This window comes from Lacerta agilis, chromosome 2, assembly GCF_009819535.1.
Source record: "Lacerta agilis isolate rLacAgi1 chromosome 2, rLacAgi1.pri, whole genome shotgun sequence".
NCBI classification, from domain to species: domain Eukaryota; kingdom Metazoa; phylum Chordata; class Lepidosauria; order Squamata; family Lacertidae; genus Lacerta; species Lacerta agilis.
In genome coordinates, this window is record NC_046313.1 from 55,978,411 (window position 1) to 56,122,589 (window position 144,179).

Below are 144,179 nucleotides of genomic sequence, written 5' to 3' on the forward strand. Positions count from 1 at the left end.
TCCAGTGCTCCTGCCTGTGTGTTCACACCACACTAACCTTCCTCTCTCTGTCCTGGTGTGCTTCAGTGACCCAACCAGCCAGAGGTCAGCTGAGTGGCACAGCCCCACCCTGCTGAGCATGTTGAATGTACAACAAGCTTTATAAGATCCCTATTCTTTCTTTGAGACTGGTGACAAAACAGAAGCACCGGTGCTGAAGAATATAACTTTCTGTCTTCTTTCTTTGATTGCATTATTTGCCAAGCTTTATTTCTAATTTCTTTTACAGTCCCAGTGACATCTCACTTTGCACACTTGCCAGAACAATGAAAAACTTGCACTTCCAGCATCCAGGGAAGTGTGGGTGGCAGCCTGGCATCCCACTTCCCACAACTTCCACTGTCATTAATGTGCAGAGGGAATTAACAAACTCTCTTTTCTTTCTTACACCAAACTGCCTAACTGCCCTGTCCTCTGATGCTACTTTGCTGCTGCAAGGCAAGCAGTGACAATTGGGACACAGCAATTAAAGTTAAAGCAACATTTTATAGCTCACAAATTAGGCAGATCAGTGGTGCATCTGGTAGATCCTGGGACTAGGTCTTGGGTGGTGGTTGGAGGGTTTAGATGGCCATGTGTATTACTTCAGTTGTAAAGTGCACAGTTTTCCATCTCCCCCTTTTCCATCATTCCATCCTTTACGACCCTAACTCCTTACAGGTCAGAAAGAGATGAATTCTCCCATGTCTGATAACTTTACTGGTTGCTCCACAGCTGTGCTATGCAAAAATCTGATCTTACCCACTGAATTGAAACTTGGTTAAGCAAAACCTCTCTTGGGGTTTTCCATGCATCGGATAATATCTGATTCAGTAGGTAAGATCAGATTTTCTCAAGGCATAGCTGTGGATCAAAGAGAGAAGCTTTCAGACCCAGGTGAATTAACCTGTACACAAGGCAATCAAAATACAGGTCAAGTGAAAGTGTGGATGTGCCTATATGTACAGTACTTATGTACTGTAAGAAACATAAGTTGCAAATGTTTTGCAATGGCTGAGACCTAAGAGAACATGACATCTCAACAGCAACAACTAAGAGAAATACAGGACAGGGGGCACATGGAAAGCTACCATGCCAGATCAGAGTATTGTTCATCTAGGTAAAAAAGCTAAAGGAAAAGGACCCCTGGATGGTTAAGTCCAGTCAAAGGCGACTATGGGATTGTGGCGCTCATCTCGCTTCAGGCCGAGGGAGCGGGCATTTGTCCATAGAAGCTTTCCGGGTCATGTGGCCAGCATGACTAAACCGCTTCTGGTGCAATGGGACACCGTGATGGAAACCAGAGTGCACGGAAATGCCGTTTACCTTCCCACCACAGCAGTACCTATTTATCTACTTGCACTGGTGTGCTTTTCGAACTGCTAGGTTGGCAGAAGCTGGGACAGAGCAACGGGAGTTCACCCCGTCATGGAGATTCAAACCACTGACCTTCTGATAAGCAAGCCCCAGAGGCTCAGTGGTTTAGACCACAGTGCCACCCGCTCCTGTATTGTTCATCTAGCCCACACTGGCTGAGGCTCTCTACAATACGAGTCACAGCAGGGTCTTCTCCATCATTTGCTACCTGATCCTTTTCAAAGGAGATGCCAGGGACTGAACTTCTGCATGCTACGGTCCGACCCCTTTGAAGGGGCTTCAAGCAGAACTAAATAAGAAAACCAAGAAATACCTTCTGGCTTCCAGCTCCAGAAGTGTCTGTGGGATAAGCAACACCAAACCTGTTTCCGCTTGCTATGTTGGGTTCCCCCACAGAGCACCCCTTTCTGCATTATTCACATTCTCAACTGTCTTTGCACTTGCGAGGGCATCACAGTTCATCCACATACCTTGACAAGAATCTCGGGGGGTCGTTTCAGAATCAGGCTTCTGTAGCTTACTTGTCAATTATCTGGCAGAAACACATTTAATAGGAAGGAGGTCAGGGCAGCTTCACACATAATACAGCAGCAGTGACAGCAGTACAGCGTAAGTGGCATGTATCCACTGTACACACTTTCTGTGTCATACGTGGAAGGGGGGAATCATGCATTCCCCCCCTCCCCATGGTGACATGTATAAATTCTATGTGCATTTGAAGGGCACTACAGGCAGATGCTCAGCTTTCCTCTCTGCATACCACACATGAAGTGCAAATCACATACTCACCGGATGACGCTACTCTTATGTAACATGCAAAGCAGTCCATAGCCCCGTGCAGAGGAAGCAAAACGCTCACTTGAATCTGGGAAATATGGCACCTGTTTGCACAGGTTCTCCCATTTGGGTCATTTGGGTGAAGCATATGTCATGTAGTGAAGCTCAGTGGCATGCAAACCACCCAGCTGCAATATGGCACACAGCTCATAGGCAGAAGTCAGTTGGCAGGGTCATCTACATTGGCATCAGAAGTAGCTTCAATGGTAGAAAATCCAAATAGTAAAATATACCAATGAACTAAATATTTTGTCAGGGGGCATGCTGAGGAGGGCTGCATTGAGGAAGAATGGTGGGAGCCACCCCCTCCTCCTGATCCTGAATCTTCCCAGCAGCAGCAGCAGGACAGTATAGATTTGGAACAGTGGTTTGCAGAGGGACATAGTTCAGAAGGCAGAAACTGGGAAATACTGGATGGGGAACAGGTAGGAGAAGAAACACTGGAAGAGAGAGGGTTAACAGATTCACATTTTCTGGAAAGCATTCACACACACCCTTCTCCAAAGTCACGGAGAGCTCAGAAAGTGGCAGAATAGAAGCACAAAAAGCTCAGAGGGTACAAGCTCAGATTACAAAATGTAGGAATGACATAGATTAATAGGGATGGAACTCCTTGGGAGCACACCATTTCTAGGAGATGTGTTCTTTTTTCTCTCTCGCTGTGATTATTAAAGTTTCTAACTGGTAAGAAGACTCCCTTTCCTTTGTTCTTTTTATCTACTGCCAGGGGGGAGGAAGCCAATTCCCTGAAGCCTGACATATTTGCCATTTGGTTGTCTTGGATGGTAAACTCCAGATCCATGGCCTGAGATGGTTCACTAACCTAATGGCAGGATTACCTTTGAATGGCACTCTCAGGACACACAGGGAATTGTTTCAAGGCTCAGGTGTTCCTTTTCTGTGCAGCCATTGGTTTCATATTGTTCTTTCTCATCTTCTGACATTCTTTTATGTAAGTGAAAACTGTCAACATGCCACCAGGTTTTCTTTGTTTTTGTTTCTGTGGATGACATGGAGCCGGTCCCTTCAAACCTTTTAGGGCTTTAGCAAGATGCCATTTTTATCGCAGAAGGTTTCCTAATATCTGTGAACAAACATATAATGTGGCTCTTCTTTCATGTTGAAGATCTGCTGTCGCCAGGCCTCCATGCTAACATATAGAAATATATAAAGAATAGTGCAAAAAGGTACAAAAGGGGGGGGGGAGAGATACATAATGTGTACATCAATTCCTTAAATTAATAACTCACACCTTCCCCAAATTTGCCACTCCAAACAGATTCATTGAAAAAAGTGGTTTTTATTTCTATATTCAAACAGAACATCTTCCCTCATGTGAGAACAATAAATAAATTTATGCACCGCTGCTGCGTGCAACACACTAACTTTTTAAAGTGCCCCACAGCATTCCTATCCTGGGGGGATAAATTCCAGAAGACTCTCTGCATAGCCAGTAGCAGCCTAAAGGAGAGTCCAAGGATATGCAGATGGAAGCTCAGTTAGACAAGAGTCATATGGCAACTCTGGCATGGCGACTCATTTGTGCACACCTGAGTACCATGTTTGAAGGTGGCTGTGGGCAGGAGAAAGCTCATCAGCACAGCCCTCAGGGGTCATGATAAGCTCCGGCTGCTGTCATGCATACAGAAGCTGCCATGCACGGGATGGTTGTGCAGCATGGCCCTACATCTGTTCCTGAATGTAAGCGTATCAAACACCTGCCAAGGCCACTGTATTGTGGAATCTGACAGTTTAAGAGGTTCTGTCACTGCCCAGGCTCTAATGATAGTTGATGCTCTGCTGGGCTACAATCTTTAAGTGTTCACAGGTAATAAGGAATGAAACCAAAGCTCTCGTAACCTTGCATATTAAAGGACTTAGATGATCCCCAGGGGTGACAAAGGTGTTTTAGATATTTCTAGTTAATGGAGTGTCTGCAGCCTTGCAGCTGCTACTATAGATATTTCATTTCTCTCACTCCCTCCCAAATAATAATAATAATAAACACAGGTGTTTAGAGCCATGTAGCTCAGGAAAGGGTCACTGGGAAACAAAAAGGAGCCATGAGCATGCTGGAGTGAACAGAAAGGTTTGCAAAAGTACAAAAAAAAAATTGGCAGGGGAGAAGAAAACCCTAAAGGGGCAACCCCATCATAGAATCTTATAATTGGCAGGGACCCTGAGGATCATCTATTCCAACCCCCTGCAATGCAGGAATATGAAGCTGTCCCATATGGGGATTGAACCAGCAACCTTGGCATTATCAGCACCAGTGCCGGATTTATGTATAAGCTAAACAAGCTATAGCTTAGGGTCCCACTCTCTTGGCCCCCCCAAAAAAAATTAAGGAAAAAAACCCTTGAATGTACATTTCGAAAATATAAGATATAAAACAAATGAAATAAAACCTACATACAGCAACAGTGTTTTGTGTTTTGTAGGCTCCTATTTGTTATGTGCAAATGGCTTTAGATACCTATTAGGTCCATAAATTACCATATAGCATATGTTACAGGTAGGTAGCCGTGTTGGTCTGCCGTAGTCAAAACAAAATAAAAAAATAAAAAAAATCCTTCCAGTAGCACCTTAGAGACCAACTAAGTTTGTTCTTGGTATGAGCTTTCGTGTGCATGCACACTTCTTCAGATACCATATATGCATATAGCATATATTCAACACAAAAAACAGCGACAATTTGTTGTTGACAAAGGACAGCTGGACATATTAAAGGGCCCCATTACCTTCAGGAGCTTAGGGCCTCATCAAACCTGAATCTGGCCCTGATCAGCACCACTGAGGTCATGCTCGGAGGCCATGGAATGTTGAGGAGGAATTCTATGTAGTGTTAAGTAGATCACTCTATCAGCACAAGCATATCTTCTTCTTCTTCTTCTTCTTCTTCTTCTTCTTCTTCTTCTTCTTCTTCTTCTTCTTCTTCTTCTTCTTCCAAGCATTTCTTCTTGCCTGATGGAATGACCTGACACCCCCCCCCCCATGTTGTGTTCTAGGAGTTCTCCTGACCCCTCCCACAAGCCAGCTGGGGGCACAGGTGGCATGGGGGAGAACAGCCCCTTTGCACCAGCAGAAGTCCTTGTGTGGGCTTCTGCTGGCAGGACTTGTTAGTTGAATCCAGCCCTATGTCTTGTGAAAGCTTAAAAACTTAACCTTTTTATTTTGGTGTAATAAATTATACGGACTGTTGAGAATCTCTTGGGGGTGGGGGGATAGAAAGCCAAAGCGGCAGGGGAAATGGAATGAATATTCTGGGTGCTTGGTAGGAAACCTCAACAGACACTGTTCACATTGGAACACTTTATTATTAGTTATCAGAAAACCTATTAGGCTGCAGGCATCTTTATGTTAGTATCAAGAGAAGTCTCTGGGGATTGGAATAGCTGCTCTCAAATCCAGTGCCCAGGCAGAAGACAGATAATGATTGCTTCATGAAAATGTCTCAAGTTCCTTCCCTGTTGTGTGATCATCATATAGAAAAGCATTTTCCCAACAGGAAGGTTCTCTTTAAACCTGGAGAGGTAATAAATGAGGGAGAGGGAAGCATGAGTTGAAGGTGGAACCAGTGGGAGGGTAATGGAGAAATGAAACACTCAGTCTCTTGCTACCAGGGCTCAGGGCTATACTGCCCTTTCCTGGGTGGTGTACAAATACCTAATAAAAACTCTTAAAAGATTTCATTGCTTTTAAAGCAATGCTCAAATTACAGGAGATCCAGAGTTTGCCCCTATCCCTTTTGTGGTGGGACCCTTACCTACTGTTTTAGAAGGCTATTGGGGCCACAATGTGACTCATGTTGCAAGGAATCATGGGACAGGGTTTATGGATTTAGGTAAGATATCTCCCTAACCCCTCCCCACCCGACAATAATTTGAGTGCTGCTTTTCAGGATAATGAAAGATCAGTCAGTAGAGCATGAGACTCTTTATCTCAGGGTTGTGGGTTCAAGCCCCACATTGGGCAAAAGACCCGGGGCTTGGACTAGATGACCCTTGGGTTGCCTTCCAACTCTACAACTCTATGATTCTACGGAATGTGATATAATTTAAAGTTCACCAAACAAAAACTACTTCTTGTCATCAGAGAAAAAGTCCACCTATTCCCTTAGAAAACAGGGTTGCCTACACAGGGTTCCTACTGGTCTCCCACCCAAGCACGGATCAAGTCCATGACAGCCTACCTTCAGCAGTCTGGACCATTCACGACTGTTCTTTTTGCCCATCACCACTTGACCCACATTAAAAGGCTCTCAGAAATTCTCATCTCCCATCATGAGGAAATTGCCTGGTGCAGCTATGAGCGGAATAAAAATGTCAAAAATCAATTTTTAACTTACTTTAGCCGCTGTGCGATCATCTAAAGTGCTACTAATTAGTGGTCAGATAACTATTGCTTTGTGCATTAAATCTAGTTTTCTATATTGCCTAATTAACCTATGAGGAACCTGACAAGAGTTCAGCGTAGAATGAAGCATTTTGTGTGATGTGCCTTGTGTTCCCCTTTCACAGAACAGCCACAACATCTATAGACACATTAGCTGCTCAGAGCTGGATTATTGACTCGTGAGCACAGCCTGCAGGCTATGAGATAGAATAGATGGAAAACACACTGAATTGACAACCTGGTGATTTCTTATGTTTTCAGGCAGACCTTTTCTTGTTTAAATGTGCTACTATTTCAGGTGATGATGATGATGATGATGATGATATGAGTACAAGAATAGAAGTAATCTGACAGCACAGAAACATAATAATAAAACAGAAAACATTTTTCTTCCAACAGGCTTTCCCAGCTGGATAAATGAATCTTTTCTGTGAGTGTTTATTTTGTATTGTTTTGGTTTTGCACCAGAGACTAGTTGTCTGGTTATTTGGACCCCGAACACGACATTATTTATTCCATCTAAAGAAATCATCACAGAAGTCAAGGTAGTTACTAATCCACAAGTTCTCCCAAACCAAAGGTTTGTGAACTCCAAGTCAATGATGGTCAAAAGTCAACATACTTCTTTCTAGTTTTGTAGGAAGCACCGGGTATTTGATCAGTGCTTTCCTTTGTCTAACATGGAAAGCAAGTTTCTGAGTCAGGTATTGCTAAGAAGTGTCACACACAAGAGATAGACCACCCACACTAATTCTGCATTGAAGGAAATTGGCTCTCAGTCTAAATAATGTCACACCATGGTGTCATCTATCTGGGAAGTTTCTTGACTGATCTGAGAGGAATGACATGTGCCTTTGAGATGCAGTAAAAGCCCTGCCAAATGGAAGTTGCTGGAAGTAGGCTCAGCCAGTGATCTGAAAAATCCAAATATTGGAGATCCACATCTAAAGCTGTCTGTTTCAGCAGATAAGTGCAGATTCCCCCCCCCCATAGAGTTCACACACCCCACCGAGTTTTCTGCTTTCCTTGGCAGGATGGGCACCTAAATGATGTAAGGCTGAAAAGAGGACCCCCGCCCCACACAATTCCTAGTATTCAGGTCAGCAGGGAGAGCCATTGGCTAGATAAAGGAGGCAAATCCCATTTGGAATAAGTGCAAACAGATTGTCATTCTATTAAGGTTTGCAATCAGAGCAAGCGAAGGCAGTGATAACACACTCCTCAACCACTGCCCCCGCCAATATGGCTGATATTCATGCATTTTCATTCATCATCTGGGGTGATGAACTTGTGACACTCCATATGTTTTTGAGCTCCAACACCCAGGCCTATTTTTCTATTTTTGAGCTCCAACATCAGGGCTATTTTTCTAGAAAAGAGAGGGGTGCTGGAACTTACCATGGACACCTCCCATTTTCTCTTATGACGGCAATGGTGCCCACCTGGGTGGTGCCAGAAATGAGTTCTGGAGAGTTCCAGCTGAAAAAAAAGCCCTGGATTTGTCTCTCTCCGCCACAAATTTTAATGGGTCCTTCATGCTTTACTTCTACATTCTCATTTTCTCTCTCTCTGTCAAACAAACACACACACATTCACTTTCCTCCCTTATTAGTCTTGTTATCAGGCTGCATCTTCTCAGCCAAGAAAATCTCCTTCTCTGGGATGCTGTGAATTATCGTAGTAAGCATGCATAAGGTCGTCCTGATATTCCTGATAATCAGTTTAATGGGGTGATGGTTCTTATTTGCGGATTGCATATTATTATTTATTTTGAGAAGCATAAATTTCCCCTAGAAATTTGCCAGCTCTTCTTAGCCCCACATGATGCCTGCCTCTGTCTTTTTATGGAGAATGTTAATAAACAATGGTTTACAGTTGCTTTAGTAACGCCTGATGCTCCCTTAAATCTTTGCCACATCTTTTGATTAGGCTGGAGTATTTGGCATGCTGAATGGCATTCATCATTCACCTAAGTTTAAAACACAGCCCTGGTCTTGGACGTCTGTGTGCTATTTAAGCTCTAATCAAGCCACAGTACATTTCTCTTTAGGCCAAATGTCATGCAAATGTTTCTTTAAAAAAAAAAAAATTACACACATCAGCGAACACCACTAAGATTTCTTCTTCACCATTTATTTCAGTGCCTGGAATCCGTGACTAAAATACATTTAATAACAACAGCTTTATGAAAAGTTTGCCTTGACTTACAGCCCTAAAAATTAAAGTGTGGGGAAACTACAGAGTCAAACAGGGTGATTTTTCTTTTTTGGAGGGGGTGGGGTTGCTGACCTTTCATTCTTAGACAAAACACCCCTAAACTCATTCAAATTGTAGTTATAAACCCCCATTTCCCCCAAAAGCATTTGGAACCCTTCAGTTTCTTAGATACTCCCCCCCCCCAAAAAAATTGCTTCAATAATAATGTGTAACAGAAACAGAACAATTAAGTACAGGTAATTCTACAGTTTTCTAATTCTATAAGGTAGGCTCGGAGGGTTTAAATTCACAAGCACAGGAGTGCTTGATTCCAACACTCTCCTCTTTTGATTTCCCCCTTGTATTTTGGAGCAGGGTTCAACATCATGAGTGCAGAGTGGGTGCTGTACTGCAAGTATGTACCCCAATGTGCTAGATGGTACGAGGCAGGGCTGGTGGGGTCAGGGCCCTGCTGTTGTCCTCACACAATTGTCAGTTGCACGAGGAGGAATGCCCAAACACGGCTCTTGTGAAATACTTTCCTAAACACTCTGCTTTGATCTAGCACATCTGCTAAAGTTAGCTTTTAAATTCCGTGCTAAATTTGGGCCCGAGAAGTAGTGGAATGTTGACAACTGCACTGGCATCTTCACATTCAGTCTGGGCAAACAAAGAAGTCACTGTATAGATTTAATCCCCCTTCCCCATTTTGGGGGTTGGGATGGGGGTAAACAGACCCTAAACACAGATCCATAAAAATCTAGCAACAGCCAGCCAGCATCTGTCTGCTAGCAAACCGGAGACAAAGCATGTATTCTGTTACCCACTCCACAACCTGGCAAGTCTTCAATGCCTCTTCTCTGAGGATATTTATTTATAACGAGACTTTTTGTCACATTCTTCAGGCTAGATTTGGTTGGCTCAGCCAGGTTCTTATGAAGCAAACTGTGAAGAAAGGAGGTTTACTAAGAGGAAAGGGGGCAAATGTTGGGAAGGAAAAGGTGCGTGCTAAAGAGATAGGGCTATCAGGAAACCAGTGCATTCTTCATCGAAACATACCCTTGCTGTAAAAATATATTAAAAAATTGTCCAGTAGCACCTTAGAGACCAACTAAGTTTGTTCTTGGTATAAGCTTTTGTGTGCATGCACACTTCTTCAGATACCCTTGCTGTAATTAAGGATAGGGAAATTAATTTTATTCCATGCGCATTTGGAGGCAAATCTATTAAATTTGCACTTTCCAAAACAATGGCGGGATTGATGTTGCCAGAGTTCATGTCGCATTTGCAGACATCTTTGTAGAGCAGAGCTGGTCTGCCAATGGGCCTGGTGCCTGAAGCCAGCTCCCCATAGAGCACATCCTTGGGGATCCTGCCATCTTCCATTCTGTGAACATGACCAAGTCAGTGTAGATATCACTGAAACAGGAGTGAGAACATGAATTCAAGCAAGAGTGCCAGGTAGTTTAATAAAAAGCTAGATTTTGTGGTACAATTGGAACCTGCTGGCTTTTTTTTTAAATGCAGTTTTTATCAATATCACACTCAAGACACAAGAAAATATTCTGAGGTAATTTTATTTTTGTTGTCATTGTTTTAGATAAAAATATTACAGTATACAAGATAAAATTATTAAAGGTAAAAATACATTATTTGATTTTTTTTTGTCTCTCTAAACAGTTACGCCTACAGTACACATTTTTTATTTTTTTTATTTTTTTAAACAAATATAGCTATTAATCTATTAGGCTATCTGTGTTCTCATCTGGCACTTAAAAACAGGTCACAGGTCACCTTCAGGTTCTGCTTATTATTAATCATTATTATTAGCTGAAATCTAATGTAATTGTATAGGTGCATCTTGTAAACAAATAGTACAGCTTTCTGGTACCATATAGTAGCAAGGTGTGCTTTGACCAGCTGAAATCATATTTCTGCCATCAAAGAAACAAGCAGCTGAGTTACCAGTTCCAAGAACGTAGTTTAATTAATACTTACTTCCACTTGGAAGTGTGCAGTATGAAGATGCCACTACTGAGGACTGTAAACATTTAATTTTGAAAAAAATACCACCTTTTGAAGTGAATAAATTGCAGCAAACTGCTTTGCTAAGAAATTTCACATTTTGTTGGAATGTCCGATGGGGATCATGATGCGATCAGAGGTGCTGCTGATTTATGATTCTTTGACGGCAAATTTCACGAGCTCACGTTTATTCTATGGCTTTCTATTCAAGACTCGCTCAATAGTAGGCATGTTGATTTTGAAGCTGGCCTCGCTAAGTTTCATAGAGTTCACTTCCAAGTACGCTTGTATGGGTGACACTCACCACTTTCCTTTGACAGACTGAATAACTTAGACCAGGGGCCCTCCAGAATATTTGAATTACAACACCCATCTTCCCTGGCCACTGGCCATGCTAACTGGGATGAATGGGGGCTTTTATTTATTAATTTGCAGTCCAAAGCATCTGGAAGGCACCACATTAGCTACTGCTGACTGAAACCACTTTTGATATATACACCTTAGTGTGCTGGACTAGGATCTGGGAGGCGAGGATTCAAATCCTCACTCAGCCATGAAGCCCATTGGGTGAGTTTTCGCCAGTTACTATCTCTCAGCCTAAGCCACTTCACTGGGTTGTTGTGAGGATAAAATGAAATGAAGGAGAAGTGTGGATGCCACCTTGAACTCTTTTGGGGAAAGGTGGGGTATAATAATAAACACCCCAATCTTTGCCTCAGGCAGCAAAATATCTTGGGCCAGTGGCCCTGTGCATGGCCAATCAAAACTCCACACCATGATAGTCACATGACTTTGTTATGTAAGTCAGAGCATTTCCCTATGTCCCAGGTGCCTCTCTTCCAATACAACTTGCTACTCTGGGCCAGGTGGCAGTACAAACAAGAAGCCCTTTGTTTCCTTCTATAGTTGCACCACTGTTGATACAGCCTACAGAAACTGGGTGGATACAGAGCTCTTTCTCTTGTGCTGCCATGTCCTTTAGTCTCAGCAAGCTCACTGGCCGAGGGGATATTCTTTCACTGATGCTGGTGCCCTCCAGTTTCACCCAGATACAAAGAAAGGCGAAAGGAAGGAAGCAGGAACAAAACCCACTGCTTCCCCTCTGCCCTTTATCAGCTCGGGTAGAAACCTTGCTGCAGCCCAACGAGGGAAAAGCAGGTAGGGCCCAAGGTGAGGACTGTTTAAATGGCCAGGGAGTGGACCTGAGGGAAGCCTCCCTGTTCCATTGGCTCCACCCTCTGGCCTAGCCCGTGTCTTAGCCTGCATCCCCATTTGCCAATCTAGGATGCAGGCTAGGATCTGGCTTCTGATAGGGGGCACATGCCCCCGCCCCCTATCTGGATGGAGCTCCGATGCTGCAATTCCCTCGTTGGGGCCTTGGAGGAGCCTCTGCCATCCCACAATGCCACCGCACCTGAAAGGGTGAGCGGACTTATTGCAAAAATGGTTTCTCAGTTGATTGGGCTACGGTACCTAAAGAGAAAAAAAAATGCCTTTTGGCACAATTGAAAGAGTTGACTGGAAACAGATAAGCAACGAGGCATGTTCAGAACCTCCCCTTTCCTGCCTGCATGAGTATCTCTCACCCACTAGTGTGGACAGATATATGCCCCTAAGTATGGAAAGTCAACGGCAATTCTGCATGCATGTACAACTGAAGAGCACCAGTGTATGGGTGCTAAGGCTATGCTACTTACCTGGCCTCTGTCCGGCTGAGCTGTTGCAGTGGGGAAGGGTGCAGCGGTGGCAAAGTCACTGTTGTGCAAACACGCTGGCAGGATTGGCTCCACTGGTGCATTTACACAGCCTTACTGCCTCACCCCACTCCATCTCTGTATGGTGTAGCAGCTCAGCCAGCCAGAGGTCAGGTAGGAGGCAGAGCTACACCACTAGACTGCAGTGGAAGGGTAATGCCTAGGTAGTACTGGCAGTCGTTGGATGTAATTCACCCTTTCCCCCTTCTCTTATTCTCACACCACCCCATGTCGTTTTATACCATTTTCCCTCCTAAACCCAGGCTTCATCTTGAACTAACACACCTGCTTGGGGGAGAAAAACAAATGGCGCAGGGGAGAATTGGTGGGTGCAGAAGAGCTACACAGTTACCTTCCCAGGCCACAGTCATGTTATCTCAGCAAATAAAGAGTTTTGGAACCTGTGTCTGCCAAGATAAAATGCAGCTCTGCCCCGGGGTGAGATTTGAACTTGAGGACTTTCCATCCCAGTAGGGACACTCATGTAAAATATATCAATTCTCAGTTTTGTCAAACACCATTTTTTTGGCACTTTCTTTTGCTCTTGTTTCCTCCTGATGCTTCTGATCCCCATTCAACGTGTGCTGACACATCGCAGTGGAGGACCTGGCTTGTTTCCAGTTTTCAAAAGTTGCTTTGGGTATCTAGAACAACCAAGCTTATCTTCTCAAGTTTATGCATCTATATCTGATGTCAAAAGGCTTGATTTTATACGAAAAGGTCACCTTTATATCATAAAGGAATTAATTGATCATTGGCTTCACCCAATAAACCAAACGAACGCACAGTCCCCATAAAACAATTGATAATCTGCAAAAGATACAGTTTTCGATGCTCCTCTCTTGCACAGTTTTTGCTCCCTAAGAATGCTGGTTGAAATAATAATAAAAAGTTTTTTTTTCATTTGTCTGCCCTCAAATGTCCTTATTTAAACTCTTTCCAAACTTGTCGCTTAGCTGCTGTATTAGGCTTGCCAACTCTCCTGTTGCTTGTGACTTTTCTTCAAGAAGCTCATAGCGGAGACTTGAAATGTCTTGCTTAATCTCCTTAAGTTCTCCTAAAAAACAACAACAAAGTGGGTGGGGGGAGAGTTATTATTAACCAGACTGCATAACTATAACAACCGACAATCCAGTTGCCCTTTACGTTCTTCTTCCTCTCTCTTGTAAATTCTGCTTTTGTGCAGGAGTTTTGTGCCACTGATCTTCCCTCTCTCCCTGTGAGTGGAAAAGCTGTAGTCATGGGGTAGCTGAACACATCTAATGCCGCATGCAAGGATCCAACTGGGTTGAGACCCTGTGAGTATCCTATGATGACAGCTTCAAAAGGGTAGATCAGTGTTTGACCACAATGAACTTTATTCCAACTATTGTTAAGCATGTATTGTCAAATCCATAGCTTTCTCAGAGGAGCTGAATTTTTAGGAAACAGCAGCACTCGGATATGAAGTTGATGGATCTCATTCTTGTTGGGAATGAGTTTTGAGTGTGTTGGGCCCAGAATGGACATTATATCCTTCAGATTTCCTAATATCTGCCTCTACTTATCACAACTGAGTATTCTCATGCACTGGAAACGAATTAGCTTTGGCATCTACAGCTAAGCAGCACAAGCCTGTTACTATTTCCAGCAGAAAAAGAAGAACTACAAGACAGGAATGTTGTACTAAGGAGAACTTGGAGATGTCAGGAATTTCAGACAACATATTTCCCCCTTGCACCATATTTTTGCCTTTGTGCATATGAGAGAAGCAGCCTCAGAAAGTTTCAACTGGGAAGTGAATGTGTTGCTACGAAAGTTGTTAAAAACGTCACCTGATTCTGACAAGATTCACAACAATAATGGTAAGTTTGAAAGAACTTGCCTTCATTAACTTCATCATTCTCCCGATCCACCTGAGCCTTTAGGACGTATCGTTTAATAAGTCTCTTCATTATTTTCTGAAAATTCAATTAAAAAGTTTAGTGGATTGATGTTATCTGACCACATCCGTACAAATACAAGGATCACATTTCAGTACAGTTTGAAACACAGTAGCATTAACTGCAGTGGGTTGGATCCAATGGTGAAAATTCATCTACTGATGAAAATTTCTTTGATTCAGTGGAGTTTCTGTGAGTAGAAAGGGAGAAGGTAATTTTCATTAATTCCCCTTTCCCTCTCCAATCTCCTGCATCCCTCCCTCTACTCCAGGGGGTTGTGTGCCCTCTGAAGCATCATGGGAGGTAGCACAGGAGGCTGTAGGAGAAATTGGAAAATTTCCTAAAATCTGTAGGACAAATGAAAAGGAAGAAAAGGTGGAAGGTCTCCACTGGATCAAAGAGCCTTCAGTCAGTGGAGGGACACAACTGGATGCTACCCACGAAGTAGAGGCAAACTAACTCTCTTGTTGAATTGTGGCCTAGAAGTTTGAGTTACTTTTTTTTTTTTTAAATGTAATATATATTCACTTGCTATGAGGTGTTCACATTATGAAACGTGAAAGATGAACAGCAGCATATGCAAATCACGAGTGCTGCTTTTATACTTTTCTGGATTGGCACAGTTGCTGCCACCTCCCTGGTTGCTTCTATACAGTGATGTCAATATCTTCTGCCACCCAAAAAGATGTGGGGAGGGCTGTAGCTCAGTGGTAGGAAAGATGCTTTATATGTAAAACATCTCAAAATCAATCCACCAGCATCTTTTGGTAGAGATGTGAAAGGCTCCTTTCTGAAGGGATACTGCCAGTTAGTATATCGAGTTAGATGCACTCTGTATAAGCAGTTTCCTATGTTCACATTTTGCTATAGATTTGGCTAACTGTTTATGTTTATCCAATCTGGGTGTCAGAATGGTCACTCTTTACATTTTTAAGTTTGGAATACAGTAGTTGCTTTGGAAGACGATAATCAGGCATCTGCACAACGTGACCAGAAGAAGACAGAATGGTTAGCTGATATGCCCTAATGACACTGGGACTGTTATCTGAGCATCCGTAGAGATGGCAGGAACTATACCATTCTGCACAACATATAATCAGCATTTACATTCCAAAAAATAAAGAAATAAATACTTTCATGGTATTACCACTGAAGCCAATGGGATTATGTCACAGTAAGCAATTTAAGAACTGTGTCTACTGCATCCACAAAAGGTCCCACTTAAGAATTGTAATCTTCACATTTCTAACACTAGAGTAAATTCCTGACAAATTATCAGCTAAAGAAAAAGCAGGGAGCCAATAATTTGTGTGTGATTTGCCATAGACACTGGGTAGATTCAAATGAAGGAATGGGAATCAATTTACTTGGCAAAAGACACTACACACAACTGTATCAGGGAGATACTGTTGCCTTCCATGAAATCTTAATTTTGCAATCTCTTCATTCAAGTATTAAAACCTGCAAAGAGAAAACAGGAAGTAGCACCACATGGTTGAGAGAAGCATTAGACATGGGCAAGAATGGCTTTAGGGAAAATGTGAGAGATGCACATATTATTTAACATTGGGGGGGGGAGTCTTTCCACTTTCAAAGACAACAGAAAGACAAATTAACAACTATCATATATTAAAATAAAATGTTATTCAGAAGCAATAAACGGCATAGCTTGTAATGACAGCAAAACAATCTCATGCATGTCTACTAAGAAGTAGGCCCCACTGAGTCCAATCTGGGTACTGGGATTAAAGCCTGAAAGAGCACAATGATAACTATTCCAAACTAGAATATGCTTGCAATCCATAATACCATTAACAGTTCAGTCGTATACATGTCTACTCAGAAGCTCCATTGACTTCAATGGGATTTTCTTCCAAGTGACTGTATATAGCATTACTATACCCTTGTAAAGGAGTAGGGAAGGCAGCAAATTGTAGGATTACAATCATAATCAAAAGGAGTTGGTCCAATTTTAAAAGGAATATTTTGTAGAGAAATGATATTAATATACCTGTCCCATGCTACAAGTTTTAGTTGATTAAATTTAAATCCATATACCATACATCACTCAGAAAGTATCATTCAGAAAGCCACTTCATGATTTCCCCTTTTCCCTTTGTCTTGAGAAGGTACTTCAAAACCAAATGGCTTCAAAATGTAAAGTGTTCTTTTTACTTTCAAGTCTAGCCACTAAACTTTTCCCTCAGCATAAAATATTCAACCTAGTCATAGGGTTGCAGCCCCAGAAATTAGGTACCTTCATTTTCTTAATGCTCAGGATATGTGGGGCTTCGACAGGCTAAGAAGTCATAGTAATAGTTCTCCTACCCCTGCAATAGTACAGCCTCCAATGCTACATAAATTCTCTCCCTCCTCCTTCCAAACAGTAAAGGAAGGGTAATTCTCAGGCAGCAGAAATGTACAAAATGCACCGGAGTTGAAAAACTTAAAAACTGGTGGTAACCATTTGCCATAAGTGCCATAAGCATATGGAATCAATCCCCTTATGGATTGGCAAAATTATTTTGCAGTTTTGTGTCTGGTATATAACAGGATGCCACACCTAAATCTCAAGTTATTTACTCAGGTTATTGGCACAATTTTGGAGAAAGCAGCCTGAATTTCTTTTAAGATATGGGCATGGTCCATCCAAAGCTAAGCTCTTTTAGGTCCCAATTATTTTAATAGGGGACTAAGGTCCAAGTGCAACTCCCCTCCCTGGAATCAGTAGGAAATGAATGATAAATTAAGAATTTGATTTCTTGACCCTTGTCCTCCAAGCATCTTCACTTTCATCTCATTATCCAGGATTTGCCACACCAAATATTTGGGGTAACACCTCTTCAGTGTTACAGATTATTTACTTGACTGACTAGTGGAATGTGGGGGCCTCATCTCCAGCAGGCTAAAAGCTGATTGCACCCATTCATTGATTGCATTCTCTTGTGAACAACCCTGAGATCTTTTCATGATGGGTGGCATATAAATCTAATAAATAAAATAAAATAAAATAAAATAAAATAAAATAAAATAAAATAAAATAAAAATAAAAGGTATCTGATAAAGGGTCCCTGTGACTTCCTCAGTCTGCAAGTTTCTTGGACCACACAGCTGTGACATAATTCCTATGAGCGTCTTTGAATTATGGGAAATGAACAAAAATGAAAAAGTAATAATGTCAAAATCTCAGCAGTGATTTGGGGAGAAATCTATGAAGACTGTCACCTCCAGGAATGCCACTGAAGAATATTTACTTATCTGTTCAAATTATACCCTTCCCTTCCTGCCTGATGGAGGCAAATACTTCAGAACAACAATATGCAATTCACTTTATTCTCCAGATATTTCTGTGCCTAACGTTTCCGATGAAATATAAATCTTGTGTTTGAAAGCAACTATCCCAATCTAACAAAGGCAATCCCCGCATCAAGGTATTTCTGAATACCCCTGATACCCTAAAAGTATTCTTCTGTGTTTGCATGCATAGTGTTCCAGCTTCAAACACAGAAACACAGTTCAGAGAGTGCCATTCATTTCTTGGGAGTTTAAAGACAGATTGCTAGTAGCCCCCTCTCCCCATCCATTGACAAGCAGTCATCACTGTCAACATGTGATTGCCAACTATAGCTTGGATACTAAGGTAAGTCAAGCAAAGGAAGTTCATAGGAGTGTTGCCTGTCCTCTGCCTATACCCGCAGTCTTACTATTCCTGCTCATTTATATTATGTGTGAATCAACAATGATTTTGCATTACAGTGCAAATTTTTCAACATAATGTTCTTCTTTGAAGGTAATAAAAAACATGAACTACCAGGGAATCTATTCTAAAAAACAATCCTGTCCTTGTTCAGCCAAAGAGAGAATACTGACAAAATACTTGGAACCAATAAAAAGAGTGAAACCTGTATATACCATGCATATACAGTTTGCATAATAAATGGAGATATATTATGCAGTGTGGCATGTAGCAGAGAGACAGGGTTACTTCTGGAAGAATACATGAGGTACAATACACATACTATGTGCTGGAGATGACCATGATGGTAGAATCCATTGGGAAGAAGTGTTGCCACCTGAGAAAACATAAATTGAGGAACAAGTTTTGGGAAAGTGGGGAAACAACTGAATCCCAAAGGAAATACTGCTTTTAAAGGAAGAGGCTAAGAAGTGGGGTGGGGGGCAGGAAAACAAGGAATCTGCATGCAGAAATGCCACCAATTGCCTTGTCATTCACAACAACCTAACACACCTTTTGCCACAATATTTGCAACATTCCCCAATAAGAGTTGAATGCCTGGAATTTCATTTACTATGTAGTTGTATTTAATAATGCAGTTGATATTGAGATCATAGAGTATTTACTGTGTCCATTGAACTAACACTTAAAATAAATAAATATTGACTATTATAAATAAAACCATATCTGGCTTTCCTTCCACGTGTTCAACAGTATTTGTAATTCTGACACAACAAATTATTGTAGGCTTTGATCAGTTAATTTAATTTCTCTTTCTTGGGTTATTAACAAGCATAGTCACACACAGAGCACCCTTGTTTTCATGGGTAATCTTCAAACCTCTAGATGTTTTACGTATTGATGGCCAGTCTTCAGCTGAATTTGTAAGTACACACTCATTATTCCCATTCACTAGATCCATCAGATAACCTAGCACCTTTCGGGGTCCACTCCACAAACCATTCCATTAGCTAAAAGATTGTCACAACATAGTTGTAAAGATCCTAATTCTGACAGCAGTTTTCTGGAAATGTCATGTATAGGTGTAACTGTAGTACATGCAGAACACATTTTTGGTACAACACAATTCTGCATTTAAATCTATATAGCACTAATCAAAATAAGAAGCCGAAGATAAGAGCTTTCTGTTTAAATAGACATCTAATGGTAACACAATCTTTGTGGAGCATAGATTACAAGTAAATTGATGTGTCAATAAGACAAACTGTCCATTCTGGCTCACACAGAAGGGCACCCTTCATTTAAGATGGTGTTTGTCATATGACACTATATATATATGTGTGTGTGTGTGTGTGTGTGTATGTATGTATATATATATATATATATATATATATATATATATATATATATATATGCTCCCAGATTAATCAGTGGCATCTTGATAGTCGGTTAAAAGTTTTTCATCAATTAATTTAACTTGATTAAAATAACCCTAATAAATATTGCCAAATGTGTCTAGCAGAGGGGGATAATCTTTTTCAGTCCAATAGCTGGATTTGTACCTGAGGGCAAAAAAGGCGGGTGCTGGAGGCAAGGGGGGGGGAGGGGTCTATAGGCTATTATCTCAAAGCAGATGACTGTTATTGATTAGGCAGGTTTGTTTTCCTTTGGAAGTGAGGGCACTAGCATTTTTGTAGTATTTGTTCTAGAAAAGGAGACAAAGATGTCCTATTCCATATGTGATCCTAGAGGAAGGTCCTGAAAGTTCGAAGTCCCAAGTGCCAATGGTTTCCCCTTAGCTGGGATGCAGAGGATACTTCCTCCAAGCTCTCATTCATTCCCAAAGTTAATTAGTTCCCTTTGATCAGAAATAAACAGAATAATCACCCAACAGCCCATAGTAGCCTGTTGTGTTTATGCATTTATTTATCACTATCCTCCTCTATAGCACAGCTCCTCTTGTGAAACTCATTTTCAACAGGGTTCATCTGGAAAAAGTGCTCCAAAATGGAATCTTCTTTATAACTCGTGGATAAACGAAGAAGATTTGACATGTGAAAAAGAGTGCAAGGAAGGAAAACTAAAGTCATAGAATGAGAGCAATGAAGGACGCAGCTATATGCTCAAGATTCTTAAGCATAACCCTATTGTGGGACAGAATTTGCTGTTCTTTAAGGTTTAAGCAAATCCCTACAGGGGTGTCTGTTCTAGGAAAGAGAGGAGATCGGAGAACATGGGGGGAAAGGCAGACTATACGTGGCTTTGCCTTATGTTTTGTTGTATTTTCCATATTTCATACTGGCTCCGATACATACCCACAGGGGGGGGGGGAGAACATATTACTTCAATATTTCACATTAAACAGCTTGAAATATTAAAACATCAAACACCAAAGTAACTTATGGATGTATAGATACACACACTAGCATGTGGGTTATTATCAAGAGATCATTCGAGTGCAACCACATTCTGCGGTCGTCTTATTACTGTTCCCACCTTGGTATAGCAGCGCCTGTATTTCTGCACTTTCATTAACTTCCACATGGCAGAGATGCATCACTTTAAAAAGCTAACTAGACAGAACCGAGCAGGGAGTCATATTAGTAATTACATTACACCATCCCATCGTAGCTGAAAATAATTACTGGCCAGACAACAGAATTGATCGCTGCTGCTTGTTCTCTCTTTTGTCTAAGTATGCTTGTCCAGTGTGTTTTGCTTCCTGTTATTATTATTACTTTGTTATTCTTCCTCTGGGCAGAATCTTGACATTTTAAATAATGTAACTTTTGGAACCGAGCCTGGTAAGAGCATTATAAAAAGCAAAGAAAAAATGTTATTGCAGCTGTCTCTTTTCAGGAATAATAATAATAATATTAATAATAATAATGCCTCTGGCTTCAGTACTCTTAGGTGGGTCTTCACCTACCATGTACTATAATTACACCCTTTTGAAAAGAATAATTTATACTGCACAATTACTCTGAGGTTAACATGATTCATGCAGAAGGTGACATGGCTTTTTTAGTTTGGGCTGACTTCATTGTTTTAAACCTTTTTTGGGGGTGTTTCAAATCAGATACACTTAGCATGGAGACTGAACTCAAGAGAACAAGGGAGGGTGACTGGTCCCCTCCCCCCCCAAAAAAGTGTGTTTGGACTTTGTTCTTTTAGCAGAGTAGGATATGCTCAATAAACATTTCAACATCTGTTTGTGAATGTAAGGATAGTGTGTATCCTGACACAATTTGTGGGTCGCCATTCTAGGTTTGACCCTAAACTATGAAATGCAGCTGTTGGATGAACTGCCTGTTATGTACAGTCACTGAATGTTTGTCTGCTTCCTGCAAGCATTTGCTATTTTGCTTCTCTTATATATCTGGTATCGCTTTGCTCATCTTTACATATTCTTTGTTTTGCCCACTGAGCTGGCAAAGCTCACAAGTGCAGCACCAGTCTGAAAGACATTTCCTGTTGCTTCACATGTTTGTAGGTACAAGGGGGTTGGACTGGGATTGTCCCCCCCCCACCTCACATAAGGCAATGGGTTTAGGACAATGGCAGGGAGAATTGATGGACGGAAGAGAGTCCTTAACCCTTTCCCCTCTCACCAATTATAACATGTATGTTCTGCTCCTTGCTGACCATTTTAAATATGTTTGGAAGGACAGATGGTGAGGAAAAAAGTTGTAAGCGGCCATTGCAGAGGGGTGATGCGGGGGGGGAGATTCTTCCCAGGGAAGATAGGTCTCACAAAAGCTCCAGGTTCAGTGACATTATACCACTGAATGCTTGGGGAGCAACAGAAGGTAGGGTGACTAATTTCATATCTTGTTTATGGGCTTCCCACTGGCACCTGTGGCTGCTGGACCAGATGGACCTTTGATCCATCCAGCAGTAGTGCATGGGATGTGTGTGAAGGCCAACTCAGACTTCAAGCAATCTTGGCACCACCTTGACTCACCTTACCCTTAACTAGTGAGCAGCAGTAGTACCACTGTATGGAGGGCAGCACTCCTGCTCCAACTGTTGCCCCTTCAGTGATGTTCCTCGATCCATCAATGCTCCATCTTTTGCACAAAGCAATTAAACTAGAACTTTCTCCTGCATTCACTACCCTTAAATCTGTCCCATGTGGTCTCTGTTTTTCAAGGTGTTGTCTTCCAACTCCACTTTTGTCTGCTTGCAGTGATGTTCCCAACATGATGTTGTGAAACTTCATCCTTGGACCTGATTTAGTGAAGATTCCAGTTGCCAAATACCCACTCCTGACTGCCGGCCACATGGCCTGTCATCCTGCTTTGGCCCACAAGCAAGTCAGTTCTATCATTCTCAAGCTTTCCCCCTCATAGCTCAAAATCCTGGCTCGGCTTTTAGGGAGCATCTCTTGAAAAATACATTCATTATCTGTTCAAGACCATCTGGAGCCAGAATGGTAAATGACTTAATAACTGGCATTGGTAGAAAGCCATGCATCACTTTCCACTATTATTGACCAAAGCCTCGTGCAGATGAGTAAATTATAAAGCTAGAAGTGAAAGACCTACAAAGAGCCTTGATGGATCAGAGCAAAGGTCCCTTTAGTCCAGCATCCTTGTATTGACCAGACAGACGCATCTGGGAAGCTTCTGATATTCTGCCTTTGTTCACATACCGGTAGGTTCCACTTTGCCATCACAGCAAATAATCAATGACACCCACATCCCCCATGAATTTGTCTAATGCTTTAAAAAGCAACCTTAAGCTAGTAGCAAGAATAGCACCAGCTGCGTCAAAAAATGGTTTGTGGCAGGGCAGCGGTGCTTAGAAGTAAAGCACCGAGCGCAGATGCAGCTACCTGCCATTCTCATTTCCCCAGGATGCATTTGGTCCCACTCAACTCCAGTAGTTAATTCTATCTGAAGGAAAGGAGCAATTCTAACCAGGCATTACTAGAGATCCCCTGGCAGAGTGCTGCAGAGGAACACTGCTGCATCCTAACTCATTACCTGCAGCATGAATCAGGGGTTAGGATTGCTCTGGTAAACTTCTGCAAATCTTGCAACAAAAGCAGTTTATTTTGCAAAGGGTCTGGATTGTTATTCTATCATTTCCAACCTGATTATTATTTTGCAACACAGTCCACTGAACTTCAGTTAATACACCAGAGGCTACAAACAGATCAGAACAAATCCAAAACATTTAACATTATATAAAGAACAAAACAATTATGTGAATGAGAGCTTGCGGAAGTGATTCTCTTATTAATATCAAAAGAGATGTGTATATTGCTTATTCCGTGCAATTTCCAAAGTAAAACACTGCAATCCTTTCTTACTGTGTTTCAATGTATTATATACCTGTAACTAATATACCTGAGGTGTGTTTTGAATGGTACTGTGCAACCTAACATTTAAAGATTTTGCTTGATTTGCTGTGTCGTGGGAATTAAACAGAGAGTTATATGAGCTTGATATTATATGAATGGTCACCTCTAGACCCTCAGACATGCCTAGATATACGATCCATTAGATTGGGATAACTGAGAGTGTCATATCTGCTGCTAGTACTTGTACACCATAAAATATAATATAGTCTGCATTGCCTTGGAATGGTCTTTAAGTTAACTTTTGTGCTTTTTCATGAATGAAGGTCATCTACAAATTACTAAGGTTGAGATCTTAGGCATAGTTACTAGGAAGGAAGGGTATGTTAAAGCTTAAAGAGTAACACATTTGTTATGGCATAAACTTTCATGGACTCAACCCCACTTAAGAAATCTACTAAAACATATCCCATAATAAATTTCTTAAGATGTCACAAGACCCTTTGATTGTTTATTTTTCGAGAAACTGATGTGACTATCTCTCTGGAAATGGCTGAAGATTGGTTTCCTTCTAAGTGGACATGTGTAGGATCAAAGTGTAGACCACAATCATGTAAGCAAAACCTCTTCTGACATATTTATCGTTAACTATGCCACACCTTTCTTTTTCTGTATTGCCATTACCTGGTATCTTGTGGGCTTGTTGTAGGCATTCTTCACAGTAAAGTCTGAATTTTGAGTACTGGGCTCGAAACGGACTTTCTGAAATGTACAAATGTAGAGCACATCACCAATGAAGAAATGTTCTTATGAAAGAAGAAGAAGTGAGGTTCTAAGAAAAGAATGGCTAATAACACCTTGCAAGGGGTGAGCTGCATGGTGCAAAGAAAAGCCCTAATATTATTTCATCCGAAGACAAAGTCTCATATTCTAGATGACTTAGTTTCCTTTTGCTATGTGCTTCTGGCAATTCACACTTTTACAGTAGATGAGAAACTGCTGAATGCATAGCACTTTGTGAAAATAGACTCTGGTCCTAGTGTTTAAGTGAGGTATGAACTCTTCAAACGTACAAAGTTTCTCATACAACCCACTGTTTAACAATTGTAGGGACATCAGTGTAGATTTCAGTAGAAGGGTGTTGGAAAACCTTCACCCACTCAGTGTGGCCTTGTACAATTGAAATCTTAAATCTTTACCTACCTACACTGCCCGCCTTTGCATATGAATTGTGTGAAGGAGAAACATGCTCAGAAAGGGGCTGTGGGGCCACACTGTTGGCCCTTCCAAAGAGATCATGTGTTTCATCAGCATCAGCCACTAGGCCCCACAATAGACAACTGTTGTTATAAAGTTTCTGGGCTGGTGTTAGTTTGTTTATTATTTTGGGTATTTATATACTGCTTAATATTGAGAATTTCTAAGCGGTATACAAAGAATAAGAACAAGTAAAATTCATCCCAGAAACAAAACACTACTTTAAAATGCCTGGTGGAATAAGAAATTATTTGTTGTGTGCTTGAAATTCAGGAAAGAAGATGCCTGTCAAATCTGAGTCAGGTGGGAGTTCCACAGGCTTGGACCTGAAGATCTCTGTGATTGGGCAGGGATATAAGGGATCAGGTGGCCCTTAGGAGATCCTGGATGAAAGTTGTTAAGGGCTTTCTAAATTAATATGAGAACCTTGGACCTGGCCCAGGAACACATGGGCAGCCAGTGCAAGCTTTTGAGCACAGGAGTTATGTGCTGGCAGTAGTCTATCCTCATCAAACTGGTGCATCTTGCACCTGCTGGAACTTCTGGACCAGGGTAGCCCCACATGGTGTGCCCTGCAAGGAGTGCATTGCGCTGCAGCTTTCATATCTAATGACCCCTCCCTCCTTTGATGATGATTTATTGTAGATAATGGGATGACGTGAAAATGGAAAAGAGAAAAACCCATTTTCTCTCTGCCTTTGTGACTTTTCTTTACTTCAAGGATATATATTAAGATGGAGGTTTAAGTAGATTATGTAAGGTACTTTACAGATGGGTGGAATTCATAAAGCAAAGGGTTATCACAGTTGGCTGCACCTAGCAATGAAAGGATCCCTCTTGTTCCATCCCATAACTACCCTGGAGATTTGCACATTCAGGTGTTCTGCTCCACCACCTTCTGCTGACCTGCTGCAAATTCCTTTTCAGCTCTACCAGAACTAAATAAGGTATTTGATTATGTCCTCTCATCTGTTTTTTCCCCCTTCCCACCCAGTGTGCATTATTATGCTGCTGGCTGGCTGCTGACCTTTCCTTCGTTAGACAGATTGCTGGTTAACAGCCCAGAATGCTAAATAGTTGGGGCTTTTTGCTTCATGAAACACCTAGTGAAAAATTCTCTCTCTCTCTGTCTCTCTCTCTCTCACACACTATATATATACCGGGGTGTGTGTGTGTGTGTGTGTGTGTGTGTGTGTGTATATGCCTAGTATAACCAGTGTTCTCGAAGCGACTAGCATGAGTTTGGCCAAACTGCGGGAGGCAGTGGAGGATAGGGGTGCCTGGCGTGTTCTGGTCCATGGGGTCACGAAGAGTCGGACACGACTGAACAACAACAGTACAACCAGTTAGTGTAGTGGAGCATGGACAGGCAGGGACAAAGTTATGTGGTTTATGAATTTACTTCCAACAACAATCCCTTTCTATGCTGTCTGTAGATGCAGAGGGTTCTGGGACATGTGTAGGATGCCTAGTTATTTCCCACAATACTTCTATTGGGCCACTCAGTGTTATGGGTGGGGTTTCCCCCAGAATATATCCAATGGTCCCTATGGCTCTACAACATAGGAGGAAATCAGTAGTGGGGGGTGGGGGTGAGCTGACATTCAAGGAAGCTTGCCCTTCATCATTGATTTTCTCACTGAGGAATTCAGTTCTCTGAAACACACTTGGAAAAATCACTGTTTTAGCTGATTGTATGGCCTTGGAAAGGAGCTTGAAAATCCTTTGAAGCCACTTTTTCAGCTGATTATGCTCTGAAGGATCTATAAAGCTCTTTAAATCTTCAGCATTCTCCTCATGCATCAGAAACAGCAAATTACAGAAATGGTAATCTATCCCTACCACATTTTGTTCTTTTTATGCAATGGAGCTTGAGATGCTCTGTTGCTTACTTGGTTTAGATGTCACATATTCTTTAGTGCGTATCCAAATTTCTCTTTCTAGATCCTTTCCCTAACACAGTGGTTCCCGAAGCTTAATTAAGGAACCTACTGTTGTAATAAAACTTCCAAACAACAACACTACAGTGGATGTGGTCCTGTTTCTCACCCCACCAGACGATCTTTTCCGTTGATAAAGGTGAAGGACACCCTGCCGATACAACTGCTGTGTTCAGGGGGAGGCTTATACAGAGATGCTTGCTTCATACCCTAGAACAGGAGCAGGAAGCCTGTGGTTCTCCTGTTGTTGCTCAACTACAACTCCCATCACCCCTGGCTATTTGTCATGCTGACTGGGGCTGATGGGAGCTGGAGTGCAACAGCCTCGGGAGGGCCCCAGGCCCCAGCACCTGTAGCCTAAAATATTTCAGCAGCATCTCAGGAACCAGATAGCTTGGAAAACATAGTTATCCAGGATACCACAGCCCATACTGTTGATTTAGATGGCATAGTCGACAGCCCTTGCCCGGTTATTAATTGCATCGAACTGGAGAGGGGGAAAAGTAACAACAGTAAGGGAATGGCAGAATAAGTTACTAGACTATGCAGAAATGGCTCAGTTGACAAATGGATTAAGGGGAAATACAAAACAATCATTCATGCAAAAATGGGATATGTTCAAGAAATATCTACAAAAATATAATAATGACATAATTTCTATGGCAATGTTCAAATGACCCTTGTGTAAATTAAACATTATTAAATAAGGAAAAATGGTACGATGTGTTATAAGAAAGTATTAGAAAATATATTAAGAGTAAGGTAAGAAGTATAAGTACATTCGACGTTGTAAATGTAACTTACATCGGGAATTGACGGGAAGTCTATTTTGACATAGTTTGGTTTATTGGATTTTACTTTGGTTTATTTTTGTTTAGTTAGAAAGTATAGGAAAAGAGCACGTATGAGTACAAGTTTAAATCAATATTTAACGGTATAATTATTTAAGGTTATTATTATTATTAGTTTTACCTTTTCTTTGTACGTGTATTTAAGATTGCGTATGATATCCTCGGATGTCAATTAATAATAATAATAATAATAATTAATAAATAAAATAAAATAAAAAGATTTAGATGGCTTAGAGAGCTCATTTCCCAGGATTATTATTATTATTTTTGCCCCTGGCACACTGCTATAGAAGCCTTCAATGCACAGGATGGATGGAGGAAACAAAAAGAGCATTCTCAGTGACATCAGCCTGAGAGGGTTTTTAAAATTTTTAATTTTTAATTGGTCACCGGGGTGTGGGAAGAGAACTGACTTTCTTTTGGAAAATAGCTCAGTTTGCCAAGGCCAGTTCCAGATTAAGCCGGAAGGAGCTAATTCATCACTAAAAAGAGCAGTTTCTATGTAACTGATATTACTGTGATTATTTCCAAGTTTTCTTCATCGAACCCCTGGGGAGGGCTGTGCAGGTTCAAAGCCTATGAGGTTTTGAAAGTCATGGCCTGCAGTTTATTTATTTTTTTGGGGGGGAGTGCAATGATGATTTTGCTTATGAGAAAAAATACACACTGAGATGTGGGGGTCATGTCACAGTAATAAAGTTCTCTTGTTCAAGCACCAGTTGGAAGTTTTGTCTCTACCAACCCACCCACCCACGCTCCACTCCACCCCCAGCTTCATAAACTCTGGACAAAGAACCAGCAATAGGATGACATTCTTGAATAGCAGCTGATGAGTCTTGCTATAGCGCAGTGTAGCCACATGACCAGGAAAGCTGTCTGTGGACAAACGCCAGCTCCCTCGGCCTGAAGCGTGATGAGTGCCGCACCCCATAGTCGCCTTTGACTGGACCTAACCATCCAGGGGTCCTTTGCTGCCTGTTCTCCTTGCTGCACAATTGCTTTTTCTATGACTCTGCAGAGCAAACACAAGCCACACCAATGCACAGGGAGACTGTGGATGTATTTTAGCTTTAGCAGGCACTAGAGCAGGCTTCCTCAAACTCGGCCCTTCAGATGTTTTGAGACTACAGTTCCCATCATCCCTGACCACTGGTCCTGCTAGCTAGGGATCATGGGAGTTGTAGGCCAAAAACATCTGGAGGGCCGAGTCTGAGGAAGCCTGCACTAGAGTGACGCTCTCTCATATTGTGACACATTTCCATAAAGGCTGGCCGCCACATTTTTAAAGCAGTGTTCTTCAGCTTAGGGTCCCCAGATGTTGGCGGACTTCCATAAAACATGACCATTGGGCTAAGCTGTCTGGCGGCAATGAGAGCTGTCATCCAGCAACATCTGGGGACTCAAGGTTGAAGAACACCGGTTTAAACAAAATGATTAAATGAAAGGATGAATTAACAATCCCCTACCCGCAACTTTTGTTAGAAATAAAAGGACATACCCTTAGCTTGGAATTCAGCATGCCCATCTCGAGATCATTTTCACAGTTTTTGGCCTTGGATTTGCAGAGTTTTATGAGGCACATTTTAATTCTCATTATGAGATAATAAAACGACTTAGGGCTTGGCACTAGGTTAAAAGGAGCAGGTAGAGTCCTTCCCTCGTCAAAATATGAAAGCCAAAGCTTGGCACGTGCAAACTTCCATTCCACATCTGCATCCTCCTGAAAAAGGAACAAAGCGGGGGGTGGGGGTGGGTTGCTTTTTAAAAGATGGCAATATTACCATTTCAGAAGACAACTCAGTTTATATCATTCCACAGATGGGCAATACCTTTGTTGGGACCAACCAAGGGAGGGTGGGATGTACAAAACCTAAGTTTATCTTGGAGGCATGAGGTTGTTTATAGACTCAGTCCCAGATGGAGATTGCAGGCTGAATTAATCCCTCCTGGGAACTACAGATGTCAGGTCATACATCTAGGAATTCTGGGATAAAGAAGCAATGGTTGCCCCTCATCCCTATAAATTAAAGTCTGGCTTTCAACCCAGACCTTTCCCAACCTTTAAACAAAACACACAGGCTCCTGGATAGGAGGCAAGCTCATTGTTACCAGAACAGTCTCGAAAAGGTGCTTTAAAAAGTGCTTTCGATTTTGATATTCTTGCACAGGTGCCAAAATGTTTTGTCCTGAAGTCAACCATCTGTAAAAATGCTGCTTATAACTTCCTTTTGCAATTAGCCATGAATCAAATGCACTACAGTAATATCCAATTCTTTGGCATTTGATCCACTGCATATTCTCACATAGCAGTTTGGACTTCTCATCCCTTCTGGTAGGATTATAATCAGACCTTTTCTTTCTTTCTTGATATGGCCTTATTCCTATAATGTGGTTCTTTTTCAGATGTAGGATGTGCGAACAAGTTCATTTCTCAGTATAAAAAATTCACCGCTACATGACTGTCAAAGGAGCCAAGACACAAATAACAATTGTGGGAGGGCAATTCAAGGTGAACACTGCCTGTTTTGATCTAAATGGCATCTTTCTTCTGTATTTCCACTTGTGCCTTCGGATCCTCAGATTAATTATTGTTTTCTGAGTGAAAACCAAAAAGCTATCAGCGTCAGTAAGAGAATGTGGCATCTGCTGACAGTCCATTCTTAAATCTGCACCATGATAAATGCAGGATGCTTACTGAGCTTTTAAAAACATCCCTTCTGGTGCAATGTTGTGTTTCACAGGGATTCAGATTACAAAGAAGTAGCAGCAAACAACCACCCTATTTTATGGTTAGTAGGCTGGGGGCAGGTTTAGCCACATTGTGCCCAACTGCAGTGCCCCATCATCCAAACCCAGATTCGAAATGCACAGGAATGTTTCCTCAAGTGATCTTGAAATCATTTGCAAATTAAATAGAGGAAACCCACTGGGTAGAGATGGATTTTGCCCTTAGAGAAAGCAAAGGCCACAGTGACGGAACTGGGCTCCTTGGGGAGGAAGAGTGGGATAGAAATTTAATAAATAAAAATAAAATAAATGACGAAGTAGGGGAAAGTGATGGTCTTTCTTTTCATAATATATAATCACCAATTAAATTTGCTACACCATCACATTTGTTTGCCTTACCTCAATTTCCTGATAGGAATTGTTGATCATGGCTATTAACATGTTGAGGAGCACAACCACCATGGTGACGTTATAAACTCCGTAGAGCACATATCCAATGTTCTCAATAAACTTGTGGTCGTACTTCAGCACCACTGATATTACCTCAGACAAACCAAATATGGACCAGAATAAGGTTTTAAAACTTTCTTCTACCCTAAAGACAAAAGAAGAGTCTTTTTAGTCCTCCACAGATACCTTGTCTCCATGGGATCACAGGAGCTGCTGTCTGTCACTGCAAGTACAACTAGGCAATATCCTCTGAAGTGATAAAGATACACAATGTCCTAAGAGGCTAAGAGCACTGATGAACAATATCACACCCTTACTTTGGCTGATTTTCCTATTTCCAATTTTAGTCTGGATCTGGACTATGAATCAGTACAGGGTTTCAATATTTCTATTGGCAATTCACTAAATCCTCTGTGGATCACTGGTTAAATGTGAACTAAACACACCTCCCCCTACATCATAGCCAAGGTTCAGTTCTTTTATTTAATTTTGTTTGTTTAAAACATGTACACTATGTGAGGAATTCATTTCTGATGGAACGATCTGCCCACCCCTCTCCCCACACGGTGTTCTGAGAAGTCTCCTGATTCCCTGAGATGATAGGATCTAACCGAGGGGTGAGAATCCTCAGGCCCCGGCCCTAAATGTGGCCATCTGCGGGAAATCTTACTTTCTGGACTCTCACTATGGCACACCTTTCATTGGACCACACAGCTCACTGGCCTTGTTCCGTATCCTCCTTGAGCAATTTTGCTTGCTTGGAATGTGTCATTGAACTGTGATGATGCCTTTTGCTCACCCAGATAAACGGAGAGGTGTATACTTACTTTTGTGTACCTTCCTATACACAGGTAAGCATCACACCTGTTGCTTGGGATTACTCTACAGCAAATGAGCTAAACTGATGAGTATTATTGCATCCTTGCGCTGCTTTTCCTTTTAACAGTTGAAGGGTTATGAAAACTGCCTATAAAGAACTGTAAAACTGTTGTTCATATAAGCAAAGGCATGGCTTCTGTTCTTCCATTAAGCAGAACATTTCCCAGTAATAATACCTTTTATAAATGTTTGAAGGTTGTAATCTAAATCACTTAGCCAACTGAAATAAAAAACCTTGACCCCAGCAGTATCCCTCTATTAACCTTTTATTTTAATTTGGAAGGGTGCCACTATTTTTTCAAGCCCTCCCAGCAGTGTTAATATATTAGTGTCAAATCTGCTATTTTCCCTCACAACTTAAGCATTAACCTCTGTTTTGGAATGCTGCCATATTTCCCTTGAAAGTCTCATTGTTATGCAGGCATTGTGTGTGACCACAATGGTCCGAGACATATTAACTGAATGAGGTAGAACAGAAAATGGCACCCTCTTCCCAAGTCAAAGTGCTTACAGTTCAAAGCCTGCCAAATTATTTTGGCACTTGAGGCAATTAAAATTTTTTTTTTAAGCCCTCACATCTCTTCCCCCAGCCACTTCTTGGCAGTAAAAATATAATAAAATAGTAATGGTAATGGTAATAGTAACAACAACAACAACAACAACAACAACAACAACAACAACAACAACACTGTAGTAATAATACAACAACAACAACAACAACAACAACAACAACAACAACAACAACTGATGATTTGTTGCCCTTTTATAATTTCTAGACATGGCTGCTTGAAATTGCAGTCTGAGGTTGTGGGTAACCCATGTTTAAGTTGTACCACGTCATGAGGCAGGTGGAGGCTCACATGGACAAGTCTACCATCAGCACCTCAGTTGGACAGCAAACTGAGGACATGACACAACTGCAGCATATGAGAAGTTGGCCTCAAGCACAAGAAAGATGGAAAGTTATCTGATACATGGACTCTTTATTTGAATGTCTGAGCACCAGGTTGGTCTGGGCCACCAGATGCCCTCCCCTTCTTTCCCCTCCTGCCCCTTCCATGTGTGCACAGAACACAACATTTTGATTTATTAGGAAATATTTTGTATTGTTTGACTGTATTTGCTTTTGTTTCCCTTTAGAAAATTCAATTAAAAAAGCCCGATTAGTTAGGTCTTCCATCCCAAAGCTGCCATCCACATAAACTACTAGATGTCAGAAAGGAAGGGTTTTGGTTGCTGGATTTTGGTCTTTGATCTTCCTGAGATCCAGTTCAAGGTTTTCTATGGTTTTTATGGAGGCACATTCATATGGAGCCTACTTTCTATAGTGACACAGGTCAGGGGTTCAGAGTTTGTCTGCTCCCTGCTATATGCTTCACCCTGTCACATCGCCTTCCCCAGCCCCCACACAACCTAGCTTCTCCCCTTCTAACTTAGCAGGAAGTAGGTCTGACCAGCATCCTAGGGATCCACTGACACCTGCCTACCTCTCTGCTGCTGCTGCTGCTGCTGCTGCTGCTGCTGCTGTGATTGGCCAGGCTGTTGTTGTTGTGGTGGCTCCACATGGCAGCGAGAAGTTTGGATTGCTCCACAAGCCATGCTTAGAGTAAACCCACTGAAATCAATGGCAGTTGAGTTTGCTAACTTAAGCCCCGCAGATTTCAGTGGGTCTGTTCTAAGCATGGCTGAGTCTGGATCGTACCTGTTATGTTTGGCACCATAGTAATGATAAGATACCTTCCTTCTTTGGGATTGAACAGGTATTTATCCACTTTACAGAAGGATAAACTGCAGAATGGGGGAAGTGAAGTGAATGATTCAAATTTATCCAGTGAATTAAAGCTGCAAACAGAGTCTGAAGTCTGCTGGCTGCTTCCCTCTTGCTGAAATACACACAATCTCCCTTACTACAAGGCATCTACATACATATCTGTCTCCGGAGGGAGATGGGATTTTCCCATTACTACACATCACAAGCTCAACAGAGGATATTATGTTCTTTCATCAAACAAAGAATTAACACCACATAGTAATATGTGACATTAAAACCACGCACGGGGAAAAATGTGACAGACAGCTGAGCTGCATGCTGACTTCTCCTTGTTTCAATAAGCATGAGGCTTATTTCCAACAGGACACATCACTTATGTAAATCTCTCCTGCATAATTTCTTTCCTGTCTGAAAAAAGCACTAACATATCTTTCCCAGATGAATCTTTTTGCCTTAAAGATTTAAGTGTTGTAGGCCCAATGTACCTATCCAGAATGCAGGGGTGGGTAAGATCGCGGGACTGAGCCCGTCTCTGCATTTGAGACACATTCTCTGTGGAATCTAAGCTTTCTCCAAAACATGCTACATTTCTATGTGCAGGGATAATAAATGGTGCAGCCCCAAAAGATCTGGTCCACATGCTTTTTCTCACAGGCTTTCAGCTGAAGTATTGGGGATGTTTTGGTGCTACAGCAATCTGACATGAGAAACATCTCTTGCTCAAGCAATCCTGCTAGTTAACTAGCCCACAGCTAAAGGCCTTTAAGTTACTTCCTCCCTGTATCTATATAGTAGGAGCTGCACCTTTGCTTGCTTCGTTCACCCTTGGCACCTATTCTACCCCCTAGACACTGCCAACTTTACCCTAGACCTTGCCACCCCGCCGACCTCATGCTTTCCACCTTATGCCACCGCAGCAAAGCAAGTTGATGAGTCAGACCTCCCCTTGTGATTTGGAATGGGTATTAGAATGGATTATTTCCCATAAAGTTGAGAAGCAAGTCATATTATTTCTGAGCACACTCTGAGCTTACGATCCTCGCACACTTGAAGCTGTGAGCCAGGGTTGGAATTCAAAGGCAACTTGTGCTCAGCTCGTAATGGACTTGCGATTTCCAGACTGGGGAATTTTTCATTCTCCACGTTTCCAAAATTGGCATCATCACTAATGGAAATGTGTAAAATAGGATTATTACTTGCAGCCATGTGACAGTGGCTGCTGCATTCCTTTACATTTAATCTCTAAAAGACAAGGAATTCAATTCAGCATAAATTCAAATGTAAATTGCATCTATCTTTTTTTTTAAAAAAAATGATGAATTGAAGCACTAAGAAGTGAAATACTGACAGTTGCAACCTGAAATCTGCTATCTTGTACAGTTTCTTTAGGCCACAGCCTTTAATTACAGGATTAGATACTATTTTTCACTTCCAACATCTGTCAAAGGATGTGTGCACTTGAGAGCAGAATTAAGGGCATACAGGCAGTTGAAAATCGGATGATTCATTCTGCTTGACTGAGCTACAAATTTTTATATTCATGTATATTGTTAAGATGGTACCCAAATAGCACAAAGCATTGGGTGGCATAATGAATATGGAAATAGCAGAGGTGAAGTCTGAATAGCCTCATGTCTACGGCTTTTTTAACAGTTTTTTTTTTTTAAAATGCCAACTCCTGCTTCAGATGTTGGCTCTCAGGAAAGTTGTAGAACAATGTGTTCAATGCACTGATAACACTCATCCCTGTATCATCAGCAGATGGAAAACCTTGAGCTGCAAAGTCCCTAAGGATTCCTCAACTGCCAGGATTGTCTGGGGTTCGAAAAGAGAATATTAGGGAATGTTTGCTGACACATCCTCATGATTTAGCTACTCAAAGCTGCATGGCATCCTGCACAGCTTAGGATCAAGCTATCTGAAAGATTGTTTCCCCTCATACGAACCTGCCTGGGTTTTGAGATCTTTGGGGCAGGCCCTTCTCTTGATCCTGTGACCTTCACAGGCATGCTTGGTGGGAACATGGGAGGAGAGGGCCTTTTCAGTAGCTGCCCCCAGACTTGGGAAATTGAGAGCCAGTTTGGTGTAGTGGTTAAGAGCAGCAGACTCGTAATCTGGGGAACCGGGTTCGTGTCTGCACTCCTCCACATGCAGCTGCTGGGTGACCTTGGGCTAGTCACACTTCTCTGAAGTCTCTCAGCCCCACTCACCTCACAGAGTGTTTGTTGTGGGGGAGGAAGGGAAAGGAGAATGTTAGCCGCTTTGAGACTCCTTCGGGTAGTAAAAAGCGGGATATCAAATCCAAACTCTTCTTCTTCTTCTTCTTCTTCTTCCTGGAGAATGTTTTCTCCTTGCTGTGCTTCCACTGGCAGGTGAAGACTTCCCTGTTCTAACAGGCTTTTGGGAATTGACTGCTTTTAATGAAAGAGCTGGCGCTATGCTGTATTTATTGTAATTAATTGTATGTTTAAGCCAGATTTTATATATGTGTATAGTTTTAATCCTAACAATGTTTAATTTAATTGTTTTTTCAATTATAGTTTTTTCTTAGGTTTTTTTTAGCAGTTCTTGTTTTTATCTGTAAGCCGTCTTGAGTCCTACCAGGGAAGAAGTTGGGGTAATAACAATAATAACAATAACAATAACAATAATACAGAAGACAAGTGTAGTGAAATGGCTTGAGGAAGAGAGGGGCAAACATAATAAATCAGTGGTTGCATCCAACCCCCCCCCCCAAAGCATAATTCTTAAAGTCAGGGCTTTTTTCCAGCCAGAACTCACCAGAACTCAGTTCTGGCACCTCTCAGGTGGGTGCCATTGCCATTCTAAGAGAACAAGGAAGGAGTTCATGGTGAGTTCCGGCACCTCTTTTTCTAGAAAAATAGCACTGCTTAAAGCAAAGGGCGTGATGTGTCATCTGCATTGATCTAACACCAAAGTAAACAGTACTCAAGTTCTTAAACGTGACACTTTTGCATAAAATCTATGTTTGTGCAGCATAGTACAAACACTTGATGTATCAAACTAGCATGTAGTTTTATGCAATCTGTGGTTCTATATAGAACATGTACAAAGGCAATCTGGAGAGACAGCCAGTTGCATCACAAACTGTCCTGCAGAGATACTCACGTCGTAAATGCTGGGTTATATTTTGCACCAAGGTAGTAGGAGTAAAGGTTGAACATTCCAATCATGAAGGCGAGAAACACCATGATGAAAATAACCATGAATTTGAAGATGTCTTTCACAGTTCTTCCCAAAGAGATCTGGAGAGGACCAAAACTTTCATTGGCTGGGAGGATGTATGCAATCCGGGAGAAGCTGAGTACCACTGCAACTGCATATAGTCCTTCTGATATGATCTGAGGATCTGAGGGAAGCCACTTGCTCCTGGCTAAAATGAAACACAAGAGGTGATATATATTGTTAATGCGAACAGAGCTAAGGTTCAAGGGGAGGGTGAGAGGACCCTGTACATTGCAGCAGGAAGACCCAGGGTATGCTTTCCTTCACCGGGGGTTTCCTAGGGATTTCCTAGATGTTACTATCTTCCCTTCTTACCCATTTCACTTTACCCTCCCTGTTTCTTCTGTTTCATTACCGCAGCAGTTCATCTGCAAGATTTCCAGAACAAAACAGTGGGCTTTAGCCAAAGCAGAGGCACACTAAAGAATAACTATTAAACTAGAAGACTTCTGAAGGCCACCCTCTATAGGGCCAAGAACAAATGATATAATAATAATAATAATAATAATAATAATAGTTAACTAGCATCACACTTCAGAGGATCAAGTTGCAGCCTCAATTGGCTGTATGTCACAACACTACAACATTCTAGACCATAATCTTAGAAGATGTCTAAAAGTATATATAAGAACACAGGATATTGCCTTGCACTAACTCAGTCGGACCACTAGTCTGTCTAACTCAGTACTCTCTATAGCAGGCGTGCCAATGGCAGTCAGGCATGTGATAAATGTGCACTATCAGGGCCGGCCTGAGCTGGTCCAAGACACCTTGCTGCTTGTCGAGGATTTTTAAAGCTTAATAATGAAGTTGGAAAACTGCTAAAGATGTAATATAATGAAATTCAACAAAGAGGGATTTGAGGAAGCCATGTAAACATGTGAGGAAGGTTAGGAAAGTTAAATTTTTATTTGTGTCATAAATTGTGATGAGGTATATTAACTCTGTTAATGTAAGTATGTTGTAATCCTTTTTTTTATTTGTTGAAATTGAATAATTTTTTTTAAAAGACACCTTGCTGCTTGAGGCAAAGGACAAGATGCAACTCCCTCCCTATTCTACAGATTTACTGGCAACCGAATCTTACTCCAACACTGTCAATGGGATAGTGTCCTCCATCACACCTGAGGCAGAAGGTTAAGGGTTTTTTTGGGGGGGAGGGGAAACTATGGGATATATAGCTCTACTCTCTTATCACCGAGGACGAGGTGGCAGAAGCAGCAGAGATCAGGAAGAACAGTCAAGGTGCTGCTGCCATTGCTCCCAACACCTGCCACATGTGTTTATCAACTACTGGAATGAAAAACATTGCAGGTGGCATTCCCTCAAAACATATTCCAATTTACATTATCTATTTTCCTTTACTTAATTTTTCTTAATCTAGTGTAGTATTTAGAGGCTTCTGTTCTCTTTTTCTTTTTTTACTTTCACTTAAATTTAGCAAATATGTTTACAAAAAGAAATGAGGAAACTCAGCCATCCAATACTATGATTATTCAGAACAAAGATGCTGACTCTGAGCTATTACACACACACACACACACACACACACACACACACAAACTAAGAAGAAAAATAATAAGCAGAAATTTCAAGACTATGACAGGCCCTTGTCTGAATTTCTACTTTTATGATAACTAGTTTGATATTTTAGTATTTCCATTTTTGTGTAGAATTCTGTGAATTACATTACAGGAAAATCCTTTCTTGCTGGTTCACTTTGTACTTCGGAATAACGCTAATTACACAATAGCTCCACAAGAGGGAGCACTTACCCCACAATATGTAATAGCAGAAAGGTAAAATGGTCTAGCAGCGTCAAAAAAGAATATGTAATCCATATGCATGCCCTGCTTAGTGACTGCTTTACTATGTGTGCACACAAAGTTTATCCTGACACATTTTCTTAGGGAAAATGTAAATTATTTCCAATTGTTCTGCATCTGGGTGTTATAAGAAATCAGCATTGCTCTTCTAAATTGAATAAAAGTACATTGTATCACATTACATCTAAATACTGTATTATTTCCTGGCTTCCCTGTTCTGCAGGTTTTTTTTCCAGGCAACTGTAACAACAGAGCCTGGAACATGTATGGCTCAAAATTATGTCAACCTTGTGTCACAGAAGAAAAACATTTCAGTCTACTTTTGGTGACCTGGTCCTGAAACAGCTACAATGGTTTCAATCCTGTTTCCACAATTGATGGCAAAATGCATTAAGGCAACAAAATCCAAAACTCTGGAATGGATTATGGAGAGCCCCAACAGATTCTGGCGTGCATTCCAAAGATGTATATTGGAATACAGGAGGTTGAGATCAGGCAAAACCCAGGGACTTCTGCACACAAAACCACCCCTTACATTTAAGGAGGCACTACAGATGTTCTAGGACACAATTTGCAAGTGAGAAGCAAAGACTGAGGGTGTAGTGCTTAACCTTCCACTTTCCCCTGCAACCCCCCTGCTGCTCTCCCCACCCCACCCCCATGAAAGCTCTGCATGCATATTTGATATATCAGACAGTGAAAACAGCTTGGAAAGCAGGGAAAAGATGAAGGTTAAGCACCCCCTCAGTTGGCCACTGATCATTCAGTTTTGGCCTCACTTGTATTTCTTCATCTGGAGGAATCTGTCTCAAGGCATTTTGACAACAAGCTCACAGTGTGGGAATGGTGCCTTGAATTGGGCTTTTAGTTTTGCAAAACCTGATTCTGGAAATTGCCATCTGCCATCAGACCAGACAAAACTTTTATTTTTATTTTTATTTTAAACCTAGTGCCCTTTTACGAAGGAGCTGCTGGCAGTCAGTGATAACTTTAGCCAAATGTTTATTTTCCTCCCCCCCCCCCTTGGAGAAATATTAAGGGGTCCTACCCTAGCAGTGAGTCATATGCCAATGCTTACCCAGGAGTTTCACCTGCTAAATGTACATGCACATTATCAAGCTGTGAATGTCTTGTTCGCTCGGTCTCTTTTCCTTTGGGAACACAAAGCGGATCCCTTCATCTGTAGGTTACCTTTTGTACGGTGAACCTCGACAATGCAGAGGTTCTTCTCCTGTGTGGCCTTGAGGTTGCTCATACAACTGCATTCAGTTGATCTCCATACAAATCTGGAATTTCATTTAAGAGCAGACTTGTCTGATTCTGTATTAGTGGGTTGTTGTTGTTTTTTAACAAACTGGCTCAATTGGACACATCTAATGAATAGTTTGCAAACATTCCTGACCTTCAGGAGAAGAACTTTGCTGCTTCTGCCTCCGGTAAAAACCTGAGCCGTAGCAACAAAAACGTATTAAGTAACAACCCTCTCTTACCATATGTGAAGTAGGCAACTTGAGGAGGAAGGGTGACGTTACTGAGGTCATCAACGGGAACATACAGGTCCACGTATTGTTGTGCTTCTGATGCCTTGAGAAAAGCCATGAATCTGGCAGTGAAAGAAGCTACAAAGATCGAGAGCATCCCAAAATCCAGCAGGTTCCAAAGATGCATGACGTATTCCCGGGGGCCTTCTTCCCAGATTTCTTTGCATTCGGACCATATCATACCTGGGGGGAGGAGGGGAGGGCAGACAAACTTGGCATCATGTCACCAGCAAGGTTGGCAAAGGTGTGTCCCTCAAAATCCTCAGCCATGCCCTCTATGCCCAGGCACCAGACGTTGCACTAAACTTGCAAAAACACCGTCTCTCTGCCTCTCTCCCCTGAGCAACATGGCAAAGGCAGCGTTTCTTCAGCTCCACCCAAAATGTGGCCCCTCCTGGAATGTAAAAACATAGTTCCCAGAGCAATCTATGTTCTCTTATGGCTACCCTTCCCAATATTCACTGACTCTCAGTATAATAAATCATCACCATCATCCACAACAATACTTCTGTCAAGTGCTCAGAGCACTTCACGTACATTTTATAGTTGCAATCCCCACAGAAACCCTGTAAGAGAAGTTAAAATAGGGTTGCCATATTTCAAGAAGTAAAAAATCTGGATATTTTGCCGATTTCCCCAAATTCCCCCCGGACGCTAATTCTGTCATTGGAATCCTGGACATGTCCAGGAAAATCTGGACATATGGCAACGCTAAGTTAAGTGGTGGTGGCTGGCCTAAGGCTGCCTAGTGAGTTCATGGCAGAGGCAGAATTCAAACCAAGGACCTGCTGATTTGTAGCTTAGGGCTCACCCAGAGTTCCTTTTGTGTAACTTTTCTAGGCAAAGGTTTTAAAATGCCTTGTCTGAGCACTTGGGTTGTTGTTTTTGCCCGGCCATTTCCTCCACAAAAGCCTAGTCTATACTGCTGAGTCAGAGCAAATGGCAATCCTTGGAAAACCCAGATTGCTCTTTATTCTGATTTTGGGTTAAAGCATGGGTTTTCCTGAGGAAAGAGGCCGGTAAAAAAGAAGAAGTGCTCAGACATGGAGCTTTAAAGTGTGGACCTGTGATTAGAAAGTGTGGGGCAGAAGGTGGCTCATAGCCGCTATGCTACACCAATATCAGCCAGGAGAAATCTTGCAGCTCGATCACCTATGGGAGCTGTAGTAATTCATTATTTTCCGCCCAAAACTCAACTATGAAGAATTGTTAATGTCCCAACACCAGTTTTCACATCAAATGCAGTTTCTTCATTGAAATTCAGTTCACTCTGCTTAATTCCAAATATTATCATCCTGACTGAGTGAGGATTCATTTTTGATGTAATTGAGAAAATAATTGGGGGGAACCAGAAAAAAATTGTAGCAAGATATAAAATGTTATACTCTTTATCGAGGCTTCAGAGAGAGCTTGCACAGGTTGTGGGCCGTTCTTCTCAGAGAACAGAAGTGAAAACGGAATATATCCTGGGGGAGGGCGGAGAGGACAAACAAATATCCTGAATTTTATTCGCTTGTCATGCACCTGTTACCTAAAAAAAGCATTCCTTTCTCAAAATACAGATCTCCTGGGAGGCATTTTAATATGATTTTTTTTAAAAAAATAAATAATTCATACTGTCATTCATGAATTTTTTACAGCTTGTCGCTTATTCACTTTCCCAAATCTAATATCCCACACAACGGTTGTTTAATGCACTTTCATTTGGGATGCACAAAGCTTGCATATCTTTATTTTCACTGTAAATGAGCAGGCTCAGAGCCAGGAGATTCCATTGTCTGAAGGACGGTATCTGATTTGACAAAAAGAACTCAGCTCCAAATCTTCCAGGTGGAATTTGGAGCACCTCTGCACGGGAGGGTTCCTTAGTTTCACAGAACCATTTCAGCCTGGGGCAACCTAGGAAAAAACATGGGCCCACCTTCTGCCATGTCAGTTGTGGCGCAGAAGGTGTAGAAATTCAATTCAGGTATGCAAGCAGGTCCTGAGCGCTGCAGCCCTCTCTATCTGCAGTTTCCAGGAACTGGGATTCAGAAGCATGCTGCCTCCAACAGTAGAGGGGGAACATAGTTATTGTGGTTAGTAGCCACACAGCAGAGCAGAGTAGTAGAGCATCTGCTTTGCATGTGGAACATTCAAGGTTCAATTCCCAGCATTGCCAGGGGGCTCTGAGAGAAACCCAGATTTTAAATTGTGGAGAGCCGCTGCTAGTCTGTGTGCGTAATACTGAGCTAGGTGGTCTGACGAAGTATGAGGCTGATTCCTATCTTCATAAGGAGGCACCCGGCACTTGCTATTCTCAATGGGACCTTTGCTCTCATTGCTAACAGCGGGTGTATAAGCAGCCTCGGCCCAGTATACCTGAAGGAGCATCTCCACCCCCATCGTTCAGACCGGACACTGAGGTCCAGCTCCGAGGGCCTTCTGGTGGTTCCCTCCCTGCAAGAAGTGAGGTTACAGGGAACCAGGCAGAGGGCCTTTTCAGTAGTGGCACCCACCCTGTGGAACGCCCTCCCATCAGATGTCAAGGAAATAAACAACTACCTGACTTTTAGAAGATATCTGAAGGCAGCCCTGTTTGGGGAAGTTTTTAATGTTTGATGTTTTATCGTGTTTTTAATATTCTGTTGGGAGCTGTCCAGAGTGGCTGGGGAAACCCAGCTGGATGGAAGGGCTTATTATTATTATTATTATTATTAGGAGAGGGGTGGATTCTGATTAGGTCCATTGCAGGGTCAAAGAGCTACACCTCCTGCCAATACACAGTGGGCCTAATCCAGTTTGGGCTTCCCCATATCACACCTGAAATTTATTTATAGAAAAAATAAACCAAGCATGCCAGAGTAAACTATGCGACACATCACAAGTGGTTTGACCTTCAGCCCAAGAAAGTGAAACAGCACCCAGTAAAGCAGCTTCGGGGGGGGGGGGCTTTGTGCATTGTTCTCCCATGTAAACCTTGTTCTCTCATGTCAATGCTGTGTGCTATGATTTTACTGATTTTCTCAGACTGCCATATAATTCACTGGGGAATTAAAGGATCCATGCATTGGCACAATTTGGCTTGGAAAGACCGGGTGTGTTATATAAGACCACCCAGGCCATTTGGAAAAAGTAGAGATAGTCTTAGTGTTTGAGTTCCAAGATGATTTGCTGACCAATGGATAGCAAGAGAGAGGGCAGTCAATCATGTAGGAAAATGTTTTCTCCCCCATAGGACTTCAAGCACTGCTCAAAACAAATGCAACTGAGCTCAGCTACACTGTTCGTTATCAGCCCTCGAAAACATTCAAAAAGCTGTATCAGAATTGGCAAGCTATTAAACAGAATGGTATAACTTCCTAGAAGCAATTTAAAAGAGAAAATCAAACAAGGCTCTTCTAGAAAGTCGGATAAAAATAAATAAATGAATAAAATCCAACATCATTATTCCAGAGTGTCTGGAGCAGTAGTGATAAAGATTTCTCTGATTATGAGTAGGGTACCAAAATCTTTGCATGGACCCACACAGGGCAGATACCAATTCACTTCTTTAGCCAACAGCCTCACCACTGGTTCTTCATGCCTTCCTCATAATTCCTGTTGGCAATAGTCTTTTTTTAAACACCAAAGATGGGGAATCTGTGCCCCTCCTAGATGCTGTTGGCCTCCAACTCCCATTAGCTCCAATTAGTCCAATGGTCAAAGGGAGTGGTAGCTGTAGCTCGACAACATCTGCATGGCACCACTTAGGTACTTCTGATGTAATGTTACTGTCAGGGGATGAAAGATTCCACAGAGAGGCATCCCTGAGCTCCAGCTTTTAGCCCTGACTTTTCTCTCTGCACTTCACTTCCATCAGTCTGGGTCCCCTTGACCTCTGCCTACGAGAACAATAGGTGATTGCATTTCCACTTACCTAGAACCCATTTCATGATGAGCATTTCTGTCCACGAGAACTGTGTTGTTTTTACTCTAAATATTTGTTTGGGATGATCCATGGCAGTTTCATTGGGAAGCAGCTTGACTCCTTCAAATCGGTCCGAGGCGTTCACTACTAAGAGTCCAAGGAAAATGGTGAAAGAAACGGCGTGCGCCACAAACTTCATGAAGGGGCTCCGGAGTGTCTGTCCCAGCTGAAGACAAAGGACATACAAAGCCATGAAGTTGACTTCAACATTTCCGTCGTATGAAAAGCAAGACTTTCTTTAGCTTTACATGGCACAATTTCAATGCCTGAAGTGAGTGAGGCATAGATTTCAGTGGCATCTACTTCTAAGTAATGGATTTGAAACCCAAATACTTTACTTACAGGTATTCTAACACAGTACTGCTGATGGTACCTACACACTTGTACATGTGACATTTCCAAAATAAGGAGTGGCCAAAAGTTGTACTTATAAGGTCATTGCCTCCTGGGACCTAAAAGTAGGGTTGCTGTATTTCAAAAGGTGAGCATCTGAGCTTTTTTTGGGGGGGGGGCAAAGTTGCTGAGTTGTTTTTAGCTTGGGGGGGGGCAAAGTTGCAATTTATTTGCCATTTTTGAGCTATTTTTATAAAATAATTTTGGCAAAAACGGCACTGCTGCCATGGGCTGCCATACGTCTGGACATTTTTTCCTGGACATTTCCCCAAGACATTTTTTCCTGATTTCTGCCCAGACACTGCTAAAGACAGCTGGATTCTGGATATGTCCAGGAAGTCACAGGTGTGTGGCAACCCTATTAAAAGTATATATTAGAGGCCCTGAATCTAATAGAAGAAAGAATGTTAACGTATTCAGTACACTGAAAAGTCCAACAAAAATACTAAAACAATATAGCATCAGTGTGCCTAAAATGGACACACATGCACTTGTTTCATGCACATCTCCCAGCTGGGTGATGAAGCAATGAAATCGCTTTAGGTGAACACCCTAAAAAGCCGGATTAAAAAACGTCAAACAAAAAGTATTAATTAAGCAATAATGCCAGAAGCATCCCTAAACACTTCATATGTGATCAACAATCCATGTGTTCTGCCCCATCATGTGGAAAGGGAAGTGTGAGATGGGTGGGTTTGATTTTAAGAGCAAAAACAGTGGATGGGCTGGGGTGGCTAATTCCTCCTACTGCCTCTTCTGTATCTCTCAACAGGTACAAAAAATGTCCCTGCACATTTTTCTCCCCAGTGAAATTCTACTATGGTCTGGCTACATATAAGGGCGCTTCCTTGGGGAGAGAGATTGCAGGTTACTAAGCCATGGACAAAGGAGAAGATTTATAGTCCTCACCCAAGTGTCTCTTTTTGCTGTTAATACTGGCCTCCTGTCTCTCTCATTGTATGTGAGTGGGGCATATCTAGGTTAAAACAAATTGATCCATAGTTGTTTAATCTACTTTGGTCCTTGCCCATTCCACCACATTGTAACAAGTTTTCACTATGAAGTTTCAATGTTTTAAAGTTTCAACTTTGCCAATAAACTCTTAGAATAATGTACTGGTAATTGTTCAAGAGGGAAATATTATCTTTAAAAAAGAAGAAAGAAAGAAAGAAAAGACTACAAACAAATTTACAAACTTGTCACACTTCTGAAAAACCTAGGGGACTTCATAAAGTCTTAAATGGTTTTCTCCAAATGTAAGATCTAAATCTGTTATCTTTATCCCAATATTTCCAAAGTGCTTCTATATTCACTTTAATCATATAAACAGAGGAATCTTTGAAGCCAGAACATCTCTTTTAAAGCTTAAAGCACACACAAATCCTTTTGCCAGACCTGAAACTTAACTTCCACAAGACTAACATAGGAAGTTCACAAAGTGTTGATATAATCTGAAGCACATTTTTGCATAAACAACTCAGCATAAAGGTCCAAACACCTATGGATGGATATTCTCATATTAAGTACAGAAAATATTGTCCTGAGGAAAGTTTTTGAGAATTTTATATTACGTATAGGCTGGTTAATATTAAAAAAAACCCAACAACAACACTTTCCTCTCATTTCAACACTGCTGGCAGTGAAAAGCCTGAAGGAACCCCCAAACCAACATACATCCCTTTCTCCCCACAGAACACAACTTGTAAAATGCCCCACCTCACTGAGATCTACCACTGAGATCTACCAAGCCCCTTTAGGCACCTGCTTAAATTAAGATTAAGAAGGCCTTTGGATGAATAATCTTTCTTGAATGGGTAAAACTATGGTGCTTTGTTTTGGTTTTGGTTTTACAGTTTTCAGCTTTCTAGACTTTGCAGGCTCTAGCTTAACTATTTTTATTTTGACAGTGGTTTACTGCATTTTGTGGTTTTGTTTTTATGTTATTGGATATTGTATGGTTGTGAGACACCTTTATTCTTCTTTTTAAAAATAATAATCAGGGTATGAGGTGTTTGGTTTTGTTTTTTAAAAAATTATATTAAAATGTGCCCTTTTAATAGCCACAATTGAAACCTCCTTATTTAGTGCAGGGAGAAAAAGTAGTTTTGCTTTTTTAACCTCATCTACCTGTCCTAATACCTAAAAAAGGTAAAAGGTAAAGGACCCCTGACAGTTAAGTCCAGTCGCAGACGACTCTGAGGTTGGGGCACTCATCTCACTTTACAGGCCGAGGGAGCCTGTCTGCAGACAGTTTTTCCGGGTCCTGTGGCCAGCATGATTAAGCGCAACAGGACACCAAAACCAGAGCAGCGCACGGAAACACCATTTACCTTCCTGCTACAGCAGTACCCATTTATCTACTTGCACTTTTGGGCGTGCTTTTGAACTGCTAGGTTGGCAGGAGCTGGGACCGAGAAATGGGAGCTCACCCCGTGGCAGGGATTCGAACCGCCAACCTTCTGATCGGCAAGCCCAAGAGGCTCAGTGGTTTAGACCACAGCACCATCCACGTCCTAATACCTACTTTGTAGATATTACAAGCTGTTGTTGGGGGCTCAAGCAGGCTGATTCTGCTTCCTCATATTCCTTCTGTAGCTTAGATGCTGTCAGAGTCCTTTAGGCTCTGGATGGCACTAAGTTAAGCTCTTTATTGGGCAATTTTTTTAAAAAAACAAACCCATTTAATTTACAAATGAATGCACTTTCACATACCTGGGGTGTGCCCCTAGTGAGCAGAGTTCACTACATTATTATTATTATTATTGTTATTATTATTATTATTATATATTTCACTTCCAAAATGGTAGGCATGGGACCACTTGGCTTTAGTATTGAGAGGGTATGATGACGATAAATGCAGTGTGGACACTAATTGTGAAAAGTCAATCCAGTGTTTAGAATTTATTCTAGCCAAGGCACTCTGGCTTCTTATTTCATAACATTTGTTCTGCAGTATCTGCATACAACAATATAGGGAAGAACTGCTGCTTTGCCCTAATGACTTTTTGCGTGTGTATGTGGTGGTGGTGGGGATAACATTGATACTATTTTCTAAGCAGCTGTAGGTAGAAGCAGCACATCTCTGGATTTGTGGAATCTGAGACATGTCTACTCAGAATGCCCACTGATTTCAGTGGGAATTGTAGGTAAGTAGACATTGGATTGCAGTCTAAACCAGCAGAGACCCAGGTGTACCTTATGCAATCAAAGTACTGCATGCATTGCCACGGAAATAAGGTGGCATAGAAACTCTTTTTAATATAACTGCTCTTCTCCAGTGATGTCAAAAATTTCATGTTCGATCAGGGCTGCATCAATATTTTATTTTCTTTGTTAGTCTGATGAAAGCTGTGGAAATTGTCCTTGGAATGACAGCTTTCAAAACTTCATAAAAATATAATTTGTAGGAAGATAAATAATGCAGAACCTCAGCCCTTCAGAATCATCTCAACGCTTCTCCCTTTCCCAAAACCTTATATTTTGGATATCTCTCTAACTGATGTCTGTTCATCTGGTGCTTGGACATGAGTGGCTTAGCAGGTCTCAGTTACTGCCTTGATTTCAGTTACTGCCTGATTTTTGTCTATGTTTTTTCTCTCCATTTTGTTAAAAGTAAACCATGCCTGTGTGATTATGACACCGAAAATGTTGCTTTCCAGATGCAGTTAGGCTCCAACTCCCATCAGAGGTGGTTTTAGGGTATTGCTGGGCACTGCCATGTGGGAGGCACCAAAACAGTGTTGGGGAACAGAGTGCAAGAGGCACATGGGGGGCATTGAATTTTAGCATAGCACAGGGTGCCACTGAAGTTTAAGAGCCCAAAGTCCGCCACTGCTCCCATTAACCTCATAATCAGGGACCATGCAAGTTGTATTCCAATAACATCTGGAGGGTACCATGTCACCTACAGTGCCTTACAGTGTCACCTTCCTCATGTGGCAGTTCCCTTAAATGTACTGCATGTGGCAGCTTGGGTTGATAGCAGTAATTAGGCCTAAGGGAGAGATAGGAAACCTGCAGTCATCTAGTTGTTGGGCTACCCAGCCTAAGGGGATGTGCATGTAGTAGTAACAACAGGAGCAAGGTTTCTTAGCTGATTCTTCTAAAATTGCATTCACACATGATCCCTAATAACTAGTAAAATTGGCATTATGCCATCCCTTATTTCCTATTTTTATTTGTGCTTTCCCCATCTGTCTCTAAATAGCATTCTTATCCTTCTCATCTCTAGCACTTTGGGGAACAAATTTCAAAACAATTTCGGAGCTGGCTGGCTGGTTTCTTCCTATCCCTTTGTCACCCCACAGGAGAGACTTTCTTCCAGCCCTCTTGCAACCATGATGTCAATATTTGTTTGTGGTCTTTGTTAAGCATCTGCATTGGTATCAAGCCCCACAGGAATTTACAGTGTGTAAATAATGATAAACAAACATGCACCTTAACCAATCTGTACCTTGCTGCAGGGAGCGATCCAGTATGCTATGGCAAGGAATGGAAGGCCGATGGAGACTCCAAAAACAGCCAAGAATTTCACAGCAATGGACTGCTGGCGTAAGCCTGAGAGGTTTTCATACCACATGGTGAGCAACTGCTGCTGACAGTTGGGATGGGCAACAAACTGCAAGAGGAAAAATGAATGTAAGCATCGCCTGAAGAATATAAGAGCTGAGCAAGAAAGCAGCATGAGTCCCCTGACCACAGGGGTGGTGAAGCTGTAAATATACAGAGAAACAGAGCCCTTTTAAAACATTCAAAGCTTGTAGCAAAGGCAGAGAACAAATCCCTGGAAAACTGAGAGATGAGGCCCATTCATTTAGCACTCAGCACCTATGTCTTATCAGACAAAACATTGCTTGTTCCAAAAGTTTAAATCTAGGGTACAGGTACTTCCAGACAGGAGTTTATTGTGGAACAGTATTCCTCATGCATACAAGTTGTTGTTGTTGTTGTTGTTGTTGTTGTTGTTGTTGTTGTTTTTGCAGCATCCACATAGCATTGTTAGTAACAAATTGCCAGTCACCCCCCCCTCCCCAATTTAATTCTGATAAACCCTTTTTGCAGAAAATCCAATGAGTTATTAAAAAAACCAAAACCTACTGGCAATAATCCGAACAAATGCAACATATGACTTGACTTGAATCTCTGCAGATTCGTCTCTTATATCCAACAGTGATCAGTGTCAATAGCAACAGTTTAAGTTGCCATCTCAGGATATATTCACCGTTCAAAAAGCCACAGTCTAAACAAAAAACAAAAAAACAAACAAACCCACAAGTACTAAAGTATTCCCATTATGACTGTATTCTCAGCTGCAACCCTGCTGTGTTCAGCTTTCAAAACACACTAAAACATCTCTTGTAGTGCTTTTCTGAAAATGTCTGGTGTGAATACTAATGTCAAGGAAGTCATCTTAGAAAGCTTTGTAGAAAAGCATCTGACTAATGGCAACCACTTCATATTGCTGTAGTAAAATCCAGAAATTTCATTAGTTATGAATGCCTTTCCTTTTTTGTTTCCTGAATCCACTTTCAATTTTATTGATGGCTCCATAGTCTAGTATGATAAGAGATGCACTTTCTGCATCTGGCATCCTCATTATACAATTTTCAGGGAAAGCTGAATTCAAGTCTCTTTACCCACCACATTTTTGTGATTTTAGTTGTAACCCATGCTGGGACCTCAGGGTTATAGCCAGGTAATAAATTAAAACACTACTACTGCTCTTCCTTCTCCTCTTAATTTCTACCAGCAATCAACTCAAAAGAGCAGCATAGCTTGTAAGCAGAGAAAGCACAGATTCATTACCATGGAAGTCCCAAAATAGCTCACAAATTTTGCTAATAGATCTGCAGGATGTGACCAGAATTTGAAGGCTTGGAAGGTGTCTAGAGTCCTGCCTTTCTATGATTACTAATGGCGTGCCTAGAACCTTATCCTGATGTGACCAGTTCCGGGGCTTACGATAAGGAGGACTTGGAGAATATCTAGTAAAAGATGGACAGAGGTCTATTGTTTTTATTCTAAGCTCATAATGCTGCCTTCTAAGAAGCTTGTGAAAGTCTACAATGCTGCAATAGAAAGAATATTGCATCCTTGTCAGAACATAATAATCATCGTAATCATCATTTTATTTGTATGCCGCCTATACACAGTTAAAACAATGCTCAAGGTGGATTACAGTATTAAAAGATTTACCTAATTACAAGTATAGCAAAGTAGAAATAAAAATAAATAAAACACCTCATAAACTACATAACCAAAATGAACAATTTCCACATAAAAATAAAGCTACAAAAAGTTAATATCAGAAACAACAGAAAAAACTCCCAACAAAACTTTCCCCAAAATACCCCAGTTTTTGCTGGACAGCAGCAGCAGCAGTCCTTATGAGGCCTGTCAGGCCCTGCCCTGGGCCAGGTGGAGAAAGGCAGGAACGGGGCACTCATTGACACAAATACACAATTACATTGGGGGCACTTGAAATCAAATTATAAGAGGCTGCTCCAATTTAGTGAGACATTCACAGAAAGCAGTTCACCATGTGCGTTGCCCCTCTGGTTTCACTATGCCATTTGCACTAGTTTGTGGTGAAACTGGTATATCCAACAGGTTATGAAACAAATACAGTGGTAAGTCATACCTCGGGTTACGAACACTGCGGGTTGTGCATTTTCAAGTTGCAAACCACGCCGAACCCGGAAGTACCAGAACGGGTTACTTCTGGGTTTTAGCGCTCGCGCATGCACAGATACACAAAATGACGTCACACGCATGTGCAGAAGTGCTGAATCGCGTCACACATGTGCGCAGACGCGACGCTTAAGGTTGCAAAAGCTGCGGGTTGTGAACATGCCTCCCACACAGATCACGTTCACAACCAGAGGTATGACTGTACCTTGGTTCTCAAACTTAATCCGTTCTGGAAGTCCGTTCCAAAAGCAAAGCATTCCAAAACCAAGGCGTGCTTTCCCATAGAAAGTAATGCAAAATGGATTGATCCGTTCCAGACTTTTAAAAACAACCCCTAAAACAGCAATTTAACATGAATTTTACTATCTGACCAGACCACTGATCCATAAAATGAAAGCAATAAACAATGTACTGCAGTCACACAATCAATCAATCAATCAATCAGTAGCTGAACTGGGTTCCACACAGCCACAAAAACAAAACCAAAAAGAGCTGCAAAGGCAAAAACACAAAATAAATAGCAAAAACAGACAGACCTCAGCATAACACTCAAAACAGAAGTGTGGCACTCAAAATGGCGCACGTTTGGCTTCTGAGAAAAAGTTCTCAAACCGGAACACCTACTTCTGGGTTTGCAGTGTTTGGGTTCCAAGTAGTTTGAGAACCAAGGCGTTTGAAAACCAAGGTACCACTGTAACTAGAAATGAATGGGAGCAGTCTACATACTCCCGCCTACATCCACCAGCACCTATTTTTTGCAGGCATGTAAAATATTTTCCCCAGAGAATGTAGCAGTTGCTGTGGACTTGCAGCTCTGTCTACTCTTTGGGTTCCTATGGCAGTGTATCCTTTGGATTATGTTTTTCTTCCCAACACATAGGTTGGGCAGGACAAGAGTTATGGGACAAATGAGAGCAGAGTGGGAGACTTGAAACCACAGTTGACCAGCCCTTGGCATTGGTCCCTAGTGTTCTCTGTCTAATATTTTCATTGGCACTTCAGAGTGTGGTGCTGATGTCAGCGTGCGCATAACTGTACCCCTTTTGTCCACCACTCAACTCATTTTCTTTGCTGAAAGAAAAACCATCATCAAAACCTCTGCGTGCTTTTCATTTTTCTTGTAGGCACAATGCAGACAATTAAATCAGCATTTAATCAAACCAATGCCAAAGGCAGTTAGAGTCCAAAATGTTTTGAACAAAGCAAACGAACTGCTTATTAGTTTAAATGTTAAAACTCCTCCTGGAGGGGATATGACATCTCACATTTAGGAAACATTAAATATTGTCTAATTTGAGCTCCAAAAGCAAGCTGAGGGTGTATATCTACAGCTGGAGAACTGTGAATGTCATTAAAACAGAGCATGACCCATATAACAATATAGAACAATGCAACAGAATAGTTATTATGTAATAGGGTTGAAAGAGGTTACTTAATCGCAAGTAGTCTTCCATGAGCAATGGACGAACTGTCTAGCAGCATAAGGCTGGTGACTAGCTAACCATCAGTTGGGCTAGTGCTTTCTCACAGGAATTGGACCACAATTGGTCCAGTGGAAATGATTATTGATTTTTTTTAGTGCTGTTATTTATTGATTACCTGGTATACAAATTCCTTTGCAGGAAGCTGGAATATAAATGAGTGTCTTATTTAATCAAGGAAGGAAATGCAGGATTTCCAGCTAGGTTGTAGGGGTTGGAGGGTACCTGCAGTGAAGAATCAACAAGTAAGTGTGGTGCTTAACCCTGTCCTTGCCGGCTGATTCTGTCTGCAAACCTGACTCTGCAAATCACCTCTCTTTTAGACTCCATACCTGGCTGCCAGTGAGCCCAGGTCACCACCATCTTTGTTAATGTTTTTAACCTGTAAAATTATGGTGTTTTCCCTCAAAAAGAAAGCCCAGGCTAACTAACAGCATCACACAAACACAATATTATGAAAAAGCAGCTAAACAATTAATAAAAATGCTGCAATCAGCTAACAGAGCTGCTTAGTCAATGCACAGTAAAAAATAGTTCTATACCAAATTCACAAAGACTAAATCAATAAGCAAGGGGTTCTCTCTCTCTCTCTCTCTCTCTCACACACACACACACACACACACACACACCATTTATATGACTCCAACAGTCAATGTTGTTAATGGGGACAAGTCCACCCTAAATACTAGCAGAATGCAGGAGAAGAATCAGGCACACCCTAATTAATGCAACAGTAGCAAAAAATAATGAGAGCCACCATAGCAGGGGAAAAAAACTTTTCATGTAAAACCTGCCCACCCATCACAGGTCAACAGAGAGGCACTGCTCTCTGTTACTCTCATTCTAACAGACAACCATCTGGAGGCAACTGCCTCCCGTGGTTGTTGTAACCACCAATGAAACATTTCAGTCTGTCTCTGCCACTCATTCGGCTTGATGCTCCAGATAAGTTTACTAAAATGTCACATAACTGGAAAGACAGTCCCCGCTCTTCAGTGGATGTGGGGCAAGGCAAAAATGGCCTTGAGGGCCAGCATTTCCCTCAGCGCTCCCCAAGAGGTTTGCTCCCTGATCTTGTTACTTCTGCAAATGGAACCACAATTTTGCCCTGATAATGTCAAGTTCTCCCCTCATAACACCAAGCCATTAAGCTGTTCACAGATTCTCTCAGAAATAAATGACAGCTCACTTGTCCAGTGATATGCATAACATATGAGATACATGAGCCCAGGGGATATAATTTTTGCTGACATTCAGAAAGTATATGCTTCTTAATTCTTTCTTCCATAAAGTTGGGATCATTCTCCAATCTAGCGAACACAAATGAAATTGCCTGGTATCAAAGCATGGTTTCCTAATGACAAATCCATCGCAGCTTCACAAAGGAGTTTTTATTAGAAGAGATAAAGATTCTTCCGTTTACATATTTTACCCCAGAGTGGCTCCATCTCTGCACCACATATAATGTGACTGACTGCTAATAATCTTTCGACATGTTTAAAGATAAAGATAATGAAAAGGAGAGATAAAGAAAATGTTATTATCATAGTTTATTGTATTTTGTGAGAAAGCAAAAGGAGATTAAGGCTCTTCAAGAGGATTTTTTTTTTTTAAAGGAAAAAGTGTTCACAGGCACAAGCCCCAGGGATAGTATGACGCATCTCTAAATAAATGATATATCAGGGGGAGAAGAAAGACACTGAACACCAGAAAACAACAGCAAATCTAACTTGTGAATTTGTTGCAGCTGGCTATAAGTAGTACATTGGTAGAAAAATAAAACAGTAGCATTTATGGTGTGAGGTTTCAAATGATTATAGGCTCTTGTGGGTATATGATTGAGTTCCATAAAAAATCAATAGAGGTTTAGCCACTGATTTCAAAGGAATGATTATCTCTGAACCTGGACATAACTGTGACTGTCTGATAAAGGTAGCATCCAGATGACAGACTCACCGGCAGCTGATTTAGCAGCAGAATATTAAGCTGGAAGGGACACCAAGGAAGAAACAGCTAAGTAGCAGAGGAGTTTCACACTATACTACCTGCGCTGGAATATGGCAGGTGTGGGCAGCACTTGGGCCTTCAAATATTCCTGAATTAATAGTAATAATAATACTGAGCTATTTTTCCTTCCTAAAAGTGAAACTCAAAGTGACTTACAAAATGAACATTAAATTATTATTATTATTATTATTATTATTATTATTATTATTATTATTATTTATTTGTATCGCGCTCAGAGCGGCTAACATCATAAAAACAACACAATAAGGATAAAAAATAGACATCAATTAAAATACATCTTAAAATTAATTCAGACAAGTTAAAATCTGGGCAGGTTGCAATTATCAGGGTGGAATTGAGAGTGGTTAATAATAATTTAAAAAAACCACACAAGTGGAGCACATTTGAATTTTTTTTATGTCAAGTCTCTCTCTCTCTCTCTCTCTCTCTCTCTCTCTCTCTCTCTCTCCCCCCCCCCCCCCCGCTTCTTAATTTACCTCCCATCAAGAGTGAATTAACTATGCCAGCTTTGGGACTGGGGGAGTTCTGCAGCTGGTTTGGGGTGTGCTGGATATGGACAAATGATAAAACCCCAGATATTAGTGAAAACAACACACAAAAATGCATTATATCTGGGGAAACTGCTTTGCAAAAATGTGTGTATTAGATGAAATGGCATCTTAAAACGTGTAAATTAGGAGAAATTTGCATCCAAATGCTGATAAATTTTCATGGCGGCTTTTTAAAATCAGCAAAACAAAGCTTCAAACTGATGTTGAAAAGTTTGGGAGAATGATAAACCAGGAGGAATTGAAACTGAGAGCTTTGTCCTGGTGAATGTGAAAGCCTTTTGATTTCGAGGATCGAAACCTCCTCCCATCTGCCTGAAACTCATTCATCCCAATAAACCCTTCTTCCCTTCCCTGCTGCTAGAGCAGTGAGAGCAGAGGACCAAAAAGAAATGTGGCCAAACCCAGGCAAGTAGGTACTTATATTATTAACTGACATGAATGGTAAGCATACCAACAACTGCAGTGAATCACAGTAGAATAGGCACATCTATTTATAGTTGCAGGGCTTCATTAAATTGGAGGCCCCTAGTCATTGCTAACTGAATTTGAGAGTACAAGCTATTCTCAACATGCCGCATGTTCCAATAATTATTGTAATAGAGAAATAATTGATTGCATTTGGCAGCAAGGTACTCAGATACTGGTTCTGTTATAATCCATCATATATTTTAATCTACTTTAACACTAGTAGTATGTAGGAACAGCTAAAGCAAAAACTACTATGAAATGGAAGGTGAGAAGGGATTTTCATCAGATCTATGTTTATTAAAATTCATTGAAACATATTTTCTTCACAAAACAGAGGTTGGTGGTTTACTAGACTGGAGTAAAATTACCTGTAGAAGGGACCGAAAAGTTTAACACAAATTTAGGCTCTGGCAGTCAACCTTTCTCCATTGTTTTCTCCATTAGAAAGAATGAGTCGGTAACCTGTTGCAAAACTGAGCAGTATTAACTATAGGCTCTTCAAATAATTACTTTAGCTATTTCCCTTTCCTAGAAACTGACATCAAGAAAATGTGAAAAGAGGCTTATTTAGAATGCAGCATACAAAGCGACACTATCAAGGAAAACATCAAAATGAAAGCCTTCATATTATGGTGAAGACCTTGTTGCAAAAAGGAAGGAAGGAAGTCAAGCACTTTGGCTGCATCTTGTGCACATGCACCATAACTATGAGCACACAGCATTTTATTGTACAAAATTATCGTGGTTAAAAACTGCAGACTGTATCCTGTAGAGAATAGGGGTAAATATGGTTGGCCTTGCTTTGGCACATCAACAGAGAGAATACATTTCTCATCTTCCTTTCTCTCTGCAGGCATAGTGCACCAGCAGGTTATGTCAAAAGTGTTCCATAACTTTAAGCCACCATCTCACACAGACTTAAATGTGCCTTTCGCTCCCTGTTGTCCAACTTTTGAATACCAGATGTTTTTATTGCCTTTGTAGCCCACACACAGCCTGAGCACATTATTTATCCCTTTCATAGAAGATGGCAAATTTTGCATGCTTGGAGTTGTCAGTCTGTTTTAATTCATAACCTTCACAAGCAAATATAAACAAAAGTTTCCTATAGGTTTAGAAGAGCTTTTGAATTTTAAGAGAAACTAATAGGTGTTAGCATCAAGAAAAGGAACTATTTCCTTATTTAATAGGGCAGAGTTAAATAATGCCACAGTTGGCCTCACCTTAAGAATGTTAACCACAGTTCATCAGTTCAGTGGGTTGTCTTTGCCCTCACTCAATGAAGCACAGCCCCAGTGAGATCCTATGACTGGCCAGTGGCATTTTTAGTCAATAAAACAGCAAGCGAACAAAGTTCAAAATGCTGCAGCTGAGCTCTGACTTCATTTTTGTATTTTACTGACTGATTGGTAATGCCTTGCCCCTTACATAACACAGAGGGCATGACAAAGGCATTCCAGGAGGTTCAAGGAAAATGTTGTTCTGAGAAAGTCTGGAAGGTTCCATGAGATTTTACCAAGTTCCAGAACATTCTTGGAGGCTACTGATAAATGAACCCACATACTTTCCTGAAGCATTGTACTTCATTCTGTTTTCCCTTTTATGGCAAAAATGAACAATGTGATACAATTCTTAAAATGTTTACATGTATATAGAATGCAGTTTATTTTATTTTTAATTGTATTGTTTGCTACTTTGATGTTTGCCATAAAAAGGTTCTCTTGAGAGGAAAGGTGGGGCATTTTACAAACAGACAAATGAATGAATGAATTGACATCGCAATCACCCACACTCATATACACTACCTGTTGAACAGGCAGAAATGTTTTACATTTTCACATTATACCCCCCTCCTGCTGAACATTCACACCACAGTGGCCATCCAGTTTAGTGTTGCTAGCAAAAGAAATGAGGATGAATAACTTGAGTGACACCACTGCTATGAAGTTCTCTCTCTCCACCTTCAAAGTTTTGGGGTGTAAGGTGAAACCCCTTGTGTTCTCCCCAGCTTTTAACATTCCATGGTTTTACTTCTTAAAAGATTAGTTTTTGTCTTCTGCTTGCTGGTTCTTAGTGTTGTTTACTGATTTTATGTTGGCATATGGCTTTATGCTGCTTTTCATTAATTTTGTGTTGACATTGCTTTTACAAATTGTTTTGGGCGCTATTGGCCAAGTTTCTATTTTACTGATATTATTCTACAAATTGCTTAGAGAAAGTCAGAAATGCTTACAGAAATAAAGCAATCGCTGAGAGGGAAGTCCATGACAGGGTTGTGGTTCTCCAAATATACACAGTGCCTGGTTTGCCCACCTTTATGTTTGACCCTGAGTTAGGTAAATATACAAGATTTGGAATCTCACCCTCCAGTAACTCTTAATTCCAGTATGTTTCCATTCTGCTTTTTGTATTCACATTAATTTAGCATCACAGTATGAAAAGAACATACTTTAAAGGGTTTGCTGCTCCTGGAGAAATATATGTAGACTAAATTGGGAGCAGCCCAGGTCACACATTTCGCAAGAGCCACTAATTGGTTTCATTAATCCTTTTAACTTTAGTAATCAGTTTTTTTATCTGTGGTCTGTCTGGGTTGCCATTTTATTTCAACAGCTTTCTGCCTACCCTGTAAGGCAAGGAACCCTTGTATGAGCAGTGAAGAAAAAGGAAGCTTAAGAATTCTAATAAAATGAATCACATGTCAATAACATGCTAAATGAGATATCCATGCCAGTGAGGACATTGTGATTATTTATGTCAAGGATCGGTATCTAGGCAAGAAAGCACAAAGGGTGCATAGTAATGCAAGCAAATTACAATACAGTTGTTGAAAAGTTTTAACTGTGCGGCAGGTACTTAAATGAGCTGGGATTAGGGCCAGATCACATGAAGCCCGGAGATCTTGGAACAGGATGAACGAAGGCTGAGAGTTTCTGCTAGGGAGACTGACAAGCTAAGAACAAGTGTAGGAGTCACATGCTTAGAGAGTTGGCACAGGAAACTGACCCAAAAGTAGAGGAAGAAAGAAGTGGAGCATGGCTGAATAGTTTGAAGTACTGTGGATATCTGAAGGAGAATTGGGGCCACTTGGGGCCCCAAATTTCAGAAGCACCCTGTGCAATGCCAAAATTCAGCACCTTTCATGCTCCATTCTAAATAATAGTTGTGGTGTCCCTGCCGGCACCCGTGAAGCTCTGCACCCAATGTGACTGAACGTCTAAACCTGCCTCTGTTGCGTCCTTGTTCTGTGAAGAAAATGAGAGGAACGGATTTCTGCACTTTGTAGCATCTGAACTTTGCCTGCCAATTGGAGCTTAAACAGAAGGGTGTGGGCATTTGTTCCCAAATTATTCATTTTTGCCTTTCCCCCCAGTATTTATGTATTGGGTCAGATGCAAGCCAAGATGGCTGTGTGTGACATCCAGTATCAAAGGCAGTATGCCTCTGAACATCAGTTTCTGGGGTCATGAGTGGGGAGAAGGTTCTTGTGTTTATGACATGCTTGTGGGCTTCCTATAGGCATTTTGCTGGCCCCTCTGAGAACAGAATGGTACATAAGAAGGATCTTTGGTCTGATCCAATCCCTATTGGCTATTCATATGTTACTGCTATTTATTAGTTGTTGTTTTTCTAACGTCCTCCGTTTATCTTTACAAGATACCTCAATTTGCTTCCTTCGGCTTATTTACCCTCCTGGCTGCAGCTATTCTGTTTCACAGAGAACTGATTTCTTTTCGTATGCCTGGCCTCTCCTTGGCCACTGTATTTTCTTTCACTTTTGTGGCTACCTCTTCCTGTCATGCAAACTGAGATAAGAGACTGAAGCAGAAGCGACTAAACACCCCCCCAATAAATGAGCCAGTCCTCCAACATGCTGAGAGAAGAAGAGAGGAAAAGAGGCTTCCACACAGGATGGGGGAGGTTCAAGCATCTGGACTGTGTGACCAATGCAGTGAAAAATCCAAATTTAATGGAGCAGGCAGCCGTCCGCTTGGAGCATCTTCCCAATCTTAATTATTAATAATGAAATTATGGGGGGGGGACGTTTCCTGAATCAGCTCTGTATTTTAAATAGAATTTGCAAAGCCATCTGGAGAACTGTGTAAATTTTATTAATTTTTTTTCCTCCCCAAAACCAATTTATGTGCCTAGTTGTTAATTAAACTGAGAGAGGTGCTGTGCCTTTCGTGGTGAGGAAAGAATTGTACTGGCAGCTGTGGGAAGCTGGAGCTGGGCTCTCGAGAGCTGCAATTTGGTGGCATAGAAAGAGGTGACGTCTCGAACAAAGGTGATGAATGGTTCACCTCCTAAGGAGGACTACCGGCTTCATACTGGGCTATATTAAACGAAAAGTGCTGGGGAGGGGAAAACACATTTTCATTTCAAAATGGCTTGCGCCTTTCATACTTACAACATAAATCCAAGGTATTCCATAATGTGTTTAACTGATTTTAATCTTGCATTTTTATTTTGCTGTAACCCAGCCTGGAAGGAAATCCAATAAATAATATAATCACCCCCACCACCATTGATTTTCTGTTCAGTGCTGGCTCCAGTTTTTTTGGGGTGGTGGTGGTGGTGGGATGGGGCTTGGGTAGTGCTGCTGTTAAGAATTTTTAGACTGGACTTGTTTTATTGAAAGGCGTGCTTCTTTAGATGTTAATGTGTATCATTTCACTTACTTCAAAATGTGGTAAGCTAGTTCTGCTGCAGTTTTTTTATTGGGGGGGGGGCTTCCTGTTCATTCTCCTGAATGGGGCCCTGGACCTGTACTGTACAGAATGTAGCTCTCTGTTTGAAGAGCTGTCCAATCCAAAACCAGTTTAAAGATAAGGAAGAAGGCAGCTGGCACCACTGCCTCCAGTCAATGAGTCATGAGTTGGCCTCTCTTCTCCATCCTATAATTGTTCACATGCCCCCTCTCTGCCCAGGAGCCCCAATTGCTCATTGCTTTCAATGAGAGAGTTTAAAGCTTGCCTATTGAGAAATGGAACAGCTGAAGCAACATCTCTCATTGCTGAAAAGAATGCCCCTTGTGGGGCAGCATTCCAGCCACAGTTAAATGCTAGCCAGAAGCTCTACTGGCTAACCCTCCCGCCTCATGTCTGATGTACAGTACAAGCATCTGAAGGGAGGGAGGGAGGGAGGGAGGGAGGGAGGGAGACTCCATGCATGCAGAACACATGATCCAGAACCCTGGGCAACCAGGGGTTCAAGATCACATTCCAGATCGCCTTTCTGTCAGATGTCTGCACTGCACTGCGCACACGCACGCACACGCACACACATGCCATTAAGGAGGGGATACTCATCACAGCCCCATGTGTGTTCTTCTGATCCATGAGTAGAACACTCAAGTAGGGCTAGAATATTGGAGGTAGGCCCTTGGCGGGAGGATTGTTTGAAGTTCATTGTGAGCTTTTCCTTCTGTTTCCATTATCTGACGCAACAGCAACTTTTGACGGTGTGCATAAAAAGCTGCCCCTGTGCTACTCCTTGACAAGAACAACAACAACAAAAATCACTTTCTTATCTGTACAGATAAGATGTACCCACAGTCCCAAGGGTTTTTTTGCAGTTACGGCTGCATGAAAAGGCAAGATGAAAGTACAGATTTCTTCCACAAAGGTCAGATTGTTTATTTTAGTGATATTTGTGATGTTTTTCCCTTGGTGCTTTATAAAGACAGAGGCCATGTTTCACAATAGTTCATCTACTCACTATAGTACTGGAGGTACTTGCATTCTGACAAAAGCAAAATAATAATAATTCATAGCTTGGACTTTGTTATTTGAAACCTTTGCTTATCTATATACTATTACTAAATACTCATATTCAGAAGTAATCAGAGCCTGCCTTGAGTTTATATATATAGTGGTACAATGGCTGTATCATAGCCAATGAAGTTAATCTGAGGCGTGGTTATTGGAAATGTGTGTGCATATGTGTGTAAATGTGTGTGTACACACTGGTCTGTTGCCATGCTGGTGACAGACTGCAGGGTGAGGAAAGCAATGGAGACAGGTAGCTTGTGAGGTGAGTGAGCAGGGCTTACATTGGGGCAATTTGAGCAACAAGGTAAGGTAAGGTAAGGTAAAGGACCCCTGGATGGCGAAGTCCAGTCAAAGGTGACTATGGAGTTAAGGCGCTCACCTCGCTTTCAGGCCAAGGGAGCCAGCGTTTGTCCACAGACAGCTTTCTGGGTCATGTGGCCAGCATGACTAAACCGCTTCTGGTGCAAGGGAACACCGTGACAGAAGCCAGAGTGCACGAAAATGCCGTTTACCTTCCCAGCGGTACCTATTTATCTACTTGCACTGGTGTGCTTTCAAACTGTTAGGTTGACAGGAGCTGGGACAGAGCAATGGGAGCTCACCCTGTTGTGGGGATTCGAACCACCAACCTTCTGATTGGCAAGCCCAAAAGGCTCAGTGGTTTAGACCACAGTGCTACCTGCCTGCCAATGACCAACAAGGGCAGTGTGGTGGCACGTATGAGCTGTTAAGATTGAGAAGGAGTAAGGGGAGGGGCATACGGGAGGGGACTTGGGCAAGGAGTAAGGAGGGGCTTTGATGAGGAGTAGTGAGTAAGAGTAAGGGGAATGGGAGGGGCTTTGGAGGCAGAGGGTTGGTGGGAGAGTAGTTGGGATGGCAAGTGAAGCAAGCTGAGTGTCAGCTGTGTGTATGTATGTATGTATGTATGTATGTATGTATGTATGTATGTATGTATGTTTTCTATGAAATATATAATACTGATTCTTTTATATGTGAGATTCTCCACTATCATTTAGAGTGCTAAAATTATAAAGCACAGAACACTCACCAGTAAACCTACTTTGTTTTCCAAGAATTTGATAAAGCAAGTAATAAAGAGATGCTAATAAGCTCCTACAGCAAGCAAATATCTATGGAATAAACAAATATGGACATTGGGGGGGGGGGGGTTGAGTATTGACGTAAGTAGAACAGTTTCTGCTGATTTGAACGCACTTTGTGTCAAGCCCCTCTTAGTGTTTCCAGAAGATTAAAATACTAAAAACAAAACAGAACGCCACTCTCTTGTTTTGCTCTAATCTTTTGAAATTCAAGGCTGTTGGAAGCCACACAGAATGCAGAGCCTCAAATGAAAGAAATATTACATCCAAACAGCAGCATCCGGTACAATCCTATGCACGTCTACACAGAAATGAGTTCCTTGGACTTCAATATTGCAGCCTTTAGATTTAAAAAAATTATTTAACAAAATTTATTTTCTGCTTGATTGTAAGAAAACTTCTAAGTAGTTTGCTTTTGTATTACAGTATATTTTTCCAGCCTCAGCAGGTGGGTAAATAGATAGAGAGGACAGATATCAAGAGTATGCAACTGGCCACAAGACTGAGTTCAGACTACAAATTGATGCTTAGGAAAATGGCTTGTGTAGGCTGTGGTGTTGCAAGGGGGGGGGTGGCTGTCCGCCCCAGGTGTCATGCCTGCGGGGGGTTTGCCAAAATCCCGGAGATCGGATTTTCATGATTGGCGTGATCGTCGCTGTGAAAATCTGCCCGCTGACCATGCAAATATGCCTGGCGATTAGCCTGGTACCCCTCTCACGATGCCCCTTTAAAAAGCTCAACAACTTTGGGGTAAAGGTAAAGGTAAAGGTAAAGGGACCTCTGACCGTTAGGTCCAGTTGAGGACGACTCTGGGGTTGCAGCACTCATCTTGCTTTACTGGCCGAGAGAACCAGCATACAGCTTCCATGTCATGTGGCACTGGGTACCACCTGACCTTGCTACGCCTCTGTGTGTAGGTCCAAGGCACCTCATAGCAAGTTCTTCAACTTGGGATTCATCCAAGTCTACTTCATTCCCACACTTTACAACTGGGCAATTTTTAAAGCCTTTTCCCCTTTTGACAAAAGTGAAAAAAAATCTACAGGCCTACTAGCTCGTCCTGAGTGAATATGGCCTGCCAAATTATAGGCTAATAGTTTCAGAAGACTTTGTACTATATATATATATATATATATATATATATATATTAAACTTCTACAGCATTTGAATTTGTGTGTAAAATTGGATGAAATTTGCCGACAAGGGTGCCCCTCCTAATGGGATGAATTTCTGCCAAATTTCAGGGTAGCTTCAGTTGATTTTCATGTACAATGGTACCTCAGGTTACAAACACCTCGGGTTACAAACACTTCGGGTTACACACTCCGCTAACCTGGAAGTAGTACCTCAGGTTAAGAACTTTACCTCAGGATGAGAACAAAAATCATGTGCCAGTGGTGCAGCGGCAGCAGGAGGCCCCATTAGCTAAAGTGGTACCTCAGGTTAAGAACGGTTTCAGGTTAAGAACGGACCTCTGGAACGAATTACGGTAAATATGTAACCAGAGGTACCACTGTAGAGGCATCCATTTAAGACTTGGAGTAGGTGGAAAATGAATTATTTTGTCTCCCCTAGTGTTTTGTGAGCAATTGATATTTCACCTTCTGGGTGAAATATTACTCTCACCTTACCTTGGCATTGTGGCAGGCTTAGAAACATTGCATTCAATTTTAGCAGATGCTTGTCTGCAACATTATTTTAAATGTATAGATCACTGAAGTGCCACAAAGTTCCACTTTGTTTTGTGCTACCTCACAGAGATCATACTTCACCTCTGGCAAGCCACCCATGCTGTTTTGCCTCGGGATTTGAGATTTGCCTGAGTCCATTGCACACCCCTAACAGACAGGTGTCAGTCATGGTTTGGCCAGACCTTTGCATGCAGGAAGACTAACACAGAGGTGGTTTCCCAGCCCAACTTCCTCTTTAATGCCTCACACTGAGTTGCTCTCTTGATCTTGCAGAGGATGTTTTCACTGCACAGCACGCAACAGTTGACTGCAACTGATTGCCAGTGGCTGTAGGAAAAATCTTGAAATGAAGCCTAAGTAACTCCAAAATGCTCTGAAGCTCAGAAGGGGGGGGGAGGCGGATCTTAGAGGATCTTTAATTCAATGATTACCAGGTGGAATATCATCAGCTTTAAAGGCCTCTTTCTTAGCAGTGCTGCCTGGATCGGACAGCTTTTGCTGGAGGAAGCGTTAAGAACTAAGCAGACTAGAATGTTATATAATAAAAGAGGTATAATAAAATAATATAATAAAAGAGGTAAGATACAAAATACGGTGATACAATCAGCTGTTATTCTGTGAATGGGAGGGAAGAGAGGAAGTGACACCACGTTATATGTGTTCCCACTTAAATTTCTGTTTGTGCCTGCAAAAGTATTGAAACAAATATATTGCTTTGTTTATGTTTGTCCTGTAACTTCCTACTAAAATCCTGCAACCTTTTAATACTGCAAATGATCTGGGTTGTCTGGTTGTTATTTTCCCTCCTCCCCCACTTTTATTGCACTACATTGATACCTCAGGTTACATACACTTCAGTTTACAGACGCTTCAGGTTACATACTCCGCTAACCCAGAATAAGAACTTTGCTTCAGGATAAGAACAGAAATCGTGCTCTGGTGGCGCAGCGGCAGTGGGAGGCCCCATTAGCTAAAGTGGTGCTTCAGGTTAAGAACAGTTTCAGGTTAAGAACGGACCTCCAGAACGAATAAAGTTCTTAACCCGAGGTACCACTGTATAGCATAAGACTGCTCCCCCAGATGGCAATAATGTGGGGAAGCATTGCTGAACAACTAATGTGTGGATAGTCCATGTTAATATCCACCACTTATCCACTTTTGCTGCATCAATGACATGTTGAAGAATACACCTACTGTAGGTATAAAGAACCCCCACTAAATCAGAGAAGCCCTCTCTTTCCCACTTCTTGACCCTCCTCTGGCACCTCTGATGTTGTTGTTCTGTCCCACAACCCTTCAAGGCAAATTTTTTTTGTGGGAATAAATGGAGCTGCAGCAAGAAGTGTGAATCAATGAAATTGATTCCAGCCCTTCTGTTCTTCTCTCCTGGATCCAAAAACCTTCTGTGAATAAAATAATGCCATTGGATATTTTCGTGCATTACAGTGGTACCTCGGGTTACAGATGCTTCAGGTTACAGACTCCGCTAACCAGAAATAGTACAGGATGAGAACAGAAATTGCGTGGCGGCGCGGCGGCAGCAGCGGGAGGGCCCATTAGCTAAAGTGGTACCTCAGGTTAAGAACAGTTTCAGGTTAAGAATGGACCTCCAGGACGAATTAAGTTCTTAACCCGAGGTACCACTGTACTCAGATGAAGCATTGGATGGTTGCTTAATCTACTGCTTAAATCAGTAAGAGCTTGCAGCTCAGCCTTAAACCTGGCAATGGGTTTGCACACACATGTTGTTAAGACCACTCGTCACAAACTCATTGTGCTCATGGAATGCATAATGGCAAAAAAAGAGAGGTTGCGTGAGTCATTGAAATTTGAATTTCAAATACAAGAAACTCTCACTGAATAGAATCTTCCATTAACTTAGTGTACACACTGATTATGGAATCCAGTCGCAGCTGTTCTTAAGGAAATTCTGGGAGTGGCCATGCCACCTACTTTTCCCGTTCCTTTAATCCTTTGAAAGGGGATATTAGAAGAGGGATAAGGGAGAGAAGAGGGGGGAAAGAGGAAAAAGAACTTTTGTCCTTTCCACAGAAATCTGTTCCACTTGCAAATGAGCATATGGTAATTGGAGATCACCATAGATAGATAGACAGATTAGATAGATAGATAAATAGATAGATAGATAGATAGATAGACAGACACATGATAACCTAGTTCACTGAGTTAGTGGGACCAATGGTGTCTGGCAATTTCCTTTGAAGTGTGGAAAAGAGGCACATAGATTCAACACTCTATATTCAATGAAGTGTGGTCAGCAGTGATAGTACAATTTTTTGCAAATTGCTCCGACAGCCTTTTTGAGTAAAAGGTGGGGTAGAAATGCCTTATAGAAATAAATAAGCAAATTGACCTGATCTACATGCATGCTGCTCTTGCACACTGAAGACACAGGTTAGCATCAAATATTAGCCATGCTCAGAGTAGATCCATGGAAATCAATTAACTTAAATAGCAAGTTCATGGATTTCAGTGTGTTTTCTCTAACTGTGACTTAGCTTGTTGTCACCCCAAATCCAGAACAGGATCTATGTACAAAACCTGGCTTCAACAGGTATTTTATCCATGCTGGGTTGAGGTGATGTTTATCACCATAAGCAATGCAGTTTATTAAACTGCTTTTCATTTATTTATGCCAGCTGACTTAATTATGACATTTCTTTTGATATTCCTGAAAGCCTCTGGAGTCCTTAAGAACATTTGTGAAAATAAGCAATGGAATGAATGGGACAACACAAGATATGAATCAATGCAGACTGTGGCTGGAATATTAAATAGATCGGTTCCCATGGAAATTCAGGATGACAGATTTGTATGAGCTAGTGGAGTATTCAGGTAGCTCTAAGCTACATTGTGCAGCTCTATTCACATCTGCAAAAGAAGAGAAATATTCACTCAGTCAAATATGAGCTACCTATGATCTGGCATTTGGACATTGAGGACTTTCCTTTTGCTGAATTAGTTCTAGCAAACTAATAAATTAAGATAAAATGATGATACTAAGTGATGTTTGTAACATAACAAGTCTATATTTCTTGAAGAAAAAGAAAAACTCTTGAACAGGAGCATGAGACCTGTGGATTTTTTTTAAAAAAATTACTTAGGCTGAGTCTGAAATTCTGGCTGCTGAACCAATGAAGGTGCAGATATGTTTTAGAAAATGGAATATTTTATTGATATTTGATTTCTGTGTACACTGACCCAGAAGCCATGTTTTGAATGAAGACAGAGTTTAGAAAATTTCAAAATAAAATAAACCAATTTAGCCACTTTGGGTTTATAAGGGGAATCAAGGTATAGATGAATTAAATAAATAAGACTAAGGCTGGTTGAAATGTGTGGAAAATATCAATGGCCCAAAGAGTTTCTGGTAAGCAGACAGTAGCAGTAGTGGCAAGAGAAATATCTTGTTTGGTCGAATTTCACATCAACCAAGTGTCCTACTTTCTCTGTTGCTGCAGTTACACAAATGCCTCTGTGGAAGTTTTGAATCAGATACTACTTAGTCTTGAATTGAAAATCAAATGCATTTTTTTCAAATTAATTTATATTTATCCTGAATGAAATTTGATACCATTTTTCCTTATCTAAGCTAGAGAGAGAGACTTTGATATTGAGGGTAGAAGGGTTGGTGTATTCAGGCAAGCAGTCATTCAGATCCTTTTCAGAATAGGACAGTAATACACAAGGACTGCTTTATGTGACTCTCTATATATATCTCAGGTGGCTTTTCTGCAGTGGTTTCCTCACAAATCAGGTGATAATGCTTTAAAACATGCACACACAAACAGAGGAAGATCTGTCATAGCATGGGTAAAAGTTATCAGATCTACATGGTGAACCAACTTCATGGCTGTCATAAAATGTGTACTGCTCTTTAATAGCACAACAAACACCACAAACACCCTCCCCAATTTCCTTTGATATTGCAACTGCTGAGCAGGCAGAACAGAAACAGCAGGCATATTTTATGAAGGAACGCTTTCACTACGGATGTGCCTTTAGAGGCAAGCCTGATAAACAACTGATGGGAGAAATGAACTGAAAAGAGAATATGACTTACTCAGCATTTCGGCAACATTTAGACCCTTGCCCAAAGTTCTTTGTACTTAAGGGATTGTTTAATAATTGGTGAGAAGCAGTGCATGAAAGAACACAAGGCCGATTAAATCAGTGAAAGTCGTAACCACCGTTCCAAAATGCTCGTTGTTTCTTAGCCACTTACATCCGCTATAGTTGATTCTTTTGATAGTAAGGTATCTAGTTTTCTAAAAGAGCAATTCCCAAATGGGAAGGTCAGAGAACACCAGTGGATTGTGGGAGAAACCATGCATGTGAGAGTGGGACCAGCTGGCGAATCCAATCAATACAAAATTCTATCACCAGTACCCTCACTGTAAAACATGTGCCACTTGGTAAAATATTTCTGTCCATTACAAGGAAGTCCATTTGACAACATGCAGTAAGAACATTGGGGCCAGACTGAAGGGCATTCATTCAAGCTTTATATTGGGCCCCCATTTCTCTGCCTATAGGAAGTTCTTGTCAACATTCAGATGGAGGAGAAAGTGCCCACAGATGGTTGCTTCTCATTCACCCTGCTACCAAACACTTCTGCAATAAAGTTAGTCTTCTTCTGATGGCCAGCCTATTAGTATACAGTGGTACTTCAGGTTACAGATGCTTCAGGTAACAGATGCTTCCGGATACAGACACTGTTAACCCAGAAATTGTACCTCAGGTTAAGAACTTTACTTCAGGATGAGAACAGAAATTGTGCAATGGCAGCGGGAGGCCCCATTAGCTAAAGTGGTACCTCAGGTTAAGAACAGTTTCAGGTTAAGAATGGACCTCCAGAACAAATTAAGTTCTTAACCCAAGGTAACACTGTACTGAATTTTCACACAACTGGGAGCATGGCCACTGCATCACTATTTGGTTGCAAGGCATCAGCCAACATACTGTGAGCAATGTAGGCAATTATATAGAAGACCAGTCTAAAGGGAAAAAATAAAGTCTCTGCACTGGGAAAGTGTGAGACAAATATGACAAAAACAAAACAAAACAAAACGAGGCCCTATTTAGTTGGAGTGGTGCTGTGCAATTTGCTTAGCTTAAGATATGATCCAATCCTATTTGCATATCTCTTAAGATTTGGTCACTATTTTTGTAAGCCTGTCCCACAGCTCCTTGTCTGAGTCAGTTTTGCTTTTAAAACCAGCAGTGATTGCCACTGGTCATTAGGCAGAGCAACCAGCCATCTAAAAAAGTATATTAGCTAGAGTAATGTGCTTCCAACTGGCCACCTAGGAAAACACACAAGGGAAAACTCCTGTAATCTTGGGCCACTATCCATAGCATCCTGCAACATTGCAACAACAGTGAAAGTAATCCAGAAGGTGATGGACACTGAGCTGAGTATGCGAAGCATCAATATGTGAGCACCTAGGTACAGTTCTGCGATGGGATGGGATGAATAATCTTGGAGAAAGCATTGCTATATAATGGCATCTCACATGTAATGGGTTGTTCAAGTTCCTGGGAATGTGCTTTGGGCATTAAAGTCCTTACACACCCAGTACATAACCTTTAAAAAGTTATCAGCATCCATGCAGGAAGCAATACAGAGTATCTCCATATGGTTAACAAATAAAACAACAACAACAACAACAACTATTATTATTATTAGTTGTGTGTATTAGACACTTTCTGCACAAAAAGTGAGCCAAAAGCAACTCACAAAGTGAAACCAACATTAAAAACAGTCAAAACACTCTGACATAATTATGGCTATGAAACTTCCAGTTAGTTTCTTAAAGGGTTCAGAACTGAATCAGTGAGATTCCTAAAAGTGTTTTGCTACCCATAAAAAATGTTGCAGCAAGGGGTGGGCTCAGGACAACTTTTAATGATTGCTACCTGCACAATAGTTTGAAAATTAATTTGTAAGACTTATAAGAAGAATTATTTGTCTTGGAACACATTCTCCTATCTACTCCCTTCACCCAGCAGCCCACTTTCTAATCCACCCCTTTCCTCTGAATGTCTAGGACAGGGGTCCCCAAACTAAGGCCTGGGGGCCAGATGCGGCCCAATCACCTTCTAAATCTGGCCTGCAGACAATCCGGGAATCAGCATGTTTTTACATGAGTAGAATGTGTCCTTTTATTTAAATGCATCTCTGGGTTATTTGTGGGGCATAGGAATTCATTCATTTTTTCCCCTCCAAAATATAGTCTGGCCCCTTTGCTGACCCCTGGTCTAGGACTGACAAAATGAGTGGTTGAATCAATATCAGAGCAGGCATGGAGAGAGAGAGAGTTTAATCTTCTTCTCTCCTTTGCCATTGTCCTGGAGAAAAAAATCATTTTTTCTGAAGCTGCCATTTGAATTGGCAGGGGCACCCTCCAATGGTGCCTATGGGTGAGATCTTCCCAAAGCAAATTCAGGGGATGGGTTTTCCTCAGGAGAGTAGCAGCAGAGGAAAGGGTTAAATTCCTTGCCCATGCTTAATTACTTAATTACTGGTGTCCTCCTGCAGATGCTGTCTGCATTTTTAAAAACCATCATGTTGTGATGGGCCCTCAAGCAGCGGATCATTTGCTATCTGATCCTTTCAATGGGAAATGCCAAGGATTGAAGGTGGGACCTTCTGCATGCAAATGATGTGCTCAGCCACTGAGTTACTGTCCTCCCTAGTAAATGTTCATCAGAACTTAATGAGCGTGGGGAATTTCTTCCTATTTTTGCAAATATCACACTGCGGCGCTAGTACTTGTGATTCCCGGTTCGTTCATTTCCCCCAACCCCCTCCATCCCCTCTCCCTGCCGATGTTTCAAAGCAACACTACCTCAAATCCTACAACGAGGATGATGGATAAACGCAGGATCTCTCTGGGAGAATTAAAATGGAGGACCCTGCAGTATTAGAGTCTGAACTAATTGCTTTGATAACAGGAAGAGACCGTCTCTGGCCACAGCTGTCGAGAGGCAGAACTAAGCAGGTGGTGGGAGTTGGAGGAAAAGGAGGGAACAGATGTTAGCTACAAAATTTGGAACATCTCTACAGTCCACTTACAGTAGCCCAATTTCCATCACAGTACATTGTACAAATAATTAATCTGAACCACCCAGGCCCAGGAAAGAAAGAAATTATCAATTTGCATAGCACATGCTCGCAACAGAGAACCATTGATAATGCCCTGACTAGAACAAAGTAATTTCCCATGCTTTTAACAGGCTGTTGCTTTCCCTCTCTTGGCCACTTTTACTCGCAGTTTTCCCTCTTAGCAGAGGCAAAATAGTGTTGTGGCCATTTCACAAGGACAAAGTTCTGATGGACTTTTTGGTTCCCTTGAAAGATGGAGAATAAATTGGGCAAGCGTTCCAAAAAAATGAGGGAAGCTTCGTAGGTGAAAAATGCCAGGCTTTCATTCACATAGCACTTGTCCACAATAAAAAAAGAGTTTATAATGATCCTGCTAGGGGTCAAGCTATACATTAAATTGCTGGCTGCTTTCCTTTTTTTCAGAAAAAAGCAATCATCTGGGAGCCCAATTCAGACTGGGATAATGGTGGGAGGGGGAGGGGGAGAGAGAGAGGACAGGATTAACCCTTCCTAACAAGTTAATTCCTGCCAAAATTCACAACAAATTGCTATTTGCCCAGCACAGAAAGGGTTAAATTATTATTTCCCCATTGCATTGCCATCCTGATCTGAACTGGGTCCCTACACACAGCTGCTATCTTCCTTTTCTAATTTTTGAAAAAGCAGACAGCACTAAGAATGCTTTTTAAAAAATAATAATAGAAAGAAGTGTGCTTAACATACCAGGTGACTTGACTCTAAAACAAAGCAAATTTTCTTGCATCATCCATCTATTTCTTTCCATTTCTCCTCCCTCCCCTCTCTCTTGGCATGCTCTGCCAGTTTCAGACAGATGAAATTATTTGCAAGCGATTGTATTCTGAGAAATGGAGTGGCGATCCCTTTCTCCTCTGCCAATTCTATGTAGTCTAGGAAGCCAGAAGCATATTTTGTTGCACAAATGGACCACATTATAGCTCGTACTTAGGCCCCAAAGCAATGCAGCATTGAACTGAAAGAGATTTTCTCACAGTTAGGAAGCAAGGTGAATCCATTCATTTAGGCCAGGGATGGGCAACTCAATCAGTTTTGCAATCTGATTTGCAACATGAATCCCCATAAACTTGTTCTACCTTATTTCTACCGGTACATTAATCTACCTCTCTTAATTTAATTTAATTTAATTTATTGCAAGATCAAATATGTATTATAAACACATTTTCTCTCAAAATGCACATTTTCCCATAGTTCTCAAACCATGATCTATGTCAGAACATTTGAAATGTGTGAAAAAGGTGATGGGTAACAGAGTTCCCCTGGTCCATTTGGGCCAGAATTCACAAAAATCAAATTCATCAAGCAGCCTAGGTCAGGCTAAGCATTGTATACATACTGTATATGTAGACTTAATTAATAAGGGTCAAATTCAACATCACGCTAGGATGAACATTCAATCTGCGCAAGCATTTCCAGTTGCCAAATGGAATGACCCCCCTCTCCTCCCACCACATGCTATTTGGGGGGGGGGCTTTCCTGACTCCCCCCAGTCAATTTCAGGGAGTGCAGAGGGAGGAAAGCCCCAGGACTTGGACTTGTATATAATGGTGGTGGGGGGGTTGCATTCTTTCCTGGGAAATCTTCTGGTGGGTGGGGCCAGAGGCAAAAGTGAGCTGGCCAATAAAGGTGAATTTATAATTTACAGAATGCTAGTTTCTTCACACTCCCCTCTCTGTCCTCTGTCCAGGCAAGCACAAGCATGATCAGAGTTGAAGGACACATTCTAGCCAGGCAAAAATGCTCAAGAAGGGTACAAATCAGGGAACTTGGGGCTGTGCCATGGCCAGATGAGAGTCCCGAGGATCAGACACAGAAGCCTCAGGTCACCCCTGTTGTGAAAGAAGAAAGTAAATGCCAAAAGCCTGGCATTTACCTGCTCCAGGGTTCAGCAGCACACACTGCCATGGCTCTTACTCTCCTCTAGTGGCCCTCACTCTTCCTTATCTGCCAACACTGCTTTCAGCTTCCCCTTCAGTTTTGCATGTGTGTGCTTTGACCTGAAATCCATATAGTAATTCCACTGCTTTATCAGTTTGTATTTGGCTTTCAAAAAGACAAAAGAAAAAAGACAATAACAAAGCAGCTCATGGGATGCTTACCTTTTTGACCTCGTATTTAATGGCCAGCTTGATTCTGCTCAGACTTGGGCGATGATGCTCAGACCATGATTGCATGTTCACATCTCCATTCAGAATAGCCTCCACTTCTTCTGTGTCCCTGCAGAGATCCAGCACACCCACCACAAAATCCTTGCATTGCATAGATAACTTCCTATAATCATTCTAGTGAAACAGAGAAAAACAAACATTTTAAACATCGCAGCATGAATCTACTTGGTTCTACAGCCACCTACAACTTGAAGGCCACAATATACCTGTGTACAAACGTAATGTGTGTCATCTGATGAAGCACTTGCATGAGGACACATGAACGGGATTCTTCCTGTCTCACTACTGTGGTCCCCTGGGCCCCTGAAAAGTTTTGTCTTAAGTTCAGAAGACCCTCAGAAGCACAGCTTTCACCAACCTAGGGACCTCCAGATATTTGAGAGGCTCCTACAATGCTCTACAACTTCAATCAGCCCCTGCCAGCATTGACCCAGTTCACCAAAATGCCACCCCACATTATTTTCCCATTTAAACTGGATTTATTGGATTGTATCCAATGCTGCCAGGCCCTCCAAGTGTCCCTGTTTTCCAGGGATGTCCCTGATTAAGAGAAGCCAGCCCAGTTTCTGATTTGATCCCGGAATGTCCCACTTTTTCTTAGGATATCCTTATTTTCATTGGAGAAATGTTGGAGGGTGTGGAGTTATCTGACCCCCCGAACCATCTGAAGGCAATCCTGTATAGGGAAGATTTTTGATGTTTCATTATGTTTTTATATATCTTGGAAGCTGCCCAGAGTGGCTGGGGCAACCCAGTTAGATGTGTGGGGCATAAATAGTAAAATTATCATTATGGAATGGGACGTCCCTATTTTCATTGGAGAAATGTTGGAGGGTATGCACTGCGTGAGCAGCACTCACTCATGCAGTGGGCCCTCCCTCCCTTATGCCCACCTATTTGTCCCCCAACCCTCTGGAACAAATTTTGAGAGTCTGGTGGAGGCTGCAGGAGAGACGAGGTGTCGGCTCCATTGCACAAGTGGATTTCTGCTGTGAGTGGAACAGCAGTGTTGGATAAAACCCACTGTTTCTGCAGAAAATCCAATGAGTAAAAATATCCATAGAAATTGTAAACCTGATTTACACGGAGGTGAGGGGTGGGAATATGAGATGGCCTTTTGATAAGAATGATTTTGTATGAATGTTGTGAAACACTTGTACGCATTAGCAACACCAAGGCCACAATAAGGTGACTTGTAGGAACACCTTTCTCCCTAGTAGGTGTATTAAGGGTGGCATCCCTATTCATGAGCTGAGGTCGGGGTGTTAAGTGTGTAAGGTGACCCGGAAACTGCAATTAATCCAGAATGCGGCAGCTAGACTGGTGACTGGGAGTGGCCGCCGGGACCACATAACACCGGTCCTGAGAGATCTGCGTTGGCTCCCAGTACGTTTCCGAGCACAATTCAAAGTGTTGGTGTTGACCTTTAAAGCCCTAAACGGCCTCGGTCCTGTATACCTGAAGGAGCGTCTCCACCCCCATCATTCAGCCCGGACACTGAGATCCAGCGCCGAGGGCCTTCTGGCGATTCCCTCACTGCGAGAAGCAAAACTACAGGGAACCAGGCAGAGGGTCTTCTCGGTAGTGGCGCCCGCCCTGTGGAACGCCCTCCCGTCAGAAGTCAAGGGAATAAACAACTACCTGACATTCAGAAAACACCTAAAGGCAGCCCTGTTTAGGGAAGTTTTTAATTTGTGACTCTGTATTGTATTTTGATATTTGTTGGAGGCCGCCCAGAGTGGCTGGGGAGACCCGGCCAGATGGGCGGGGTATAAATTATTATTATTATTATTATTATTATTATTATTATTATTATTATTATTATTATTATTATCCTTGCAGCATGAAGTGGTAAACTCTGGTAAATATGTTCAATTCGTCATTAGTAGTTTACATGAACTTGTATTTTTGAGAAAGCAACATTCTGTACCTGAAATTACTTGAAAGGACAAGGAATGTTTGCTTCTGCAGACACACGGATATCTACCACTATGTTTTTTCCCCCCTAGAAGATACAAATATTTTACCAAGAAGAGTGGTAAACTATTAACAGTGTATACAATAAAAAGTTTGATCCCATGAATCAATGCTTCATTGCATGATACTTTGATTCATTTTTTTAAAAAGTAGGAAGTGAAAGAGTTATGGAAACAAGTCACAACCAGGCTTCCCTCTTGTTCCAAACTATGATTGCAACAAATACAAAGCACATAATTATTATACGATACAATCTGCATACAGATGTAGAGAATGTAGCAAGAATCCAAATTGCCCAAATAGGTTACAGGTGTTAAGGAACCATATTGTAGAAAGGTCAAACTGCCTCTTCCATATGTGCTAGTCTCAATTCTGTTCTGCAAATGTAAAGTCTTCTATATTGCAAATGACAAAGGTTTCCTGTTTATGACTAGCAATCATATTAGTCAGCATTGCTTAGTTTAGAGCATGATACAAATGGTTAATTCAAATAAAACAGTTGCATAGACTCATATAATCATAGAGCAGGAAGGTACCCCGAGGGTCATCTAGTCCAACTCCCTGTAATGCAGGAATCTCAGCTAAAGCATCCATGACACGTGGCCATCCAACCTCTGCACAGTAGCCAAAAAATCATTTGATGAAAATAAAAGAATGTGAGAACAAAGGTCATCCTAGTGGGGTTTAGATCATCAGAATGGCATGACGATGTACAGTAAAGATTCTACACAAGAGTCCTTCGAAGGAATAATCTAAGCTTCAATGCTATCCTACACACAGTTATCAGCAAACAAGTCCCATTGCATTCAACAGGGCTTACTTCTCATAGAGGATTGCACTGTTCATTTTTTTTTAATTATCTCCTAAATGTTACTCAGGCATAAAGGCACTGAACAGAATTCTCTTGCAAAGGCAGTTGTTTTGCAGGGTTGCACACTTAATTTAAGTAATTCCTCCCCTCTCTCATCATAGTTGATAGTCCATTCAGCAGAAACAGACTAGTGTTTGGATCATCACTACATAGATATGTGGCTTCTGACTGGTCAGACGTTCCCTGCCAGGTCATTGGTGTTAGTGGCCAGTCAGCAGCCACACCCTAGCATAAGGTGACCCCTGCCTCATGATGCTCACTGGTAAGGACACAGAGCACACCCCCTTCTCCACATGTGACCATTCAGACCATGTGCCCCCTCCCTATAAGTAATCTGTTTATGAGCCACCACTGCACATGGGGATGTAAAGCCCCAAACTGGAGACTGAGTAAACACAATGACATTCAAACAAGATTAAAGTTAATGTTGACGCAATGACAAAACCCGGATAGATGGTCCCAAACCAGCAAATACAAATGGCAGTCACAATATAAGCTCTCACAGCCTCGAGAGATCTTTTCAAATTAGCTTTGATGAGTTAATTAAATTCAGAGGCTCACATAATTAAGCAATCAACCAAAACCTAAGACAGCTAAACCTGTTTGTTGATGAGGTCATGAGTTGCTTTTCCTTACACTTTTCTGGATTCTTTGGAAGTCTTTCCAAGTGTCTGAAACAGTACACTCTTTCAGAGGATACCATTCCTAATAAATCTGCTTTGTATTTCCTTGTGCTGAGACTGGGTATATTTTTGTTGTTGTTGCTAGTATCTAAATTCACAGTTATGTATCCTGCTTCCTTCTGCTTGGTGTTTTTCACTGAGATTATTTGCAGAAATTTAGGAGGAAAATGGTGGCAACCCGTGTTGTGTAACAGGGATGGGGAGCCTGCGTACCTGTGGATGTTGTTGGGCTACAGCTCCCTTTATCCCTAAAACATTGGTCAGCTTGGTTGGGGCTGATGCAAATTCAAGTCCAGCAACCTCTGGAGATCCCATCCCTGGGTTGGAGCATTAGAAAGAAGGAGGGATGGTGCCAATGTGAGCTCTGTGGCTGTGTCCCCCCCCCCCCAAATTGTGCTAGGATGTTTGCATTCAGCTCCATGTTTGCATTGAGCTAGGGTGGAAAAAACAAGTGTCTGAGTGCCAAGTTGAGATAAGGGAAGAGCAGTAAGCTGAGCTCCATGGTTGTGCAATGCAGAGCACCTTGTGGTGAGCCTATTGTAGGAGGTAGAAGGTGATGCAGATGGTCTAGCTCGATATAAATACCTGCACTATTGATGTTGGAGTCATTGCCATTGGTGAGGGCTCTGTAGTCGCTGGTAAGTGTCTCTTCTGGTAGCTTCTCAAGGTTGCGCAAGAATCTCCATGCATCCCCCATACATTCAAGCTGCTCAACTGAAACATGAGTACTAGTGTTGACAAGTGTGTAGAAGAACTCTCATTTGAAGATTTCTTCTGAACACACTCCTCATTGTGAGCCTGACCCTCGTATTCAAATTGCCTCTTCTTGCAGTGCTTACATGGTGGTTCTTTGATAGCGGCATCAGCATCAAGGGCTTCTGCAGGCTCTTTTATGGTGATCACTGGCTTTCAGTATCTGGCTCCACTGAACAGAGGCAGAGAATAGCACAAAGAAAGGGGCAATAGATTCCTTTGATGATGAGGCTGCATCTGAAACTAATAGGCTGAGAGAATGACTGCCATGGAGTAGGAATAAAGCTTGTCAGTTCAGTGTAAGCAGTTGTGCCTGGACACCCTTTTTTGCCCCATCATATGGGTACCATTATATAACTTGGGTTGTGGCAGCCCTTTACCTTAATGTTGTTTTCCTCAAGCATCTTTAGAAAAAGTTCCATAAGCCCTTCTTTGGTTAATTCACGCATTGTTCTGAATTCTATGAAATATTCCTTTACAGAAATATTTATCCCCACCTTTGTCAACAAATCGTACAGGGATTTATATCCAGTGTGCAAACTAGTAGGACAGAGTAATACTTGGCTACGTACAGCCTGCTCTGTATGTTCTCTGACACTTCTTTGACCATAAAGACTATCAGTTCATTCTCAATGGTTTTCCCACAGAAGTGATCATTATGCTTCTTTGAAGATACACACCACAAATGCTCACCCATTACCTCATCACACTTGCCAAACAGCTGTACAAGCCATAGAAAAATTCAATTGTTATCTGAAGAGCTTATCTGAATATCCCCAGAATGCCAAGTTGTGTGCCACCAGGAACAGTATAATATCTATTAGGCATTTGACCATCCAGTGCTGAATTTTTTGGTTTATAATCCACTGATGTTCTGCATCAATACACTTGTTTGGTCTAAATCGGGCTTCTTTTTCTATCCAGTTGCAGTATGTAGTGAAACACTTGGGTGACCTTTCATGCTGTTTCAGATTGTCACTCAAGTGTTGGTCCTAGTACCCCCAAGTAAAGAACTGACAGTGGCAGAGCCGCCATTTGGAAATGTTTTGCAATAGAAGCAAAAAGCCTTGCTGGTACTCTCACAGTAGACAAGTCATCACCTAGTCACCTTCTCTCCATTGTCTAAAATATTTTCAGCAAAAACATTCAAGGAATGATGTTTGTTCTCATCAAGAGGAAAAGCCACATCCTTTTGGCCACAATGCAGGATCAGAAGTACTACTATTGATAGGTGTAGCAGGCTGGAGTTCCATTATTATTATTATTATTATTATTATTATTATTATTATTATTATTATTATTATTATTTTCAGAAGGCCTCCCATTGGAGGTAGAGCTCCCACCATCTTCAACATTAATCATCTACCCTGTCCTTCTTGAGCACTACCACATTCAAACTATCACTGCTTCAAGAATCCACTTCTTCAGAAGGCTGAAGGATCTTCTTCATGCTACCTGCATCTTTATGCAGCTTCTTCTGTTACTGTGTTTTGCGTTTTTTGTCCTGAAGCCCAGATGACTTTTTAGAAGACATTTTCATAAATATCCCAGTCAATGCACTTATATAAACACCACACTATGTAGGTGGCATCTGTCACAAATGCAGTCGGGGCAATGCCAAACTGCCCCAGACTCCAGGCACTTGTGCTACAAAACTGGTTGGCATTCAAAGCAGTTGCCAGGTTGGTCATGTGGTTACTACAACTATATTTGAGGCAATGGTAATTTTCAAAGTATAAGTTTGAAGTTCTTTAAAGAAAAGGCTACAAGGGAAGAACACTGAAGAAGTTACAGCTTGGGCAACTGTAGTATATGGTGAGACTGTTGCTTAAATACTAGCTATACCACTTCACCTTGCCAACAAAGGTCCGTATAGTTAAAGGTATGGTTTTCCCAGCAGTGATGTATGGAAGTGAGAGCTGGACCATAAAGAAGGCTGATCGCCGAAGAATTGATGCTTTTGAATTATGGTGCTGGAGGAGACTCTTGAGAGTCTCATGGACTGCAAGAAGATCAAACCTATCCATTCTGAAGGAAATCAGCCCTGAGTGTTCACTGGAAGGACAGATCATGAAGCTGAGGCTGCAATACTTTGGCCACCTCATGAGAAGAGAAGACTCCCTAGAAAAGACCCTGATGTTGGGAAAGATTGAGGGCACAAGGAGAAGGGGACGACAGAGGACAAGATGGTTGGACAGTGTTCTTGAAGCTACCAACATGAATCTGACCAAACTGCAGGAAGCCGTGGAAGACAGGAGTGCCTGGTGTGCTCTGGTCCATGGGGTCACGAAGAGCTGGACACGGCTAAACGACTAAACAACAACATACCACTTCAAAAGAGGGCCTACTTCTTGCAGCTGAGGAGGGAGTGCTGGTACTCAGGATGGAGAGCTTGCAGCAGGAGTCATTTTGTTTGTGTGCTGAACATAATAATGAATAAAGGCCTACAGCTCCATGAGAGTCATCCTTTGAGAGCCACCCACACCATTGGGATTCTAGAACTGCAGCAGGAGTGCCCCGAAAGCAGAGCAGCAAACAGGAAGTAGCTTAATCTGGGCCATTTTCATAGGCATTGCTAGGGAGAAGCTGGGGAGTAGCAGGCCTCCTCTCTTGGAAGCATTGGCACAAGGCTATAACTTTGCATTGGCACAGCAGGACCTAGTTCTATTTGCCTGGGATGGCAGCCCTGAATGTTAAGCCAATCATTAATTATCATGGAAAATGGGGTATGAGAATGTTGATAGATGCTAAAAAAATTCTCTATTTATAAACTCACAAGATTTCAAAATATCACTCAAAGCCACATGTTTGCATCATTTGACTAGGAGTAATGTGAAGTAGCTCAGAGCATCTTCCCTTGCCTACATTTCTTAGAGCATCCAGCTTTATAAATAATGCTGAGTGGTTTATTAAATTTGACAGCATTTCTGCAGGGAGAGTTGATAAAGATCACGAAAGGGCATGTGAGACAGAAAAGTGCCAAGCAACAAAGTGTTGTTATGCCATCCAAGAGATCAGCCTTAAGACCCTGCAGGCCCCCAGCTTCTTAAGTAACATCTGAAAATACAGCTTAGGACAACATTACATGAAACAAGCGGGCATGGCTGTTGTAAAGCCACAGAGGTGTTTCTGCTGATGTGAATGCAAATAATATATATACTGCATCACAAGGATCGCATAATGTATCTGAACCAAGTGAATGGAAGCATTATGCTCTTAGCCAGTGTGTGTAGCAAATAGAGTGGAGACCCAGGTTCAAATCCTTGTTCAACCACACAGGGCCACCACAAGACATTTTGCTGCTGGAAGCAAAGGACAAGATAGACATTTCACTTACAGAAGCTGAGTAGATTGGTCACTGAATCTTATTTCACCAGCACTGCCTGCTTCCCATCATCTGACACCTAAAGCAGACTCCTCACCCTGCCTAATGGTAGTGCTGGCCCTGAAGTTCACTTGGCATCTTTGGGCTAGTCACTCTCTGTCATCCTAACCTACCTCAGAGGGTTATTGTGAGGATAAAATAGAGGGTGTGAACAGTTCTGAGTTTCTGGAAGGAAGGACATGATAAAAATGTAACCAAGACCACCATTTTGAGTGTGAAGTACTGGCTAACAGTATAATCTTAACCATGCCTTCTCGGAAGCAAGTCCTGTTGAATTCAATGGGGCTTACTCTCAAGTAAGTGGCATTAGGCTTGAAGCCTAAGTTAGAAATTCAGGTCTGATGGAAATGCACAAAAGTTACTTCAGTTCTGGGCGAGTCTGCCTGCCAGACAAATCAACTTACAATCACAGAAGTAAGGCGAGTCCTTCTATAACGAAGTGGGGTCCTGACTTGTTGCCAATTGTGAGCTTGTGGAGGCAGGAGGGGGGGGGATAGGGAGAGGACAAAAAGAATGTGGAAGCCTTAAATTCAACTTGTAGACTCACTTCTAAGACCAAGATTGCAGGGTGAATGTGTTTGCCAGGTGCCACAGATAAACAGGCCACCCACCTAGGATTCTTCAATAAAGGAGCAATGGATTTATACTATTTTTTAAAAAAAATAGAAAGCCATGTTATGTTTTGAAAACAGGCACATCAAAACACATTGATAGTTTTGATGAAGATTCAGATCTGTATGTGCTTCAAGTCCAGCAGAAGTAGAGGTTAGGTGGTGAACGTTTTGGAGTAACTGGAGGAAAACTTAACAATGCTTCTGATTACTATTATTTACTATAGAACAGGATCCACATAGCAGAAATAACCAGAACATTGTTTTCTTTTGTACAAAATGTACAATATCAATTTTACAAAACTCAGCCATAATAAAAGGTTTTCAAATTAGTCATTTCCTGCTCCTTTTGACCCCCTTTTGCATGTGGAGATAAAAACGCCTAATTTTGCTGTTTGGAAAAAGCGACTGGCACTTGCCATTCATTGCAATTTAGCTGAGTACCTTGTAATTATCTGCTGATTATGTTCTAAATGAACTCTGTAATGCCTTTACATCTGTTCAAAGCCGCACACATTTTCTCGATTCAGAAGGAGCTGAAGGAACGTTGCTACTTAATATCGGTTAGAAGGAATACAATGAGAGCAACCAGTCTACCTTGGCTAATTAATGAAAGAAAAACAGCTTTTTTAAAAAATGAGATAACTCAACGGATTGAGAGGCTGTCAGTGAAAACAGTGAGAGAAAAAAATGGTACACTTGCTCTTGACAGCTGCTTTCTTCTGAGATGTGGCAGAGATCTAGCAGTGGGAGGTTGGGAGTAAGATCCGTGCACCCCTGCATTAGGTTAGAAAGGAGTGCGTACACTTTGCCAGTCACAGATTCTCTTTTTTTTGTGTTCCACTGACTAGACATAAATCTGTGGAAATCAGCAGGCAGCAATTCTTAAGCGTGGAGTCAGTGTGATATGCACTTCCTTTACATAAGAAGAGCAATATATTGGGGGGGGGGTTAAATTCACAGCAGTAGTCACCCATGATAAATCTATCCTCCTTGGTTTGCTGAGTTAACCCCCAGGCAGTGGCAGCACTTAGGATTTTAGGGTGTCATTGGTCTGTCCAACTCAACAAGAAAATCAAAGCATGGAAGCAGTCTTCATTTCTACTGAATTTGGACTCATTTGAGACTGGGGGGCGGCTCTCTTTTCCAATACAGAAAGCATTTTATGGCCTTTTGTGCCCAGGACCCCACAAGGAAGTGTCAAGGCATGAGTTTGGTTTACCGGGCAACATGCAAGAAGGAAGGAGCAGGTCCTGTTGCTTTCTTCCTAAAGTTTCACATAGGTTGTCAAGTTCTGACCCAACTACCCCTGCAAATACTTTTGAATAAACAAATACAGGCCTTCTCCTTCCTTCGCACCAGTTGGTCTTACCAAGCAGTGTGGTAGCAGTTACTGACCACAATGTCTTTCTGTTTTCAGTAGGCATGCTACAGAGGAAAGCTTCAGACAGCCATCTTCACCTCCCAGCATCCCACATGGGTCCAGAAGTGCATCACTCTGGGATCCAAAGATGGTAGGTGCGACTGTCTGGATCTTTGCTCTGCAACACGCACCCTCTCTTAAAATAAAAAATGACATTGTGGATGGCAGTTACTGATGGAGTGTGGGATTTTTTTTTGGGGGGGGGGGGTTGACCGAGGCCTCCCAGACCTGTGTCCCATTATCTGGCTCGAAAGGCACCACTGAATGCCAGTGCAAGGAAAAAAAACCCGTTTATCTTGACTTCCTTGCCAGTTTTCCAAAGAAACATATCGTTTCAAATATCTCAAGTGCTTATAAATATTTGCCAAACTGCCTTAAGATGAAATATGTGTAGTATGCTTGGCCAAATTGGATTTCCTTCCACTTATTTATTTTGCCTATGAGTTGCCATATGTTTGGAAAGCAGTCAAGTACTGAGTCTGCCTGCAGGAGAATGGGCAAGAGTAGAAAACTGCTCTGCATAAGACAAGAGAGGATTGGGAGAGCACTGATCATTTTTGTTACATGAATATCTACCTTCAACTATGAGGGTCATTTGTGAAGTCTAGCAGGCCAGAGAGCAGGAGCAAGCCATCATGTTTAAGGTAGATAGGGTGAAAATGCTTGCCAACTTTAGTTGGAGTAGGACAATTATTCAAAGCAGGGATGTTCAATTATGCAGACAGCTGCAGATTGACTTAGATCGAGGTTTGCTCTCTACCACTGTAAGTCTTGTCTTTTCTGCTATGCCTTCAACCTCCAGACAAAAATAGGAAAGGGATAGGTTAGTTGGTGAGCACCCACCACCAGGATTCGTGGCAGGAAATGGCACTCCAATTACCATTTGCTAACAGGGCTTGTTCCAGGGTGCACAGAGGCTGGGCAAACTGCCATTTGCTCTTCCACCCAGTGGGCTTACTGTGATGGTGTACTGAGCAACAGCACTGACACAATCCATAGTGGGCACCTTTGAGCCGCCAATTATTTTGACATTCCCTGCATTGAATTGTTCCAGGACATAGTGATGATGTCAAAATGGAACATTCCTCTCTGTCTGCTTCTCCATAATTAGGAGACACAGAACAGAGACTGGTGGACAGAGGCAGCTCAAGGCCCCTCTTCAGGCAATTACAACCAGCAACTGCTTAACTGCATCAGGCTTATTTGCCAGTGACAAGGAGGCCTGCTGTTGGACCTTGCATCAGCTGCAATGACCCACAAGATACTCTGTGTGACCAACATGTACTGTCAGATACACCCAACTTTTTTTGGTGGCCATGGCAATCACTGGGTTCAGGTAACAGCCCTACTTTCACTTTACAGAAAATATTGAAATGTAAATAGACCAGCTGTCCCAGTGGCAGAAAAATAAGCTTTGTACTTTCCCCTTCCATATTTCCAGCCTTAATTTGCATTTTAATTATATTTCTCGGTGAGTCTGAGATCATTTGAAAATACTGCTGACAACTGTTGAAACTATATTCTCCATATGTATTCTCTGTACAGTGGTACCTCAGGTTACATACGCTTCAGGTTACAGAATCCGCTAACCCAGGAATAACGCTTCAGGTTAAGAACTTTGCTTCAGGATAAGAACAGAAATCGTGCTCTGGCGGCGCAGCGGGAGGCCCCATTAGCTAAAGTGGTGCTTCAGGTTAAGAACAGTTTCAAGTTAAGAAGAGACCTCCAGAACGAATTAAGTTCTTAACCCGAGGTACCACTGTATCTACTTTGAACGTGCTGAATGCAAAGCAGATTGGAGAAACTTGTTCCTCCAAATTTTATAGATAATTTGAAGGTCCTGTTGTAAATGCCTGCCTAAGCAGGAGGAAGCCAACAGAAGAAAAGATAGCTTTTCTTGTAGGTACATTTATGTATTTGTTTACAGTACTATATTTATGGAACCACCCTAAAAAAAGAAGTTCTTTGGGCAGCTCACAAAACAGAATACATTAACATATAGTTTTTATTGTTTTATATTGTAACAATTTATTTTTTAAAAAGAAAAACACCCTGAAATCCAGTTAAAACACTTTTAAAGACACAATTTAATGCCAAAAGGCCCAGACTGTGAACCATAAGGGATTAGATAAATTGGATGAATAGAAAAGTATTTACCTGGAACTGAAAATGCTATTAAGATGGCTCCAGGTGAACTTCTGCTAGTTCTTCATTCATCCTTTCTTTTTAGATCACCCTTCAATGGAGGTTCCTAGGGCGGTGCCTAGTTTATTATTAAAATCTCTTTAGAAGCACTTTTATCATTTCGGTGCTGCATAAAGACTTCCTTGTTTTGGCCAGGCATTTTCAACATTTCAGCATATTAATTATTATTTGTTGGTGATAGGTTAAGCTGTTCTGTTGATTTAGTTTAATTGTTTAAATGTGGTTTATGGTCTGTATTTTGTTTTACGTGATTTCATGCATTCTGTGCCCTCCCCTGGTGTCTATTGAGATGCAAAGCAGGTGACATGCATTCTAAGCCAAGTCCTCCCTTAAGCAGCTGCCCTTGAGATGTTGTTCTGCAACTCCTACCAAGCTGGACCATTACCCAGGCTAACTGGGGCTAATGGGAGCCCAGCAACCTCTGAAGAGAACCTGGTTGTTCTAAATACAAGCGTCCTGAAATAATAGGAGTTTTTTGGAGCTCCTATAAGCTTCAAACAAAAAGCAAAACTGCATTCTAAAACGTCACTAATTCTATTAGATTTTTAAACATATTCAACACCTCACCATTCTTATACACACAAGAGATAGGAATATCTTGAGGTTTATGAGGCAGTTTTATAATGAAAGCCACTTCTTGGTTGTTAAGGTGTTTGTCACCACACCACTCTAATCTGAATTGGCTTTCAATTCCACATCACAACTAATCCACATGCCTTTGATTCTCCGGCTAATTAGAATGCTTTTCTCTCTTATAGATATCTCCAAGCATATTTGTGTGTTTATGCTAAAACACCTGTTTTTAGCCGATAAACGTCAGTCTCCAGATATCAGGCTTAAGCTGTGTAGAGTGCATTAGGCAAGCACTCCGGTATGTAAAGATCGAACAAATCTCCACATTCATTGAGCATAATTCATTTTGCATCTCATGCACATTATACCATTAAAAGAGCACAAAGCGGGAGTGTTCTCCCCTTGGGGCCTTGTATCATCCATTCTGCTAACTGTCAGGACTTCCTGGGTTGTTTTCAAGATACATAGAAATATCCACCTTTCCTTAAAAAGGAAAAGTGTGCTTCTTCGTAGTGAATAAATGCCTGGAGAAAAAGATTAATGATTCACCTGAGTTATAGAAGCACGGTGATTTAATAGGAATTGTGGCTAAGTTTGCAGGATGCAAACTTTAGCAGGACGCGAGTTAACCACAGAGCCTAGGGTTTGCCGATTAGAAGGTCAGCGGTTCGAATCCCTGCGACGGTGTGAGCTCCCGTTGCTCTGTCCCAGCTCCTGCCCACCTAGCAGTTTGAAAGCATGTCAAAGTGCAAGTAGATAAATAGGTACCGCTCCAGCGGAAAGGTAAACAGCGTTTCTGTGCGCTGCTCTGGTTCACCAGAAGCAGCTTAGTCATGCTGGCCACATGACCTGGAAGCTGTACGCTGGCTCCCTTGGCCAATAAAGCAAGATGAGTGCCGCAACCCCAGAATTGGACACGACTGGACCTAATGGTCAGGGGTCCCTTTACCTTTACATTTACTTGCAGGATAATATATGACTCTCCAACTTAACAGTAGCTCAGGGATAGGGAACCTGACTTACACCTAGTCAGCCCCAGCCAGCATGGCCAATGGTCAGGGGAGATGAACGTTGTAGCCCAACAACATCAGGGAGGCCACAGGTAGGTAGTCATTACATGATTTGTCATTCCAGATGATTCACACACGCGCATATACGAACATGTTTATCCCATATTTCATGATGAGATACCTTTGAATCTGAGTTGCAGTCATGAACTGCTTCCATAAAGGAAAAGGTTGTGTGACATGAAAACCATTTGTAGTATTTGATCTGTGGCAGTTGATTCAGACCATCACAGGATCAAAATAAGTGTAGACATGTGTGAAGTCATGTTCAGAGCAAAACTGGTGCAGTAGTAGTACAGTCAAACCTCGGTTCCCAAACACCTCTGTTTTGGAATGTTTCAGCTCCTGAACGCCACAAACCCAGAACATCCGACGCAGCTTCCGCTCGAGTGCAGGAAGCTCCTGCAGCCAATCGGAAGCCGCGGCTTGGTTTTTGAACATTTCAGAAGCCGAACAGGATTCCAGACTACATTCGACAACCAAGGTTTGACTGTACTGAAAATGTTCCCTCAACACATGTGCCACCATATTGCATATATTAGTGGTCAGTTGTAGAAGGCCCTTAAAAGTTCAGTGTGTGAATTGTGTATCAGTCACTACACCACTTAAATCAATGTGATGGCAAGTATACGCCAACCTTGAATTTCAATATGCAACTAAGGATGCAATTCTATACACACTTGCCTGGGAATAAGTCCAATTATTGGCCTCCCTTTCTCAATTCTAAAGAAGTCTACTTCCTGCCTGAGACTACAGCAGAGACAAATGACGCACTAGGCAGCAAACGGTTCTCTAAACTATGCTGATATATATTTTTCTGCAATGAATTTTGCTCTCAAAAGTGACCATTTTAATTTCACAGCCTCAAGTCCCTGAACCCTGCATGGAGGAAAAAAGGCCCTTCATATACAGCTCAGTTCTTAAGAGAATCCACAGTCTATAGACTTTCAATAAAAAAAATGATTAGTTTAATTCCAATCCTGATATAGCTGGTGATATATTTATAGCTGTAACAAAACATTTCATCTCTGTATCGAATTTTCAGAGTCTGAAATAGCATCCCGTTTTTCCACTGGGAAAAATATACAGAGTTTGAAAGAGTAGTTCACTGGCTTGACAGTATTGATGTTTCACTGATATAGGTCGGAGTAAATAAAACACAACCAGTATTTAAATGAGTTCAATAGAGCTAAGCTATACACTTACAATTAAATTAGGCATGGGTGCCAGCTCATGACATTTTGCTGTTGGAAAGAAGAGCCAAAATAACACAGTTTCCACTGCACCCCACTAAGCTCGACATTTAAAAAAAAGACTTGTTGCACCACTCAGACACCAATATCTGCCTTCATCCTCCACTCACGGTGCCACCTGAATATGTCAGTTTTCATTTATTTCTGATTCTCCCTTTTCCAAGTTTAACTTAATTTCTTCATGTTTTCGCATCAGCTAGCATTTTTTAAAAGTCCTCATGCGAATTCACCAATATCTTAATACAAATTTATCCTAATACACATTTGTGTAAAGCATGTTGGGCAGGTACTTTATGTGATGCATCTTGGGACTCAGCTATACTAGTCAAATACATTGTTATAACTGCGTTATAAACATGCGGCACCAGATGGTGCTGTAGAGCAATAATCTGTTGCCAATGGGATTTTCAATAAAGAGCCTTTATGTTTCTTTCTGTAGTGTTTCTTTTATCTGTATAGATCCAGCCCAGGTATGTGATTTTCACCACTATATTCACTTTAATGCACACTTTTACCCTAGTATGTGCATTGTTGTGCATATCACTTGGCCAAGGAACAGAAATTTGGAGAAGCATGGATTTTGAGAGTTGCATTTCAGTTTGAGTATTTCTCTAGGAAGTGTGAGTTAGGTAGGTTCATCTTTACATGTGAACTGAACCAAATTTACCCCCCCCCCGAACTTGAGGCAGCTCATCTCTCCCTCCTGTGTGGGCGACCTGACTCTGTATACTTAGTTCACTGCCAAACAGAGGCATACCTAGGTGTTGGTGAAACTGGCTCCCATAGGGGGCACAAAAAATCACCCCAGAAATGTGAGTAAAGTTGCTGGTTTAGACAAGAACTGGGAGCTGAGCAGGAGGAAAAATGGAAAGCTAGTATGAAGGTAGACCACTGGAGAGTATGGACTATATGTGTATGTGTAAACACACAACACCGTCGTGGCGAGATCAAAAGCTGTCCATCCATATTGCACCGTGGCACAAAGAAGTGTGAATATTTTTTGCCCTTCCTCCCAGTGGGGGAAGAACCATCTCTGGCACCCAGAGCAGGAAGCCGAGGAGCGGAGCGAACTGCCCGGTGGTGCATGTGCGATATCTGTATGGACTGCGCACGTGCAGCATCCCGTATGGTCACCGTGTGAGAGACAACCCGTATGGATGCCTGTATGGATGCCACGCACGAGCGGCAGCCTGTAGAGATGCCACGCAAGCGGCGCCCATACTGACTGTGCATGTGCCCTTGGCCACTCTAAAGCTGGGGGGGAGGCAGCGGGCCATCTTGTCACACACACACCCAGAGTGTTACCCGGGGTGGCCTGCCCCCCCCCTCCGTATGCCCCTGCTTCCTCCTCACATCACCCTCACTTGGGTTGTGTGAAATGTAGTGATTTCTAATGTGGCTATTGTGGTAAAGTGATTTTCCAGGGGGCCACTGATACAGTTCCTTGCCAAAGGTGCAAGGGACCCTAGGTACACCTCTGCTGCCAAACAGTAACTCATAAGTAATTCCAAACGTATTATCAATTCTGTAAAGAATTACAGTCTTAAACAACAAATAGTTTCATATGAAAGTTTTCTTTAAAGTCTTTTAGAGATGGCTGTCAGGGCTTCTCCAATGCGTGTCAGGTGTAAACCAGGGAGACCAGAACAGGGCCCCGTTTCGGCATGGATGCCTTCTTCAGCTGGCAATATCAAATAGTATTAAATAGCACAGAGTACATCAAGTTTCAAAATTGAACATTTTAAACAACATCAAACGAGTTATGTAAGGTTTTAAACAGAATTATAAAGTATCATTCACTAAAGGTCATAATTCAACAACATCAAATAAATTATTATTACAGGAAGTTTTAAAGTCTCGTGCTTATATATGTGCCCAAGTGGCTTTTCAAAGTATTTGGTTCCTTACCTTGTTTTTTATGGTAGAAGTATGTGAAAAATAAAAATGGTGTGTTTCTTTGATTCCTAAGAGGATATAGCGTCTGTAAACCATAGAAAAAACGACTGTTACAATTCTTCCATTAAATTGTGTATATGTGAAGTACAAGATTATGTGTGGTCTCACCTTAGAAGTTTTGCTGTATTTTTCTCTGTTTTTTTCGGGCGTTTCCTACTCTGAGTACCTTTAGTGAATGATACTTTATAATTCTGTTTAAAACCTTACATAACTCGTTTGATGTTGTTTAAAATGTTCAATTTTGAAACTTGATGTACTCTGTGCTATTTAATACTATTTGATATTGCCAGCTGAAGAAGGCATCCATGCCGAAACGGGGCCCTGTCCTGGTCTCCCTGGTTTACACCTGACACGCATTGGAGAAGCCCTGACAGCCATCTCTAAAAGACTTTAAAGAAAACTTTCATATGAAACTATTTGTTGTTTAAGACTGTAATTCTTTACAGAATTGATAATACGTTTGGAATTACTTATGAGTAAACGCATGTTTTTTTGTTAAAACTTTGGCCAGAGTTCTTATTTGGTTTCATTACAATTTATTTGGCAATAAGAACTCCAACTTCTTTCACGCCAAACAGTAACTGGCATCCTTTATACCTTTTGAAAATGAAGCCAAATAATATCGTGTGATGACAGAGTGTATCTTCCCTGCCTTCAGTGTACCCAGGTAACATCATGAAAATATACAATTTCCCGACTCTTCATGACCAATGACACCCCTTGCCTGGTTGCAGTGACAATTTCAATATTGTCATGACTTCATAGCCGGGGAGGCTACAGCATGCAAGGGCTCAGAGTTCTTCTCCTAAACAGAGTATACCCTGGGGAAGATTTGGATGGAGATATTTCACTGCTCTGTGATGCAAGCTTGGATGGTAACATTTCAGACAACCTTACTCAACACTTACAGTGGGCAGCAACAGTCTAATTAGTCAAAATCATATTCATAGCAAAGAAGAATTCTAAATGGGGATTTGCTCCAAATCCTTCTTGCCATGAAGCAGTAGCAGCTTCTTCTTCAACTGTCAAGGGAGGAGGCCCCACAGTCTCTAGGTTGAACTGTTCTCTTAGAAAGACATTCCAAGAAATTCAATAGTACCACTCTGTACAGCAAAATCCATTACTTTTTGTCCTAGGTCAAGCAGTTTCCCCAGGTTAAACCAAGAAAGTTGTGTTTAAAATAAGACTATATCCTTAATTCCCAACATACTCACAGCCCACTGTTGTTTGTACTCAGCTTTCGTCACTATGAGACATTGCCTGCAAACTTAGATACTTCATTTCTTTTTGGAATGTAGAAATGCAGTCTAGGCATTATTTGTGACTATCAGTTCAGCATGAAGACTGTGGTTCTGTGGGCAAAAGTTTGCATGTCAGAAAAAACTCTGTAACTGTTATGCAGGGGTAGCCACCATGAGGTCCTCCAGATTTTGCTGCGACTCCCAGCAACCCTCACCATTGACCATTCTGACTAGAGCTGGAGTCCATCGTCATTTGGAGGGCACCATGTTGTAAGAAAAGTTCAGCAATGCCATACAGGTCCTATGAGGGTTGTACAATTTCATTCCTTGGAGATTTTTTCAGTCAAAAATTGGAAAGAGATCTGTTGGGAATGCATTGACATTTCAGAGCACGGAAGAGGATTTCATGAACCAGTGGGTCCTTCTATTTTGATTGGTTGCTATTTATTACTTTGCCAATTAGCTTTTTAAAAAAGAATAATACATGTGCATTAGGTTTATAGGATAAAGTCCAGTCAAGGAGCAGAAATCAACTAAGCATATGAAGCTTTATCTAAGAACTCAACTTTTTTTTCTTTGCAAAAGAGGCTCATCTGCTTCAGCTCCAATATTTTGTTTGCTTTGAGAGGTAGTCACTAGAGCTGCAAACCCAACGGCCACAGCTTAGCAGAGTAGCTCCATCCAATTGGAAGTGATGGGCAATGTCCCATATTCTTCCTTTGCCTTGTGCTTTTGCGGGCATCTGGCAATAGGCACACAGGGAACCATGTGCTGCTCATATCTACATTTTCAGGAAAGCCTGCAGCTGAGCACTGTTCCCTAAGGCCCTCATGAACTTATCCTTCCATCTGTCCTGCATGAACAGGATGACACAGGGAGCATTCTTCTAACATTATACTCCTTTGCTCTGCCTGCTAGAATACTTCAAAGTATGAAGCTGAGTAAATAAATGAGCATGATCTTACAGACACAAGGAAATCTGTCCATTGTCACAGTCTGGAAGGAAGAGAACGAGTGCAGCCCATTGAGAAGGACTGAGCACAGAAAACGAATGTGCACTTATCTTTTCCATTCATGATTCAATGGTGATTAAACTCCTGATTTAGTATCTGACTTTTTAACAGTGGCATCTAAACAAAAGAGCTTTCGCTCCTGATTATATATAAAGTATAATTAATTTCTGATAAGGGATTATGTTTTTGTGGCCACTCAAGCGTCTCCACCTCCATCGATCTGCCCAGACACTGAGGTCCAGCGCCGAGGGCCTTCTGGCGGTTCCCTCATTATGAGAAGCCAAGCTACAGAGAACCAGACAGAGGGCCTTCTCGGTAGTGGCACCCGCCTTGTGGAATATCCTCCCACCAGATGTCAAAGAGAACAACAACTACCAGACTTTTAGAAGACATCTTAAGGCAGCCCTGTTTAGGGAAGCTTTTAATGTCTAATGAATTATTGTATTTTAATATTGTGTTGGAAGCCACCCAGAGTGGCTGGGGAGGCCCAGCCAGATGGGCGGGGTATAAATTATTATTATTATTATTATTATTATTATTATTATTATTATTATTATTATTATTATTATTATTCAGGTGCCTACAGCATAATGGCATTGGCCACAAAGTAGTGCTGCAGCGTAACAGGTTGGTCTGTGTGGTTGTGATGTATACAAGAATAAAAGACCTGCAATGCATTTATAAGTTGTACTTCAGAAACTTGTATATGCCCAAAGAATAGCACTCTATCAACCTATAGGCAGTACTTGAAGTATAGCCCATCTCATCCTTAGGGCTTGGGGTAATGGGCATACATCCACAGAATCATAAAACTGTAGAGTTGTCAGGGACCCTGAGACTCATCTAGTCCAACTCCCTGAAATTCAGGAATCTCAACTAAATCATATATGGCAAAACTCTGCTTAAAAGCTCCAAGGAAGGAGAGTCCAACACCCCTCATGGGAATCTGTTCTACTGTAAAACAGCTCTTACTCAGAATCTCCTGTCTTGTAAGTTGAATCCATTGGTTTGGGTCCTAGCTTCTGGAGCAGGAGAAAACAAGCTTGCTCCATCCCGCATTTGACAAATTTCCTTTAGAAATTTGAAGATGGCTGTATTATCTCCTCTCAGTCTCCTCTTTACCAGTGTAAACACAACCATTTCCCTCAACTGTTTCTCATAAGGCCTAGTTTCCAGACTCTTGATCATCTTAGTCACTGTCCTCTGCACACATTCCAGCTTCTTAATATCCTTCTTAAATAGTGGTGTCCAGAACTGGACACAGTACTCCAGGTGTGGTCTGACCAAGGCAGAATAGAGTGGAGTATAACTTCCCTTGATCAGCGTACTATACTTCTGTTGGTGCAGACTAGAATAGTCAGGAGAATGACACTACCTGGCACAAAACTGGTATTGCTAATTGTGTACAATTTGATGTCTCATAACAGAGATTGTGGTCTCCAGCCAAAGTCAATTAGGATTCTATAGGTCCATAAATAGTGTTTATGAAGCAATGGCTAGTTAGTGAAGATTTTGGAATACAGGTGTAGATGATGATGATGGTGATGATGAAGATTTGTAAACCACCCTATACCAAAACATCTCAGGGCGGTTCACAATATAAAATTACAATATTAAAAACACAAGATACATAATAAAAATAAGAACAAAGACAACTCAATAATCCCTCTTTCCACAACAACCTTTTCACAACAGGTAATATAATAACCATGCCTAAATCATCATCATGATTGTCCATTGCACAGACCCCAGCCACAGAAAAGAGTCTGGGTGTTAGCATGGAGACTACATAAGTCAGATGTGAAGGAGGAAAAAAGACAATCCACTGTAGCCTTAGGAGTAAAGTGTGCCTTTCAAGCTATTTCCCCCCAACAAAAATGGCAAGTCTCAAAATATGGTCCACAAGCATCTTGCTACAAAAAGTACCCTAGTCAACCTAATCACAGGGACTGAGAGTCAGACTGGAACCCACAGAACACAGGTATCTCATGAGTATGAAACCCAGAGTGCTGAAATAATGATTATTAGTACTATTAGTATTATTAATTAAATTTATAAAGCACCCTTCAGTAAAAGACGATAACATAGAACATAACAAAAAAATGCCAATATGCAACAGCATATCAATGCAATACAAAAATAAATACATAAATAAACCAGTTATAAAAACACAATTCTAATAATAAATACTTGACAAAATACAGATTCTCATAACATGAGTTATTACCTAATCATCTCAGGTACAATTATAATATATATCCAATGGTCACAGCCTAAAAGTAAGGACTGGAAAATCAGCCGCAGGGTATCTAAAGTGCAAAAGAAGTGCAAAAGAACACAATCTTCCCTCTACACAAAAGTAGCTCTTAATTCCTACCCCTCACAGAAAAGGATAGATTCACCCAGCTCTCTCCTGGGAACTTTCCTTTTCTGTCCCGGCCTCTTACCCTGGAATAACTTCACTACCTTGCCTCTCACTCAAGGCCCTTCCACTATCAACCCACCATGGTCATGTTGGTGCTGTCCTTGGCTTCAATGGCATCCCAGAAGGGGAGACACCCAAGGCTAAAACCTTGTGGTGTTTCCCCCTTGAGGAGACTCCCACCAGCATTGGCTTCTCACTGGGCAGCCCACTGCCTGCCTACGAAACAAAGACATACAGATCAAATGCCACAAAATAATTTCACCGTCATAGAATCATAGAGTTGGAAGAGACCACAAGGGCCATCCAGTCCAACCCCCTGCCAAGCAGGAAACACCATCAAAGCATTCCTGACAGATGGCTGTCAAGCCTCTGCTTAAAGACCTCCAAAGAAGGAGAATCCACCACACTCCTTGGCAGCAAATTCCACTGTGGAACAGCTCTTACTGTCAGGAAGTTCTTCCTAATGTTTAGGTGGAATCTTCTTTCTTGTAGTTCGAATCCATTGCTCCGAGTCCACTTCTCTGGAGCAGCAGAAAACAACCTTTCTCCCTCCTCTATATGACATCTTTTTATATATTTGAACATGGCTATCATATCATATCATTTCACATTGTCTCAAACACAATGCTTCACTTGATATATAGCTAATCTATCAAATATCCAGCAATCAAGTTATGACAAATCATGTGCTGTAGGTGCTTATGTGAACCACCAGCCCCCTTGCCTCAAGTGTTCTTCCCCAAACAGTATGAACCTTATGTCAAGGTGCCTAATCTTTGGCTCTCCTGATGCTGCTGGACTATACCTCACTTCATTCCTGACTATTGGCCATACCAGCTGGGGCTAAAGTGAGTCTAACAACCTCTGGAGTGTCATGGGCAACCTCCCCCTACTTTATGCAAACCCCCTTTAACTGCCTGACAGTAGAATCCTATATGCACCCTCCACAAAGTTCAATGGGATTTACTCCTGGGTAACTGACTATAGGATTTCAGTCTGAATTAGCTCGAGAGTGACAGTAGGATCAAAGTCAAAGGAGACCTTCACTTCACAAGTACTGCATTCAATTGATACATCTCTGTGCTAGATAACCCACCATTGCAAAGTACCTCAAAACTCTCGGGAAAACGTTTCATCCCAAGCTATTACCTGTGGTTGCTAGGCTCTGTAGTGAGTGAAATTGGTGCCCATTATGCCTCAGCATTTAGATACCATTCACTGAATGAAGCCTTATTCAAGCCTAAGTGTGGCAAGGATGTTCTTCTATCTTGGTGGGAACAGTAAAGCAAATTGGAAAGCAGATGGAAAACCACCAGTCACCCAAGTGCACAGGGGGGAAGAGTTAGCACAGAGAGAAGCCAGCAATCAATTGCTGTGCCCAGCCAAGCTATTTGTGCCAATACTCAACTCTCCAGGAAATAAAAAGCACAATATTTCTAACATAAAAATGTCTGCTAAAACAGAGCAGTTTCTTTTTATGAATCACCCTCCAGCTACATGACATTTATTTGCGAGGCAATGTCTGCTGAGAGACAAACAATTATTTTTATGTTTTAATCTGGAAAAAAGAATCTACATTAAGAGAAGGTTATTGATTTGCAAGATTTGGTAAAATGCATTTCAGAAATCCCCCCTCTCTTTCTGTCTCTGACCATGGTAGTTGGGTGAGATTTTAATAACAGCTTTCAGTACAGCATGTCCAATATATCGAGCACATGAAATCTTGTTTACTTCATGCATTGCTCTCAGGTTGGACCCAGCCACACTTTCAAAGCACAAGATGGGGGAGAACCCACAAATTATCCTTATCCTTAGCAAACTGCATTCTGTCCCAGCAAGATTCACTAGGCTAAAGAGACTCCCGCCCCACCCCAGGACTACAACAAACCTTCCCAGGAAATGTGCCCCACTCCTGGGGCACTCTCTAAGATTCTCAGGTAACCTCACTGCTTACTTCTGTCCAGCATGAAAGCCAAAGAAATTTGCCTATGGGGATATCAGCAATCATGGCAAGACGTAACCCATGGTTCCTGGTGTCAAGGATACTGCTGGGCATGCTTGCAGCAGGATCTGAAGATGCCATAAAGCAGGCACCCCCAAACCCAGCCCTCCAGATGTTTTGGGACTACAACTCCCATCATCCATAGCTAACAGGACCAGTACTCAGGGATGGTGGGAATTGTAGTCCCAGAACATCTGGAGGGCCAAGTTGGGGGATGCCTGCCATAAAGTATGGGACATGAAATTCCCATGGCTTCTACATTTCCCATGGCATTTTTTTGCACCTATCTTACATTCTTATCTCACCTTTCAACCAAGCACCTCAACGTGGGGGACTCCAGTTTATCTTCCTAATAACCCTACAAGGTTAGGTTAGATTAAGAAACAGTGATCTGCCAAGGTCATTCTTGTGAGCTTTATGGCTCAGTTGGAGTACAAAGATTTAAATACCAAGTAAGTAATTCAAACAGAATAAACATCAAGATCGTCTTTTATTGACAAAGGTCTACAAATGTGCTCATCTGTTTATGAAATAAAGATCCTAAAATAAGAGTGGCTTGCTAAGTCATGCCCAACACATAGCTTGCCATTGTATCCTTTAAAAATGGGGCAGTTTTCAAAGCATAGAAATAAAGAATAAACAAAGCTGAATATTTTCCTGAATTCAAAACAAATAACTACTTTCCAATATGAGTTATTATATTGCATGTTGTGTGTGGCTCTTAAATTCTATTTATGTTTTGTCAGTACTGTAAAACAATTTCCCAGATTTTCTTCAACCATTCTGTATTTCAGGCCGCCTCCAATGTTCAGCAATGCACAGCCTCACCTGCTTTTTATGAAGTTGGTAGCAACTATAAGTCTACCCGTTTGTTTCTGCTTTTAAATAGCAGTGAATTGCTTTGGGATTTGCTGTAAGCTGATAATTTGTAATATGTTCTATCTCAGCACTTCCATAAGGTACAACCACTATGAGGTGCCTCTGTGTTAGAAAATGAAATGAATGCAGCTACAGAAATGCCACCCCATTTCACCCCATACAAACTGGTATGGACATTCATCTTAACATATTTTTACTTCAACATTTTGTATTCATAAATCCTATATTTCATTTAATGGTTACCTTTATATCTTGCCTTATCTCTACATAGCCCAAGGCAGCACACACAGTTCACCCTCCCATTTTATCCTCATAACAAGCCTGTGAAGTACAATAAGCCAAGTGATAATGATTGAACCCCAAATCAACCAGTGAGCTTCAATGCAGAGAGAGGATTTTAATCTGGTTTTCCCAGGTAGTCAGAGATTCTTAACCTGTAGACTACATTGATTTTAAGAACTATGTTATCATGGCTTTAATGAACATTTTTAGCTATGTGCTACTGATCTTTTTCAGTACAAGACTTTTGCAGAAAGTTTGTGGTGTATTCTTTCCCATCCCAACACCACAATAAATATAAAAAGTCTGAATGCATTGAACAGTTTTGTAACAAGGTTTTATACAGCAAAAGTGCTTGAGCCTCAGTGGTAAAATGAACTGTTCCAGTAAGTATCTGTCACATTTAAAAACGAACATCCCTCAACCAAGGAGCTCATACTGACAAAATTAGATTATTAAACTGTGCACTGATAAAACATCTGGTATATATTGGCAGGGAACATAACCATAACATGCCTCCCATGGCCAGGTGGGATTGAAGTTAAATTGCATGAAGGCTCATTGAAAAGTGTTCTTTATTTTTGTTACCATTAGCTAGAATGCATACTCATAAAGAACTCTTCTATAAACATGCCCTCCATCCCACATTCCATCCTCCATGTTCCGGAGCTTTCCCTGGTAACAATTTTTGACCTTCACATGTTCAGTTCCTTCTTTTAGCCCTTTACCTTATGGAAGGGAAGAGTGTATGTTATTCATTAGCATTAGATCAGGAGTCTGGAAAATTGTGCAGTTTGCTTATGGGCTCAGCAAACTGTACACCTGTGGATGAATAAGTTCAGGAGAAAATGACAACTTTCTCATATGATTAGGAAAATACATAACTTCAGAGGCATAAATAAATGTATGTTTTCTTATGTGCTGCACCAGGTGTTTGGCTCCACTTGTGAATCATTTGGGAAGGCTTCAGGGAAAGCTTCTTTTATCCCTTCTATCATCATTTCAAAAATGTATTTTTTGAAGTTCCATTCATTCTAGTGAAATGTTACCTTGGTCATAGCAAAGTCAAAGATGGCAGGACCCAAGTGGAAGCAATCTCTAAAATAGGGGAACTTGAAGCCCTCCAGACTCCAGCAGCTCCCATCAGCTCCAGTCACCATGGACAGTGGATTCAAGGATAATGGGAGTTGTAGTCTAGCAACATCCAAAGAGCTACAGGATCCCTACCTATGCTCTAAAGGTTGCTATCAAGCATTCATGGTGGGTTAGAATGAGCATTCTGCTCTTTACTTGAACTGGACATTCAACAGATATTACTCTAAGACAGAAAGCAGAAGGTATGGATATGCATTGATGAGAAATGTCAAGACAGGGGTTGAATTAACTACATGAACGAGCCGAGATTTACAGTCCTATTCTCAGCTTAATAACTAATCTGAGCCAAACCTTATAATGAAAGAAAAGGAAATCCACCATCATAGATTAGTGGTAGAGCACATGCTCTACATACATAATATCCCAGATTCACACAGAAAGGCTCTCAGATTGCTGAAAAATACCTCAGCCTGAAATCCTAAACGTTGTTGCCTGCTAGGGTAGGTGTTACAGGTCCAGACAGACAGAAAGGTCCAGACAGACAATTTCTCCCCTTCTCCCACAATTATACCAGTTCTCTGACAAAATCTGATCTTTCCATATCAGAAAGCATTTAGCGTGGTATGACAGCCTGGAATTTAATGTTTTCTCCTTTTCCACTTCTCTCCCTGCCCTCCTGGTTTGGTCCAAGTACAGAAATATCACATTTTCAGAAAATTGATTTTGCCATAATGCAGAATAATGCTTGCCCTTGAATTTTGCACATATCCCTATATTGCTGAGGACTGTAATAATTGAGACACAGCTAATTTATATACATTGGCAGAGTGTTAGCTTCCTAGACAGCATCTGACCAGTGAGTAAAACAGCACACGGAAGAATGTGGGAAATCAATTACTGAAGGAAATGTTTTTGTACAATATTAAATAGCATATTTGCTGAATGGTATGTGAAAGTATCTCAGCGTCAATCAAATCCACATTCTTTAAATTTATATGCAAGATTCATTTTCCTCCAAATTATTCACCTCTCTTTCAGTGTGTCATGGAGAATCAATAATTAGGCACATATTTTTCCCCACAGTGGGTGGAAATCATATGCATGTAAAAAAATCTGGTCTGCCTAGTTTTTCTGGGGAAAGTCATACCTCAGGGGTGTTCACATTTGCAAATCAATATCCATTCCAGAAGACAGAAGAGTGGGAGGGAGAAGCTTCTGAAGACATTGTGGGAGAAGAAAACAGGTGGCTGAGGACTCAGGAACTTAATGGGACTTTAGGGGGGTTGTTTCTTACAATGGAGTGGCAGTCTTTGACATAATGCAGCCTCCCGGACCACAGCACCACCCGCGTGTAGATAGGTACATATACTGTATAGGTACATTTACTGTATATATAGCGGGTGGCGCTGTGGGTTAAACCACAGAGCCTAGGGCTTGCCGATCAGAAGGTCAGCAGTTCGAATCCCTGTGACGGGGTGAGCTCCCATTGCTCAGTCTCAGCTCCTGCCCACCTAGCAGTTCAAAAGCACGTCAAAAGTGCAAGTAGATAAATAGGTACCGCTCCGGCAGGAAGGTAAACGGCGTTTCTGTGTGCTGCTCTGGTTCGCCAGAAGCGGCTTAGTCATGCTGGCCACATGACCAGGAAGCTGTACGCAAGCTCCCTCAGCCAGTAAAGTGAGATGAGTGCCACAACCCCAGAGTCGGACACGACTAGACCTAATGGTCAGGGGTCCCTTTACCTTTTACCTAGGTACGTATACTGTATATAGGGTTGGGAGTATCGTTTTTGCCGATTTACCTCAGAAATAGCTAAAAAAAAAAATCCAATTTATTTTCACTTTATGTCAACCCTACTAAGGATAGCTGTATTTCATATTATACAGGCATGGGAACATCTGTAGTACTCCAGATGTTGGACTACAATTTTAATGATCCCTGAGGTCCAGCAACAGAGGTCCCTCACACCATCATAAAACAAAGGGGTAGGGACCTTTGTCTCAAAATGAGATGGAAGGATGTTGGATTCAACCCAGGCTATGATAGTTGCACTTATACCACAAAAGTATATTCAGATCAAATATGGGTAACAGAATAATAGAAACTAAATAATAAATATATGCACTTGGACTATGTGTACCTTTCATAGTTGTTGCAAGCTGGTTAGTGACTCAGAATTGAGGCGAACATTAGAATATTCATTTTTTAAAATGTAAAATATTTTTATTCCCATTCTTCTGGTGCAAAACCACCACTAAGACCAACTTCCAATGTTTGAAAAGTACACTTTTATAAAAACAAATATAAATCAACCTACTTAAGAGGCAGGTTCAATAGCTGAAACATAAATACCACTACTGTGTATAGCAAAAAGCCTGCCAGAATAATAAAAAAGTCATCAATGAGGGGCAAAAATGGAGAAAAAGAGGTAATATTATTACCCTACTTGCAACATTTGCAACATTTGTACCTAGATGCTGCATAGTAAGGGGTGGAGGGGAGTCTTGTAGGGGAGGCACAACTTTGGAGATAAATGATGAGGCCAGTTCCAAGAGGCTGTTCACTCAGATGCCAAAAGATGAACAGGTAGAAAACCAGACTAGATGACAGTGGTGCCAGAATGGTGGGGCAAGGCAGTCTAGAACCAGAACATGTAAGGTATATTTGCTATCTGGGCTGAACTCTGCTCAGATGAAGTTCTAGGAAAAAGAATGCAGAGTAATCAACCCACAGTCAGGTGGGGAGGAGCAATGAAAAGGAAAGTAAAATTCCCCCCCAAAAAAACAAGCAATGCAAAGGTTTAATAAGCAGAGCTCAGCTCATTGACATTCTGTGGTTCCGCTCTGCTTGTGGCACAAAGCCTTTTACAAACACATCCTTTCTTCTCTTCACAGAGCTTCCCAACATTTATTTTATTTTTAATTGTAAAGAAAACAACTCTTCCAAGAACGGTGTTCTTTCAACCTTGGGTCCTCAGATGTTGTCGGAGTACAACCTCTATCGCCCCCAGCCTTAGCCAATGGTCAGGGATGATGGGATGTGTAGTACAACAATACCTGCGGACCCAAGGTTGAGAAGCGCTGGCTAAAATGGCCATGTGACCACAATATATTAGGTGGCGGCAAAGAGCAGCATAATAGGTTTCACAGAGTTTAAAATGTGATGCATTTCTATTGTAGGCAGAAGAAAGAAATTTTAAGAATCAATAGACTGGAGTGCAACAAGGCTTTCCCCTCTCTCTTCCCCGCAAATAACCCCAACCAACCTCCAGAACGGAACACACAGGGAAAGGAGAAAGGGGTCTTCCATCTGACAAGCTGAATTGCTTGTGCTGACAGAAGGTTTGCCATAGTGCTAAGTTGAATTCCTCCCTGTATCTCCTTGGTTGTCATAATGAGCTACCTTAGTTTGTCTTTATATTCCAAAACTGTTTTACTGAATGGTTATTATAAATTACCTGAACATAATATTTATTGAATTCTCTATGTATCCCTATTTCATCATCTGACCTGCTGAGACAATGTTAGGTTTTTGGTGTGGGTTTTTTTAAATCATCAGCTTGTGGAAGCTCTCTTGGAAGCAATACACAGTATATAATTAAATACCTCCAGGAAGCCTACAATTTACTCATAGTCTATTTTTCCTCAAACCAATATTTCCAGGGAGTTTGGTTCCGATCATAAAATAATTTGCTCTCAAGTAATCTTGTTAAAGTCAGTGAAGCCATTCTGCAGTCTAAAAGCTTTGAATACACAAAGGATTGCAATCCTCCTCACTGTTCATCTGCCCAAATCCCACACATATCACTAGACTTCAGGCCCTTGCATGCAATGGATGATGAAGGTACACCACATAACCTGTTGAGCCCAGTGGGAGTTCAATTAAAAGCATTGGATGTCAGGCTGTAGGACCTTACTTAGCAGACCACCACATGGAAGCCAGCCAGCCAGTCCACATGGGCAGCATCTTAGGAGGTCACGTGATCAAGACGAACCATGTTCTGCTTCTGTGTAAATCCCTTGTTCTGTTATTGCTCTTCATCTACAGTACATAATTGTATGTTTTATTGTTGTAACTTGAGTCCTTATGGTGAAGAGTGTGAAAGAAATTCTATTAAAAAATAAATCAACATAAATGTGGCTGGCATTCAATACCTTTTTATCCTGCATGCCTGTTTCTGCTCACTATTCCTATGACCCTGCCTTGCTGAGACTATTACTGTCACGCGTTGCCTGGCTTAAGGGTTTAGCTCACTTTATGAACACTAAAACTGCATTGTAAAGAATTTTGGACCATGTGTTAACAGCCACGATAGAAAAAGGAGGTTGGACTTCAGAGGGTGAAAGCCACTTGAGGTTCAACTAACAGCACAATCTTAACCAAATCTACGCAGTATCCAGTGTATCTTACTCCCAGGGAAGTAAAGTTAGGATTGCATCCTAAATGTAATTAAGATCAAGAGCTGCTTATGGAGTTATGCTAGCATACATTCCTGATGGTGGCATTTATAAACAGTGTGGACTCCACTCTGCTGGCATGGGTTTGGAGGAGTAGCACGTACTAATGAGTGTGACTTGAAATCTTATAATAACATTTCTGACTGGTGAAACCGCATCCTGTTCCTCTGTGCAATTCTGTAATTGAATTTGCTTAGATTACTAAATGGAATGCTATGGATGTTGTTTTCTTTATCACAAGGACTCAAAGTGATCTTGAAACTGAATGCCGCTTGGGGTAAGGGGAAGGCCCTGTACTCAGTACGATAATAGATTTAGGTAGGTAACAAACAAGGAGAGGCATATTGCCGCTCAGAAATAAGAAGAATGCATGATTCAATTTCTGTTGGGCATTCTTTAGTTTATTTCTGGATTTTCATTTAGAAGCACTAAGGTTTGACATTTTGTATGACATTATTCACAAGGGCATTGCCGTCAGAATGCTTGCTAAAAATATGGTCACCTGAAGAGATGATCAATGAGCATCCAGCCATTTTATACTTGATGCTCTTGTTTATTTCACTTCCTTATTTACTAAATGAGCTGCCTGCTTGCTTGCAGGTGTTACCTGTTGGAGGGGAGTGAAGGAAATCTGCATATTCTTTCACATGAAGGTGACAATTTATACCACTTGTATTGGGTCAAATTGTGTTTCTTACTCCTCAGTGACAAAATCCCAGGCTCTTACAGAATATGTAATCAACCTACTCATGCAAGAAACATATTCAGGAACTCTGTTGATTATTGAGACAAGGAGGCTTGTACCTGAGAATGGAATTTGTCTTTTCTGGTTAAAGATGAGAATTTGCTGCTCTTAAATTAAATAGAACAAGGCATTTCTAAGCTGAATCAGAGAAAAAATGCCTGCATTATTATTTTTTACCAAGTTGCTGTATAATTTTAATTTGCTACATGGCAGTCAGCTGCTCTGAAATGCACCTGCTGAATGATACTGTGACACACAGGTCAAAGTAATTATATATTTCTAAATGCTATGTTTAGGGTTCAATCCCCCCTAAATCAAAACTTAATTCATTTCAGTGGGATATGAGTAGGAGGAACTGCATTTCATGGACTGTAACCTTGGTGTCTTTGAGAACATGTTTACTTGACTTTCTGAACTTGCAATTGGAAGAGTACCACATCATTCTAAAATTGTTTATTTGATCTTAAATCATTCTCGCTGTGAGTTTGATCAGGACTTCAAGAAGAATTCACTTACAGAAATTAAGACACTTCTGTCTGATGCTTTAAAAATAACCATTACCCTTTAAAAAATTTTTTTAAATAATCATTGGGATACATGGCCATCCTAGATGCCCTGAAGACTTTGGGTCCATTGGATCCCAAGTCCATAGATACCCTGAGGGACCTGATCCTCAGGCCTTTCTAGCCAGTTACTGCTGCAGTGGAAAAAGACAAGACAACTGTCCTAGCTGGTCTGAAAATTCACGAAGCAAGGAGATATCTGTTTTGGGTGTGTGCATGTGAATTGGTGAATATCCACATGCATCTGAAATCTGTCTTTTAGATTATCAGATGTGGGATTTTAAAACTAATTTGATATTGAATATTCTGCAGGCAGGTTTATCTTTCCCTGCTGTGGCTCCATTCAGGGGTGATGTTATGACGTTACAATCATATTGTTGTAAGGCACCCATCAATTGCTGAAAGGCTGATCTGTAATATTTTAGAGCAAGAGAACTCAGAGTTTGTAGCTGGTTGGTCTCTAAGGATGTTTAAGAAGGTGATATATGGGATTTTTTAATTTTTTAAAAATGCCCTCCCCGGTAGTGTTTATTGGTCAGAACATTGACCATCAACTCACTCAAGATGAACCCTGGCCCAAATCCATAAGCAGAGGCAAAATGAATCAGTATTCCGTATATCTTAGATTGACAACTAGTTAGAAAAGAATCAATAAAGCAACTATTTCTCAAAGTCTTCTTGCTTAGAGAATCAGTCTTTCAAAAACTTTCCATTATATTTTGCATACATGACTTCTCTCTGTCTACTTCTTTCATTTTTATGGGTTTGTTTTATGGTGTATTTTAATTATTATGTATTTCAATAGTTTTACGCAGTTGGTGTTTTTAAAGAAATGTTTAGAAGTGTATTTTGGCAGTGAGTAATATATTACTAAACAAATAAAGTATTAATAATAAATATAGTAATGGTTAATTCTCTGATTGGTAATATATTATTAATAATATATAAAATTATAAATAAATAAATAGCAATAGTATTCATGGACATAGTTCTAGCGGGAAGTCCTACACAGTATCAAATGCTGATTTCTCAATTAGGTATTGATAGGATTAACACCTATGTTCATTAGAAGAAACATGGCTGGGTAATCAATATCTAATTTGAGGTGAATGTCTATTGCATAATATACAGGTATTTTACTGTTATTTTCCCTACCAGCAGTCAACATGCCCACCACGTGTAACTGCAGAATTCCTTGCAATTCAGACCCCTGTTTCTGCCGATTACACATTTTCTGAAACTCATATCTTATCTGGATTGATTATTATTATTTTTTAAAACACCTCTTGCAGCCAGAGGCATGCTAACAGAAATATGGGTGCGTTCAAAGCAAATGATATTCCTACTTCAGTTAACAATTCTAGATACTTGGTGGTTTCCTTCTCTAAATGAAGGCAGTCCAACTGTCATATTGATTCTTGCCTCTAGCAGTGGCCAGGACCATTTTCTGTTTTATCCCCCTTCCTTCCAAACTCCCAGGTACTGAAGTCACAGAGGTTGAAACCAATCCATCAGTTGTGCCGACATCTTGACACACTCGAAAAAGAAAGGGCTTTTTCTTTTCTTTTTCAGGGCTGTTCTCCTGGCCCCAAACACTTCTGCAAAGACTTAATGTGCAGAGGAACCATGTCAGGGTTTTTTGTTTGTTTGTTTAAAGGCAGCAGGTGAATTTCAGTGGCAGGGAAAAGAGGGTGGAGGAACTGCGTAGTAAGCACCATGACAGTAGGATTCTGATACCTACAGAGGGCAACCTATTGATGGTACCCGAATCTAGGTATCACCAGAGCCAATGTACCCATTGAATGGAAGGGCTGGACTGTGCACAGTCTCTCAGGAACAAGCAAAACTGATAAAGAGCTTGGAAGGTATGGCATCACGATACTTCTGAAACTGAAACGACTACATTCCCAAAGACAGACATTTGGGAACAGGATAATAAATCGATGGGGATTAAGCATCAGACTGTGACCATTTCAAGCACCCTCCAAGAAACCATAGCTAGAACTCTATCCTGCTTAACAGAAGCATGAATAACGTCAATGACTTTACCAGTAAGATTTGAGATACTATGTTTGAAACTAGCTTTTCAGGATTTGATTCAAATGTGAAAATATGTTGGGTTCTAATAGGGATGGCTCCTTCATTGATCACTGCCTTGTGTGCTCACCGGAAGAACAGATCTGGAAGCTGAGGCTCCAATACTTTGGCTACCTCATGAGAAGAGAAGACTCCCTGGAAAAGACCCTGATGTTGGGAAAGATTGAGGGCACAAGGAGAAGGGGACGACAGAGGACGAGATGGTTGGACAGTGTTCTTGAAGCTACCAACATGAGTTTGACCAAACTGCGGGAGGCAGTGGAAGACAGGAGTGCCTGGCATGCTTTGGTCCATGGAGTCACAAAGAGTTGGACATGAGTAAATGACTAAACAACAACAACAGGGATGGGGGAGATATTTGTTCCATTTACATTTTGAAACTCATAGGCCTCATCTGTTGGTCCCTGGCCCAAATTATAGGATGGAACAGAGCCATGATTTTAAGTGCAGGCAAAGCTGGCATGGAATGGAAACACCCACAAATTCTAACAACCTGCCAAGCAGAACCAAGAAGGGTTCTCGTTTCCACATTCTGGTGATCATTGTTACATGAGTGACCCAAATCAAATTGATTCATGTTTCTTTCATTCATACTGTAAAACCATCATAATATAATCTAGACTGAAATAAGATTCCTTTATAACAACTTCTAGAATGTTATCCTGAGCACGCTCAGCCCAGGGAAAACAAATAGCTGGTAGCTTAATTCTTTATTGACAAAGCACACATTTACGGTAGCTCTTAAGATGCACAGAACACACACACCTCCGCCAACTGCGTAGATGGCATTCCCTCACCAGACTTGTGCTCCAAGCTGGACTTTTGGGGCAACAGCTTGACTATGCCTCTGTCCAAACTTAAATACCCTCATCTGACGGGATGCAGGCAAGCAACCAGCATGGAAGTTGCTGCTGGGCCTTCCTCTTTAAGCCCCTCCTGGTCCTGGGGGACAGCAGGGAAAGGGATGGATGGTATTCCACATCCCCCTCTCAGGTCCTGTCCATCCACTTCTGGTGTGTCCTGCCCTTCTTCCCTTGTCTCCAGCTGCTACAACTATTCCGTGTCCTTCAGCCCCAGCCTCTGCCTTGTGTTCTGCACCTCCTCTTCCGACCCTGACTACTCAGACACTTCCCCTTCCTCCAGCCCTGGCTGCTGCCTTTCAAGAGGCACAAAACCACACAAATCACTACCCACTTCCCCTCTCACCCCGCTGCCTCTGCCACACATTCCTTGGAGTCCTGCCAGTCCCTGATACATATGCTTTCTCAAATGGTCAGACCAGGAGATACCTTTAATGTGTGTATGCATTTAAGGTGTCATGTCTTTTGTTTATCAAACAGAAGCTGAGGGGCCCAATCAGAGATGTGCGTGTGCACATGTATGTATGAAAATAATTTTAACCCTTTCCCTCCATGGTGCCATTCTACACCCATCTGAATTTGCCACTTCAGCATTAATAGCAGCTCTCTTCTAAGGATGAAGAGCTGTTTGGGGACGGATTTTCACTGGGATCTCAGCATGTGAGAAACAGATCATTTCCCTCCCCTGCCCACCATGGTTCTGATCCTAATCCACCCCCAACATCATGGCTGCAATTTGAAAAACAAAATGCGGACATTTTAAACACACACATTTAACATATACTGTATTTTTCCGTCTATAAGACGCCCCCCATGTATCAGATGCCCCCTATTTTTTTGAGACTCCGATTTAAGAAAATAGGGGAAGATCTATCCATGTATAAGACACCCCCAAATTTTGGACATTATTTTTTAGGGGGGGGACTAGTCTTATACATGGTAAAATAGTTTAGTTTGGTCTTGCATTTTCTTTGTAAACTCTATGATGCCATTACACACACACGTGTGTGTGTGTGTGTGTGTGTGTGTGTGTTGGAGGGGGAGAAAAGATTTTAATCTTGTATTACCTTAAATTCTGTCTCAATGTTGGCTAGTCTTGCCAGTTCGTTGCTTAGCTCTAAAGCAGTAAGAACAGGGTCTTCACTAGAAAGAGCCAAATAAGCAGCACTTGCTAATCCTTTGTAGGCATTCATTCTCGATCGCGAATGACTGAACGAATCTTTCCTTTGCTTCTCAAAGCATTCATTGCACTTACAGAAGTAGTCGTGGGGCCTTTCTATCCGTGCCCCTTTCAGTAGCAATATATGAACAATTTCATATTCCTGGCAATGAGCAGCAAGTATGATAGGAGTAATGTCATGGGAAAAGCGCGTTCCATCTTCATCATAAGCGTAAAAATCGTCGTCTCGTAGCTCTTGCTCGAGGGGGCTGAGAGTGAGACGTTGTCCTTGTGCAAAGGCCGGATGGTTCAATATTGCTTCCACAATACGCACATATCCTTTGCTGATGGCTAACAAGAGTGCATCCCCAACGCGAGCCAGATTCTCCTTCTTCAGAAGGAGTTCAGTGACTTCCAGGTGTTCATTGCCCACTGCCAGCTGCAGAGCATTTTGTCCCATGTAATCAACACAGTTGAAGTTCAAAGTTTTGGATTCCTCCAGCATTTTTCGCACCACCGGGATGTTCCCATATTCTGCTGAATCCAAGAAGCGCTCTTCTTCAGGTGTCAAGCTGGTGCCCTTCTCATTGAACATGTAGGCTGGGCCTCGGGTGGCCTGCCTCCTCCCTTTCTCCCGGAGGGTGGTGTGCCGCCGATGCATGATTTTCAGATGTGTTGTTTTTCAAGCCTGGGTGGAAAGAACAGAATATAGTGGATTTCTAAAAGGCAAATGCTGTCTGTCTATCCATCTATTTACCCTGTGCTTTTATTTCCCAGTGATATTCATAAAAGAGTTAAGCAGAAAGTCTTAGGTGCTTAGCTCTGCTATTGAAACACATGTTTGTCATAGTAAGAATAAACCTCTTGAAATTAATGGGCATAACTAACTTAGGTCTATTAATTTCAATGGGTCTACTCTAAGCTGGGTGCAACCCAAGGAACTTAAAGGTTTCTGAGACTGAAAGTAGGATTAGTTTAGTTGGCACCAATTGGAGATTTAATTTAAGGTTAATTGCTGGGGGATGGTGGGAGATTTTTGAGAGCAGAGTTAAGGAAGTCTGTGTTAAACCTCTCCTCCTCAAGTATTACAGTTCCTGTGAAAAATGGTCCACCCTGTCCAACTTTAAAATAAAAATAATAATTCCATGTTGTAACTACTAACTATGCAATTAAAGTAACATCTAGTTTGAGCTTAACTTCAACTGGATCATATCGTTATTTTAAATCATAAAGTTTCTTCTAAAGCAGGCACACAAATGTTTGTCAACATGGCATGTTTTAAAAGGATTTACCTGTATCTTAATATACTGACCTGTAATGAATATTGGTCATACATATAGGGTGAAGTACAGATTTGATTGTTGCTGCATCTTCCAAAGTTATGAAGTGGCTGTTAAAGGATCAGGCATATATCTGGGGTTTGTTTCACTGAGATTTTCCCTTTTAAGCAGAATTTTACTATCACAGCACACTTTAATTACATAGAAACTTAGGATTTGGATTCAGAACTCAATAAAGTCAAAAATAATGTTTGCATTTTGGATGACACCTTCAAAGGCTCACACAAAGTGGAATTCACCACAGTAAATTGTATGGTCAATAATTCAATACTACTTGGAATAATTCCAGGGGCAATTAAGTACTGATGAAAGAAGGGCACAAGATTCAATAATTTACGGCAACATTCTTTTCCAGGTTCTCAGCAGTTTTACAATATATTGTTTGAACACTGAAACTGTAATAGTAATATATAAGCCACATCGCTTCTCTGAAGTCATTAATCTCCCTAATAGATTCCTACATCTGAACGTATATTCTCTGCTGAGATCTCATGTCACAATTTAAAACCAAAGATCGCAAAAGGTCACCTATTAAGAAGATTTCCTTCCTGGAGAATCCCTAGGGATCTCTGAAACATCACATCAAAATGCAGCTGTTCACTTAGTGCTCAAGTGTGATTTAGATGATAAATGGCTAGGTAGTTCCAGTGGAATCCTGGAATTGCAATAGTAATCATCAGGTGAAATTCTATTGCTAATGAGAGAAAATACCTGCTTTATATTATTTTAGTTGTTATTTTTCCTCTATCTATCACAGGAAAGTGGGTAGAGAACCAAATTTGAATGAGCTACGTCTTCTCTGTGTCATGCTAGGTCCATGCTGGTATAGCAGAGATGAAGTTGGGTGAGACTGAGACCTTCTGTTCCATTTTAAACACACACACACACACACACACACACACACACACACACACCTTCCCTCTGATTAATTCGAATGGGAGGGAAATAAACCAAACCAGCTCTGAGGCTGAAGTACTTTGTCCTAAATTACTGGAGCATGTCAGATGATCTTACAGCCTCTGGGATGCCCTCCCAGTGACCATAGGATCACAGGTTTGCTGTCTAGGAAAAAGGGAATTATAAAAGCTTGATATAATTTAATTATTTAAAAAAAAACAAGAACAAACCACAACCAGGATGGTTTAGAATATCTATCTTGTGCTATGGGATTATTTCAGACACACAGCTCCCTGGAAGCTGATAGAATAGTCAGTTACCATACATCTTGGTTTCCCCTGACACGTTGACTATTCAGCAAAATTAGCCCTGACAGCATTTTTAAACCTGAAAACCAGGATATGTCAGGAATTTTCCTGACGTATGGCAAGCCTAACTTATGGTCCCTTGTAGACAGTGTCAAAGAGATATAAACAAGAAGGTTGTGCTCAGCACCCACCCCCAAAGGGTCCAGACATATTAATTACTTTCCATAATCACATTTATTGTTAAACCAGGTCAACAGAGGTGGGAGGGGTAAGGAGGGAGAAGATTTGATAGTAGCAAAATTTATTTTGGCCATCAGCACAGCCATTTCCCATTGCGAATTAATTGCCAATATTTATGGCTAACTTTTTCAGAGCATTGGGAGGCTCAGTTCCAACTACTTGTCAGATGAGTTGGCTGTTTAGAACATTTCTGTAGCTTTCCAAATCACAAATAATGAAGAACAAAGCCAAAGGGATTCAAAAGAGGCCTAACCGTCTGAATCATGAGCGGTAAAAGTGGTGGTGAGCTTTTAATGGAACAATGGCCAGGTGTGGACTTGAACAGAGCTGGAGCCAAGAACCAGCATGGCTGGGCATGTGCCAAGGGCTCAAACGTCAGCAATGACAAGGGCCTCCTGGACCTGCTGCAATGAGAAGGTACACAGGACCTGAATAAGGTTGCAGGCTTATTTTGTGTGGCTGCAAACATGTGGGAAGCTATGGATGTTGAGAGCTACAAAGAAAAGCAAATGACAGCCCCAGAGCTTAAGGAGAAACCTACATATGCCCCCAAACAAGGAGATTGCTAGAGCAGAATGTATGGAAACCATCCTGTTAAAGGGGCAATTTCTTAAATATATGACTTTCATGGGAGCTGAGAAAAAGCTTGACTGAAATGAAGTGGGAAAAGCAGACAAGCAAAAGTTATGGCAAAAATAAGTCAATAAGGACCTAGTTCACCACCTTGCAATTGCTTATCACTTTTCTGGTTTTGTATTACTTATTGATAGCTTCCTACTCTCTACAAGGGGAAATCCCACATTAGGCTATATTCCCACAATGTCTGCACACTAAAGCAGAAAAGCAGGGCTGCAGGCGTGGGGCAGTAGTGCTGCAGAGCCATTCTCCTGATTGGCAACACTTAGCTGAAGGGGGGCAGGGCAATGGTTGGGTTGGAGCTGCCCAGGTGCACTGGTGAGAGTGATGGATTAGCCTCCCAGTGCACCTGGGCAGACTCAACTTCACCATTGCCCTGTCACACCTCATCAAGGAAAATGGCAGCATTGCCATTGTTGGGACAGCACCATGCTGTACTAGCTGCTCTTGCAACGAAGAGCCTTGTGGTACCTTCAAGACCAATATATTTATTAAATCATGGATGGGCAACCTCAGGCCTTCAGCTTTCTTACAAATACCCTCTGCAAGTGTACAGTCCAGGCATCTGTCAAGAGCAACCAACCTGTCCCCACTCTGGCGTTTTGCTGGGAGAAAAGAAAGATGGAGAAGGAGGCGGCAAAAAGAGAGAGAAATGGGGTGAAGCCAGCCATTTTTGGTTTTGGCCTCGCCTTATTCCTGGCTTTTGCCCCACTGACAGCCAGCATGTGACCCCATAAAAAACTAGCCACAAATGAATATTGCCTTTATCGTATATAAAAAAGGTCCACTTCTTCACCATAAGAATAAGGTCTAAAAAACATTGGACTAGACTCAACTTCATGGAATGCATAAAATGTCATCTCAAGTTGGCAGGTATATACGGAAGATTATGTATATTGTTACAACTTGTGCTTAATGCATTGCCTTTCTCTCTGACTTCACTGCTTATACACTCACACGGTGCCACATGCCTGGTACATGGCTGTAATATTTAACACATTTATTTATTTTTCTACAGTTCTTCCTTACATTTCCAAGCATTTGCCATACAAAACATCTGTTGCGCTTGTCCTAGTGTGGTAAGGCAACATGAAACTAAAACAATTCAAGCAAAATTGTTATTGAAATTAAACACTCAGGCCAAAAACCTGACCCAAACACACAAGTGATTAAATCCCATTGGATGCTATGGGACTTCCTGCTGACTCCAAGAAAACATGCAAAGAATTATGCTATTACAGTATGTAGTGTAGCCCAACTACAGAGATGAATGAATTATGGCTCTAGCTCTAGCTAAAAGGGTGGGGGGGAGCCTTCAAAAGAAAATGATTTTCTTAACTTTGAACACTTCCAGGCATAATGTTTAGCCATCAATTCATGTTCTATTAAAACATATTTGAGTTGCCTTTGAATTATGACTGGAGATTAACAGGGCAAACTGTAAAGTCAGTGACAGGAGATCTGCATGCTATTATGTTTTTTGTTTTTCAGTTCTTGTTCTGCCCTGGTTTGGGAACTAATCATATGTACAGAGTGAGCATGATGCATTCTTAAAAAAACCAACTAATTGTGACTTGATTGCACCTATCTTAACATTTTTGTTTAATGGTGCTTTGCATTTAAATTACACTGTATTTGCATATTTTATGAAGGCTGCTAGTGATCAATCTCATCAGACACAGCAATTAAGATAGGGTACTTTTCTAGGAATGGTGTATTGACATTTGATGGCACTGGTGAACAATGTTGTGATAAACAGTACTCTCCCAATCCTGCTCTAGTCATATTTTGTTGCTAGAATAACATCAGCTCCATTTCTCAGGTTCAGTGAGGAATTCATAGCAGTCACAATGTACAGTCTTTCCCCCAAGATGTGTGTGAACCTCCCTTGCTGCATAGGAACATAAAGCCCATTGATTATAATCTGACTTTTTTGATTAGCTTTGCCTAGGTCAAAGTTATTCACAAGTGAGGAACTTCTATGTGAAGAGAGCATAGGGCTATATTCAGCATTAGTTCTACTAAGAATAGACTCACTGAAACCGAAGACTTAAGTTAGGCCACATTCACACCATCCATTTAAAGCACTATGACACCACTTTAAATTGTCATGGCTTCCCCAAAGAATCCTGGGAGTTGTAGTTTATTAAGGATGCTGTGAGGAGACCCCATTCCCCTCCCGTAACTACAATTCCCAGAGTTCCCTGGAAAGAAGGATTGACTGTTAATCCATTCTGAGTGTTCATGTTCACCTCCTATTCTCCTACAGAGAAACCACATCCATAGATGTAAAGGTAGCATATATAAATTGTACCAAATTATGCATGCCTTTGACCAACTGATTTCAATGAGACTTGCATGTGCATAATCTCCTCCATAATTTTTTAAACCTGAATGAACTAATCATCTTTAGCAATTTGTAAATAGTTTTCAAATTGATAGCATACCAAAACAATTATAAATATGAAGTAAAATCATAGATGCTGTGCCAATCCTTATCCCTAAACCTATTAAATGAAAATAAAAGAGGGAAATGAACAGGGACTCTACATACTTCCTTGGTTGGACTCAACAGGGCTTGCTTCTGAGCAGACATGTGCTTGTTTCTACCACATGCCACTTATTCTAAATATTTGTTCCAGGTCTGATCATGCATAACCAAAGTTTCATGCCTACTGTATACAATTATTCTTTTTTGTTGTCCAACCTGATGTCCAGTCATTTCTTTATTGATGAAACTTATTTACACTTCAAGAACTCTAAAAACTATAGATTGTTTAGCCACAAAGCAGCTCCAGAGTTCCCCTTTTCACCATCATTTTGCAAGGACCAAAACTGCATGAATATAATTTTAGAATAAGGTGATAGCAAGAGCAGCTTATAGGGGTTGGTTTATGTTCCCCTTCTGCTTGTTGCCAAAATGATGTGATTTTGAGACAGAGCCAAAGCACATGATCCAGATTGGCTTGTTGTATATTAGATCTCCATCACTGATCACTGACACTTCTTGAACATGACTAAGGGAACCTGTCTCTATACAAGGGTCCCTTTTTTGGGGTGTGGGGGGGAGGGAATATGCTGTGCCACTTTTTCAGCTCTGCTGCTCCTGCCCTGCTTTCTCCATCAGTCCACCAGCCCCCTGCTGCTGCTGCTACTGCCACCATCTCAGAGACACTGCGCAACTATTTTAAAAAAGAAAAGAGTGGAGGAGTAAAATGGATATTGCATTGACCAGCATGTAGGACAAACCTGTGTGCATGTGGGACAAAAGCGTCATTTTTGGTTGTCCCTTCTGCTGAAGTATGTGCAAGAGAGTGAAAAATGTAAATTCTAAATTTCTCTGCTTCAGACAGAACCCAAGGAGCTTACATATCCATAAAAGCAAAAAGCAGCACATTGGTGCCTATTTCTTCACTGAAAGTGTATAATTTGCACACAAGTATCATAGCTCTTGTCATTGCACTACAATGTCAAATATCATTCAGGTTCTATTAAATAGGTCTGCATGGAGTAGCCCCAAGAGATCCCCGTGTGGAGGTAGAAATATGGGTGGTGGGGGGAGAGTAATGTGCATGTATGTGGTGGGGAGAGAAGAGAGAGGAACAAGGTCGCCAAGCATTCTAGCAGCCTAAAAGGGTTCAAGCCCATTGCCTTCCAGGTGTCTCAACAGCCATTCTAACTCTGATATTGTATCTTTGATATTGTATAGCTTCTAGGAATACGATTCAGTGTAAGTACTTTCAGACATGCACACAAATATTGGCAATTGGGCCTTGGGTCAGCTTATCCGTAAATCCTGCAGAACAATGTACATCCTGTTTCATTTGTCTAGCAATTGCCCATCATGAAGAACATAGGCATATATGTCTATTTAAAGTAGTCCATCATGATAACTTTGCTTGGGCCTTCTGCACTTGTAAAGGCAATGCCTCGAATGAAAGCACAGGAATTTTGGAAGAAAGCCAGTAGCAAATATGTGGCTGTTTCATATTCATTGACTTTGCAGGACTCATCAGTCCTTGGACAAATGTCACTGATGGATCTTCACCAAAGTCTATGTACATAGGAAATAAGATAAGATTCACAAATTAATCTATGTCATACTTGCTATCAGAAGCCCCATTAATTTCATTTCAGTCCTCCCCCTTTTTTGGCCTACCTACAGCTTGCCTGGCAGATACTTATTCTCACCCTTCTACAATGAATAACTGAGGTTTTACTTCTTGTTTCAACCCCAGGTCAGAAGCATCTTTGAGCTTGTTCATGTTACACCTGGCCTTATTCCTCATAAACTATTTGAGAGCAACTTTCTACTCTTCATACCCTCTTTTCCCTTTTGAAGCCTTCAAAAACCACAGGATTAGGATTCACATTGTACATTGAATCAATTGAGAATTATCCTGACTACTATTTATGCATCACTTTCATGTGCTCTTTCATTTGTCCTTGATTTTTATAAGAGATATCATTTGGAACTGAAGCTTTTGTACACTTACTTCTATTAAGTTATCATCATGCCAATGAGTTGCAGGTGCAGAGTCAACAGCACTTTGCTATAGGCCTTCATAATTTGCCATGAATGACCATGTAAACCTATAAGGTGCACATTCTGTTACTTCCAGGGTGTGGGTGGATTCATGTACTGCATAAACCCCACTAACAAAAATAGTAGTATCAACTTAGCAGTATGTTGTTATTCTGAAATGCTATACAAATAGCAATATCCAGAAGCCATTGTTCAAGCAATTATTGTTCCTGTCCTGTGCAAACTACTGTAACTCTTCCAAGATTTCTGCCACATTTCATTGAAGGTTATAGCTGTCCGTTTATTTCAGTTTGTTTTGCTCTCCTCCTTGGTTTAATTAATGATGTGCTCTGACAGCGTAATACTTGATTTTAGGTTTTCATAAATGGATCCTATTTGAGATCCAAGCCTTATACAGAAATTTCAAGATAAATTATTTCTGTTGGATCATTTTTTAAAAAAAATCCTGTAATTTCATATCTTATCCATCTGCTATTTTTAAAAAAGTTTTTCAAAATTAAATTCCAGTTTTAAAATTTAGAACTGTGAATAAGAAAGAACCCAGATATATAATTTAAACTACTCATTTAAACTTATAGCAAAATACTATCTACTGGGAATATTATTTTTTTGTTGAAAATGTAGAGTCTTGTCTTCTTTAACATTGAAGCTAATGTAAAAATTCCCTTTCTCCCCCCAAGTGACCAATATTAATTAAGCTGCTATAGTAAGACTTCCTGAAAGTAATGCTAAATCTACACAAACTGAGTTTTGTATGAAACTGGCCTTAGAAAATATATTTTTTCCTGAAAATCCTCCAAGTTTGCAAACTATTACAGTAAAATAGTGTTTATTCAAACATTTTACTTTTTTTTAATAATAGTCACAGGAATTATGTTTTTCCAGTAGATGGCAGCATAATTTTGGCATTATATCAGACTCTCTAAATATCCTTAATATTCATGATAAATGCTTCTGTAAACCCGTTTTTACTAGTCAACATCAGATTAATTAACTAACAATTTCCGTTTTCTAAAACTTTGAAAGAAATACAATTAAAATAAGATCTACAGAACTGCACTTTTCTCCAGTCTAAGAAGGATAGCACTACATCACCTCTCCTTATCCAGTGTACCTAGCACTGATTTTATTTTAGAAGTAAAAGCCCACATTGAAGAAGCAGAGAAACAACCAGACATTGCTAAGAAGTGTCAAATTACCCTTTTGTGTTCTATTGAGAATAAATCTGCATTGTTAATCTACACAAAGTTAGGTTTCATTCAGACAAAGGGCTCACAAGATTCCTTTATGAGAGAGAGAATTTGCACTTTAGAAGGCACCAGGAAATATTTCCCTGGGAATAATTAAAAACTGATTCAAGTTGCATTTCACCTTAAAAAGCGACAGCAGCACGGACCCATCCCCTATGCCTTATACAAAAAGCATCCCCCATCTTACATTTATCATCCAAGGCGTGGGATCCTTTCCCCTCTAGATGTCTGAAGTCCAAGGTTGAACGGCAGGCTCAGCGAGCTCCATGCTTGTCACTCAGGTCGGCGAATCTCTGTCCGTGGTGCTGAAAATGTTATTTAATCTGGGCAAGCGGGACCCTTCAGAGGCAGAAGCTGCAAGGTTGAGCGGCTCTGTCCCTCGTGCAGCAATAGTACGCTGAGCTATGGATAAACTGCAACATTGCTACCACCTTCGCTCGACGGAGGAAATTTCCCAGGGAACCTTAGGGATTTAACCGTGCCTGGCTGATGTGTGGTTTCCTTCTCTTCTTGCTCTTTTGCCGGCTGCTTTGGCAGTGCGAGAGCTTACCCTCCCTCCCATCCTACTCGCCTGACCCAGACCTGCTCTATGTGTGCAGCGTCTATACCCATCTACTCTCCTCTGTTTTCAATTATTATATAATGTAATTTTTTAAAAAAAGTTCCCCCTCATTCAGTCCAGAATGATCCCTTACAATTTTGTTTTGTTTTGCCTGGGAAATGAAATAGGCATGCAGGGAAACATTCCTGTTAAGCGTCACAGAAACATCAAAGGAAAATACCTGGTATGAAATGATACTTTGGCAGCCATCTGTGGCTTTACAGCACTCACACCTCCCATACAAGCTGCATTTAATGATTATCTCGGGTATCTGAACCTTTCACAGCAATTTTCATTTCTTTCTTTTTTTACTTTGCCCAGTAGGATAGTTTAGGCTGCAAAGGCAAAAGCTAGTGGTGAGACACACTCCTTTCTGGTCGTTCAACTCCAAGCCTCACAGAAGCAAAAAGAGAGAGTAATCTTAACAGAGGTGGATTTCCCACCCCAAACCTCAGAGCTGGCTCCATTTGTTGTCTCCAGACTTTGATGTTGAAACACCCATATCTGTCTTTCTAGGAGACCACATTCCACAAAGTCTAATTCGCACCTGTCTAATTTCCCTTTCCCATCCCTCTCCTTTATCAAAATAAAACTACCTGACTACATATTCCCGTTTCCTAATCTCCTTTGTCTTGTCAACCTATTAAATAACCTTGTAAGCCTATTCCTCATTATAGGGAAATTGATTTAGCGAAGGAGTAACCAATATCCTTCTAAAGGTATGCTTGCCTTCACACATCTAATCCTCTGAGGATTTAAGGGCTTCCATGAGTTTATATGCAGAACACAATCTCCTCTTCATAACAGTGGCTACTTAGTATGCTGTAATACCGAAGGGGAGGAAGGCGAAGAATCAGGGACTCTTTCAAGCAAAGCAGAGACACAGAAAGATGACAAGACTTTAAATGGCAACTTTTCAAGAGTCATCAGTATTATGGCTCTTTCTCTACATTCTGTGTGTCCCTCAATGATTTAATTGACTAACAATATGTTTTCATTGTCAGTTTCTGCGACTCATCCTAGAACCAACAGCACATTTTCAAGTTCAGTGCATTTTTATCAAGTGCTAGGATTCCTCCAATATCTCTCCCACTCCTGTTGTCCCCAACCCCAATGCAACGGAAATTTTGTTTTGGTGGGCAGCTTAGGTATTTCAGTAGTATAATATAAAAGTGAAGGCTATAGCAAATCCAAGAAGAATCACTAGCAGTGTACCAAGTGGAAAGCATTACCACCAGGAGCATCTCACCAGGGGTTGTTATGGCGGATGGTAATATTTTAAAATATGTACATATCTGGAACTAGGGCATGGTGTGTTGCATCTGTATCCATCTGTCCTCTAGAAAAGGCCAATTTCATTGAGTTGGATCCAGAGTCACCCCTCTGTGAACAGAACGCCTCCTTCCATTCATGATGCAATCCAGTGGATTGCCCTCCATCCCTCAGCACCACCTCCAGTGTTGCTCTGGAGGGAAACTCAGTGCTCCCAATAACCTTTTCAGGGGGCACTAGTGGCTGCAGGAGGTAGATTGAATTGTTTAAAATCACCTCCACCCTTCCTCCAGTGGAAGTGCCCCATAACTAGAGTCTTCTGTATCCAGTCTTGTGTATTGTTTTTAGCTCCATGTTTAAATGCTGTGATGCGGAACAGATATGATGTCTTATTTTGCTAATGTGATGGGTTGACCAACTTTTATTTATATGTATTACAAATGATTAGATTCTAAATGCAACAACAGTTACATTTGTTTCAAGCCACCATGTGCGGAAAGTGATGGAGGCTGCAATTCGAGGACTGCCCAAAGTTGGCAGTGGTGCATATATTTTCTGCTGATAACCTCATAATCAACTAAGAAGGCATTTATTATAATTAGTTCATTATTAGTTTATCAGCAAAAACCCAACTAACTTTCTGCTTATACACTATAACTCCTTGTCACTTTTCTTTGTATGCGTGTTTTGTGGCTATGATGCTTTCTTTAAAGCACCATGTAAGCTGAGGGTGCTGAACAAACCAGTAACATTGCATGTTTGGCAATCTGATTCTATGTCTGCCCAGACATTTGCATACAATGGGTCTTATGTATCATATTTATGTATCACCATGCCTCCTGAAGGAGGTCAGGGCCATGCACAGCATAATGTGATAGAACATTATCCATTCAATCAATGGTTAAAATACATAACACAATATGAACAACATCAAATGATGTCCACCTGCTTATCTGACAGAAATCCACAGGGCTTTTGGTTTCTTTCTTTTTCCCTCCAGTCCCCTGCATATCCCCAAAAAGTTGCTCCACAGGGTCCCTAACCCCCCCCCCCAGCAGATTTTAGGGGTTATTACACTGTTATCTTTCTATCATATAAAAAAACTAAACAAAAAAGACTTCCATATAATTATCATCATCTATAGGTACTTTTATATAAATAAACAATCTAATGATTAGATGGTAATGGTTACTTTTATCCTTAGTACTGCTGGAGATTCCCAGAAAGATTATTATTATTATTAATCAGGGCAGGTAGGCACTCAGTGTTCCTGATGTCAATGTTCTCTTAGTCTGCAAGGGAAGATCACCCACTAACTCCAGAATGAGTTATGGCTGCCTTGTCTGAATCACAGGCCTGAAAATTCAGTTTTGAGTATTAACACATATCAGATGGAGAGTAATTTATATGCTAATAGATTTTTTTAAGGCACACAAAATGCTCAAAAAAATTAGATGAATTTATTTTTGTCATATTAGGATCTTTTTCAAACCATATTTTATATTATGGAAACGCAGCATTCGATCAGTATGTGCTCTGAAGTACTGGTGCGCTTGGGGGTTTCCTTTAGGAATAATATTCCAGTTATAGTCACAATGAGATGAAATGAATGATAAATTTGCGTAGGAAATATTTTACATCATTTATATCATTACATGCCACCCCAATCTCAGAGCAGAACACCTGGGGATAAAGAAAGCTCAAGAGATCCAGCACTTGGCCGACACTCATGATGCATAGAGTTTCTTTAAAGCCACAAAGACCATCTATGGGCCAATAAATCAAGGTATATTGCCCCTATGCTCAACAGATGGTACCACACTTCTAAAAGATAAAGAAGCTATTGCGTTGTGCTGGAAAGAACATTACTGTAGAAATTGGAGTTCTTGGTAATACCCAGAAGTCAAAAATTAAAGAATCCAAGAACTCTGGCCAGGCGGGAGATCAATTTTAAAGTCTTCAAACAGTTTTATTAATATAGAAGCAAATTCCAGTCGAAATAAATTCCAGGACAAGGCCCTGTTTCGCTAATTCTTCCTCAGCTAGATTTTCATGGTCAAGGTGTACCAATTCTCTGTATGCCTCCTTGTGGCAGGGCAAGAACTAAAGTCCCCCCCTTTAACCTGTGGGTGGCCAAAATGCTGTTTTCCAGATGTTGTTGGCCTACAGCCCTCATCACCCCTAACCACTGACCATGTTTGTTTGGGCTGATGACCCCAACAATTTCTAGAAGGCACTACATTGGCTACCCCTGCTCTTATCACTACACACTACACTGTCTCTCATAATACCAAACTGTGACTCTGGTTAAAATGTTTCCATTCAACATCTAGAACAGCCTTCCACAACCAGAAACTCCCATCAATCTCTGCTGGCACAGGGAACGGTCAGGGATGATGGGAGCTGTGGTCCAAAACACTTGGGGAACACTGCACTTCTAAAACAAAGTAACAGATAGAAGTTAGGTGTTAGTTCCTCAAAAAGGATTCTTCCTGAATGTGATGTTTGTAATCTAGGAGGGTAGGTAGACTGTTACTGAATATTTGTTTTGTAATTAGTGAACTCTTTTCAAAGTGTACAAATGACATTAAATGTATTTTCCTTCTTAATATAAAATTCTGTTATATCTTATTTCATTAATTAAATAAAAGTACCCCCAATCTGCCAGATTTTCTTTCTTGTCCCACAGCAGGTCTCCCATGTACACCTTAGCTCTGGATAATAAGCTGCGGGTGTTTGCTCAACTAAGTCTGAGTAATAAATAGAACTCTTGAACTTGCAGTCTACAAAAGTTCATTTCTTTTGGTACACATTCCTTTTACAGAGCTTTCTGATCTGCTTTATCTTTTAACCGTCAGCTTCCCCCTTTGTTCAAGTGGCCTACAGCACATCTGCTATAATGTTAAGGGGAAACTACTTTCTTCTACTTACTGTTCATTGAAGACTTCCCACTACAACTCCAGCTCCTGCTCTGCTGAGTAAAAGACAGAGAAAAATATATTTTATGAGCTTCAAGCAGCCTGCAGCACACAATAAAGTTGATTGACATTCCATAGCCATTCTTTCTTTTTTCATTCTTTTTTTCTACCTTCAAAAATGTATGCATTTTAGCAAACGATTTTGTGAAAATATTTTCATTGATGGCAAATGATATCAGTGAGCTGTAATAGTAAGTAGTGGATGAATTTCTAGGAAAACTGGAAACCAGTATTCAAACCTGCAAATCACACATAAAGGTACCTGACTCCTTCAGATTGTCTGTCTATTATTCTGATTTTATACAAAGCCTGCTTGGAGGTTATACTAGGTCCTTTCTTTATCTATCGGTTATCCTGATTTGTTTGCGTGGAGGCTACACATTATTTATTGGTTTTTATTTCCATGTTTTCATAAGGTTCTTTTTTAATTGTCATGCTTTTCACTTGCTTGCTTGATTGCCAAAATCAGTTGATGTGCAGGGAGTTCAGTCCTGCTTGGGTCAGGCACAGCAGCAAGGTGGATGGGACAATCCACCTGTCAATCACATGATGTCTTTATGACATCACTTGTCAAAGGCGGCCCATGGGGGTAAGGGGAGATAAAGATCTGGTTCCCCATGCCTGAAACCCCACCCCCAGGCAATGTTCATGTAAGATAATAGCTCACAATAACACATTAGTACAGTGTTTTGTTTGTTTTTATTAGGTACAGATATAGGAAGCTGCTTTATAATTAGCCAGATCATTGATCTATCTATCTCATTATTGCTAACACTCATTGACAGAAGCTTTCCAGATTTCATACAGATTATTCCCTGCTTACCTAGAGTTGCAAAGCTTTGCCACTGAGCAATGACTATTTGCCTGAAAATGTGAGCTGTAAAACCTAAAACAGGGCAGAAATGCAAACTCCGCCCCCAACATTCTTTGGTTCATAGCAGTGGGGGCTTGTTCCTATAAGGAACTGGTAGGATGGAAGGCGAAGAGCCCAACTGTAAATTACAAACAAAGCCAACAAATTCTATTGTTCCTCATCAACCTCCCTGCTGAGTTCTACAAGGGGGAACACTAAGACTTAGGAGGAGGAAGCTGGTAGGTAGTTCTACCCCCTTGGCTTGTTGTAAGTAAGAACCAAGAAGGCAGGCAGATAGGAGCTGCATGAAAGCAGACTGCGATGGGGGGGGGGGCAGTGTCCCATTAGCTCTAATAGACTGGTCTCCTCTGGTACACAGGTTGCTCCTCAGACCTTTGTGCAATTAGCACAAAGAGGAGTTCAAGCATGTTTGATTGTTCAGTAACCCCAATAAGACAAGGTCCCCCTTGTGGAAGGGTTTCTAAGCACAGTCAATTAAACATGCTTAAAACCCTCTGACACAAAGCCTTTTAGCCAAGGAACCTTAGGGGTGGGGTTTTTCTGTACTTCCCTGCCCGCATCCTTAGCAAATGCCTGAACACAGTTTATGCTAAAACAAAGTTTTACACTTCAGAATAAATGTGTTCATTAATTTAGCTTCAAGGATTGCTTACTAATTCTCAATGGTGCAAATTTGCAACTGCCTCACATATGAAAGTAAGCACCTGTTTCTCTATTGCAATTGGAACATATGATACTCTAAGAGATTATTACCTTTCAAAGAGCACCTTGAGTAATGTACCATCTGCACAGTTGTCTTTCAAGACAAAGAGAAAAACACATGCCAGACATCCAGTTCAATTCTCATATATCAAAAGTTATAGGCATCCAGAGATTGTGAATCCATTTTGTTGTGTATTTTGCCTGTTGCTCTTCATAGTAATACCCCAGTTACAGTTTATCAATTCCTGATGGGGTGTGTTATTGTTACTCCTTTAGTTTTAGGATATTTCTGGTTGGGAAATAGGCATACCACTGTAAATGTTGATATTCTTATAACAGTGCAATCCTAACCATGGCTAGTCCAACACTCAATTCAATGCAATTTGTTGACAGGTAAGTGGAGTTAGGATTGCAACCTAAGTGTTGTAAAACTGTGGCCATGCTGCAGTTAATGCTTTCTAAGAGTAACACTCTCTGATATAGACCTGCTGCCCCTAATCCTACACACCTGTGACTATGACTATTTAGAATGCACACATACTGCACTTAGGTTCCTTGAACTATGTATGTTTCTACAATTTAAAAGAGGTCCTGGAGATTCCTGCTTAAATGATGCCTTCTCTATGTACTGTGCCATCACTGCCTTTCCCCTATTTCAGTGCTCATATGTTCACTACTCATTGATGCAACCCTTAGAAAACTGTTTCCACTCACAAATACCCCATACTAGATTGAGACACTTAGTTCTGCTCAGCAGGATATGAAATTGAATAAGAAGGGGTTAGAATGTAAAGTATAAGCTGGTCTATGTGGACTCCAAGGCTTCCTCAGTGGTGGTACTTCTTGTCTATGCCATGACACCCTTTATTAAAGAAAGTTGAGTCATTTGACTAACTCTCTTATGGTTTGAGAACATGTGTAAAAATATTTATTTGGAGGAAGGGTCTTGGCTGTTGAGGGGATAAATATGATCTGGTAGCTTAAGTAATGCTGGCTGTTACTGTTGTTCTATTGGGTTTGGGGACTCTGTTGTTTTAGTGGTTTCAAGGATTTGTTTTATAATAATAATAAAAATTGGTGGCACAGTCCTTTTGCAAGCCATGGCTGCAGTGATCTCAGCCCTTAATGGGGGGGGGGGAGACACCCACTCTGCCCGCTCCTAATCATACAAAGTGCTAGAGAAATAAAACACTCATTCCATGCAACCACATGCTGATGCTGGAAGATTTACCATTTGCAAATTGCTCCTACTTGGAATATAAAAAGTGGGTCAAGAGTTACTTCTTCCCAGAGTAAACATCGTTGTTTCAATTAAAGAAATGCATCTACATAAATGTAAAGAATGGGTAGAAAAATAAATATCGTTGAATGCCCTCTCTTTTTTGCTCCTCAGCATGTCTGCCTCTCAGATTTAATTTGGCACATTAGTTTCCATTTTTATTATTTTCCCCATCATGAATATCTACTTAACAGTATTGGTAAAAGTCCCACTCCTGGAACAGCTTCCCTTCAACTCAGCCTAATGGGACTGTCATTCGAGTGCAGTCATGTGGGCACTAATTCTTTTCCAAAAATATATCAACAAGGCTTCAGTGTGACATCCCAGAATGCACAGCATCTGTCAGAATATAGACAAGGAATAATAATTATGAAATCCTAAGTAAGTATGTTGTGCTTGTGGTGTATGTATGGATTTCTGCTGTTATCTAGCCCATATCTACTAGCGGCCTCAGGGCATCATTGTCAACCTACTGATGTAGTCTAGAAAGGAAGGCAACACAAGGCCTAGAATAGACTTGCCTGAGCTGTGGATTTAAATGGCCTCGGTCCTGTATACCTGAAGGAGCGTCTCCACCCCCATCATTTAGCCCGGACACTGAGATCCAGTGCCGAGGGCCTTCTGGCGGTTCCCTCACTGCGAGAAGCAAAGCTACAGGGAACCAGGCAGAGGGCCTTCTCGGTAGTGGCACCCGTCCTGTGGAACGCCCTCCCATCACAGGTCAAGGAGATAAATAACTACCTGACATTCAGAAAACACCTGAAGGCAGCCCTTTTCAGGGAAGTTTTTAATGTGTAATATATTTGTATCTGATTTTTGTTGGAAGCCGCCCAGAGTGGCTGGGGAAATCCAGCCAGATGGGCGGGGTACAAATAATTATTATTATTATTATTATTATTATTATTATTATTATTATTATTATTATTATTATTATTAACCAAGCTTGCAAGTCACCCTCAACAGCAAGGACACTTGTGCTTCTCAGAGAACAGAGCTGCCACAACAGTTGAAAGTAGGCCAACAGAGCCAAGCTTTGGGCCACTGCCTACCATGCCTCAGAGAGGAAGACCAATTGGCATGACACAGGGCCATTCTTGTTTTCATTTGCCAGAGAGGATGACTGAAGTCTGGGCTGACAGTGGTACTGGCCTTGCAGGATCGAGCTCATCCCACTGCCACTAAACCAGAGCTCCTGAAATCTTGCCATCACCATGTCTTGACCCACCCCATTGAGTACATTGCCATCATTAGAGCAACATTACTGCTGTTCCACCCCTTCACTTCACAGCTGGTACTAGGCAGCTTATAAGGGATGCAGGTGGTGCTGTGGGTTAAACCACAGAGCCTAGGGCTTGCTGATCAGAAGGTTGGTGGTTTGAATCCCCGCGACAGGGTGAGCTCCTGTTGCTCAGTCTCTGCTCCTGCCAACCTAGCAGTTCGAAAGCACATCAAAGTGCAAGTAGATAAAATAGATATCGCTCCAGCGGGAAGGTAAACGGCATTTCCATGCAGTGCTCTGGTTCACCAGAAGCGGCTTATTCATGCTGGCCACATGACCCGGAAGCTGTCTATGGACAAATGTCGGCTCCCTCAGCCAGTAAAGCAAGATGAGCGCCGCAACCCCAGAGTCCACTCTTTGTTCTTGGTCTTCATTTTCTTTCCTGTGCTAACTAGTTGACCCTGCCTAGTTCCATCAGCTGTCCTAGATCAGTCAGATGCTACTGCTGGGTATGAGAGTTACATTGTTTTTTGAGGGAGAGAGGGAGAGAGAGAGAGCGAGAAAGAGAGAGAGAGAGAGAGAAAGAGAGAGAGAGAGAGAGAGAGGGAGAGCGCTTGCACAAACATAGCTAACTGAGCACATCACAAGTTGCTAGACAAGGGCACAGACAATTAGCTTTCAACAACAACTTGATGTCAAACATAAGCAGGTAAGATGATAAACCAACTTTTTGCATGATCAAAGTATAACAGCAGAAGAGAGGTGGGGCAGACAAAGGCTGGAAGTCAGGAAGAGATTGCAAGGGTGAAGAGGACATGGGACAAGGAAGGGGAGTGCAGGGGAGAACAGATACTGTCTAATTACAGTCCACACCATTGTAGGCATAGCTCATTATTTTAGATCCTAAATACTATTTGTATGGATTGAATCCTAACCATGACTACATCATGCTGACTGGTTGGTAGTTACCTATGTCTTCTTTTTCCACTTTCTGAAGGTGGGGACAACATTAGTCCACTTCCAGTTTGCAGCGAGCTCACCAGTTCTTCAAGAATTCTCAAAGATTATAGATGTGTTTGAAATTCACTCTTTGTGAAAGCTATGAAAAAGGTTGCACACATTATGTTGGTGAGAATTTATTTATTTATCCCAGCAAGTTTTGTCTCCGTTGGTTTCTTCCCTCCTCCTGCAATTTACTGTAAAAAGTTCCAGACCAGCAAGATTCAATTTATTCAAAGTGGATTCATGTATGCATTCCCGAGGTGATGTCAGTGTTATCTGTTAAAGCAAGCTGGCACTAAAGGTGAACTTCCTTTGTGTAATTAATAACCCTGTAAGGATAAAATCAAATGCACACATCTACTTAAGATGCTCCAGAAGTGAAATAGAAAAACAAGCTTAGTGGTTGTACTTTATAACATGCACTCTCATTAAGCCAGCTACAATTGTTCTGCACTGACACCATAGGACTTTTGCAATGAGCAAGGTCGGGGGGGGGACTGCAAATATGCCTTCTGTGTCAATATAATGACCCTTAAGGCTGCTGCTTAAGTTTGACTGACAACAGAGTTTAAAGTCTGGGTAATTCTCGGAAATACTGAAAGCACAATGCTATTCTATCCAGGAACAGACACTAGCATTTTAGACTCCAGCACTTCTATTTCCACTTCACGTGCTATTCATGATCACGAGTCACAACCTCAAACCTGCCCCATTGTATAAAACCCACTGTTTACATTTGAATTAATAAAGCCACCATATACTGATACAGACCATTAGTCTATCCATGCCGTATGTGTTTTTTTTCCTAATTGGCATTAATCCCTAGCATCTTTGTACTATTACCTGTGACCCTTTGTCTGAAGTTTTCAGGGATTGAACCTGGGCTGTTCTGTATACACACAACACATGTCTTCTCAATATCCTCAACCACACACTGTACTAACATTGTATACTAAACACTATGTTGCCATTTTACACCTACCTTCCTTCCTTCCTTCCTTCCTTCCTTCCTTCCTTCCTTCCTTCCTTCCTTCCCTCCTTCCCCCAACAAGAGCTCCTAGGATGAGTCACAATAAAAGATGCAATACTATGAACCTCATATAATCAATAAATATCAGAACAACAGAACAGCAAGGCAAACATAATAAAACACAGCAGATAAAAACTTTTACAGTGGCCTAAAATGTTATAAAAGTCTGGGAGAATAAAAAAAAGTTCTTCACCAAAATGGCATCCATGAAAGTGCCAAGTGGCTTCCCTAGCAATACCATTCTCCAGAACTGAAACGATTCCTGCATTGTCTTCTGCTTTCTGCTTTCTGAGTATCGTAAGCCCTTGTGTGCCTGCCAGCATCTTCAGCAATTTGCACATTGCATTGTCCTTCGTCTTCCTTCAGTTTCATCAGCTCTGCATCAGCTGCCGCTAGCAATAGGAAAACTCAAATCAGAGTGCGCTTGAGTAAAACTAGAGAAAGTGTTTTCAAGAACGCTCAGAAGTCTTTTCAAGAATGCTCAGAAATAAATTTGAATCAGGTGTTGGTTTTTGTATTTTGGTTAAAAGAAAAAAAAGATATGGTGTGATAAAATGAGAATTTACTGGATGCTGAGATCCAGGTTTGGGGCAAGAACTCTTTGGCAAGAGATTTATGATCACAAAACATGCAGCAAAGTAAAGCATGGAAATATAGGCTGTTAGTCCTTTAAAATATCCTCTTCTAAGTTTCCCACTTCCTTAGCATAGAAACAGACTACACATTTGCTAAGTTAAAAATGGTTTCCTTATAAACTCTTCAAAGGTCAGATTCATGTGCTTTCCCATACAGAAGCAAGAAAAGACAGATAGTATAAATTCAGTTTGAAAAATGTTTCTAAATTATTTGTATAGAAAAACAAAGATGGCTTCCTAAAGCCACATGCCCTCAACTTTCCAGATCTGCCCTGTCTCTGGTCAGCTTACAAATGTAAAGGGGTAAAGGGACCCCTGACTGTTAAGTCCAGTCGTGGACGACTCTGGGGTTGCGGCGTTCATCTCGCTGTACTGGCTGAGGGAGCCGGCATTTGTCCGCAGACAGCTTCCAGGTCATGTGGTCAGCATGACTAAGCCGCTTCTGGCGAACCAGAGCAATGCACAGAAACTTCATTTACCTTCCCGCTGGAGCGGTACCTATTTATCTACTTGCACTTTGATGTGCTTTCGAACTGCTAGGTGGGCAGGATCTGGGACCGAACAACGGGAGCTCACCCCATCATGGGGATTCAAACCACCAACCTTCTGATGGCAAGCCCAAGATTCTGTGGTTTAGACCACAGCACCACTCTGGTCAGCTTGGTCAGCTTAGCACAGGCCTTTTCTCTACAGAAAAATAATAATAATAATCCTGTTTGGGCTTCTTGACCACTCTTGTGGTTGTTTCATGAGCTTTTTGCCATTTTATCTCTTCCTTTGTCTTGTTGTCCCACCCCGCCCTGCCACTTCTTTCTTCATTGAAACCCTAATGAAATGTCCTGTATATGCCTGTGACTAAGTCATTTCTCATTAAGATACAAGCAACATTGACATTCTGTGCCATCACTACAGGATGCCTATGTTATCATTTCACAAAACTCTCAATAGCTAGAGAGACTTTGAGATAGAAACACTTTCAGATTTACCTCAATCTACACATCAGAGTTAATTTTGAAGCAGAGGAATACGCCAGAGGTTGTAGCAAGCACCAATATTTACAGTAATAATAAAAAATATGCAAAAAGTACTCACCATTCCAAATGCACTTCAGTCAAGCTCTTAGTGTAACATTTGCATAGCCTTTGAAGTGCACTCTCTTTTGCTGCCGATTAGGACACCCAATTGTACTTATTTTTCTCATTCGTTTGCTTTATTTTTCCCTTTCTGGTTTCAGACCTTGCATCTTCTATATAAATTAAATCATAGCTTGAAATACATAGGTAGTGATTGCCATCTTTGCTACAACCACCAGCTGTACCCAGGCCTAAGAGCCAGTGTGGTGTAGTGGGTTAAGAGCGGTAGACTTAACCGTCTCCGTTCCTCCACATGCAGCTGCTGGTTGACCTCGGGCTAGTCACACTTCTTTGAAGTCTCTCAGCCCCACTCAGCTCACAGAGTGTTTGTTGTTGGGGAGGAAGGGAAAGGAGAATGTTAGCCGCTTTGAGACTCCTTTGGGTAGTGAAAATCGGGGTATCAAATCCAAACTCCTCCTCCTCCTCCTCCTCCTCCTCCTCCTCCTCCTCCTCCTCCTCCTCCTCTTCTTCTTCTTCTTCTTCTTCTTCTTCTTCTTCTTCTAAAGTGGTGTTGGTATACAACAGCTGATAGTTTCAAGCCAAGGTTAATGCTTACAATCAGTCTGCCAACCTATAAAATCATGTCAAAAACCCTCGTTTCCTACCTCAATCTATTTAAGCATGCTTTTGAATTATGGTGCTGGAGGAGACTCTTGAGAGTCCCGTGGACTGCAAGAAGATCAAACCTATCCATTCTCAAAGAAATCAGCCCTGAGTACTCACTAGAAGGACAGATCCTGAAGTTGAGGCTCCAGTACTTTGGCCACCTCATGAGAAGAGAAGAATCCCTAGAAAAGACCCTGATGTTGGGAAAGATGGAGGGCACAAGGAGAAGGGGACGACAGAGGATGAGATGGTTGGACAGTGTTCTCGAAGCTACTAACATGAGTTTGGCCAAACTGCGAGAGGCAGTGAAGGATAGGCGTGCCTGGCGTACTCTGGTCCATGGGGTCACGAAGAGTCGGACACGACTGAACGACTGAACAACAACAACAAAAGCTTCTCCTCCTAACCTTAAGAAACTGATGTAATATTTCAATAGAAGTTGTTTGGGATGAGCATGGCTTTCTTCCAGATTTATCATCTACAAAACAGATGTATCTTCTATCTAGGCCAACTGTGGGTCAGCCATCAGTTTTGCCAATGTTTCCTGACTTCTGAGATCCATTCAAAGCACCAGATTCATCCTTCATTTTATTTAATTTGACATGTAGGTTGCTATATTTTTGAACAGCCCAGTGTTTAAGAAGCACATATTATTCATATTCATTATTAACCAAGCAATATTATTAATAATAATATTGCTGCATACATAAAGAAGCACTAAGGCTCTTGTTTAATTAGCACAAAGATTTATGCTTGTGCTAACAAAATGAGGGCATTGAATATTGTCTAGTCCATTGATTTTAACGTTTCTGCTCCGGGTATAACTAATGTTGGATATTACTCCAACTATTTACAACCTATTTTTATTTTGTTTTACAAAAATACCATTAACATAATTACCCCCCTCCAAAAAAACCCAATTCCAAATATATTAATGCACAATGTGATTTAAAATCACACGTAAGACAGGAAATAACTTAAATGCAAACATTACACTGCATGTAAAATGTGACGCCAATCTAATCATCACAATTACACCCACTTCTTCCTGATTATTAGAGATATAATTGGTCAAAGAAAGTCCCATTCCCTCTTGAAGACCTGCATATAAAAGGATATTGCATTGTGGACTCACTGGAAAACAGCAACACTCTTGATTATTAATATTTAAGATTACTATATGTTTCAGCAAATCACATGTTCTAGGAATGGAACGGCAGATGGCCTCGTGCTCGCAAGATTACAGCAATGAAAGCTTTATGGGTTGTTTGCTACAATTTGAAAGGAGCACAGAAGGAAATGTGGTGGCTGAAGGCCATTTCTGCCCTTATCACAAGTTACAGATAATATATATTATGTTTACAAAGAGATGAATGATTATAACTTCTTGGATTTCCTCCTGATGCAATAAATGTGCAGATAGCAAGTAATATGGCACCTTACCAAGATCATTTTGAATGAGACTATTGTTAAATGGGATAACCCCCAAGACTCATAAACATCCCGGCCAGGATGTTTTGTTTTGTTTTTTTAATTAGAGTTTCCCAGGATCAGTGCACTGTTTATCAAATTACTAATAAACACAAGGCTCACTGTGTTCTCAGCTCTGATTCATATGCACTCAGGGCCTTGGCCAGTCATTGTGCATAGGGTTGGATCCAGACTGTACAAATCAAGCAAAGGTTCCTACCAGAGCTTCCCACTCTAACCCCCCCCCAGTCCCGTCTCTCAACACCATAACAGGTATACTATCCTTCCAGAGAAGATTTTTTGACAGTAGGCACCCAGAAGCCAACAAAGGTAGTGTCTGAGTCCAGTTCATCACAGGGTAGCATAGAGGATAACCTCTGCATTCCACTTATTCTCAGCTAAGTGGGATTAGGATTTCAGCCACAATCCACTTTCTACTTTCTAATGTAATGCATCATCCCTTATTGTTCTCTTCACTGTCTCTCCAGAGGCTGGTCTGACTTTGACATTGGAGTTAAGTCAATGCCCCCTTATCTCCAGACCATCCATCTCACACGCTGAGTTAAAGACTAAATTGAGTATGTGTCATGCTCTGTACATTGGACTGCTACCAAATGCAGACAGCCATTAAAGGCAGACTCAGTGTGAATGCTGAAGCTCTCCAGGACAACTGCTCCAGGGGTCTCCAAAACCAGACTCAAGACCACTGCAGCTTTGAAAGAGTCCACCTGTACAGTTGTTATTTTCCTGTGAATTTTTCTTTATCCATAAAATACTGGCTTCAAAAACAGCTTTATCTGGAAAAACCTGATTACAGAACACTAAGTACTGGTTGGCTGGCTGATTGATCCACACATATCCTTTTTTCCCCTTGGCCATTTGCTTGCCTTCTAGTATTTGTCCTGTCCCAAAGTGAAATGAGCACACCTGTTACTAAGTGTCAACAATGCTAATAATAATAACCTCTCAAGTGCTTCCTCAAACTATGGGATATAAATTTCTGATGTGATTCATCTCCCAGTAATACTGGTGACAAAACTCCTATGGCTTTTAACGGAGCTGGATTGCAGTCTTGGCGGTTTACCTTTGTGCTTTCAGCTCTGCAGTCAGAAGGAGAGGAAAAGAATTAATTCTTCACCTTTCCTTTCATCTAAATATGTCTGCTGGTGGTGACACAAATCACGGTTACTGTGAGTCAACTCTGGTGTTCAACAAGGGGGGGGATGTTGTGAGTTCAAAGCGTGGAGTGTGAAATCTGCATGACAAAAATAATGTCTAGGGCCTAAAATAGAGGGGAAACTTTCCCTGGGGGCATGCCTTGTTATGGCACTTATTTTCAAATCTCAAATTTACAATGCAGTGCACAGTATAGGAATACTAGACAAAGAAATTCCAAGACCATTTACATATTAAAGTGTGTAAACATCAGAGATTCATTTGAGCACATGCTGAGACCCTGAACCTGTTTTCAGGGTTACTTCTGGAGATGCATGTCCCTGAGCATGTAAAGAGTTTCTCACTTCTCATTGATTGCATTAGTTTCACACATATTTAAGAACAAAGAGAGGGGCTTCTAACTCACAATATGTTTCTAAAGCTGGTTTAAAGTTAAATTAAGAAACTGAATAACTATCCAACTGCATAATTTATACTGTAGGTAGAAAATATTATATTTAAAAAATGTGATGGATGACATGAGGGGTTTGTGGATCATGAAACGCAGCGGCCCAATGTGCCTTATTGTGGCTGTTTGCAACTAGAATGATCTAGTCCTCCAAAGTGTTTTTTTCAATGCATTGTTCCAAAATTGCCTAAGTATGGTAACTTATTCAACTTCTGATTCTATGCCAGGAGTGGGAAACCTTTTTTTAGCCCATATCCTTCTGGGCAACTTTCCAGGGGCCACATGCTAAAGATGAATGGATCCAAAGGCAAAACTGAGTAGAGCAATGAATACAAATTTTACCTTTGTACTGGCTTTTCATACATCTCTCTCTGTCCTCCACCCAGAAAACAAGAGAAGTTCTCAGAGTTCAATGATACATTCAAAAGCCAGGCAACAGCAAGGAGAGTGGCCTGGGGAGTGTTCCAAGGGCCAGGAAGAGAGGCCATATTAGTTCTCTGGGCCTGATGTTCCCCAAATCTACTCTATGTTGTGGAAACAAAGGGAAGTGGCACCCCTGTTGCCGAGGCAACAAAGGGAAGCACTTCCTTTCCCCACAGCCCTCCATAGCGAGCAACTTCACCCATTGTCATAGTGTGCCCTGAAAACAGGACTCAACTTTGTAGCCCGCAAAGGCTGGAAAACCTGCTGGAAAACCACTGCACTTGTGATGTGATAAATCACATCATGCTTGCCACTTTCATCCAAGACTGCCAAAATAAGTTTACAAAGTGATGCACAGTTCATTTTTGAAAAATCAAGTTTTTGAAGTACCCAGACAAAGCCTTCTGAACCTATTTGTCTATAATTAGGCAGGTGTTATCCACTCAGGAGGAACCACTATGGTGGCAACTTTCATCTGATTCTATCAAAAAGAAGAATAAAAAGTTACACTTGTCCCCCCCCCCCACAATAGTAAATAGGTGAGACACAAAGTGTTGCCTATTCTCATTTGGAATTCAGTCCCTGAGCTGAACTGGACAGCCTGATTTTCAAGACTGCCCATAAAACAAGCTGCTTTACATATTCTGTATTTGCAACAAACCAACAAACTCCATCGACAGGTGAGAGCAGAAATTGGTTAAAGGAGGAAGAAACCCTCAGGATTAAAGGTGCTGAACATCTATCACACTTGTCACAATAGCTATGTGGCAGAGAAGCTGATTAGCTTTTTGGCCTAAAACAAAAAGTGCTTTTATGTGATGGGAGTGCTGTCTAGATTATAGCAGTGGGTGCTGTATACAAGGAGATGAAATAAAAAGGAAGGTTCACATTAGGATTTCTGTGGACCAGGAACTCTTCTGTCCAGAGGATGGATTTTTGAATGTGAAGTTGTTGTGGCATTTAGGGAAATTGACTTTCTTGGACTAGAAAAATCTAAGAACATATAACACAGAGTTACATCCTGGGTTGTCACAAGTTATACTAAACAGCAACATCATTCTCAGAATGAGGACCTTTATGTAGCCAAAATGACACCTTCCTAGCACAGTAAAAAGAGGTGAGTATTAGCAGGTCAAGGTTTGCAAAAGTACAAAAATACTTTGAAGGAAAATGCATAAGCAGGGAACCCAAAAGAGCTGAGGATGCTCAGTGATCATGGAATAGGTTGGTAGGGAATGGACTGGAGTATTTTGGAAAAGGACAAGGCTGGCTTCCTGGAATGCGGAACAAGTACACTCCACACTGCAACCTATATGATTAGAGTGCATATAAAAGCAAAAATTAAAGAGAGAAAACCCAATGTCCTTAAAGCTAGCAACGTATAATATAGCTTAGCTATTCACTATTTTGGTCCATATACATTGTCTATTATGCTTTCTCCTTCTATACCAATCTTCTCTGCAAATTCCATTCCTTTGCAGAACATGTTTAAATCCCTTGTAATCTTGCAGATGTATCCCCTCTTTTTCGGGAAGAAAATGAGCAAGGGGAATTATTGAGCCTCAATTTCCTCTTTCCCATATAACCCCCCACAAAAGATCCAATGTCCAAGATGCTGCCTCTCCAGGAGGTTCTGAAAGCAAATTGCTTATCATAACGGTTGCCGAGATGTTGCACATCTTTGATCCAGCCAAGCATTCTGTACTTGCATGGCTCATAGGTTTCAACTGAGTTACGGTAAGTTCATGCTTAACTTTCCCATCAAAATAAATGGGGTCTACATGTCCTGAATGTTTGGTGGAATCATGGCCAATTTGGGTAGTCAGTAGTGCAATAGGAATGGATCATTATGCATGCAGACATTTTCCTGTACACCAGAGATATGACAACCAAATTCTGAGAGCCAATAAGAGACGTAAAGCTGCCAGCACTCTGTGCTTTCATTGACTTGTAGTATCTAATGCCAAAAACTGGTGATGTGGCGTCATTGCAATATGGCTAATGGTGTTAGGTAAGATGAGAAGAAGCCATCATGATTTTGTTTCATCTGTATTAAATGTTGCAAATCAAAAAGATATGAAGTGACAGCAACAGTACCTCTCTTACAATGTCTTTTAGTCTTCAAATGTGGCTATTTTCAGATATGGCATATTTTTAAATCAAATTTCCCTGAATATGAGAAGAGGTTTTCCATTTCCAATATAATTTTACAAAGCTCCTTATATCTGATAATTTTCCATAGCTGGACACTCTACATAGGAAAAAGCAACAGAGACTTTGTATTTTAATTGTGAAGGCCCCTTGGTAAACCAATATGTTGTTACAGCTCATTTGTTGCATGAAAATACTGTGCATAAATGCAAGCATTGCGCAGAGCTTATTTTCCTTCCAACATTAAATATTACTTTAATAGCCTTATTTAGAATGTTGTTATACAGTAGCCATAAAAAACCTTAAAATGACTAAATACATTTAGAGGTGAAGTCTGGGATACAGACTCTACAGCAGTCAGTTTTATTATCAAACTGTTTCACAAGAAATCCACCACTCCACACCTATCCTAAAAAAAAAGGTACCACCTAGGATGGCAGAATCAGGGATACCATCTCAGGTTTTAATGGGAGAAGACTAAGAATGCTTTTTTTGTGGGGATTCACATCAAGGAGAGAGGTGGCTATCCCCCTGCTTCCATGAGCTGATGTTTTTTCAACATCCCACATCTGGTAGCATGGCCACTCCCTCCTGAATGTATGCATCAGATCTGAACAAATCATGAACCAAACTAGGCCAAATAAATAAACAAATAAAAATTGTCCAGTAGCACCTTAGAGACCAACTAAGTTTGTTCTGGGTATAACCTTTTGTGTGCATGCACACTTCTTCAGATACACTGAAACAAGTCACCAGACCCTTATATATAGTGGGAGGGTATGGTGGGTTCTTTCTCAGAAGGGTAGTAAAAGATGGGTGATTGACTCAATGGGTATAGTAAACCTGTTGACGACTGTTAACAACTGTCATTAGTCCTACAGGAAAAAGCAAGGAATAGTATGCAGATGACCAAAAATATCTTTAGAATGTGTGATGAGACAAGAATCCAATATCTCTATTCAGACCAGGTCTCTCCATAGTTTTCAGTTTAGTAATAAGTTGTAATTCAGCAACTTCTCTTTCAAGTCTATTTCTAAAATTCTTTTGTAATAAGACAGCTGCTTTGAGATCTTGTATTGAATGTCCTGGGAGATTGAAGTGTTCTCCTACTGGTTTCTCTGTCTTGTGTTTCCTGATGTCAGATTTATGTCCATTTATACTTTGGCGTAGGGTTTGGCCTGTTTGTCCAATATAGGCCAGTGCGAGAGATTGGGGTCTTTTCCAAGGCAGGGTGTTCCACTTGTGATCAAATCACTTTTTCACTTAGTTTCTGTACTTTGATTCTAAATGAGCAGAATGCAAAGGAGCCAAAAGCTGCCCTCCCCAATCCCTCATAACTGTCTAGCTCCTAGCACCTATCCTGAAATCTTGCTACAGGAGGAATGTTTACAATGATAGTCATCTTCATACTAACTGTTACCCATAAAAACAGAGAAACGTGCCTGTTTTTAGTCATCCTCTCCAAATAAACTTCAAAGGTGCCTTACACAATCTCTCCATACCTATCCTTCTAAGATTTGAAAGCTTCCACAGACCAGGGCAAAGGGAGGGACATTCTATCCTCATTTTCCAATGCATCAGATCCAAGCTGCAGCAGCTGATGGTTGGTCCCCTCTGAGGATGTGGAACTTTGTTTTCAGCAGATGCTTTTGCTGTTAGCCGCCTACCCCAATGCATGCATTTCAGAGCTTTCTGTAAGCTGCCACTAATAGGAGAGCCAACAGCAATACCTTCTTCTTTACCAGGATAAAGCTCAAACCAACTCCATGGTGAAGCCCCGTGAGAAATCCATTCAGCGTCCTTCTCTCTCCACCCTCCCACCCCAAAGCTATCAACAGACGACAGGAGAGGATTGCACACTCTATTAGATTTATTGCCTATCGCAGTATTGCTTGGCTCTGATGAAGTGGACTCTACTCTATGAAAACTCACACCACAATAAATCTGTTTGGCTTTTTATGTGTTGCAGGACTCTTGGTTGGTTTGGAATAGTGGATAGTAACCTGGTCATATTTTGAGTCTTTGTTAAAGATCAGGATCTGGCTATGCCTTCAGATGAAATAAAACCAGCACTTTTCTCTGCCCACAACAAGCTGAGACACTGTAGTACATGATGATGCAATTATCTTCTTGTTCCCAGTTACAAATGTAGTGTGCTGTCTTGCAGGTCTCATCATGTCTGGCAGTGATAAAAATGAAGCTGCCACAGAAAATAAAAGCAACCCATTTTTTTTTTTTTTTTAGTATACTTCTTAGAGTGGGATAAGATCCTGTAGTTCCTTGATAATTTGTGGTGGGTAAATAGTAATCAATCAGTTATGGCCTATTTGAAAAATGAAAGGATGTAAAAAATGTTTCTGCCTGACTTTTTTGACATCGCAAGGATAACTGTGTCCATATGCAGCTCAAAGCAGTTGAGCCTGTTTTGGTGTGCTTACATTTCCAAGAATGCTCAATGCTTCCTCATTCAAAATTATTATTTTATTGGTGGGGAGGGGAATGATGTCAGATAAAATTCAGGAAGTTGGCAGTCTTCTTTATTTCATTTGCTTGATTTACACCAAAGCTTTGTAAGGTATGTTTACATAAATTGGTAGTCATCCTGAATAGATGGCAGTTCAGTGGCAAACAAGAGCATGTGGCTGGAGCAATAAAATGTGTCTAATGACATCTCTGGCACATAGGAGGGATATTTCCCCCTCAACAGCCAGATAAAGAAATTGATTGTATTGGTACAATCAGGTGTTTTTGTTTCCCTCCTTAAATCCTCATTTTTTGTTGTTGACTTCTGCTGCTGCTGGGGCACTATAAACTGGGGATATGTTTCCCCATGGATCAACATTTATATATATATTTTTAATGCCCACTCAACAAAATTCACAACCATTATCCTAGGAATTCTGAAAATTTCCTCCCCTCCTCATTTTATCCTCACACAACCCTTTGAAGTTGGTTAGGATGGGAGTGAATGACTGGCTTAAATGAGCTTCATGGTGCAATCCAGGTTGGGATTTGAACCCTGGTCTCTCAGGTCCAGCACTCTAACCACTGCCCCACACTGGCTCTCATTTATGCCTTCATCATACAAGCATTCTGCATATATGTAGTACTCAGGTAAGGTGTCTATTTTTTGTTGTTAAAGATAGCATATGCTATAGTACCATAGAGGGACTATTTTATCCTATCTCCTTGCTGCTTTTCTGATGCACAGCAGGGGGGGTCAAAGTAATGGACATAGGGAGGAGGATGAGACATAGTAGCCCTTCTGAGATGAAGGGAAACAAAATAGAAAATTCTTTCCAGTAGCACCTTAGAGACCAACTGAGTTTGTTCTTGGTATGAGCTTTTGTGTGCATGCACACTTCTTCAGATACACCACCTGCAACTGAGATGAAGGGGTTTCTGAGTGTGTTGGGTGGGTCTACATATGTATGCATAGACAACATTACCTATATTCACATATAAACAGAGTTGGCACAATGAGCATACATTGCTAGCCTCAACATTATATTTTAATTTTCCATTCAATGCCAAAGAGTTGCTTATCATTAGTGAACACACACATTTTAACAGTGTGACAAATTCCCCCCAAATAATCTGCATAATAACTTCTACTAAAGTAAGGCAGATGAACTTAATTTACTCTAGCCTCCAGTCACATTGCCAATTTAAGATGACCAGCGATGGCAGGAACATTAGATTCTCAAATATACTTCATTCTCTGCATGTGTTGCATGAAATCTAAGAAGCTGGGTGGAGGGAAGGAAGGAAACAGACCCTTATCTCCAGTAAACATATGTAGACACCTCTGTCAATAAAGGGTGATTCATTTGTCCCACAAATAGATCAGTAAGGGCAGAAGGTAGGTTTTTATAAAGATTTATAAAGAAGGCAATGGAGGAAAAAAACTGCTGTAATATGGAACTGCAATGTACACTAAGCACTATTGCTTGTCTCCAGTTTTTACAAATGCTAACCATTCACAAAGGTTAATGATTAGGACTGGTGATATATCAGGCACTGTGTAACAGGCATGGCTAAGTCATCTGTTTTGAGATAAAATTACAACAGAAATTTTACATGTGTGTGTGTTTTCCATATCTCTGCTGCTACTGAAAGTTCTGTTTCGCTCATAATCACATTTAAACATCTGAAAAGATAACAGAATTCTCATAGGCCAACCTGAGGACTTTTCTTTATTTCTCATGAGGTAAATTACATGCCCTTGGGTTTGATTCTTAGCTATTAATATGGCCAAGTTTCTGTAATCATAGCCAGGTTTACTTGAACTAAGCATGTACCAAAAACCTCTTACTAGTGAGGCAGAATAGTTTATTTTATTTTCATAGAAATTTCTCATGCCACCTTATGCCAAGACTTTCTAGATGGACTCTGGCTTACTGATGAAGCTGAGCACGATTCCCTTTGACACCTAAGACAAAGGGCACTTGAAGCCAACTGTTCTCTGTGGCTGTGAGGTCAGAAGCAAGACCCTTCTCTGACTGATGAATAGGGACATATTGGTCCACTACTATGATTATCTTCTTTGGAGACAGGTGGGGCAACATCGCAGCGGCCCCTAGTCTCTCAGCTGATGGCGGAAGGAAGAGTATTCTTCCCTCAGCTCTGTGGTTCTAGGACAACTGCATCACCAACTAAATGGAATATCACCTCTGTCCTCTGCAGTTTAGCAGGCAGTGTGAAAGGAGTGTGGCTCACTGGAAAAGGGTGCAAGCAGCAATGCCATTGGGGCCAGGTGTGAATGACAAAAGGGAAAATCATTTCTGAAAGTTACAATGTTATGTAAAAGTTAAACAAATTAATGCCTTGTGGCGCAGATAATCCCCAGCCAGGTTGATTTATTTGCAATAATTAAACATGTCACATAATCAGTGAGATAGAATTAAAAATGTTAAAAATCAACAGTTTTTATAATTGCTGCTTGTTTTGTCTTCCATTTCATGGACCTTGGTAGACCTTGTTCCATCTTCACTGATCCACCCCCAGGTTAACTATTTGTGCATAATTCATATCATGTTATTTTAAAAACATTTTCGTTCTATCCATTCTAATTGTGAAAGCTGTGACAATAGGAGCAATTGGTCTCAAAAAGGGTTGGGGGAAGAGCGCAGCTTCATTTCATGTTGTCCACTTGGATCCCTATGCTCTCTTTATCAGTCCACCAAGAAGCTGCTGTATGAATGTTCTCCAGGAACACCCCGGGAACTGGGCATGGTTTTGTATGGTGGAAGAGGGGTGACACACTCTTCACTTCAGAGAATATCTGAGCTTGGGCCTCACAGTAACACCCAAGTGCACAGAGACATCACACACAATCCTTTTTTTAAGGGGGAGGGAGAAAGCATTGTATGAATACACCTCTCCATTGGTATGCCACGACTCATGTGTTTTTTGAAGTGCACGGTAGAAGCAAAGGAAGCACTTGTCCTTTCTTTCATCACACAAAGGCCACCACTTCAAGATCACTAAAATTATTGACTTATGATCCCTTACATTGAGAATGTTGTGTACAAGCAGTACCTTTAGCAGCTGGAGCTCTAAGCCCATGTGACAGGGATGGGAAAATGTACAACCCTCCAGATCATAGCGGGAAATTCCCTTATTCCAGAACCGTTTCCCACTGCAAAAAAGGGAAGGTTGACAGCTATGGTCGTTTCCCAATGCAAGAAAAAGGAAGGTTGACAGCTATGCTCCAGATGTCATTGAACTCTAACTCCCATCACCCCAAGTCAGCAGGGCCACTACTCATGACTAGTGAGAGTTAGAATCCCAAAATGATTGGTGGTTCAAGCCCACCCAAGGATAGTTGTGGGTAGGATTCCTGCATTACAAGGGGTTGGACTAGATGATCCTTTGGGTCCATTCCAACTTACATTTTTTTTTTTTTACTTCTGTTATTTTGTGACATCTGGAGGACCACTGGTCCCCTGTCTCTGCCCTACATAAATCCAAAACCCTACACAGCTAGGGAATTGTAGGAAATTCCCCAAAAGCTTTTCAAAGCAGTATGTGAGAATAACGAACTCAGTTGTTTTGTGGAGAAAATTGTCCCTTTGAGCACATGGTCAAGCTGGGGAGCTAGGCTCTGTGTGATATTGATGTTTCCTACAAACCATCATTTTAATAACCTTCATTTACCCATAGGGAGTTGCTTTTTTAAGAGTGAGTAAAGAGCACCTCAATATCAGCCCAGAGATCTATTAGGAGTGGATGAGTCATGTTGGAAAAGAGACATTGAGTGGCTTTGGGTATTGGCACCCTTGGGATATGTCAGAGGAAAATAAAACAAAAAGCTCAAAGCAGTTTCACAATATTCTAGATGGATAAAAACAGCTCCCTGGCGTTTTGTAAAAGGCCCATAGGGAAAAGGAAGTTGAAGTGCCAATAATAGGGTGCTTAGAACACTCAAAATTCTGGAATAACAATATTTTAAAATAATGTATAAATCACTACTTATATTAACTTTATCAAACTGGTTATATTAAAAATATATGGCAATGAGTCTTAATTCTCATACTAGGCAAAAAAGCTGGAATGGATTATATTCAAAGAAGTGCTAAGGAGGTTGTTCCATCACCACAAGCACTTCTGCTTGCCCAATGAAACAATCTCCCTCTCCCCCCTTTTCTCTGAACCTTTGGGAGCAGTGGCTTCCATTAGCACAAGCATTCAGTTGAATATGGCCCAGTGACTCATCAAGTTGAATGCAGCCTACTAGCCATGTGATCACCTCCCTGTTGCTGCAGATTGGGCACTGGAAAAGGCAATGAGTTTTCTTTGGAGGTAATTAGGTAAAGCAGGTAGAGAACACAGTAGTTAGCAAGCAGGTCACAGCTGGCACGAGCCTAATCTAAAAAGTAAAAATGTAAAGGTAAAGGACCCCTGGACGGTTAAGTCCAATCAA

At 41.2% G+C, this 144,179-nt stretch overlaps 1 protein-coding gene across 3 annotated transcripts; it reads right to left on the reverse strand.

Annotated features, from left to right (window-relative positions):
- Positions 1–12,956: 12,956 nt before the first annotated feature.
- TRPC7 (transient receptor potential cation channel subfamily C member 7) lies at positions 12,957–109,720 on the reverse strand. 3 transcript variants are annotated; one of them, XM_033140149.1, is made up of 12 exons: positions 108,947–109,720; positions 73,401–73,583; positions 48,810–48,974; positions 43,913–44,129; positions 39,964–40,197; positions 36,531–36,795; positions 30,701–30,896; positions 29,073–29,294; positions 24,211–24,288; positions 18,544–18,597; positions 14,467–14,542; positions 12,957–13,659 (listed from the first exon to the last, which is right to left on the reverse strand). In XM_033140149.1, exons 1-12 carry the CDS (start codon positions 109,697–109,699, stop codon positions 13,517–13,519), a joined length of 2,586 nt encoding a protein of 861 aa, XP_032996040.1. In that variant the 5' UTR covers positions 109,700–109,720; the 3' UTR covers positions 12,957–13,516. The 3 variants fall into 3 exon arrangements, with proteins under 3 accessions (XP_032996040.1, XP_032996042.1, XP_032996041.1); XM_033140151.1 differs by lacking the exon at positions 29,073–29,294; XM_033140150.1 differs by lacking the exon at positions 18,544–18,597.
- Between the last annotated feature and the right edge of the window lie 34,459 nt (positions 109,721–144,179).

Bases quoted from the DNA above. Each gene is read 5' to 3' on its own strand.
- TRPC7 (XM_033140149.1), bottom strand. From the start codon at position 109,699: ATGCATCGGCGGCACACCACCCTCCGGGAGAAAGGGAGGAGGCAGGCC. The intron at 36,796-39,963 runs GTAAGAGAGGGT...GTTTCATTTTAG, and splicing joins AGTTGCCTACTTCACATATG to CCAGGAGCAAGTGGCTTCCC. The intron at 13,660-14,466 runs GCAAGTTCTTTC...GTTGTTTTTTAG, and splicing joins GAATGATGAAGTTAATGAAG to GAGAACTTAAGGAGATTAAG.